The sequence below is a fragment of the Leptodactylus fuscus genome, chromosome 3, assembly GCF_031893055.1.
Source record: "Leptodactylus fuscus isolate aLepFus1 chromosome 3, aLepFus1.hap2, whole genome shotgun sequence".
NCBI lineage: Eukaryota > Metazoa > Chordata > Amphibia > Anura > Leptodactylidae > Leptodactylus > Leptodactylus fuscus.
Window position 1 is genome coordinate 224,883,575 of NC_134267.1, and position 144,179 is coordinate 225,027,753.

General features: G+C 44.5%; 3 protein-coding genes across 8 annotated transcripts; 2 read left to right on the plus strand and 1 right to left on the minus strand.

Annotated features, from left to right (window-relative positions):
* The first annotated feature begins 21,355 nt into the window (after window positions 1–21,355).
* Window positions 21,356–83,217, plus strand: RCAN2 (regulator of calcineurin 2). Of its 3 annotated transcripts, none has more exons than XM_075269249.1 (5): window positions 21,356–21,375; window positions 31,349–31,575; window positions 71,096–71,269; window positions 71,388–71,559; window positions 82,305–83,217. In XM_075269249.1, exons 2-5 carry the CDS (start codon window positions 31,351–31,353, stop codon window positions 82,463–82,465), a joined length of 732 nt encoding a protein of 243 aa, XP_075125350.1. In that variant the 5' UTR covers window positions 21,356–21,375; window positions 31,349–31,350; the 3' UTR covers window positions 82,466–83,217. The 3 variants fall into 3 exon arrangements, with proteins under 3 accessions (XP_075125350.1, XP_075125349.1, XP_075125351.1); XM_075269248.1 differs by lacking the exon at window positions 21,356–21,375 and adding an exon at window positions 21,387–21,421; XM_075269250.1 differs by lacking the exons at window positions 21,356–21,375; window positions 31,349–31,575 and adding an exon at window positions 52,192–52,434.
* Window positions 74,890–103,935, minus strand: ENPP4 (ectonucleotide pyrophosphatase/phosphodiesterase 4). 4 transcript variants are annotated; one of them, XM_075269244.1, is made up of 5 exons: window positions 103,878–103,921; window positions 97,481–98,333; window positions 96,453–96,626; window positions 95,558–95,923; window positions 74,890–75,021 (listed from the first exon to the last, which is right to left on the minus strand). In XM_075269244.1, exons 2-4 carry the CDS (start codon window positions 98,304–98,306, stop codon window positions 95,559–95,561), a joined length of 1,365 nt encoding a protein of 454 aa, XP_075125345.1. In that variant the 5' UTR covers window positions 98,307–98,333; window positions 103,878–103,921; the 3' UTR covers window positions 74,890–75,021; window position 95,558. The 4 variants fall into 4 exon arrangements, with proteins under 4 accessions (XP_075125345.1, XP_075125344.1, XP_075125342.1 ...); XM_075269243.1 differs by lacking the exon at window positions 74,890–75,021 and having other exon boundaries at window positions 91,977–95,923; window positions 103,917–103,935; XM_075269241.1 differs by lacking the exon at window positions 74,890–75,021 and having other exon boundaries at window positions 91,977–95,923.
* Window positions 103,936–109,192: 5,257 nt separating this feature from the next.
* On the plus strand, window positions 109,193–132,965 carry LOC142196846 (aminopeptidase NAALADL1-like). The gene is made up of 19 exons (XM_075266829.1): window positions 109,193–109,402; window positions 114,381–114,553; window positions 115,673–115,794; window positions 116,114–116,233; window positions 118,269–118,458; window positions 118,606–118,699; window positions 120,192–120,290; window positions 121,216–121,301; window positions 121,841–121,960; window positions 122,652–122,737; window positions 123,114–123,177; window positions 123,655–123,722; window positions 125,943–126,031; window positions 127,104–127,194; window positions 128,961–129,042; window positions 129,501–129,671; window positions 130,397–130,484; window positions 132,123–132,215; window positions 132,440–132,965. Exons 1-19 carry the CDS (start codon window positions 109,206–109,208, stop codon window positions 132,621–132,623), a joined length of 2,217 nt encoding a protein of 738 aa, XP_075122930.1. The 5' UTR covers window positions 109,193–109,205; the 3' UTR covers window positions 132,624–132,965.
* The last annotated feature ends 11,214 nt before the right edge of the window (window positions 132,966–144,179 follow it).

Consider the following 144,179-nt stretch of genomic DNA (forward strand, 5'->3'; position numbering starts at 1 on the left):
GATTGGCCCTCCCCTCTACCGGAATAAAAGACGAGATGTTGTTTTTATACCGGGGGTCAAGGATAGCAAAGATCCAGTACTGGTTGTCCTCCATGATTTTGACAATACGCTTGTCGGTTGTAAAGCACCCCAACATGAACTCAGCCATGTCTGCCACAGTGTTAGTTGGCATGACTCCTCTGGCCCCACCGGAAAGTTCAATCTCCATTTCCTCCTCATCCTCCATGTCTACCCATCCGCGCTGCAACAATGGGACGATTCGAAGTTGCCCGGAAGCCTCCTGTATCACCATCACATCATCGGACAACTCTTCTTCCTCCTCCTCCTCCTCCTCCTCCTCCATTAAACGCGATGAAGCGGACAGATGTGTGGACCTACTCTCCAGCTGTGACGGATCGGATGCTATCCCTGACTCTTCTGTGTGATCTGAGTTATCCCTGATGTCAATCAGGGATTCTCTCAGAACACACAAGAGCGGGATTGTAAGGCTCACCATCGCATCCTCAGAGCTCACCCTCCTTGTGGACTCCTCAAACACCCGTAGGATGTCACAAAGGTCTCTCATCCATGGCCACTCATGGATGAGAAACTGAGGCAGCTGACTTTGTGGCACCCTAGGGTTTTGTAGCTGGTATTCCATCAAAGGTCTCTGCTGCTCAACCACTCTATTCAACATCTGAAACGTTGGGACGTCGCACAAAAGCCGGTGTTGTGGCACATGCAGGCGTTGCTGGAGAGATTTTAAGCTAGCAGCGGCTACTGTCGACTTGCGAAAGTGGGCGCACATGCGCCGCACTTTCACCAGTAGCTCTGGAACATTGGGGTAGCTCTTTAGGAAACGTTGCACCACTAGGTTGAAGACGTGGGCCAGGCATGGAACATGTTGGAGTCCGGCAAGCTCCAGAGCTGCTACCAGGTTCCGGCCGTTATCACAAACGACCATGCCTGGGCCCAGGTGCAGCAGCTCAAACCATATTGCCGTCTCATCGAGGAGGGCATCCCTCACCTCGGAGGCAGTGTGCTGTCTGTCCCCCAAGCTGATCAGCTTCAGCACAGCCTGCTGACGTCTACCAACGCCAGTGCTGCAACGTTTCCAACTCGTAGCTGGGGTCAATCTAACAGCGGAGGAGGAGGCGGTGGCGGAGGAGGAGGCGGTGGCGGAGGAGGAGGCGGTAGAGGAGGAGGAGGAGGGGGGTGTTCTTCTCGTGTCCCTGCCAGGAATGTTAGGCGGGGAGACGAGGTACACCGGGCCAGTTTGGGAAGCAGTCCCAGCCTCAACTACATTCACCCAGTGTGCCGTCAGTGAAATGTAGCGTCCCTGTCCGCATGCACTTGTCCACGCGTCGGTGGTCAAGTGGACCTTTGTGCAAAGCGCGGAACTAAGGGCCCGCCTGATGTTGAGTGACACGTGCTGGTGCAAGGCGGGGACGGCACACCGGGAGAAGTAGTGACGGCTAGGGACGGCATAGCGAGGTGCCGCAGTTGCCATCAGGTCCAGGAAGGCGGGAGTTTCAACAAGCCGGAACGCCAACATCTCCTGTCCAAGCAGTTTAGCGATGTTGGCGTTCAAGGCTTGCGCGTGTGGGTGGTTAGCAGTGTATTTCTGCCGCCGCTCCAATGTCTGAGAGATGGTGGGTTGTTGTAAAGAAGCGCCTGATGGTGCCTTTGATGGTGCAGGAGAAGGAGATAAGACAGGAACAGGGGAGGATGAGGGAGAAGTCAACAAAGTGGCGGAGGCAGATGAAGTGGTGTCCTGGCTCGTCCTCTGGAGTGCATCGCCAGCACAGTCAGCAGTGGCAGTGGCAGAGGCAGAGGCAGTGGCAGAGGCAGTGGCAGTGGCGTGAACGGCAGGTGGCCTTTGTCCTGCCGTTGCTGCCTGCCACTGATTCCAGTGCTTGGATTCCAAATGACGGCGCATTGAAGTGGTGGACAGGTTGCTCTTCTCAGAGCCCCTAATCAATTTCGAGAGGCAAATTGTGCAGACAACACTATATCTGTCCTCGGCGCATTCCTTGAAAAAACTCCACACCTTCGAGAAACGTGCCCTCGAGGTGGGAGTTTTTCGGGGCTGGGTACGAACTGGAACATCTTGGGAGATTCCGGGTGTGGCCTGGCTTCGCCTAAGCTGCTGACCTCTGCCTCTGCCTCTAGCTACCCTTTTTGGTGCTGCACTTGCCTCAACATCCACACTACTTTCCCCGCTTGACATCCCCCCTGTCCAGGTCGGGTCAGTGTCCTCATCATCCACCACTTCCTCTTCCAACTCCTGTCTCATCTCCTCCTCCCGCACAATGCGCCGGTCAACTGGATGCCCTGACGGCAACTGCGTCACATCATCGTCGATGAGGGTGGGTTGCTGGTCATCCACCACCAAATCGAACGGAGATGGAGGAGACTCTAGTGTTTGAGCATCTGGACACAGATGCTCCTCTGTTAGGTTCGTGGAATCGTGACGTGGAGAGGCAGGTTGAGGGACAATGAAAGGAGCGGAGAACAGCTCTGGGGAGCAGGGACAGTTGGGGTTATTGTTCTGTGAAGCTTGGGAATTTTGGGAGGAAGGAGGACAAGACTGTTGGGTAATAGGAGGAGAGGAGGCAGAGTCTGACTGGCTGCTGGACAATGTGCTGTAAGCGTTCTCTGACAGCCATTGCAAGACCTGTTCCTGGTTCTCGGGCCTACTAAGGTTTGTACCCTGCAGTTTAGTTAATGTGGCAAGCAACCCTGGCACTGTGGAGTGGCGCAATGCTTGCTGCCCCACAGGAGTAGGCACGGGACGCCCTGTGGCTTCACTGCTACCTTGCTCCCCAGAACCATTCCCCCGACCACGCCCACGGCCTCGTCCACGTCCCTTTCCGGGAGCCTTGCGCATTTTGAATTCCCAGTTAGAAATTGGCATTATATACCAGTAGCAAAAATTGTGGGTGCACGTAACCCCAATATATTCTTTGAATTCCCAGTCAGACAATGGCACTATATACCAGTAGCAAGAAATGAGGGTATTTATAACCCCAATATATTCTTTGAATTACCAGTCAGAAACTGGCACTATATGGCAGTAGCAAGAAATGAGGGTATTTATAACCCCAATATATTCTTTGAATTCCCAGTCAGACAATGGCACTGTATACCAGTAGTAAAAATTGTGGGTGCACGTAACCCCAATATATTCTTTGAATTACCAGTCAGAAACTGGCACTATATGGCAGTAGCAAGAAATGAGGGTATTTGTAACCCCAATATATTCTTTGAATTCCCAGTCAGAAACTGGCACTGTATACCAGTAGTAAAAATTGTGGGTGCACGTAACCCCAATATATTCTTTGAATTCCCAGTCAGACAATGGCACTATATGGCAGTAGCAAAAATAGTGGGTGTATATAGCCCCAATTCTATTGCTAGGGGACTTGCAGGGTATTTCTGGGGTGAAGGTGGGGGGGCACACCGTTGGAACGGGTATCGGGGGTATATATCGGGTATACGGGAATACACTGACAGTGTATTCCATTCAGGATCCTGGGAAAGCTGGGTTGCGGCGATTGAGCCCGTCAGTGCCACGTTACACTGACAAGCTTCTCCCTGGAATTTAGCTCTTACAAGAGCTGTTGTGGTTGTCTTCTCCTTCCTATCCTAGCCTGTCCCTGCCTACCCAGAATCTAAGCCCTAGCTAGCTGGACGGAAACCTCCGTCCTCGGTGAATTGCAAGCTCAGAATGACGCGAACCTGGGCGGCGCTGTTCTTTTAAATTAGAGGTCACATGTTTTCGGCAGCCAATGGGTTTTGCCTACTTTTCTCAACGTCACCGGTGTCGTAGTTCCTGTCCCACCTACCCTGCGCTGTTATTGGAGCAAAAAAGGCGCCAGGGAAGGTGGGAGGGGAATCGAGTAATGGCGCACTTTACCACGCGGTGTTCGATTCGATTCGAACATGCCGAACAGCCTAATATCCGATCGAACATGAGTTCGATAGAACACTGTTCGCTCATCTCTAATGGTCTTATCTCTCCGCCCAGGACAAGTGATGTAGCTCCTGCTCTCAGGAGGGGAGGGGTATCTGAGTGCTCGGGATTCAGGAGCAGCTTGTATTTCTGAGCTGTTTATCTCCCAGTTATCAGGTCGGCTAATTGAATTTTGCTGATAAGTGCTGAGACAGGGAGTCTGTTACCTCTGTATGTAACACAGACCTAAAACTGAGTTTATTGCAAGCTGACAGTTGTTCCTGTAGCATGTAAATTTGGGATTCTCATCACCTATTAAATCCAGCTCTGCTACATCTGCTTCATATTGTGCATCTTCCAGTGATATTGTGCTAATTTATTCACAACCAATCCCTCATTACTGACTGCAAACATGTATTGCTATGAAGAGAGATAGCAGAGCTGGCTTTGTCTGTGTGACAGCAAGTGAAACTCCGCCCACCAATGTACTGAGAAAGCCAGGAAGTGAACAGAGCACACAGCATGCAGGCTGGTGAAAAGGCAAGTTGGGAATACCCCTTTAAACATTAAAAAATAAGTACAATGGCCACATAATACTGCAACATAGTGCATAACATAATTATAATAAAATGTTCAAAGTACAGTTATATAGTGCCTAAATAATAGTGCCATATAAATACCACCATAAAGTTCATTGCAATATAATGTACAAATAACAGTTATATGGTGCATAAATAATAGTGCCATACAGTGCACTAATAATACTACTATACACTGCTAAATATATGTGCACTATACAAGACCAGACTGAAGCTTTCTTGGACGGATCAAACTTTACAGAACTAATTTCCCATCGTAATTACATGAGCCTTATTGTTGTGCAACAACAGGCAGATGAAACTATGGAGATGGCCAAATGGTCAGATTTAATGTAATCTGTAATTTGGTTGGTGTATTACATGCCAGTCACTGTCTTGACCTCGCTGCCCTGACATAACTAAAGATTCCTGTCCAAGTCAACCAGAAAGCCAAAATAAAACGAAAATTTGTGGTTTTAAAGGGCAAATTTTATGCTGAATTCAACTTAGCGTCATCCTGAAGAAGAGCACCGGGGATCCTCCTCTCTTATCTTGTAAGACTTATGGGATACCAAATTTATATCCTATTAATATTATAAATGTGAAAGTTTGTGGGTTTGTGAGTTTGGATGTTCGGATGTTTGTTCCTCAATCACGGAAAAACCGCTCCACCGATTTGGCTGAAATTTTCCACAAACATAGTTAATACACCCGATTGCGCAATAGGCTACCTTTTGTCACAATAGCACACATACGTTTGTGCCAGGACCCCCACAAAACCCAAACTCACACCACCATCTCTGCAATCTCACACACTTTGGTCCATAGAAAGCCACAAAATTCATATTGCCCTCTTCAGCCTCGCCCCTAACCCCACACAATCACATATACATAGACTTTACCACTTTGCCCCTCACCTTAACGATACTCCAGGAGACTCTCTTTAACGCTCCGGAGCAGCCATGTTTGCCGACCCCCACCTCTCTGACAATCCGCGACACCGCCCACCCATGTCAATACCCCTAGGCGGTCTAATAAATGCAAAAAAAAAAGTTTACAAAAAGTAAAAAAAATATAAAAAAAATAAATAAAAAGGATTAAAAATTCAAATCACCCCCCTTTCCCTAGAACACATATAAAAGTAGTTAAATACTGTGAAACACATACATGTTAGGTATCCCCGCGTCCGAAATCGCCCGCTCTTTAAAGACATACAAATATTTTTCCTCTTCGGTAAACGCCGTAGTGGGAAAAATGGTCAAAAGTGCCAAACCGCCATTTTTTCACTGTTTTGATTCTGATAAAAATTGAATAAAAAGTGATCAAAGCAATAACATTTCCCGAAAATGGTAGAACTACAAAGTACACAAGGTCCCGCAAAAAAAGACGCCCTATACATCCCCGTACACGCACGTATAAAAAAGTTACGGCTGTCAGAATATGGCGCCTTTTCAAAAAATAATTTTTTAACACAGTTTGGGATTTTTTTAAGGGGTCAAAATGTAAATAAAACCATATAAATTTGGTATCCCCAGCATCGTAACGAAACACAGAATACAGGGGACATGTCATTTTGGTTGCACAGTGAACGCCGTAAAAACAAAGCCCGTAAGAAAGCCGCAGAACTGCATTTTTTCTTCAAATCCACCCCATTCAGAATTTTTTCCTGCTTCCCAGTACATGATATAGAATAAATAATGGTGGCATCATGAAGAAAAATATGTCCCTGGAAAAATTAAGACCTCAAATGGCTCTGGGAGCGGAGAAATAAAAAAGTTATGGGGTTTAGAAGGAGGGGAGTCAAAAACGAAAATCAAAAAATGCCATCGGCGGGAAAGGGTTAACTTCAAATACTTCTATTCCAAAGTCACTATGTAAAGTTTCTCACAACACCGTATATATAGCAGCTCTAATACAAAGTGACTGCAACACAAAAGTCTCACGTATTCTCTGAATTACAGCAAAAACAAGATACAAAGTTACATTTCATATCCCATCCCTTATACACAGTACGAAAACCTTACCCACGCCTGTATATACCCACTTCTACAATCACCGCAGACGAAGTCGTGGGTACCAGCTAGTAATTTATATGTTTCACTATTTTTAAGAACTAAGTAATAAAATGAGTAATAAAATACATTAAAAAAATTAGCTTTGTGTTGCCATATTCTGGGAACTCTAACTTTTATATTTTTCTCTGAACAGAGCTGCTAGGACTTGTTTTTGCAGGGAGAGTTTTAGTTTTTATCGGTACCATTTGGGGGTTATATACAAGTTATTGGTCATTTTTATTCCATTTTTTTTAGGGGTAGGCAAGATGACCAAAAAACAAGCAGTTTGGAATGTACATATATTTATTTATTTATTGCTATGGCATTCTAAGTGTAGAAAAAATAATGCTGCAATATATTTTTTTTTTTTAATAGGGAAAGGGGCTATCTTAAATTTTTAAAACTAATTTTAAAGCATGTGCATTTGATTTTTTTTTTCCATTTTTTAAATTTTTTTTAGAAAGTGGTTGGCCAGGATAGCCCCTTTATTTATTTTTTTCACGAAATGCCGGGGAAGGTGTAAACACATTTCACTCTCCCTTTAGAACAGTGCTGAACAATACATTGGTCTCATAGCCTGTTGTATTCACAAGAAGAGTGTTCCCTCCGTCTCCCTTTGCCCTCGAGACAGTGATTGACAGGCTGTTGTGTATTATACCTCTAAATTTCTATTTCCCCCTTGTCTGAGGACTGCCCCTTTTTGGGTTTTTAATCGTATCTCAGATCTTTCTTCATTTAGGATACAGTTTATGTTTCCGCTCTGTATTATTCTGACATTTTCTTTGTAATCTTATGCGTCCATGAGGCAAATTTTAAAATTCCAAAATGCAAAATTCAACATTTCCATGGATTGTATAATTGCGGTGACATATCCCGCTTCTTAGTCGCTGCTGCTAATAGGATGCAAATAAGAATAGAATTAAACAAGAATAGTTGATTTCGTAGCCCGGGGCTAATCCTGCCCCACTTGACATTTAAGGTTTGATTTAGAAAATGATTTTGGAACTTGTCTCGAAACAAGTTGCAAGCATTGTAGGTGCAAGCATAGTCCTTGTATGGCTACCAAATCTGTTGGCTGATGGCCGATTTTGGCTGTAAAAACACTGTGTACTGGGCTCCCTCTAGTGGTGGCTGCAAGTAGCGAGAATTTTATCATTTTAGTGGGTGCTAGTGTGATGGGCAGCAGATTTGGAGTTCTGCCTCAAACTCCATCCCCATTAAGATTCCTTGACCCCAACAGACAACCACCATTAACCCCATCACCACCCTAAACCATATAATAATAAACTACACTCACCGGCCACTTTATTAGGTACATCATGCTAGTAACGGGTTGGACCCCCTTTTACTTCAGAACTGCCTCAATTCTTCGTGGCATAGATTCAACAAGGTGCTGGAAGCATTCCTCAGAGATTTTGGTCCATATTGACATGATGGCATCACACAGTTGCCGCAGATTTGTCGGCTGCACATCCATGATGCGAATCTCCAGTTCCACCACATCCCAAAGATGCTCTATTGGATTGAGATCTGGTGACTGTGGAGGCCATTGGAGTACAGTGAACTCATTGTCATGTTCAAGAAACCAGTCTGAGATGATTCCAGCTTTATGACATGGCGCATTATCCTGCTGAAAGTAGCCATCAGATGTTGGGTACATTGTGGTCATAAAGGGATGGACATGGTCAGCAACAATACTCAGGTAGGCTTTGGCGTTGCAACGATGCTCAATTGGTACCCAGGGGCCCAAAGAGTGCCAAGAAAATATTCCCCACACCATGACACCACCACCACCAGCCTGAACCGTTGATACAAGGCAGGATGGATCCATGCTTTCATGTTGTTGACGCCAAATTCTGACCCTACCATCCGAATGTCGCAGCAGAAATCGAGACTCATCAGACCAGGCAACGTTTTTCCAATCTTCAATTGTCCAATTTTGATGAGCTTGTGCAAATTGTAGCCTCAGTTTCCTGTTCTTAGCTGAAAGGAGTGGCACCCGGTGTGGTCTTCTGCTGCTGTAGCCCATCTGCCTCAAAGTTCGACGTACTGTGCGTTCAGAGATGCTCTTCTGGCTACCTTGGTTGTAACGGGTGGCTATTTGAGTCACTGTTGCCTTTCTATCAGCTCGAACCAGTCTGGCCATTTTCCTCTGACCTCTGGCATCAACAACGCATTTCCGCCCACAGAACTGCCGCTCACTGGATGTTTTTTCTTTTTCGGACCATTCTCTGTAAACCCTAGAGATGGTTGTGCGTGAAAATCCCAGTAGATCAGCAGTTTCTGAAATACTCAGACCAGCCCTTCTGGCACCAACAACCATGCCACGTTCAAAGGCACTCAAATCACCTTTCTTCCCCATACTGATGCTCGGTTTGAACTGCAGGAGATTGTCTTGACCATGTCTACATGCCTAAATGCACTGAGTTGCCGCCATGTGATTGGCTGATTAGAAATTAAGTGTTAACGAGCAGTTGGACAGGTGTACCTAATAAAGTGGCCAGTGAGTGTATATTGTAGTCTTATAATATGTTAACTACTAAACTGGCCTAGACCACCATGAATGCCGTAGATATCAATATTAACCTGTTCTTTACCACAGACCACCCGAGCCAATTAAAGCCAGGAATTATTTGTATGTCCTCCCCTTTGGCCAAAAATATGATGATTGGTAGGGGGCAACCAGGCAGCTCCTGCACGTATCAGCTGTATGACGCCCATACTATACACAGCACGGAAGCCAGAAGCAGTAGGCTTGGTGCCCTGTGTAGTGGCTGGGTGCCAGTACTGCAGCTCAGCTCCTGTTGACTTCACATTGAGTTCCGGTGACATCACAAGTGGTTTGTAGTCGGTCAAATGCTGTGACATCACAACTACTTCTGTGGTATAAGCTACTGTGATATCACAAGTGGTTTTTAGGCAAGTAAGTTGCTGTAACATCACAAGTACTTCTGTTGGATAAGCTCCTATGACAGAACAAGTGGTTTCTATTATTATTATTATTATTATTGTTTATTTATATAGCATCATTAATTCCATGGTGCTTTACATTTGGGGGTTACATACAATACACAGAATATACAGGTAGATATAATACTAACAATGACGGACTGGCACAGTAGAATAGAGGGCCCTGTCCGCAAGGGCTTACAATCTATGAGGGAAGGGGGTAGAGACAGAAGGAGAGGGGGAGACTGTACAGATGGCGGTGCGGTGATAGTGTTATTGGAGGTTGTAGGCCTTCCTGAATAGATGAGTCTTCAGCGCCTTCTTGAAGCCTGTGATTGTGGGGTCAGTCTTATGTGTCTTGGTAAGGAGTTCCAGAGTATGGGGGATGCACGAAAGAAATCTTGGAGACGACTGTGTGAGGAGTGAATGAGAGCAGAGCGGAGTAGGAGGTCATTGGAGGATCTGAGGTTACGTGTGGGCAGGTAGCGGGAGATTAGGTCAGAGATATATGGAGGGGACAGGTTGTGGATCGCTTTGTATGTTAGCGTTAGTAGCTTGAACTCAATTCGCTGGGCTATAGGTAGCCAGTGGAGGGACTGGCAGAGGGGAGCAGCCGACGAAGATCGGGGGGGTGAGGTGAATTAAACGAGCAGCACAGTTTAAAGAGGACCTTTCATCAGATCGGACACATGCAGTTCTATATACTGCTGGAAAGCTGACAGTGCGCTGAATTCAGCGCACTATCGGCTTTCCCGATCTGTGCCCGGTGTAAAGCACTATCGGTCCTGGTAAAGTAGCGCTTTACAGTCAGAAGGGCGTTTCTGACACTTAGCCAGGGACGCCCTTCTGCCCAGCAGCGCCTATCGCGCTGTACTGTGGAGCGGGGAGGAACGCCCCCTCCCTCTGCTCACACAGCTCGTCCATAGACGAGTATTATCAGAAGAGGGAGGGGGAGTTCCTCCCCGCTCCACAGCACAGCGCGATAGGCGCTGCTGGGCAGAAGGACGTTCCTGGCTAACTGTCAGAAACGCCCTTCTGACACTAAAGCGCTACGGTACTGGGACCGATAGCGCTTTACACCGGGCACAGATCGGGAAAGCCGACAGTGCGCTGAATTCAGCACACTGTCAGCTTTCCAGCAGTATATAAAACTGCATGTGTCCGATCTGATGAAAGGTCCTCTTTAAGGTGGACTGGAGGGGTCCGAGGGTGTTTGCTGGGAGTCCATGGAGAAGGGTGTTGCAGTAGTCTAAGCGGGAGATTATGAGGGCCTGGACGAGCATCTTGGTAGTTTCAGGGGTGAGGAAGGAGCGAATTTGATGGATGTTCTTGAGCTGGAGGCGGCAGAAGGTGTTGAGGGTTTCTAATCAGGCAAGTTGCTGTGACATCACAAGTATTTCTATGGGATAAGCTCCTGTGACATCACAAGTTTACTTCAATCAGGCAACCTCCCATGACATCACAAGTATGTTTAGTCAAGTAACCTGCTATGACATCACGGTTGTGTTGCTGTGATAGCACAAGTATTTCCATGTGACAAATGTCTTTATCGAGAAGGGGCCACACTGCAGCCTTGCAGCCCTGGAGTCCTGATGTTCAAATCCCGCCAAGGGCATAAAACCATCTGCAAGGAGTTTTTTATGTTCTCCCCGTGTTTGCATGAATTTCCATCCCATATTCCAAAAAGACATAGTGATAGGGAAAAAATGTACATTGTGAGCTCTATGTGGGGCTCACAATCTACATTAAAAAAAAAATGTCTTTATCGAGTAAGCTGCTCTGACATCACCTATATGTTTTCTTCACAATAGTCAGTTGCAACAGACACCAGGTCACATGACGTCACAAGTGAAGTAAGGAAAACCACTGTGACATCACAAGTAGATTTCAGTCAGGTATCATAGTGTGACATCACAAATGCGTATCCCATAGGTGAGCAGCGATGACATCACTACTTGGTTAGTTGGGGTCCATTGGAAATCATTGGTTTAGGATCCCCTGACCGGACACAAAAGAACCTAAATGGCAATGCAGATGTGAACAGAGCCTTAATATTATTACATTTAGTACGGTGTATGGCATATTATAGCAGCAGCACCTGCAGTACTTGGTGCGGTGTCAGCGCTGCTAGAGGACAAGCACAGTTCTCCGTGCACAGTTATGCAATGTCGGTGTTTTTTCTGTGTATTATACAACTGGGACATCCCTGGTCTCGGTGCTGAGTAATCTCCTGAGCAATGGAGACCTGAGCGATGCTGAATCACCCGCAGTCCCTGAGACTCAGCTACCTCCGCCATCTCTAGGGAGACAATAGCAATAGTCATATTGTCATCTGTTTCTGCAAGGAACCTTGTGTTCTACTCTCATCCAATCACACCCACACCAGTAGGGGATGCTACTTAAAGGGGTACCAAAGCAATGTCCTGTGAACAGGCGACCAAATATTTGGAAGTATAAATAAAGTTTGGGCCTTATTTAACATAAAAATCTATTTGTATTTCCTGTAGCTAAACTGGTTGTTATGGATGACAAGGACATGGGTTGGAAACTTCACTTTAAAAATCGCTAGTGGTTTTTGTTGCGTTTTTTTCCTCCTCCCATTGATCTCAATGGGGTTTTCAGGATGAAGAGGCCATGTCGCTTTATTTTTTTGGACACTGGACACTGCAGCTGGTGCAGGAAGGATCAAATTGTCTACTTAGTATAGTCTACTTAGTATACCTAAAGGAACTTGCCGACTGTTCCAGGCCCACTCACATTGGTACCCCAGGCCAAGCCGAGTTGCCATGATTGTTGCTGGAAATTCAGGACGGATCCCGGTTGGTCCAATCCCCCTTGTTATTAATTGGCAAGCAGAGGCATAACCTGAAGTCCCAGAGCCCCAGTACAAAATTTGGACCTGAGCTCTACATGTGTCATTTATTATACTAGTGTCGCCTCGATGGGTTTCAGGGGATGGGTTTCATAGTGGGTAGCTTTCCTAAAGTATACAATTGGTCTTGACAATAGTGTGACACCAAGCCACCATATATAGGACAATATCCCCATATATACATATAAAATAACTCCCCTACATAGGATAATGTCCACTTAGTAGCTCCACACACCTGGGAGTGAATGCTGAGCATCAGTTAAATACTCATCGTTATGCTCCCAACTTCTTTTCTGCTCTGTGCTCTGCGTGCCATGCAACAAGTCACGACCCAGTGGTGTCAGGAGCAGAGAAGAAGGGAGCACAGCAGTGACCCAATCCTTACTGCTGCACTTCACAGGCCTCCCACAAAAAGTGCAGACCTCCCACAAAGAGTGCAGGCCTCCCACAAAGAGTACAGGCCTCCCACAAGAGTGCAGACCTCCCACAAAGAGTGCAGGCCTCCCACAAAGAGTGCAGGCGTCCCACAAAGAGTGCAGGCGTCCCACAAAGATTGAAGGCTCCCACAAAGAGTGCAGGCCTCCCACAAAGAGTGCAGGCCTCCCAAAAAGATTGAAGGCTCCCACAAAGAGTGCAGACCTCCCACAAAGAGTGCAGGTGTCCCAAAAAGAATGCAGGCCTCCCACAAAGAGTGCAGGTGTCCCAAAAAGAATGCAGACCTCCCACAAAGAGTGCAGGCATCCCAAAAAGAATGCAGGCCTCCCACAAAGAGTGCAGACCTCCCACAAAGAGTGCAGGCCTCCCACTATGAGTGCAGACCTCCCACAAACAGTGCAGACCTCACATGAACTTTTTGGCATATTTTCATATGGCAGAGAGGTCCCTTCAGGCCATTAGGGCCCAGCTGCAAGTGCGACCCCAATAGGCTCTTGACTCTCCTCTCCAAAAAGTATTGAAAGCAAGTAAAGTGGGCCCAAAGATCATGGTATAATATGTCTGGGGAAATAGATACTAAACCCTTATGTCTTGGGAAGCAAAATTGAGACCATAACTAGCCTGATCTTTTTGATAGCACCCCCTCTGTATTGAATATGTCTCTGCTCATCGTTGCATTGTAGACCACAGGAGATCCCAAAGCAATGCAAGAGTTAATTCAATGCGTCATGTCCTATCTGTCCGGGTCTGTCCCGTGCTCCTCGTGGCTTTCATAGCGTCCGCTCTCTGTAAATTAATCAAGTTCTATCTTTCTTCAAACAGAAGTCTGCCATTTCCAGCATTATTACCATGTCTTTGACCTTTCTGAAATATTTAGGACCTCATGCAGACTGATTGCTGGATGAAAATCTGTGCACGTGAACTGGATAATAAATGAGCCCATTATATAGAAAAACACAAGGGGGGGGGGATACCAGCGCCAGCCTGGCAGGATCGTAGTGCCTTATGGAGCTAAAGATGCCCAGAATTGGATGCAGAAGGTCACAGGCGGAGGAGTCTCAGACTGTAATATATTGTAGCAGTCCCCTACTGGAACCCATCCAGACATTGCAAGACTACAACTCCCAGCATTGTTGTTTAACAACTGGAGATTCACGGACAACTTTGCTATATTTTACAGATATCCATAAAATTCCTTAATGACCCGGCCTGTTTTGACCTTAAAGGTTTTTTTTTTTCCCTTTGGTTTAAATTGTTGCTTTCCAAGTGCCATAACTTTAGCAATGTAAGGGCTTGTTTTTTTGTGAGATGTGTTGTATTTTTAAATATAGGAGACATATAATTTATAAATCTTTTGGGGGGAAATTATAATAAATACAGCAATTCCGCCATTGAATTTTGCGTAGTAAATTTAGCACAGCTCAGTGAAGTATTCATAACATGTTAAGGCTATGTTCACATCTTCATTGCAGTCTGCGATTGGAGACTCTGTCGCGGTTTGCGTCCAAAATTGGACTATTTTGTCTGGCAGTTTCAGTTTTAAAGAACAGATGCGATTATAGTTAATGGGGTCCATTGAACTCTGTTTGTGACCACTTATTGTCTCTCTGATTCATTCTCGCCTTGACTACTGTAACTCCTTACTAATCGGTCTTCCCCTCACTAAACTCTCCCCTCTACAATCTATTCTGAATGCAGCGGCCAGGCTCATCTATCAGGCTAGACGCTACAGCGATGCCTCTGGTCTGTGCCGGTCACTACACTGGCTGCCTATTCATTATAGAATAAAATATAAAGTTATCACTCTCATCCACAAGGCTCTCCATAATGCCGCACCTCCATACATCTCCTCCCTCATCTCTGTCTACCGCCCAACCCGTGCTCTCCGCTCACTCAATGACCTAACACTTACATCCTCTATTATCAGAACCTCCCACGCCCGTATACAAGACTTCTCCCGAGCTGCACCACTTCTCTGGAATGCTCTACCCCGGACAATCAGATTAACTCCCAATTTCTACAGCTTCAAACGCAAACTAAAGACGCATCTTATCAGACAGGCCGATCACAATTCCTAATATAAACCCTCCCGTACCGTAATTAGAATTCTCAAAATTTAACCCTCCTCTGTCCCCGCTCCCACATTACCCCACATGATATGATGCCGTTTCAGACTAACTTTATATGTCCAGACACAATCTGCACATTACAGGACACCACTGGTGACGGCTCATACAGTTTTATGTTTGTGTAATGACAGTAACCTCTATTACAACATTGTCTGACCTCTGCATAAGCAATGCTGCCCCTGCTACCTCTTGTGTCACCCCCTCTACCTCATAGATTGTAAGCTCTTGTGAGCAGGGCCTTCAGTCCCATTGTGTGAAATGACTTTCTTTGTAAACCAAACATAAAAAAAACAGCAATTTTGCCATTTCTTTAAAAAATGGTATTTACCATTTTAGGCTAAGGACCACCACACCTATATGAGATTTTTGGAAACCCTAGTCCAGTTTTTCAGCTTTGGCTGTCGTGGCTCTTCTGGAAAGGATCTACAAGATTGTGGATTAGGTCTGTGTCGCATTTGTGAGGTCAGACATTGATATTGGGGTCAGAGCTCTGTGCAGCCTCTCCAGGCTTTCCACACCAAACCTTAGACCTTGTTTTGTGCAAAGGGGCACAATCATGCTGGTATAGGAAATGTTACCAAAAAATCGTAAGCAATAATATAAGTGTCACCGGGTCTGAAAAGGCCAATGGCATCCATCATCTGATCGGTGACGTCACCCTGAGCATTCCACTGTATTGTTTATCCAAATCTGTTCAGCTGTTCCAAAGATATAAGCCCTGTCTACTCTCAATCCCTGATATAGCATATAAAAACCAAGAGGAAGTGATTAAAGCCTGTTTCCCCTTTAATTATCAATAAGGGAATCCATAAAGGTTATATGGGTTCTGCAGAGCTCCAGACATTTTAGGAATACATTATACAATGAATCGGCACATTCTGTAGATCATAATAAATGGAGGACATTCAATGTAAAACTGACATTGATTTATTGCTTGTTAAACTATATATCTACTTATGTATATGGAGTAGGAGATGAATAATCTGAGGGTATTGATCCTTATTAATATTAATGTACAGTAATGCTCCTGATATAACGTTTCCTCGGCTGTCTACTATATATTTATGACGCTTCCATTCATACTTGCTTATAAGAAATGCTAAAAGCAAAATTGAATTTCCTCCACGTAATACCCGGCTGGTTTTCACAATCCTTTCCGGAAATCCTGCAGATGCTGCTTTTACTAAGTAATCCAATGACGTAATACTGACTGACTCCCTATAGGCCCAGTGCATACCGCCATACTGTTCAGGGCTCACCCTAGGTGATTGAGGATTGCTGAGTTGAGATTCCTCCTACAAGAAATAGCAATAAATTATCACAAAAGAGAACATTGTATGAGGTTGGAATTGTGAAGTCTATGAAGCTTTTACCACCTCCACCAACCCGATCTATTTTCATCCATTTTCGAGCTGCCCCTCCTCTGATTCTGGCACAGTTAAATTTTTTTCTTTAGCTCACACCATTCCCAAGCAGGGGCGTAACTACCGCCGTAGCAGCTGCCACAGGGCCCAGGACATTAGGGGGCCCGGCTACAGCCGCTACCGCTGTGTTTTTTTTTTTCCCCCTAATAGGCCGTTACCAGCTGGAGTTACTCCAGTCGGTAATGGGCCCTATTTGCTTACCGATCCTGGTAGGGCCGGGACCGGTAAGTGACACTGCGGGCCCCAAAAACACTATCATTATACTCGGGGGGGTCTTTTCAGACCCCCGAGTATAATGATCGGAGGCCCGAGAGAGGTAAGAAACATAAAAAACACTGTTACTTACCTCTCCACTATCCGGGCAGGCTTCAGGCCTAGTCGTCTGACGTCTCATGACCCCGGCCTGCGTCCCGGGTCATGTGACCTCTGACGTAATTGAAGATGGACTACAGCGGAGGCCGACAGCAGAGGACTGCAGCAGAGCCGGGAGATAGGTGAGTAACAGTGTTTTTTCAACCCCTGGGTCTCCGATTATTATACTCTGGGGTCTGAAAAGACCACAGAGTATAATAATTGTTTATGGGTATCCACAGTGGGGCATAATACTGTGTGCAGGGGCCACTAAGGGGGATAATACTGTGTGGAGGGGCCACTGAGATACATAATACTGTGTGGAGGGGCCACTATGGGGCATAATACTGTGTGCAGGGGACACTATGGGGGATAATACTGTGTGGAGGGGCCACTGAGGGACATAATACTGTGTGTAGGGGCCACTGAGGGACATAATAGTGTGTGCAGGGGTCACTAAGGGACATAATACTGTGTGCAGGGGCCACTATGGGGTACAATACTGTGTGCAGGGGCTACTATGGGACATAATACTGTGTGCAGGGGCCACCATAGGACATAATACTGTGTGCAGGGGCCACTTTGGGGCATAATAGAGCGCGCAGGAATGCGTAGGAGGGTGGCCGGTCAAGGTCTTCGACGTCGATGTCAGTCGGGGGGGGGGGGGGATGTCAAAAGTTCGCCACGGGGACCCGCCATTCCTAGTTATGCCACTGCACCCAAGCAAGTAGTTTTGTTAGTTTTGGTGCCTGATATGTTAACTAGACTCCCTAATATTAAGTGGGTGATGTCAGGCAGGAGCAGGGTAGGGGGCAGGACTCAGAGCTCCAATCAGAGGCAGTGTCAGAGCTCAGGATCTCCTGGTCTGCTCTTACCCGACTCCACCCACTTGATATTAGAGAGTCTAGTTAACATATCAGACACCAAAACTAACAAAACTACTTGCTCAGGAATGGTGGGGGCTAGAGAAAAAAATTCCAACTGTGCGGGAATCAGAGGAGGGGTGCTTGTTAAATCTTGGAAAGAGACGGAGATGATGATGATGGTGAAAGGTCCTGTTTAATGTTAACCCTTCGAAGAATAAATTGAGTTATGATCTTGTGATGGCTCGTAGATACAGATGAGAAGATCACACTTATAGGTCAGAGAAATTCCGACCACAGATATTAATGCCATATCTGCACAGAATCCACATGGGAATGAACCTGTAGTGCAAATGCGGTGCTGTGTCTGCACATTACTTACCGTATACTGTGGGTTTTCTATAGAAGAATCACAGATGGGAAATCCATAGCAATTGCAATAGCAGCAAAATGAACTCCATGGCAAATCCATGCCCTACTCCATAGATCACACCTGCTTTTGAAGGGGGCAATAAGACTAATGGGATGATGGTATATACCTATATTAGAGATAACAAAGGTCTGCTATAGGTGAAGCACTCTGCTGTATCTGCGACTGCACAGGAAATAGTGTAAACTGAATCGGCCCCTAAAGCTGCTGTGTCTGGATTGTGCTGAGCGCAGAGCAAACTAAGCAGAGATAGCAGATATAAGGCACCTTTGTCCTTTACTGCGGATGTACAGCCAATAACACAATGCACAGATTTATGGATATACTCTGCATGCAACACATTATATACACTTAGAAAAGTGTCCATCTCTGCTGCAGCCTGTATATAATTCCTATATCTACAGACTGTATATAACATTATGCAATATATGTGGCCTTTATATAACACTCTATCTGCAGCTTTACTATAACATTGGGTATATGCACCCTGTATGTAACACTATACAGTATATATAGCATGTATATAACAATGTATCTGCAGCCTGCACTGTATATAACAATGTATCTGCAGTCTATATCTAACACTATATGTACAGCTTGTATATAACAAGACATGTGCTGCCTTTATATAACATTGTATCTGCTGTCTATATGTAATACTATATCTTCAGAATGTATACTACTCTATATGTGCAGCTCTGTATTTAAAATTGTATTTGCAGCCTGTATACTGAACAGTGTCTGCAGCCTGTATACAGAACAGTATCTGCAGCCTGTATACAGACCTGTATCTGCAGCCTGTATACAGAACAGTGTCTGCAGCCTGTATACAGAACAGTATCTGCAGCCTGTATACAGACCTGTATCTGCAGCCTGTATACAGAACAGTATCTGCAGCCTGTATACAGAACAGTATCTGCAGCCTGTATATAGAACAGTATCTGCAGCCTGTATACAGAGCAGTATCTGCAGCCTGTATACACAACAGTATCTGCAGCCTGTATACAGAGCAGTATCTGCAGCCTGTATACAGAACAGTATGTGCAGCCTGTATACAGAACAGTATGTGCAGCCTGTATACAGAACAGTATCTGCAGCCTGTATACAGAGCAGTATCTGCAGCCTGTATACAGAGCAATATCTGAAGCCTGTATACAGAACAGTATCTGCAGCCTGTATACAGAGCAGTATCTGCAGCCTGTATACAGAGCAATATCTGAAGCCTGTATACAGAACAGTATCTGCAGCCTGTATACACAACAGTATCTGCAGCCTGTATACAGAACAATATCTGCAGCCTGTATACAGAGCAGTATCTGCAGCCTGTATACAGAACAGTATCTCCAGCCTGTATACAGAACAGTATCTGCAGCCTGTATACAGAGCAGTATCTGCAGCCTGTATACAGAACAGTATCTCCAGCCTGTATACAGAGCAGTATCTGCAGCCTGTATACAGAGCAGTATCTGCAGCCTGTATACAGAACAGTATCTCCAGCCTGTATACAGAGCAGTATCTGCAGCCTGTATACAGAACAGCATCTGCAGCCTGTATACAGAGCAACATCTGCAGCCTGTATACAGAGCAGTATCTGCAGCCTGTATACAGAGCAGTATCTGCAGCCTGTATACACAACAATATCTGCAGCCTGGATACACAACAATATCTGCAGCCTGTATACAGAGCAGTATCTGCAGCCTGTATACAGAGCAGTATCTGCAGCCTGTATACACAACAGTATCTGCAGCCTGTATACAGAGCAGTATCTGCAGCCTGTATACAGAGCAGTATCTGCAGCCTGTATACAGAGCAGTATCTGCAGCCTGTATACAGAGCAGTATCTGCAGCCTGTATACAGAGCAGTATCTGCAGCCTGTTACAACACTACAGATGTAGCAGAGTTAACCAGAACTTCTGCAACTGGTTAATATGCTGCAGTGAGATATCTTGCAGCAGAAAAGGACAAAAAAACAATGAAAACTCATCAGAAAAAACATTTTTCAATGACGTTTCATTGTTTTTTGTTATTTTCTATATGATATCTCACTGCAGCAGTTTAACCGATTGCTACATCTGTATGTCATTAACACTATACAGTATATGTAGCTGTGTATAAAACTGTCTATATCTGTTGATGGTATATAATATTATACAGTATTTGCTGCCTGTTCTCACACTAATTCTGCAGCCTGTATATAACACTGTATCTGCACCCTGTATATAGCTCTGTATAACTAGCCTGTATATGACACTGTATCTGCACTCTGTATATAGCTCTGTATCACTAGCCTGTATAAAACACTGTATCTGCACCCTGTATATAGCTCTGTATGACTAGCCTGTATATAACACTGTATCTGCACCCTGTATATAGCTCTGTATCACTAGCCTGTATATAACACTGTATCTGCACCCTGTATATAGCTCTGTATCACTAGCCTGTATATAACACTGTATGTGCACCCTGTATATAGCTCTGTATAACTAGCCTGTATATAACACTGTATGTGCACCCTGTATATAGCTCTGTATAACTAGCCTGTATATAACACTGTATCTGCACTCTGTATATAACACTGTATCTGCACACTGTATATAGTTCTGTATCACTAGCCTGTATATAACACTGTAGCTGCAGCCTGTATATACCCAGCCTGTATATAACACTGTATCTGCACGCTGTACTATATAGCTCTGTATCACTAGCCTGTATATAACACTGTATCTGCACCCTGTATATAGCTCTGTATCACTAGCCTGTATATAACACTGTATCTGCACCCTGTATATAGCTCTGTATCACTAGTCTGTATATGACACTGTATCTGCAGCCTGTATATAGCTCTATATAACTAGCCTGTATATAACACTGTACCTGCAGCCTGTATATAGCTCTGTATCACTAGCCTGTATATGACAATGTACCTGCAGCCTGTATATAGCTCTATATAACTAGCCTGTATATAACACTGTATCTGCACACTGTATATGACACTGTACCTGCAGCCTGTATATAACACTGTATCTGCATCCTGTATACATCACCATATCTTCATCCTTCATATAACACTACCTATGCAGTATATATCGATCTATCTGCAGCCTGTATATAACTCTGTGTACACCCCTCGCTATCTCCACCCTGCAGACACCGCTGTATACAGCTCTGTATACGTCACACACTATATACACCGCGGTGATGAGGTAAGTTCTCAGGTTCACATCACAGTGTGGGCGGGACAGGCTGCGGTCGGGCGGCTGCTGATTGGCTGTCCGGGCTGTCAGCTGTGCGCCTGTGTGGTGGAGCGGTGCGGGCGGGGACAGGACACACAGCTGATCTGCTGCGGCTTCTGCAGGTAGGTGAGAGACGGAGCTCCGGGGACTGCTGTGTTATTGTACAAGGTGAGCCGGGAGGAGGTGATGGGTGCCGGGTACCTGCAGGCACAGGGGGCAGCACACCGGGCATATACCTGCAGAATGGACAGGACGTGACAGGCAGAGGTCAGCTGTGTGCATCAGGAGATGGGGGCGCTGCTGGGGGGATGCTGCAGTGTATGGGGCACTACTGGGGGCATGGTAGGGGGGCGCTGCAGAAGTTGTATCTGCAAGAACCTGCAATGTGTGTGGGAGCAGTGCAGGTCCTGTATACTGTATGTGTGTGTGTATATATATATATATATATATATATATATATATATATATATATATATATATATATATATTTCTACATAATGTAAGTATGTCTGTGTATGGCATGGACTGATAGATATAACTGTGGGGTGGAAAGTTCTATGGATAGTCAGGGAACAGTATACTATATGTTCTATTCTATATGATATATAGGCAGTATACTTTATGATCTGTTACTGTATGATCTAATAGATTTCCTATATGGCCAGTATACTATCTGATCTATTGTATATGTTATACGGGCAGTATACTGTCTGATCTATTGTATATGCTATATGGGCAGTATACTACCTGATCTATTAATAATAGTGCATCTATTTCCTCTTCATCCAGTAGAAAAATGAAAAGGTTACAAATCAGTCACTCTATCTATCTATCTATCTATCTATCTATCTATCTATCTATCTGTCTATCATCTGTCTAGATCACATCTATCTATCTCATATTTATCTATCTTTCCATCTGTCTACGTCACATCTAACTTTCAAAGCATCTATCTATCTCCTATCTATCTATCTATCTATCTATCTATCTATCTATCTATCTATCATCTATCTATCTCCTATCTATCTATCTACTCCCCAATATAATTTATAGAAAGTAGTGCTGACGGTGATTGTAATTCTGGCTAACATAATTTGGGCTGCACCTACACTAGCGCCCCCCTCAGGCCCTCTTCTGCATCTGATACATGGTTTAGCAGACATCACTTCACAGCACACAGATATATTGTGTTTTGAGAATAATTTACAATCCACTTACATCTCTGCTTATTCTTGTCCTAGGAGTCCAGGGGGCGGTCCTATTAGTGACTGTCAGCTTTTCTTGTATTGGTGTGCTTACAAGGAGAGCTGTCAATCACTAATAGGACCGCCCACTGGACTCCTGAGCCCAGAACGAGCAGAGCTATAAATGAATGAAATATATATTATTCTGAATCTTTGCCCATAAACTATATATCTGTCTGCTCAGCTCCTCCTGCTCTATAACATATTGCCTGCAGATTGGACTGATGTACAGGATGGGACAGGATCCCTTTAATTCATACTAAAGGGTAAAGGCACCACACTGGTTATCCTCTCCCGCAGCGCTGCCGACCGTTAATACATTTATGGACAGATTATATGATGTGGAAGTTTTTTCCAGCATCTGTATATGGTAATACATTTGTCCATGAGGCTGAGAATTCAGGATATTGTGATGGTCCAGGTGACAGTAAATGCTGCGTGTCTGAGCTATAGACGCTTAGCTCTTATAATGGTTGACATTCATTTATTTGGTTTCCCAGTATGACCATTCAAAGGGTTTGTCTGGCTGTAATTTTTGGCTGAGGATCACATCACAACCCCATACCAGTTCTAGATCATATAGAAATATATACATAGAAGTTTTTGGCACCGTACTGTGCCCCCACAGAGAGACCCTACCGTGCAGCTGCACTAACCACATTAATTAAGATTTTTCTGGTATAGAGAAGTGAAGGGGTTAATCTACAACTCTCTGGTCATTTAGGGTAGTCTATATTGTACAGGAGGAGGTAAATACCTGGGGGTATTTGATAACACAGGGGGTTAATAATGAGTGGTCTAGGGTTTGATAGCACATGGGATTAGTGTCTAATCGCTGGGGGTCCTATTGCCAGTCCCCCATTGATCAGAAGAACCAAAAGTCTCCCTAAGGCCTCCTTGTGGATGGAACGTCTGTACACTTACATGACTCGCACTCCATTCACTTCTATGGGGCAGAGGGCACTGCCGGAGATTACAGTCCCAGTAGCCCCATAGAGGTGAATGGGTGCCGGTCATGCAAGTGTACTGACGTTCCATTCACATTGAGGCTTTAGGAGGATTATCGGTCCCCTGTCCTGATCACTGGGGGATCCAGCAATTGGACACTTTTTCCCTGTCCTGTTAATACGGGATACATTGTACAAGATGGGGTTAATACCTGGTGGTCTAGTGTACAAGAGAAGGTTAACCCCATGTTGTACAATAGACAACTAGGTATTAATACCTGGTGGTCTACAGTACAAGAGCGGGTTAATACCTGATGGTCTAGTGTAAAATAGAAGATTAATACCTAGTGGTCTATTGTACAGGATGGGGTTAATACCTGGTGGTCTAGTGTACAAGATGGGGTTAATACCTGGTGGTCTAGTGTACAAGATGGGGTTAATACCTGGTGGTCTAGTGTACAATAGAAGGTTAATACCTAGTGGTCTACTGTACAAGATGGGGTTAATACATGGTAGTCTAGTGTACAAGAGCGGGTTAATACCTGGTGGTCTAGTGTACAAGAGAGGGTTAATACCTGGTGGTCTAGTGTACAAGATGGGGTTAATACCTAGTGGTCTACAGTACAAGATGGGGTTAATACCTGGTGGTCTAGTGTACAAGAGAAGGTTAATACCTAGTGGCCTATTGTACAAGATGGGGCTAATACCTGGTGGTCTAGTGTACAAGATGGGGTTAATACCTGGTGGTCTAGTGTACAAGAGGGGGTTAATACCTGGTGGTCTAGTGTACAAGAGCAGGTTAATAACTGGTGGTCTAGTGTACAAGAGGGGGTTAATACCTGGTGGTCTACAGTACAAGATGGGGTTAATACCTGGTGGTCTATTGTACAAGAGAAGGTTAATACCTAGTGGCCTAGTGTACAAGATGGGGCTAATACCTGGTGGTCTAGTGTACAAGAGGGGGTTAATACCTGATGGTCTAGTGTACAAGATGGGGTTAATACCTGATGGTCTAGTGTACAAGATGGGGTTAGTACCTGATGGTCTAGTGTACAAGATGGGGTTAATACCTGGTGGTCTAGTGTACAAGATGGGGTTAATACCTGGTGGTCTAGTGTACAAGATGGGGTTAGTACCTGGTGGTCTAGTGTACAAGATGGGGTTAGTACCTGGTGGTCTAGTGTACAAGATGGGGTTAGTACCTGGTGGTCTAGTGTACAAGATGGGGTTAGTACCTGGTGGTCTAGTGTACAAGATGGGGTTAATACCTGGTGGTCTAGTGTACAAGATGGGGTTAATACCTGGTGGTCTAGTGTACAAGATGGGGTTAATACCTGGTGGTCTAGTGTACAAGATGGGGTTAATACCTGGTGGTCTAGTGTACAAGATGGGGTTAATACCTGGTGGTCTAGTGTACAAGATGGGGTTAATACCTGGTGGTCTAGTGTACAAGATGGGGTTAATACCTGGTGGTCTAGTGTACAAGATGGGGTTAATACCTGGTGGTCTAGTGTACAAGATGGGGTTAATACCTGGTGGTCTAGTTCCCTATTCTTCAAGGATTTGTCCTGCTGTGTGACACATTCATGGCCTTCCGCTGCCCTTCCTGACCTGGACAGATTTTTCCATAGTAAAGGATGTTTTTTATAGTCCAAAAACTACAGTATATGGCGATGTAGTGTAGAGGAGCAGCGTACCGTATACGTGTTACCAGGCTATATACTCGGGCTGTGTTTAGTGTCTGTCCTATATATGTTGGGGAGATTTATCCTATCTAGCACAAGGACAAGGGGAGCAGATGCCTATAGCAGCCAGCCAGGTAAGGCCTAACGGTCTGTGAAAAATGAGAGCTGGAATCTGATTGGTTGCTATCGGCAAGTGCTCCACTTTTCCGTGCACTAGTTTTGGTAAATCTCCCCCATTATTCATGTGCAACCTAATATATCTTCCTAAATAATGATCGTAAGGATTACGTATAGAGGGGCCCGCACTGAGGGGGACTGTATACGGATGGCTGACTATAGGATGACAGTAACCTACTCTGAGCCTGGACCTGATGGCAGTAACCTCTTTCCATATATCCTATTAGGATGTATGGCGTCACAGAGGGAGACCCCTGCATTTATATAAGGTAATGTGCCCCCTACTGGAAATCCTGAGAATATTAGCAGTCACTGACTAGTTCTGTGACCAAATATAAGCGCAGCTCTGGGTTATTCTTAATCTACTGCAGAACCTCTTTATACTTATTGACATATCAATGTAAAATGTCCTCAACCTTTTCATAATTGCTGCCGACAGCAGCTGAGGAGTGTATAAGGATGTTCTGCAGCAGCTGAGGTGTGCATTATGAGGTTCTGCAGCAGCTGAGGTGTGTATTATGAGGTTCTGCAGCAGCGGAGGTGTGTATTAGGATGTTCTGCAGCAGCGGAGGTGTGCACTATGAGGTTCTGCAGCAGCGGAGGTGTGTATTATGATGTTCTGCAGCAGCGGAGGTGTGTATTATGATGTTCTGCAGCAGCTGAGGTGTGCATTATGAGGTTCTGTAGCAGCGGAGGTGTGCACTATGAGGTTCTGCAGCAGCGGAGGTGTGCATTATGATGTTCTGCATCAGCTGAGGGGTGTATTATGATGTTCTGCAGCAGCTGAGGTGTGCATTATGAGGTTCTGCAGCAGCTGAGGTGTGCATTAGGATGTTCTGCAGCAGCTGAGGTGTGTATTAGGATGTTCTGCAGCAGCTGAGGTGTGTATTAGGATGTTCTGCAGCAGCTGAGGTGTGTATTAGGATGTTCTGCAGCAGCTGAGGTGTGCATTATGAGGTTCTGTAGCAGCGGAGGTGTGTATTAGGATGTTCTGCAGCAGCTGAGGTGTGTATTAGGATGTTCTGCAGCAGCTGAGGTGTGTATTAGGATGTTCTGCAGCAGCTGAGGTGTGCATTATGAGGTTCTGTAGCAGCGGAGGTGTGTATTAGGATGTTCTGCAGCAGCTGAGGTGTGTATTATGAGGTTCTGCAGCAGCTCAGATCTGAGTCTGTCACAGAAGAAGCACCTCCTACAGTAACAATCTGTGATAGACTACCTGTGCAGGAGAGATCAGCGGCGCCTATGTAGCAGTGCTGATCTCCGTATAATCTTCAGGCTCTCCACATGGTTACAGGAATTTTCCATTGACATCCATTATATTGTCAGTGTATTTTCTTCCATTTCCTATGCACCTTAGTAATACCATTTATACCAGGTGGGAAGGGTGAGTGCACCAGATTGTATACTCTGTTTCCCTGTGGAGAGATGAAGGCTATTTCTGGAGTCTGCATTCCCTGCTATAATGTGCATGGTATTTATAGTAAATAGGAGGTTGGACACACAATGCAGTATGTATAGGAAATCTGCTGTGTTCCCTGGAGGGACGCTGGGCTCGTGGCTGTAATCATGGCTAGCATTGCCCTGTGGGTTCTTACCTTACCCGATATTGCACAATTACAACTCCCGTAAGCAGTAAAAGGCAGACGCCATGCGTGGTATCTAGAAAATCCATATTACTCCCACTGCTGTGTATACAAGAGCCGCGCAGTGAAAGGGGAACTCTGCAGTCTCCATTTCTAATTATTCAGTATTTAAGAAGAACAGATTACCGCCATTGTTTGGTAATCCTAAATGGGGTTTTGTCATGGTGTTGCTTAGGAACAGCGACTGCAGTACATGGGTAACACCTCGAGACCTCCAAGTACCTGTGGAGACCAGCAGGGACGCCTCAGTACACATGCTAGAAGTCACTGCGGCCCTATTGATATTCATATGCATGGTTAAGTCATTGAGGATGATGTTCCCCAGACGAAATCCAAACATCATGAGGAATCATTATTTTTGGCAATTATACGACTTTATATATTCATATGTTTTATGTTCAGCAGTTTTCCCCTCCTCAAATTGTCAGTTCTCCCTGAGCTGGTGGGCAGAATAGATGTGATCCTGCTCCGTAACTCTCTCACGCCTGGTTCACATCTGCGTTTGGGTCTCCGTTTGAAGAGTCCACTTGGGGAACCCCGAACGGAAACCTATCCGCATAAAAAAGTGGTTACCTACGGAACCCATAGACTATAATGGGGCCCGCGGGATGGGAATTACAGTTGGATGCCGGATTAGGAACTAAGTGTGGTCCAAGGATTACAATTCATCACCAGTTCATAGGATTGTTAGTAAGTCTCTGATTTGTGGGGGTTTGATTTCTGGGACCCCACTACTCTGGAACAGGGCTACCGTGTCCCTTCTTAGAATCGAGCGTGTGTGCTGCCACTCCAGTCAATTCTATAGGACTACTGGAATCTCCAGTATTCTGCTTCTCATCGTTCATAGGATTGTGTTACGTGTTCAGTCACATATGGAAGTGACTTGCGTTGTGGTTGTTGGCTAGGTCAGGAGGTATAGAGGGCAAGTGGAGAAGTAGTTGGATAGATCATGAAGGTGAGTAGCTTGAGAAGAGGTTTCTGGGTAGGTCAGGAGGTGTAAAACATGGAGCCAAAAAGCTTGAAGAAAAGTTGCTGAGATGGTCAGCAGGGTAAGCGGCCAGGAGGAGAAGAACTTGGGAAGATCGTGAAAGGAAGAAGCTTGAGGAGAAGTTGATAGATAGGTCAGAAGGGTAAAGGGCCGGGAGGAGAAGTACTTGGATAGATCATCTAGGAAACAAGCTTGAGGAGAAGTTGTTGGGTAGGACAGAAGGGTATGTGGTCAAGAGGTGAAATAGTTGGATAGATCATAGAGGAAAGAAGCTCGAGGAGAAGTTGCTGGATAGGTCAGAAGGGTAAGTGGTTAGGAGGAGAAGTAGTTGGGTAGATCATCTAGGGAACAAGCTTGAGGAGAAGTTACTGAGATGGTCAGGAGGATAAGTTGCTACGAAGAGAAGTACAGTAGTTGGGTAGATCATCTAGGGTACAAGCTTGGGGAGAACTTTCTTGGGAGGATAGAAGGGTAATTGTCCAGGAGGAGAAGTAGTTGGGTAGATCATCTAGGGAACAAGCTTGGGGAGAACTTTCTTGATAGGATAGAAGGGTAATTGTCCAGGAGGAGGAGAAGTTGGGTAGATCATGGAGGGAATAAGCTTCAGGAGGAGTTCTTGGGTAGGACAGAAGGGTAAGTGGCTTGGAGGAGGAGGAGTTGGGTGGATCATGGAGGGAATAGGCTTGAAGACAAGTTACTAGGTAGGACAGGAAGGTGAGATGCCGGGTACTTGGTAGACAGTGGCATAACTAAAATCCTTTGGGATCCAGTGCAATTTTTTTTTTTTTTTAAATAGTGCCCCCCTTCCCTATGGCATAGCCTTGATAACCACGATTATGGGTGCATCAGCAAAATCAATGGGGCACAGCTGTAGGACCCATACGATTACAGTAACAAAGAAATGCATATAAACAACTGATCAACAGCGGTCCTGACAGTCAGACATCGATGATCTCAAATTGATGGCCTACTATCCTAATGATACGGCCCCCTACCCTGCTGGGCCCTGTTGTAAGTGTGCATTATGACTCTGTTGGTTGATCATGGAGGGAAGAAGCTTGAGGGGAAGTTGCTGGGAGGGAACGTAGTATGATAGATCATAGGGGTAAGATGCCTGGATGGCCTTGCATTCTAGTCAAAAATGTACCTAGAAGGCTGGGGCAACAAAGACAAGACTTTAAGGGCAGATTATTCACCACAATTTTGCAAAAAATTTGTATCAATTTTTCTGTAGATTTCCTCCAGATTTCTAGCATGCCTCCATAAATACCCACCCTAAACCATGAACTCCTGTCTTACAGAAGAACTCCGGGTGGAGCAAGGTCTGGGGGCAAATCTATATCATCCTGTATTATAGCGATGATTTGCAGCTAGCCTAGACAAGTGCTGTCCATACATCATGCCGGGGACACGCAGAGTAATTACCCAGCATTCCCTTGCTTCTCATGTTTGCAGCCCGGGATAATTGCTCTCACTATCTCTGTGGTCATTAGCTGTATTGTTATTGCCAGTACACAGAGGAGCGGGCAGACAGCGAGCTGGCGTTGTGCGCTGGGGAGGCTTTCAGGCGGCTCATTTGGGTGTCAGGTTTATCTGGGTAGTGACTGTTTCTTTGCTAACAAAACAAGGCTTAGACACCTAATACCTCCAGGAATTCATACAGCAGCGCTCTGGTATTTTAATAAGGTTAAAACTTTTTCGTTAAAACGAAGCCCTATTCATCACAGCGCGGTCGCTGCACGGTGTGAATATGGATTATTTCTCGGGATTAGGCTGGTACTGGCGGCTTGTTGGGGCGCCAATGTATTGCCAGGAATGCTGGTCAGCTTGCAAGGCAGGGTTAGATTTCATTTTGGGCATTTTTTTACCCGGAAAGATTTGAATAGGGAACAGATTTGCTACTTTTTAGATTGTGATCATGTCCCGCTCATACAGCTGCATTTCACGTTACAGTGTTGGAGTGCTCTTTCTTTAAAGGCCATGTGTCTTGCAGTGGGTACTGACATGTGTGACAAAATATACATGTTGTGAGTTGAAAATCTATTTTCATCAATCGTGTCCTGCTCTCATTGCTGTATGTGTTGTTACAGTGTATACATGCGCCCTTTTCTTGGTCCACGTGGATTTCATCCACTGCATTGAGCCTTATACAGACAGTAAGATATGTCTGGTGCCGCTTTTGACCCTGCTGGGTACCCAATATGATAGAAATCATTACACTGCAAGGAATGACTGTCAGGTGACAGCTGCTCCGTTTTCACTTGTCTGCAATGATCTATAGGCTCCATAGAGGGTGTTATCATGCACATGAACAATTGGAACCTATTAACCTATGTTTTCTGTAGGGACATGAGTGATGCTATTCATCATGACTGGTCCTTCACCCCCCCCTGACATCACCTGTAAGGAGAGTTGGGGAACTCCCATACACATAAGACAGGTGTCGGTACCTTCCAAAAATCATCGGATTCCTCTGAGGTGTGTGGAGGTCTTTAAGTCAAATCTTGCATCCTTCAATAATTGCCACTGCACTGATTCCATCACAGTTGGAATTTCTTCTCTAGCCCCCACCGTTCCTGAGCAAACAGTGCTGATATTTGCAGCACCCAATGTGCCAATTAGGCACTCTTCTGTCAGGTGGGCGGTCCCAGACTATCTTCTCCAGCCCAAAACTGCCCACCTGACAGTAGAAAATTTCAGCACCCTATATGCAACTTTTGCCCTGGAATGGTGGGGTGGTGAAAAAACTCCAACTGCCCCAGAATCAATCGAGTAATACCTATTGAAGGATGCAAAGAGTTAGAGGTGGTGGAAGGTCCTCTTTCAGGCCACATTTTGGTGTACTTGGATTTGCCAGATACGCCCTGCTAAGGATTATGGGAAACTAATATGCCAATAAGTCCACCATGATGGCAAGAGAAAAACTTGCTCTAGCGCTACCTTTCTTTAAGGTTGTTCTCTATAGATCAATGTATGGTCTTCAAGAAACCTAGTAGTATGATCTGGGATCAAAGCCAAACCAGACCTATCCACAGACAGCCACCGATGAGGAACCCAAATACAGCTGTTTATTTGATGGGTTTCTATTTCTTATGGAGGAGATATTCTGGCTTTGCTTTAATCCTAGATCATGTTATATAGGTTTCTTGAAAACCAGGCATTGATCTATAGGGAGCTACCTTCCAAAAGATGGTGCTAGAGCAAGTTTTCCTTTTCCTTCAAGGAGGACTTATTTGCATAGCTTTTCCTTCAGATCTTTAGATATCTGAAGACTCTTCTCATAAATGGGCAGGGAAGTGACTACTGGAAACCACCTCTTGCTTCAAGCCACTGCCCCACCTGTGGGTACGTTTGCTGGAGCTCAGGGCCTTTGGTTTGATATTGACTGTCCTTATTTCTTCTCTCTGCCAGGGATGAGGGAAGACCTGTACTTTACTGGGATGAGGGACCCCAGTTATTTTGCCTGTGTTGTCGGGGGTGGAGAGTTCCTCTTGCTCTATCCAATACACAGAAGCAAGGACTTATCTGGATATCTGACCGAAGAAGACTTTCAAGGCATCACCGACTTCAATGACCTTCCTAATTCTCTGTTTGCCTGCAATGTTCACCAATCCGTGTTCGAAGATGGAGCCAGCAAGGTAGGATATCGGTTCTGATCTCTTAAAGGACCATTAAAATATATGAACTACCTCCTGCCCTTGGGGATGGCACATGTTGAGTTGGTCGGTTTATATTGCTACATGTACAAAAAGGCTTTCATGTAGTCAATAGGGAATCACTATAGTGTGACCTGGATGTGGTAAGAGTAACTGAGCATGTGTGTCCACCAACACACAACTCAGTAGGTGGACATGCACTTTTCTCTGTGAACACCAGGTGGCCCCGTAAAAATATAATCTAATGATTCGTAAATGGCTAATGTTTCTTAAGAATCCATTGCCTAAAACACAGGTTAAACCTTATGTTTTTTTAGGATCTGTGCAGTCAATATGGTATTTAATGGGGGGGGGGACAACTCGTATAAAGTGATATAGTCCTTGGATTAGCAAAACATGGCAGTTACCCCTTGCAAGCTGTTAAGCCATATGCAATTACTAGAGACCATTGATATATGGAAACCATCGAATTTAGTAAGGCTGGTTTTAAATGAACTACTTAAATTTTCTAGCATCTAATATAGCACATGTCCTAACCTAGCCAAGGTTCTGCCCTCCTAAATCAAATATAAGACAGATGTCCAGATTTACTAAATGGTGTTAAGCTAGACAGCCCCTTGCGGGACATGATGTCAGGATTAGCACTGGCTAGAATATCGCCTCTATTGGCGTCACCTCAGACCGACTCATTCTCTGTGTTGTATAGTTTCAACAACCTCACATAGGTAAGACAACAAACATTGGTGAACATGCACAAGTAGGAACTTACCTTAAAGAGGTTTCCCATCGCCCTTTCTCACGAGTTTGCCTGCTGTCTCTTCTACTCACTTCCTGTGTTCTTCAACAAGCTGGGGAGAAGCTTTGACTGTTTGATGGACAGGGCGCTATGAAGAACCTCAATAAATATGGACATTGCCTTTAGCATGAGAGATTACTTACTATCTTTACTAGAAATGTAAAATCAGATCAAATGATATACACAGTAAATGTATATTACATTACACAGGGGTGAAAACTTGCATTTTTCATTAATCTTAACACTTATCCCTGTATACAGAGATAACAGGCACTGTCCTACTATCCGAGCACTTATTAGCAAATTGCAATTAGTTGACCTGATTGCCCGGGACCCAAGATCAAACACGATCCCTGAGAAACCGCCTCCCCTCCAGAGAGCAGTGTGTCATGTCACCTGTCCTGAAATCCTAGATAACAACATACCAGGCTGGGGACCTACAGTAGGCAACCAATGGGAGGAATGATGTCACATAGCAGGTAAATTCAGCGCATTTCTAGTATTTAAGAAAACTATTGAATTTATATAAACTAGCCGTTTATATAGAATACTTGAGATGGGACTACCCCTTTAAAGGATTTCTCCACTTTTGACAATCTCTATATGTGAAAAGGGTCTTTTAACAGTAACATTATATGTGGGGAAACCTGTCAGTAAGTGTTTAATTTTCCTACAGCGCCACCTCTGGGGAGGTTAAACATTACACAGTTCTGATTTATATTAATGGCTAGCTTGTGTATTGTGGACAGGACGGGTCCTCCAGAGTGAACGGACCTGTATAAACTATTGGAATCAATTCCATATGGCTTCAAGGGGATTACCCAAGCTTATCAATTCTTTAGGGTAGGTCATTTGAATATCAGGGGGGTCTGACACCTAGGACCCCCACAGACCAGGATAGGTCATCAGTTGGTACTCCCAGGAAACCCCTTTAATAAATCAAATCAATAAATTGGGCAGTTTCACCAAATTTTCCGATACTATTTGATCTGAAATAATTTGCGGTGATGCACTGATCGCTGGTTCAACACTATACACTGCAATACACATGTATTGCCCTCTATATAGGCTGACGCATAGGCTGACTTTCTCATTTCTGTGCAGGATCAAACAGGTACTGGGGGCTACTAGCAGCCTGGGGTCACTGGCCATACCCCGGGCTGCAGATGCATGGCAGCACCGCCCTAGCTTGCTGAGGGGAACATGAAGCATGGCAGAACCACTTGGATGCCGCAGTCATGTTTGACCGCTTCATCCAAGGGGTTAAAACCTGCGATCGGAGTTGTGCTCTGACCGGGGGTTATGGAGCAGGGTGTTAGCTGTCAGGTACAGCTAATACCTGCTCCCGATGCCGAAGGGCGGGCATGACGGGGTTAAAGGTCTGTGACATAACAGGGCTGCTGATTGGCTGCATGCATGGCATTATGAGTGATCCCACGTTCCCAGAGTTCCTTGCCCCATGTCCTAACGTGCAGCAGCCATTTTTAGAAGCATGAGGAAATCCAGATTTGATGCAAATCAAATATGTCCTGAAATTCGGATTGAATTCCAATTCGATTCGCTCATCTCTAATCACATGGACCTCAGTGCTGGAGCAGGTAGAAGAAGCATGGTTCTTCTCTATCCTCCGTCTTTACGTGAGCTGCCATCTTCATCGCAAAGGGTATTTCTGCAGCGGTTGAGGGACTACAACTCCCAGCATGCTTATGAGACGCAGGTTACAGACCACGACGTTGCCGCACTCCGCTATCATAGACCAAGAGACCAGAGCCAGGATGGTGAATGATGGATGCCTTCTAGGTAATGTGTGAATCATTCTCTCCAACATTAGACCATGCTGGGAGTTGTAGTTCCACAACAGCTGGAGTTCTGCCAGTTCCAGGACTTTACTGTTGCAGCAGAAAATCCAGTTCTCCACAATCCTGGGCGATCTGCAGTTTAGATAATGTACAAGTGGGTCATTCTGCAATTGATTAATGTACAACAGGATTATGTCTGCGGAGGAACGCGGCCGCCGCTCAGGGACGGGGGACTATTTGTGGCTTTTTTGTACATTTCTCTTGACATGTTAGGCTTGCCCTCGGTTATTTGCAGGAATCTGAATGTAAACAAGTCCTAGAATATGCCACATTGTGTTAGTGAGGAAGGGCAGAGGGAAGGAGGGAGTCTGAGCGCATCAACCCAGGCTGAAAGGTATATCATATACTGTAGTGTCTGGGCCAGGCTGGCATACTCCGAGGCTTTTGTCACTATATTGTGGTGGAGACTAAAGTGTAACTCCGCTAAGATACAACTCTATACTATAGAGTGCCCGTATACCTGACCTTCAGGACGACCGTGTGAGCATCCCAATCATTAAACCGAAAAAGGAACCATGGTGGACCCAAGAGCGGAGCTTCCTCTTCTAATAGGGTTACTAGATTTCTAAGTGACACGGTCCCGACTGGGAGCTCTGTAAAGGACCCCATTGCTGTCTGGACGCTTTGTGTACCCACTTTTGCAAAAATTCAAACTCCCATTCATTTCAATGTGAGGCAGACGCTGGAGCTGAGGTTGAGTCTAGAATGGAGTTGTTTAAATTAGGTGTACTGTGGATCCAGTAGGGGGCGCTGTCATGGCTAACACACCTTTGCATTTTATAGTGTTGCATTGTTGAAGTAGAGACTATCTATGCCTCTCCTATGTGCAACCCTAACCCACCTGGCTTGATGTGGGCACAGCAGCTGGCGCCTCATACTAACAGTCCCAGGAAGTGGCGCCACCTACTGGATCCACAGCATACCAGGCAGCACCTGATTTTATCTGCTCCACAAGAAATATTTGCCCTAAACCTAAAGGAGATGTGCAAGACTAGATATTGATAGGTACCGCCATTTAAGTGAATGGGAGCTGAGCTGCATTGCTACTACACAGTGTACGGAGCCACCTACCTGCAGTATGCCGCTGATCAGTGACGGACCCCTATCAATCTGTCCTGTGGACAGGCCATCAATATGTAATCTTTGACAACCCCTTTAAATAAAGGCGTATTCCTCAAGCAAAAATCCTATTGGACAATATCCCAGCGATATCCGATTCTGGGAAAGCTGTGTAGTACCAGGATAGCCTCTATTACAGGTCTGCCAGACTTGTCACATACTGCTGAATGGCAAACCAGCCTAGTTATTTAGCACCGCACTCCCCCTTAGGAAGAGTTGACATTCAGGATTCTAGGAAAGCTGGGTGACCACTTGTAATGGCCAGTACTATCCTTCGTCGTTTCCTAGAGTTCCACGGTGTATGTAACGCGGTTTCGTGGAGGTCGAGGCTTCCTCCGCACATCGCTTTGCTGCAGCAATCTGAGCCGTCACTATTTTTAGGCTGATGAGCACTTTTTCTTTGTTGTATTAATAGCGCTTGGCCCGGGGCTGGTGGAAAGTGACCTCAGTGCGGGTAAATGATGTCACCCAGGTCTGGAATGTCCGTCCCGGCTGCTCTGTCTACAAGTCACATCTCTCATCTTATCGGCCTCCTCTCGCCTTATAAGGTGGATTATCAGAGAATGGAAGTTGTGATGGCGAACGGCAAATGTCACATGACCTGTGACTGGTGAACGCCGCCTGTGAAACTACAACTCCCACCATGTATACTTGCTGTGGGGTCGAAGGTTGCTGACCCCTGACATGCCCCGAATCCTGCCTGGCAGGTAATGGGGCAGCAAAATTGTCCATTTTGCCCATAGCAATCAATCGTAGGGTAGGATCGGTTGCAATAGACAACAAGGAACATTTATCATTTTGTATGGCCTCTGTCTATGGGGCTGTAATACTAGACAAGGGTGGCGCTATTCTTAGGTATTAAACAGAACTAAAAATGCCATCGCTGTGCGGGGTACGTCACCAGTCCCTCACCAGCGACCACTGAGGCCACCGATTGTTCTCCGTGGTCAGTGAGCCTCTGCACTCATGGTCTAGTGAGTCCTGACACAGGTGGGCATGGGCAGCAGGATCGGTATTAAATTTTATTTTTTTTTCCAATTTACACCCACCCCAGGCGCCCCTGAATTCCCAATAATTCCTTCATAACCCCTTTAATAGATGTTAAAGGGATTTTCTGATATTAACCAATCCACTGCAATTCCAATTCCTGCATAACCCCTTTAATAGACGTTAAAGGGATTTTCCGATATTAATCAATCCACTGGATGGGTCATCAGTATGTGATCTGTCTTGTATGTATTACTTGCTTTATGCACTGCCTGTCCACTAGCCACTTTAGGCACCCTCAGACTGGCTTTGACTCCAAAAACCGCAGCAAAATCTGCAACAAAAAAATCTGCGTTTCTGCAACCCCATATTCATGCAGTAGCTATCAGCTGTACATCATGACTGCCCCATATACATGCACACTGAGCCGAGGGTCTATGTATTCTCATTAGGGAGAAGAGAGTAAGTTCCTATTACACATCCCTGGCAGTTCTGGCTTTACACCCATGGAAACTTAAGTATCACGCATATGAAAATTCAGCACGCCTGATCCTTCTTTGCCCCAACGTCAGAGCACCCCCATAAACCAAACCCCTACTAGACCCTGTACAGACCGGTAGCCACCTATTAGTATCGAACTCTTACCGTATAATGCGTGTCTATGGAAATTACTCTTTGACAATGCTGCCACCTGCTGGTTACAAGAAATTCTTGTTCCGCTGCTGCAGGTCTGAATATTCATAGAACACTATTAGTATCCGTCTTTACAGGGATTTTACCAGTCTATAGATGTCAGTGGGAGCAGAGTTACAGTAATAAACTTCTATACAGTATATGGAGTCATCTGCTTCTGGCTCTGTACACTGTATAGGAGGATGCAGCCCATGAAGCTGATCTGTGCAGGGGCTTGGTGTCAGGTTGCATTACTCAGGTATTAATGGATGGCCTAAAAAAAAAAACTCCTGGAAACCTCCTTTTAATGACTTATCCTACGGACCAGACATCTGTATGATCGTGCTGGAAGAAAGAAATAAAAGCACATTTTACACGTATACCAAAAGGACCAAGATTAGGCCCCCAAATTGGTCACAGGAGGGAACCACACTTCACCCAGGGAAATTCAAGCAATGTCTTTATTCAACAACAACATGCTACGTGTTTCGGTTTATCAAGTATACATGGAGAGAATGACGCATTCTACCATATCAGTTTTACTTTTGCTGATAGCCCCATTATGACTGCAGCACATTTTGCATTTCTCTCTGAGGCAGGAGGAGTGTACATACAGAGCAGTCTACCCCTCCCCCATCCGTTATTACTACTATTGATTTCTTTAGATAAAATTCTGCCAGGAGTAACTGTACAATAGCAAACACATAGCGGAGAAAAAGCAGCTCTGATTTTACCACTCCATTGTAGCATCTACTATGAAGAAGAGACTTGCCCCTCCCCCTCCTTCATAGTAAGACCTACCCCTTCCCTCACTTCCTGTGTACCATCTTGAGCTTGTTGATTTTTAAAGACTGAACTTCCCTAGTAACAGGAAGGGAGCAGCAAATTAGGAAGGAGGGAGACACCTAGTGGCAGGAACTTAGAAAGGGTTATCAGGCAGAAAACAGCAACATTTGTGATTAAAGCACATTATATCTTGGTCCAGAATCACAAGATTTACGGAATGAATCAAATTGTCTAAAAAGTTAGTGACTATTTAACCAAAGAGAGTGATCTACAGAAGTGGCAAATCTCAATTCGTCAATTGGCAAACCTCATGGCAATAGCTCGGTCCTCAGATTTGTCATGTAGACAGTGTAAACTTAGTCTGAAACTACACCAGGTTTATCACAGTGATACTGGATGATTTGGTGTATCTAGACTGTGTGTAGTCTACATTTATACCAACTTTTGTTTGGCTTACTTTGAGACAGAATTGTAGTTCATTTTTGACGCCTCATATCACATTTAAGTCACACCTACTTTTTGTTAAAATCTGCACTCACACGGCTAGCAAGTTGAAAACTTTTAGCCCAAACTTGACACAACACCTTTACTCCAGCGTCTAGTCAAAACCACAGTAATAAATCTGGCCAGTGTGCTTTGTGGTTTACTGTGTAACTACATTGACTCTGTTACAGCAAATAATATCGCCTTCTGTGAGAAATCTCTGCAACATCTGTACGCCATGCACCAGCCAGCCATATTGGTGCTTAATCTGCTACATCAATAAGGGCGGGTTCACACCTGCGCCCGCTTTGTGGTTTTCCGTCTGAACAGGAGACGTCTTCTGGTCTATGTGACAAAACTGTTGTTTTTTTTTTTTTTATTAACCGGACACAAAGTCCTGCATGTCCGACTTTGTGCCTGGTTAAAAAAAACTGGTTTTGCCGCGGAGAGTCAGAAGACGCTCACGGGCGGACACTTTGCAAACCCATTCAAATGAATGGGTTTGAAAACGGACTGCTGGTTTCCGTCTCCTGTCCAGTTTCTTGGGCAGAAGATGGAAACCTGCAAAACGGAGACCGGGCGCAGGTGTGAACCCGCCCTGTTTCGTATATTTTGCCTCTATTAACCACAAGGGGGCACCATAATTCAAAAAGTTTATACGGGTGACAACTTGAAGGAACAGTACAGCAGGCAGTGGATGTGAAAGGCACGGGGTCATGGCACAAATACAGATATTTTAGTATTTAGAGGATTCGCTCCTCGAGCGGTTCTTGTTGACATTAATCTACAAGACACCATTGAAGGTCCTGTGGCCTACTGCAACTTTTTATAGTTGTATACCAGCTAATATAGAGAGCACAGGGTGAATGTGGTCACGACTGGCAGACATGAAGGGGGCGGTGTTGGAGGATTTATCATGACTTCTGCGCAGAAAACTGGTGACCAAATGAGGGTTATAGTGGAGCTTCATCGTGTGGATGGGAAGGCCGCTCTGCTGGGATGGCGTGACACGAGCATCTAAGTGGACACAGCGAATTGCTAGACACCGAGGTTGGATCCTTTGCGCTAGGCCACGTTGCTGTGGCCTAGTACAAAGTGCTCAGCTAAGACTGACGCCAGCCCGCCACCCTGCGGACAGGCAAAGAACCTCCCCAAAGGCCTGGACCAGTGGTTGGGGACCCCTGCTATAAATGATACATTATAGTTGGGTGTTCCTGATCCAGGAGATTTAGGGCTAGTTCACACGGGGATAAGCGCCGCGCATTTTGGTCCTGATTCTGATGCGGGAATCCACATCAGAATTGGACCAAAATGCGCCTGTCGCCTGTTTCCAACAGTCACGGCTTCCCCATCCGGAGTAGGCCCAAATGAATGGGCCTAGTCCGGAGGGTGCTGTCGTGAGGCGGACGCTGGGGCTGCCTCAACCGCAGAATCCGTCTGAAGAAAGGACGGTTCATTTCTTTATTTCCGCGAGCCGGAACATACCGCTCACGGAAAAAAGGAATCTAGCGGTTTACATAGACCTCTATTGTGAGGGGGCAGATTTTGAGGTGGATTCAGCGCCAAAATCCGTCCCCTCTTGCCCCGTGTGAGCGAGCCTTTAGGTTATGCCTCCGCTGACAATGGTCTCAGTTTCCTGTCCTAAGGGTTTAGGGTGAGAATAAGACATGGCGGACTAAGAGAAAATGATACTCAGTGGCGTAACTATAGCAGCGGAGGTGGCTGCCACAGGGCCCGGGACATTAGGGGCCCGGTGACAGCCGCTACCGCTGCTATCATTATACTCGGGGGAAGGGGGGGGTTCTTTTCGGCCTGCGTCCCGGGTCATGTGACGTCCGACGTCATAGCAGGACGGCAGCAGAGAAGACAGCGTAGGAGCCGGGGAACAGGTGTTTTTTTTTTATGTTTTTATTCCCCCGGGTCTCCGATTATTATACTCTGGGGTCTGAAAAGACCCCAGAGTATAATAATTGTTTATGAGTGTCCACTATTGGGGTACAATACTGTGTGCAGGGGCCACTATTGGGGTACAATACTGTGTGCAGGGGCCACTATTGGGGTACAATACTGTGTGCAGGGGCCACTATTGGGGTGCAATACTGTGTGCAGGGGCCACTATTGGGGTGCAATACTGTGTGCAGGGGCCACTATTGGGGTACAATACTGTGTGCAGGGGACACTATTGGGGTACAATACTGTGGCCCCTGCACACTATTGGGGCACAATACTGTGTGCAGGGGACACTATTGGGGCACAATACTGTGTGCAGGGGACACTATTGGGGTACAATACTGTGTGCAGGGGCCACTATTGGGGCACAATACTGTGTGCAGGGGCCACTATTGGGGCACAATACTGTGTGCAGGGGACACTATTGGGGCACAATACTGTGTGCAGGGGACACTATTGGGGCACAATACTGTGTGCAGGGGACACTATTGGGGTACAATACTGTGTGCAGGGGGCACTATGGGACATAATACTGTGTGCAGGGGCCACTATGGGACATAATACTGTGTGCAGGGGCCACTATGGGGCATAATACTGTGTGCAGGGGACACTATTGGGGCACAATACTGTGTGCAGGGGACACTATTGGGGCACAATACTGTGTGCAGGGGACACTATTGGGGCACAATACTGTGTGCAGGGAACACTATTGGGGCACAATACTGTGTGCAGGGGACACTATTGGGGCACAATACTTTGTGCAGGGGACACTATTGGGGTACAATACTGTGTGTAGGGGCCACTATTGGGGCACAATACTGTGTGCAGGGGCCACTATGGGGCACAATACTGTGTGCAGGGGCCACTATGGGGGATAATAGAACGCTCAGGGGAGGGGCCATGTCAAAAATTCGCCACGGGGCCCCGCCGTTCCTAGTTACGCCACTGATGATACATGAATATTTTTGCCGCACGTTGGACCCTCCATTACACATCAACCAGCCTACAAGTTCACATGTATTAGAGTGGAGTTTGTCATTTGGCTTTGTCGATGGTACACGGTGCTTTATCACCTACTCGGCTCTGCTACATCTGTACTCCTATTGCAGCACGACCTGAAATTTGGCTGTGATTCATAAAATCCAGAGTAAACGCAGTTTTCCTTGCCAAGCGTGTATATAAAAATCTCCGGTGTCCTGGTTTTAGATGTTCATTTACTTGAACTATCCAGGGGCTGTGTGCGTGGCATGCTGATGCCGGGTGTGCGCTTACACCGGTGTCTCCTATGGATTAATGACGTCAGACACTACACTTGTGCTTTGAAAACCAATGACGGCGTCCCGGTCGTCTCCTTTTGAGCGTCGCTCCTTATGAGTTCTGACAGCGCCACCGCTTGCGTCTCCCTGAAGATACAGAAAATGTATAAATACCTTTTTGATTCATGTCCTTGTCCTTCACAAGTACCAACCTCACCGCAAGGTTATATGTGACCTCCAAAGGTGACAATTCACTGTACAGGGCGTTATCCTTCAAGCTCAGCTATCTGTGTCTTTTAAGCATGGTTAGTAGGTGTCAGCCATTTTGAATTCTCATTGGGTTAATTGCACCTCTGATAGTCCTCTCCAAAATCCTGCTGTTCCTCTCTCTGTGCCAAGATATAGTGGATCTACCGGCAACCTATACCTGAGCAATGTGAGACAAGATCAATTGTCCATCACACAGACTACAGCGGGATCCGCAACCGTTTTAGCCTTGTAGAATCCCTGGACGAAAAATTTACATCTTTGGGAACCCTTTAAGAACCCAAGACATCAGACTGTAAAATTAAAGGGGTATTCTGGTAGTTTGAAGATATTCCCTGGATATAGGATATACCGTATTTTTCGGACTATAAGATGCACTTTTTTTCCCCCAAAATTTTGGGGGAAAAGAAGGGTGCGTCTTATAGTCTGAAGGTGGCGCCTGGCATCCGCTGTACTAGAGAGGCGGAAGCCAGCAAGTGATAGACGCCATTACAGGTGCCGGGGCCTGAGACATCGCTGCGCTCCTCTGCCCTGCATGAAGCCAGCAGCGGCAGGGGCTCCTCCGTGCCCCCGCCGCTGGCTTCATGCATGGCAGAGGATCGTAGCGATGTCTCAGGCCCCGGCGTCTATCCCTCCCCGGCATCCGCCTCTCTAGTACAGCGGATGCCGGGTCAGTATCCGTGGCCCCTTCTCCCCCGGGGCCGGTCCCCACCGGCCCCGTACCTGTAAAGTTGCAGGCCGGCTCCTGCGCGGCGATATCGCAGGAGCCGACCTGTTCGGGTGACAGCCGGGAGCCTAATGAGGCTCCCCGGCCTGTCACTGCTATATTAGTACCGTATTTTACGGACTATAAGGCGCACTGGACTATAAGCCGCATTGCCCATGAGCGCCTTATAGTCCGTCTCGGTTCATATATAAGGCGCACCGGACTATAAGCCGCAGTCCGGTGCGCATTATATGTTATTGAAAGCGGCAGCAGGCAGACTTTGCCAGCGGCCGCTTAACCCCCCGCGTGCCAGCCGCTTCTATTGGAAGCGCTCGGCAGGCGAGGAGGGGCTCTATCAGCAAAATCATGCTGATAGAGCCCAACCGTAATGTTGTGAAACTTACCGAGCGGTGCAGGGTGGGCGGGCATTCAGGCCTCCTCTTCCTCCGATGTTCCGTCCTCCTCCTCCGCTGCTCGCTGATAATGGCCTGGGCACATGCGCAGTAGTAGAAGCATTATGATATTGCGCATGCGCCCAGGCCATTAGTTCGCGAGCGCCGGAGGAAGTGGTCAGGACATCGGAGGAAGAGGAGGCCTGAATGCCCGCCCTGCACCGCTCGGTAAGTTTCACGTTCTGTTTCAGCGTGACAGCAGGGCTGCCGGACACTTCCCATTCATTTCTATGGGAGCCGGCATGCGAGCGCTCCCCATAGAAATGAATGGACTGCTTTTTTCCATTCATTTCTATGGGGAGCGCTCGCATGCCGGCTCCCATAGAAATGAATGGGAAGTGTCCGGCAGCCCTGCTGTAACGCCGGCGTGTACGGCTGTGATACACGCCGGCGTTCCGTAGTGTGAATGCACCCTTACGGTGCCTTTTATGTATGTATGGAAGCGGCACGCAGACTTTGCCGCCGCTTCTATCCATATATAAGGCGCACCGGACTATAAGCCGCACTTACGATTTCTGAGGAAATCGTAGGTTTTTATGTGCGCCTTATAGTCCGGAAAATACGGTATTGCGGCTGGTCTCTATGACCAGCCGTAATACTAATAGACAGAATGTCCCATAGACGGCAATACAGTTGTATTGCCGTCTATGGGACTTGCGATCAAGTGACCGCAGGTTCAAGCCCCCGGGGGGGAATAAAATAGTAAAAAAAAAAAAGCTTTAAAAATATGAAATAAATAAAAGTTCTAAATCACCTCCTGTTTTTTTTTTTTTTCAATACAAGGTGATCTAAGCAATAGATATCCCCCAAAATGGTATAACTAAAAATTACAGCTGGCCCCGCAAAAAAACGCTCTATGCATCCCCGTACAGCTGCAGGGTCACCTGTCAATGTGGCCTTGCAGCTGTTGCAAAACTACAACTCCCATATATTAAATATTTTACCAGTTTTTGCTTCAAAATTTTTTTTCCCTATTTTCCTCCTCTAAAACCGTCTTATAGTCCAGTGCGTCTTATAGTCCGAAAAATACGGTATTTCTTATCAGTGGGGGTCCAAACACAGGGACCCCAATGATGGCGAGAACATGCTTAGCCGCACATGCCTGGCTGCTCTATTCAATTCTGTGGGACTGTTGGACATAGCCGAGTGTTGTGGAGAAAAAAATTAATGAACTACATTCAGATAGGGGGAAAAGAACCCCCATTCTTGTTATTACTGGGGGAACTGGTGGTCAGACCCCATCAATCACACAGTAAGTATCCTTTATAGAGTGTGGACTGTGTGGACCCATTGTGGAGCATTTTATTCTGTGTGGGGCCACTGTGGAGCATTATATTGTGTATGTGGGCCACCAGAGAATGTTATACTGTGTGTGGAGGGCACTGGGGAGCATTATACTGTGTGGTAGAGCACTGGAGAGCATTATACTGTGTGTGGAGGGCACTGGGGAGCATTATACTGTGTGGAGGACTACTGGGGAGCATTATACTGTTTGGAGGGCTACTGGAGAGCATTATACTGTGTGGTAGTGTACTAGGGAACATTATACTGTGCGGAGGGCTACTGAGGAGCATTATACTGTGTGGTAGTATACTAGGGAACATTATACTGTGTGGAGGGCTGCTGAGGAGCATTATACTGTGTGGAGGGCTACTGGAGAGCATTATACTGTGTGGAGAGCTACTGGAGAGCATTATACTGTGTGGTAGTATACTAGGGAACATTATACTGTGTGGAGGGCTACTGAGGAGCATTATACTGTGTGGAGGGCTACTGGAGAGCATTATACTGTGTGGAGGGCTACTGGAGAGCATTATACTGTGTGGTAGTGTACTAGGGAACATTATACTGTGCGGAGGGCTACTGGAGAGCATTATACTGTGTGGAGAGCTACTGGAGAGCATTATACTGTGTGGTAGCATACTAGGGAACATTATACTGTGTGGAGGGCTACTGGAGAGCATTATACTGTGTGGTAGTGTACTAGGGAACATTATACTGTGCGGAGGGCTACTGGAGAGCATTATACTGTGTGGAGAGCTACTGGAGAGCATTATACTGTGTGGTAGCATACTAGGGAACATTATACTGTGTGGAGGGCTACTGGAGAGCATTATACTGTGTGGAGGGCTACTGGAGAGCATTATACTGTGTGGAGGGCTACTGGAGAGCATTATACTGTGTGGAGAGCTACTGGAGAGCATTATACTGTGTGGTAGTATACTAGGGAACATTATACTGTGTGGAGGGCTACTGAGGAGCATTATATTGTGTTGTAGTATACTAGGGAACATTATACTGTGTGGAGGGCTACTGAGGAGCATTATACTGTGTTGTAGTATACTAGGGAACATTATACTGTGTGGAGGGCTACTGGGGAACATTATACTAAGTGGGGGTCACAGGAAAGTAAATGTAATATATGTTAATACATTTTGCCTATATGGGGCCCTGAAATTTTTCATATCAGCCCAGGGGATTAGAGTATGTAAGTTTTTTTTGTTTTTTTTTTCACCTGTGTTGGTGCTACAGGAGCACTGAACACTTTCTGTCAAGTTCTACGACATCATCAAGAGCTCCTACACCGGAAACCAGTGCAGTGTGAAGGTGAATGGGAAAAGGACAGCATACTTCCAACAGGCCCGAGGGGTCAGACAAGGCTGTAGCCTGAGCCCAACGCTCTTCAACATATACATCAATGAACTGGCTGCAGCCCTGGAGGCTTCACCAACATCAGGCCTCACCCTGAACAATCGAGAGGTGAAGTTTCTGCTATACGCCAACGACCTCCTACTCCTGGCCCCCACCGAGAAAGACCTCCAAGAAAGCCTGTCAGTGCTGGAAAAATTCAGCACCACATGGGCCCTACCCATCAACCAGAAGAAGACCAAAGTCATGGTATTTCAGAAGAAGGGCCACAATAAAGCCTCCACCCCACAATTCACACTGAACGGCTCCACACTGGAGAAAACCAACAGCTACACCTACCTGGGGCTGGAGCTCAGCCAATCAGGAAGGTTCAAAGCAGCAATAGAAACCCTGAAAGCAAAAGCCTGCAGAACCTTCTACGCCATCAGAAGACAACTGTACCACCTCAAACCACCGGTGAGGGTCTGGCTGAAGATATTTGACGCAGTCATCTCCCCGATCCTTCTCTATGGCAGTGAGGTTTGGGGCCCAGCCACCTACCTAGACCAGTCAAAGTGGGATTCCAGCCCAACAGAGACCTTCCACCTGGAGTTCTGCAAATAACTGCTCCATGTCCATCGCAACACCTCCAACATGGCCTGCAGGGAAGAGCTAGGCAGACTCCCCCTATGGCTCACCATACAGAAGAGGGCGCTAGCTTTCCAGGCACACATCCAGGGGAGCAAGCCTGACTCCTACCACCACCAAGCTTGGCTAAGCCACCTGAGCAAACCAGACACTCACCAACCAAACAACAGCCAACCACCAAACCAAAAACACCAACAGATGATAACCAAGGCCGAAATAAAGGCGACCACAGAGGCAAACAGAGAGCGGTACATTGAGGAATGGAGAAACAAAATAAATAACTCCAAGAAACTCACTGTGTACCAATCCCTACAAAGGGACTACGCCATGGCCACCTACCTGGAGAGAATACGCCACCCCAAACACAGACAGACCCTGAGCCGGTACAGACTGAGCGCCCACAACCTAGAGATAGAGATGGGGCGATACAAGCAGACGTACAAGCCACGGGAGAACAGACTGTGCCAGCACTGTGACCAGGGGGCCCTAGAAGACGAGGCCCACTTCCTGCTACACTGCACCAAATACTCAGCTGTGAGGGCCGTCTACTACCAACAGGGCCGCCGATAGGCCAGTACTACTGCTACTGGCGTCAGGGGCCCGGCCAAATTTAAAAATGGGGGGGCCCGGTTTTGGCCCACCACCGTGTGCCGGCCCCTGGCGCCGGCAGCAGTCATTGTATGTCCTGTTTCAACTCAGATCTGCGTCCAGAGGACGCAGATCTGAGTTGAACGCATATGCGGCTGAAGCGAGGAGCTGACCTGTGTCAGCTCCTCGCTTCGCCGCTGCCACCTCTCTCGCTGACACATATGCGGCTGAGCCGGAACCCGGTCAGGTCAGCTCCTCGCTTCAGCCGCATATGTGTCAGCGGCGAAGCGAGGAGCTGACACAGGTCAGCTCGCTTCAGCCGCTGAAGCGAGGAGCTGACCTGTGTCAGCTCCTCAATTCGCCGCTGCCGCCGGCTACCCGGCAGTGTAGACGCGATGTGATGACGTCACATCGCGTCTACAACTGTGCGCCGGTAAGAGAGAGAGGCACGCAGAGAGCAGCAGGGGAACGAAGGAGAAGGTAAGTGTAATGTGGAACATGAAACTGGGGGCAGATGAAGGAGAGGACGGCATGACACTGGGGGCAGAGATGGAGAGGACATGAATCTGGGGGCAGAGATGGAGAGGACATGAATCTGGGGGCAGAGATGGAGAGGACATGAATCTGGGGGCAGAGATGGAGAGGACATGAATCTGGGGGCAGAGATGGAGAGGACATGAATCTGGGGGCAGAGATGGAGGGGACATGAATCTGGGGGCAGAGATGGAGGGGACATGAATCTGGGGGCAGAGATGGAGGGGACATGAATCTGGGGGCAGAGATGGAGGGGACATGAATCTGGGGGCAGAGATGGAGGGGACATGAATCTGGGGGCAGAGATGGAGGGGACATGAATCTGGGGGCAGAGATGGAGGGGACATGAATCTGGGGGCAGAGATGGAGGGGACATGAATCTGGGGGCAGAGATGGAGGGGACATGAATCTGGGGGCAGAGATGGAGGGGACATGAATCTGGGGGCAGAGATGGAGGGGACATGAATCTGGGGGCAGAGATGGAGGGGACATGAATCTGGGGGCAGAGATGGAGGGGACATGAATCTGGGGGCAGATGAAGGGTGTATATGAAGCTGGGGGAGAGACGGAGGGGGGACATATAATTTACGGGTGACTGTAGGAGGATTATACTGTGTGCGGGCAAATGGAAAATTAATGAGTGGGCGGAGTCAACATAACAGTGGGTGGGGCTAAATTTTCCGCGGCGCGCAATTTGTCCCTCTTTTGGTTCTTCAAAAGTTGAGAGGTATGGGTACAGGGGGCAATGGAAAGATGTTAGAAGGTGGACGGGGGGGATTGCTGGGACATCGGGTGTGCGGCACTGCGGAGAGGGAACTGGGGCAATAATATATAAGTTTTTAGCTGGAGAATAATAATGATGTAGGCTATGCTACTAGCATAGCAGCCTGTTTGGTTGTGGGACTTTCACTATAAAGGAGTGTTCACATTGTGTTTTTGGCCTCCCTTGCCGGGATACGTTGGTAACCAGTCACAATCAGCTCCCCACTTATCCCTGCACAGAGAACTGCAGGCCCCCCTTTTTTTTTTAATGGCCAGTTCTTCGTGCAGGGATAAGTTGACAGCTGATTCTGACTGGTTACCAACGTATCGCGGCAAGGGAGGCCAAAAACGCAATGTGAATAAGCCCTGAGGATTTATTAGGAGGGCTCTTATAGATGGTGTTGATGGTGTTGGCTCTCTATAGGCGCTGTCATACGTAGCAGATTTTACCTGCAAATAGAATCTGATTAATGCTGCTAAATAAAGGGAAATGTAATACAGAATTGGTATGACGCAAAATAAGGTAGTTTTAAAATGGGAGGGGGGGGGGGGACCCAGACACTTAGGCTGTATGGGGCCCCAAAATTCCTGATGACGGCCCTGACTACCAAAGACTCTCTGCCCACATCCCAGACTTCATATCTGCAGACGAGAAGAGGAAACTCTACATCCTACTGGGAGAAGAAGAGGCCACTGTGGAGATCGCTGCCCAATACGTGTCCAGCTGTCACCAAATCAGTGGAAGATGAGACTCCACGGATTATTATATTTATCCCAATATACCCACCCCACCCCCACCTCCCCATATAGCGGTCACCAACGAAGAGGGAGATGAGACTCCACGGACTGTTATACCCCAAACCACCCACCCCACCCCCACCATACCCACCACTCACCCACCCGAGTCCAACTCCCCCCCCACACACACACACACACTTTACTAGCTTTGGCAATGCCAAATATCCATTCGGACGTGCCAATAAAGCTTTTTTTGATTTGATATCCCAGTTTATAACTACGCACTTCAAAGTGAACATGCCCTTTAAAGAACGTTTCCTGATGGCACAACCCTTTTAGTATGCCTGCCCATAAGCACAAGGATTTCTCCTTGCCCAAGTAGCCACATCTGTCTGATCAGCCCGTCCATGCAATGCTTTAAAGGGAATGTATCACATCTATAATGCAAATAAAACTAAATAGCTATATATGCCATTTATATAGGTGTTACCTTTCATTGTAATCCTGCCTGTGACGGCTGAGAAGAGATCTCCACAGAACAGGCCGTGCCAGCTTATTCTGCATGTGAAAACTGCAAGATTTTAGGATTTCGTGACATGAAAAATCACCAAAAATTATTTAAAAAAAAAAAAATATGTTTGACAAAAAGTAATTTTCTGATAGACATTCCCTTTTAAAGCATATCCACATGAAACCTTCACTTCTTCCCTATCACCTGATCCCCTTTCTGTGCAAAGTGGATGCCTATGTAGTGGACAGCGCCGTAAGTGGACAGCGCCGTACACTGTATAGTGGTCAAGCCAGGTTACTGCAGTTTAGTTTGAATGGGAGCTGAGCTGCAGTAACCCAGCTCTGCCACTACATACAGTATGGAGCTGTGTACTCTGTACACTGGGAGTTACTATGAACTGAATTGCTCAGTGACGGCGTGACTGTCAATCACATCAGCACATCTGGATGATGCCGGTTTCTCCCTTTTTCTTGCAAAACATCCATATGCATGTAGTCCAAGATTCTAAAGGGTGTGTATACTTTTGCAACATTTTTTTTTAATTGTTCCCATGCATCTAAAATAAAGCCTTTCCAAACATACGCCGTTACCTGCATACAGCTCCCATGTAGATCTATGCGTCTCTTTGGTTACAGTAACTCGCGTAGTCTAATCCTGCATTCGCTCATCAATGTAGAAGACGGGGCAGAGTGAAAAAGAGTAACACACCATGGCAGGACCAGACTACACCCCATTTATCACCCCGCTCAGTTTGCAGATATTCCGACTAGTGTCTTTCCACAGATTTGTCTTTCCCTTACTTTTTCCCACTGGTAGATCTCTTGGGGTTGCTGTGGTCACAGCTGCCACCAGGCCCACAGATCATCCTAAAACACTAGGGTGATCTGTGGGCCCGGTGGCCTTACATAGGTGGCAGTTAGTGCATCATAAATATATCCCCCCCCCTGTCCTCTGGTGCACTGGAGAGAGAGAAAATTTATGATACACAGCCTTACACTGTCAGAAAGGAGAGATTAACTCTCATGGCAAAAAAAAACGGAATTGGTCAACAATGTATAGGAAGGAGGGATTCTGTGGAAGGTATAAGTACTATCTGGGGCAAGCAACAGGGATAGGGATAATGGGAATCTTATAAAGAAGTCTTCAAGGAGATCTGGGCCCGTATAGAGAAGGAAAGAGAAATATAAATGCTGCAATCATGTATAGATGGGACATGCCTGATGGTTGTAAGGAGAAGTTACAAAGAGGGAACCAAACTGAGCTTTGCCCCAGGGCCCGTGAGCCTTTAGTTACACCCCTGTCTTCTCCTCCTAACCGGACATGTCACAAGATGAGCTGCTTTTCAAAACAACATCGTTTTCTGATATTCTGTCACGAGATGTTTATTCCATTTGTGTCTCTGTGGCCACCCAGTGGTTATATTATGTATTGCAGCCTGTCCAGGGTTTTTTTTTTTTAATTGTATTGAATTGCTGTCATGAAAAATTGGATTGAAGATAAGTAGGAAGTGTGTGTATACAGTATATAGTGTGTGTGTATACAGTATATGGTGTGTGTGTATACAGTATATGGTGTGTGTGTATACAGTATATGGTGTGTGTACCTGGCAATAGATATTACAGGAGTCTTGCTGCGCTCAGTGATAATTGTATCGGCTTCACGTTATTCTCTGGCTCTTGAGCGTATCTTTCTTCTTCCCTGGGAACGCTCCATATTGCATGCGGTGTGATAACAGCTGACGCGCTTTGTTGTGCGGCCGCATACAGCGCTCTTTGCTGTCTGCTGATGAATCTGCTGTAGGTTTCGGGAAGCAATTAACCTTTCCGCTGGCTGAGGAGGCGCACTGCCCTTTTCCGGGCTTAACAAATCCGACGAATGCATGTGAATGACTTGCAGCTGCCACTTGTTCACTACTGATAATAAGCGAGCGGTATATAGAGGGGTCCGGTTTTATATGGGGGGTATACGGCCACTCATTCGCTGCCTTCTGGGCAGACCGTCGTATCTAATTAACAAAAATGACAAATGAATTGCCATACCGATGTAGAATTTCATCCAAGACTCTGTTCACATCCAAAGCTGCGATCCAAGTTCACGCAGCTTTGGTGGTGAATGGAGCAGAGCAGTTATTTTTCATTGGTTTTAGTTGTCTTCTATATGAGATCACCGTGCGGCGGTTTAACCAATTCTAGAAGTTTGGATTAACTCTGCTACATCTGTATGAAATATAGGCCGCCGCGTTCCAAATTATTATACAAATCAGATTGAAGTGTCATTTAATTTTTTTTTTGTTTTTCCATTAAACTCCTGGATCAGTGAAACCGATCACCGGGGATAATTAGTTTGCCAGGGGCAGCCCAATTAAAAGAAATGTACTTAAGGCCGGGACGCCATGTGGGGTAAATGCTGAGCTTTGGTCGCGGCGGGAAAAAAATTGGGACGTTTTATAGTCCCTGTAAAGTGGTTTGGAGACTCCAGTACAGAGGTAAACCTGGCTTAAGTCACTATATACACCTGCAGTCCTATGGAAAACCACTGATCATGGATGTAAGAGTGCAGTCCCATGTAAAAAGGCTGCAGTCCCATGTAAAACCACACACACTGAATGTAATGGTGCAGAATGACAGACTCTGCTCTGCTGCATTTGTCCATGCAGTCTGCCCTGCTTTTGATGTGCCCCTTGTTCTGGTGCAGCTGCAGTCACAGTGCCCTGCTAGTGACCGGCCAGGACGGAGTGGAGCCTTGGTACATAATCACGTTGCGTTTGCTCGGCTGCGCTGCCTGCAGATAATGGATGTGGCTTATGTCAGTGCTGGCGGTGATGTCACTGCTGGGAGTTGTTACTATGCTGTGTGATCAGTGTAGACGCACACAAGGCAGAGAGTGGCACGGCTGTACCAGGCAGCGAGCGTCCCCTAAGCCCCTGCATGCTCCCCGCTCTGAGGATCTGCCACGCTACACTGTGCCCACCTCACACATCTCTGCAGCCCGTCTACCCCTCTATATACAGACATGCCTGTCCGTAGTATGGACTTCGATATCACCACGCTGGTGGCATGTGTGCCAGACATGGAGGTATTCACCAACCGTAGCGTACAGGTAAGTGCAAGACCATATACAGATGTAGCAGAGCTGAGGTTGTCCTAGAAGGGGCCATCTTCTTATACTATATAAAGGAAGTCCTTTGTGCAGTGACGGATAACACAGTAGTGTAGTATAATGACTTCTCTCACGTAACAAACTCAGCACTGCTACATCCAAGGAGTCGAGCTCTCTATAGGGGCGGAGGAGGATGGCTCATGTGTTTTACACAACTTTTCTTTTTAGCCTGTGAGTTTTAGGGAAGGTGAACTATAAGTCCCATATAGTCTGTCACCTGTGCTGAGACTTGTAGTCCTCCACTTGGACTGTATAGGTAATGTTAACTGTGATTTCAGCTAGAAGTTAGCAGTTCTGGTATTAGGATCTTCTCTTCATAGAGGTCTCACTCTATAGAGAATACAGATGTAGCTGAGCTGGGTTTGTCTTGGGCACAACCCCTTATGTTACTACTGTCACCTGAAGATTATCTATCTATCTATCTATCTATCTATCTATCTATCTATCTATCTATCTATCTATCTATCATAGTTTTGTCTATGTATCTATCTCATGTCTAGCTCATGATTATCTATCTATCTATCTATCTATCTATCTATCTATCTATCATCTATCTATCTATCTATCTATCTATCTATCTATCTGTCTATTTCATATCTATCTATCTATCTATCTATCTATCTATCTATCTATCTATCATCTATCTGTCTATTCCATATCTGTCTATCTATCTTCTATCTATCTATCTATCTATCTATCTATCTATCTATCTATCTATCTATCTATCTATCATCTTCTATCTATCTATCTATTTCATATCTATCTATCTTCTGTCTATCTATTTATCTATCTATCTATCTATCTATCTATCTATCTATCATCTTCTATCTATCTATTTCATATCTATCTATCATCTTCTATCTATCATCTTCTATCTATCTATTTCATATCTATCTATCTATCTATCTATCTCATATCTATCTATCTATCTATCTATCTATCTATCTATCATCAATCCATCCATCCGTGTTCCTTTGTTGGAGTACTATAGTGTGCTCAGGTATCTCAGCGTAGTCGTGTGTAGGTGGCCATGTCTACTATACTATGATTCATGTCCGCCCCCTGTTTGCTCTCTGCTGACACACTATACATAGTCACAGTGGCCAGGCTATAGGCACATTCATATTTTTGGATAATTTATACGTTAAACCTATATTTTATGAATGAGTCTGACATGGCGCCACTAACCTTGGTACAGACGTACTCTAATAGTGTCGTGCTCTGCCCCCTCAGTTATGAGTAAGATACATTCATGTAGGCGTAGAATAGTTATCGCTTATACATGGCACAGGGCAAAAATGTGACCAGGGTGAGTGGTTTGGGGTACAATAGTCCTTGGGGTCTCGTCGTTCTCATCCTTTGGTGGCAGGTGGACAATGGACACGTGGTGGGTAATTTGGGGTATAATAGCCCTTGGTGTCTTATCTTCCCCTCAGTTGGTGGCAGGTGGACACATACTGGGCAGCGATCTCCATAGTGGACACGTCTTCTCCTAGTACAATGTAGATTTTCCTCTGGGATGTGGGCTGAGAGCCTTTGGTAGTAGGTGGCCTCATCTTCCAGGGCCCCCTGGGCACAGTGCTGGCACAGTCTGTTCTCCTGTGGCTTGTACATCTGCCTGTGTTGCCCCCTCTCCACCTCCAGGCTGTGGGTACTCTGTACCGGCTTGGGGTCTGTCTGTGTTTGGGGTGAGGTATCTTCTCCCGGTAGGTGGCCATGGTGTAGTTCCTTTGCAGAGATTGGTATACGGTGAGTTTCTTGGAGTTATTTCATTTCTCCATTCTTCGATATACTTCTCTTTGCTTCTCCCTATATGGCCCCCTTTATTTGGGCCTTGATCGTAGCCCGTTGGTGACTTTGGTTTGGCGGTTGGCTGTTGTTTGGTAGGAGGCTGCCGGGTTTGTTAATATCTAGTGTCCCATGTGGTCTAAGGTGGTTAATAGTTAACATTCAATAGCATATATTTATAAAGTGATTATCATATGATTAAGGACAGTGATGATGTTGTCCCTGGTGGTCTAGGGTAGTAAAGTGTACTTATAACGCTGGGTTCACACCTGCGTTCTGGTCTCCGTTCTGTGGTTTCCGTCTTCTACATGCCAGAAGACGGAAAGCACAGACCGGGTCCGGCCGTGAGCGGCGGTGAGCGTTTTATGCTCTCCGCCGCGAAACCGTTTTTTTTAATCCGGACACAGAGTACTGCATGTCCAACTCTGTGTCCGGATTAAAAAACCCGGTTTCGCGGCGGAGAGCATAAAACGCTCACAGCTGGACATCTCTCTCACCCATTCAAATGAATGGGTGAGAGAGACTCCTGCAGGTTTCCGTCTCCTGCCTCTGTTTTAGGCAGGAAACGGAAACCTGAAGTACGGAGACCGGGCGCAGATGTGAACGAGCCCTCATCCAGTTTTCTTTAATATAAATGGTTCCACATGGGTCAGAGCTCTGTTTTTTTTTTTTATGCAGAGCTCCAAAGCTTCTTACTAGAAATTTTCTGGCTGTTACCATTACTGGGGATCCTATAGATCCCTATAGGCCCCTGTGACTGTGGGCTCTGTAGCTGTTGCTATCTCCTGGGATACTATGGTTGTTGCTGTTACTAGTAGCTTGTGACTGCTAATGGGTGTCCTAGAATCTGCCTCAAAATCAACTTCCAATTTTGGCTGACATCTGACCCCCTCACACTCGGGCAGTAGCGAGTAATCATCTTGTTCATGCTTCAGGTGTGAACTCGCATTGAAATAAATGGGAGGCAGAAAATATACATATTCCGCCAACTTGGAATTTGTGCCTGCCCAATAAAGGTAAAATACAGTGCCACACTTCTCCAAATTCCACTTCAAATTCAGAGTCAAAATCAGTGTCAGTTTTTGTCAAGTAGAAAAAATCTGCTTCAAACTTATCTATCACTCCAGCCCTGCATATACATAGGTTAGTGTCACCAGACGCCAGTATATCACCCCAGCCGTGCAGATAGATAGGTTAGTGTCACCAGACCCAGCATATCACCCCAGCCCTGCAGATAGATAGGTTACTGTCACCAGACCCAGCATATCACCCCAGCCCTGCAGATAGATAGGTTACTGTCACCAGAACCTGCATATCACCCCAGCCCTGCAGATAGATAGGTTACTGTCACCAGACCCCAGCATATCACTCCAGCCCTGCAGATAGATAGGTTAGTGTCACCAGACCCAGCATATCACCCCAGCCCTGCAGATAGATAGGTTAGTGTCACCAGACCCCAGTATATCACCCCAGCCCTGCAGATAGATAGGTTACTGTCACCAGACCCAGCATATCACCCCAGCCCTGCAGATAGATAGGTTAGTGTCACCAGACCCCAGTATATCACCCCAGCCCTGCAGATAGATAGGTTACTGTCACCAGAACCAGCATATCACCCCAGCCCTGCAGATAGATAGGTTACTGTCACCAGACCCCAGTATATCACCCCAGTCCTGCAGATAGATAGGTTAGTGTCACCAGAACCAGCATATCACCCCAGCCCTGCAGATAGATAGGTTACTGTCACCAGACCCCAGTATATCACCCCAGTCCTGCAGATAGATAGGTTAGTGTCACCAGACCCCAGTATATCACCCCAGCCCTGCAGATATATAGGTTACTGTCACCAGACCCAGCATATCACCCCAGCCCTGCAGATAGATAGGTTACTGTCACCAGACCCCAGCATATCACTCCAGCCCTGCAGATAGATAGGTTACTGTCACCAGACCCCAGTATATCACCCCAGCCGTGCAGATAGATAGGTTAGTGTCACCAGACCCAGCATATCACCCCAGCCCTGCAGATAGATAGGTTACTGTCACCAGACCCAGCATATCACCCCAGCCCTGCAGATAGATAGGTTACTGTCACCAGAACCTGCATATCACCCCAGCCCTGCAGATAGATAGGTTACTGTCACCAGACCCCAGCATATCACCCAGCCCTGCAGATAGATAGGTTAGTGTCACCAGAACCAGTATATCACCTCAGCCCTGCAGATACGTTACTGTCACCAGAGCCAGCATATCACAACAGTCCTGCAGATAGATAGGTTAGTGTCACCAGAACCAACATATTAGCCCAACCCACAGATGGATAGGTTAGTGTCACCGGAGCCAGCCTGTTATCCCAGTCCTGCAGATAGATAGGTTAACGTCACCTTAATCAAACAGTTTTCCACTAGTGAATGAGTGTCTCTGTTGCTGAGAGATCGCTGTTTTTGTCACTGTGCAAATGAGCTCTTTGGAGCAACGAGGGCATTGCCAAAAAGCTCATTTGCATATTGACAAAGACAGTGGTATTCTGGCAACTGAGGCTGTGATTCACAAAAGTAAAACAGCTTTTGATGCAGGTGACCCTAACCTATCTATCTGCAGTGCTGAGTTGATACAATAGATTTCTGATGTTGGCCCCTCACCTCTCTAGCCAGTTCCACCAGTAAGTAACTGGGCTTAGATAGAAGAGCACTACATTGTACCAGTAACTAGATATTATATAATTTTATTTTATTCTCCTCCACATCATGGATGGAAGTTTTCCCGGAGAGCACATTCCCTTTAATTGCTGTTGATGCCATGGCTCATAATGACGTGAGGAGGAGCGCGCTCAGTGAGACTGTCTTTCATGTGGATTACAGGCACTGGCGCTGCACTGACCTGCATTCCGGCTTATTGCCGTTCAGGACATTGTGTGTGCCCGCACTTCCTCCCGGCTGAATGTTCATCACACACCATTGTTTCACTATGTGATGGGTAATCGGAAATTGTGATTCATCAGACCGGTTCACCTCCTTACATCACCGCTTGCTCCAGTTCTGATGTGCGTGTGCCCATTCTGGGCGCTTTCGGCAGTGGATATTTGTCAGCCTGGATACACTGACTGTTCTGAAGTTACATGGCCCTGTGTGTACTTTATATTATAGCCATGAGAAACTTTTCTAGAAATTTGAGCAACTATAAGCAAGTTCTAGGTGAGCAGTTGCCAACCACTTCCCTACCACATGGAGGAAAGCTAGGACGTTTCGAGTAATTGTAGCTGTGGTCAAGGTGGCAAGGGCCACTACCAGAACCTCTGGAGCTCCTCAAAGACTGGTGCAGTGCTAAGGGAGCCTTCACGGTGCATTATAGCAGTAGTAATGTTCCCCCAGGCTATGTTCTGGCGTTAGGCCTCCCTGAGCCTGGTGGTGGTTGGAGTGCTCTTGATGGACGGTGCAGGAAGAGACAGGGTTGGAAATGAAAAAAACAGGGTTTATTGATGAAGAACAGGGAATAACAAAACAATTTCTTCAAGATGTTTTAGTAAGAATAATATAGTCGGGGGCAATATGGTTGTTCAGTGGTTAGCACTGCACCCTTGCAGCGCTGGAGTCCTGGTTTTGAATCCCGCCAGGAACATCATCTGCAAGGAGTTTGTATGTTCTCCCCGTGTTTGTGTGGTTTTCCTCCCATTCTACAAAGACATACTGATAGGAGAAAAAAAAAGTACATTGTGATCCCTATATGGTATATCTATAATATAGTCAAGAGCATTCACTGGATGGAGCTCCGTGTTAAGATGCTACTTCCCGATCAGTCTGTGTCTCCCTTGCTGGGGCAGTCTTCCTCAGTATAGTGAGTCTATACTGGGGTAGATTTTAAAAGGATTGCCCTGTCTGACCTTTGGCTAAAAACAGGGTCATAGCTATGAGGTCCATAGTTACTTTCATAGCCTTCTCCAAAATTGAGCAGGGATTTCTCCCATCTCCTGAATGCTGAACAATACAATGGCTGACTTGGAATTGTAGTTCAGTCTCCTTACTCTCCTACTCCCCATGAACATCGAAGACACTTGGACACCTATGGCCTTCTTGCCACTTCCCATCTTTGACCCCTATCGCTAGGTACTAACCACTGCACCCCCGTTTTGGAAATTCTCTGTCCTAGTTGTTTAGCCTTCAGAATTATGTCAAAGTCATTCAGATCTCTACGCTTGCCCATTTTTCCTGCTTCCTACACATCAACGTCAAGAACTGACTGTTCAATTGCAATCCCCTGACAGGCGCGGATGTCATAAGATCATGTGATTCATTGCACTTGTCACTTGTGTTAATGCTGTGTACATATTTATACGTTCGTTCTCACAAGCATGTACGTACACACATATGTGCGTCAGTGCCGGATTTAGACAGTGTCCCCCTGGGCAGAATTAAAAACTGGGGCCCCAAATGCTAACAATTTGCACCTATAATACCGTCACATTCTGTCAATTCAGTGCGGAGTGCGTTTTAATAGGAGATGACCTCACATGACCCCGCTATTAGCAGATATTATTAGGCTAACGAGGCACTTCACAATGGCTGAACTTCTAGAAAGTTTATATTGTTCTGACAATCGCGCATTTCCAAATTATATGCCACCTTCAAGTCTGCACGAATCCTCTCCGTGTACGTCGTCCTACACCGAAGGGGTTATCCTATGATCCTCCCTTATTATCTGTCCATAGAATAGGTCTCGAGCTGACCCATGCCGTGAAAGGATTTGGAATTTGGTGCTAGTTCTAAACACTGTTTAGTTATTGACATAGTAACCTAGTACATGAGGTTGGATGAAGTCCAACCTGTATCTTACAAGATCAATCCATTGGAAGGCAAAAAGCAAACAAAAAAAAAACCCATGAAGAGGATGTCCAGGAAAAAAAATCCTTCCCCACTTCAATCTGTATAAATCCCTGTACTTATTTAATGTCTTGTTACTAACATTCACCGTAAACCACACATAGGAATAGCTCTCTATTCAGACACTGGCTGAAGCAGCTCTCACTTCCCCTCTCGCAGCAGGGAAATCTAAGCACCACATAACAACTAAACTACAAAGGGCCTTGTGCTTCTTCCCCCATTATTGCCCTTGCCATGAACCTTGAAACTTTTCATCACCATCCTGGGTACTTTTTCTAAGGAGGGGAGTCATGCACTGGCGCCCTATTTTAGGACCCCACAGCATAGCTCCTATGATGGCACCCGTACAGGTTTCCTCTATGTATATCTTTGACCAGTGTCATATCTTCCTTTACCAGTTCAGCTCAAAGCCACACCTATAGCGGCATGTACAGTATTGGGCACAATGTTGCAGCATTTAGTCTTCCATTGCTTTGTCTCACCTGCCGCTGCTGCTGCGCCACCTCTTGCCATTGCTGCATTAGAAAAAAAAAAAATTCTCCCCTCTCCTTATGGAATAAGTAAGCAGACCCAGCTTCTACATGGGTGATATGTAAATGAGCTGTGGCGCATCGTCTCTACCGGCGTCTATAGTGAAGGAAAAATGAACTGAGCGGGATACGGTTCCTGAATACAAATTGCTAGATTAGGACACTTTACTGGGGTCACGTGCATCAAGGTTTTATATGGTTGCCATAGTGATGCAGGAATCACTAAATGCCCACGATAGATAGAAATATCCACATGATTATGGCTTCATTGATACAATTGACTGCAGATTAAAGCTTCAGCTACACATTATCTGCCAGGCATCTGCATATAGCCTCAGACACTCCGAGGGCTTCATGGCTAGCAAAGTAACAAGTAATCCAGGGGCCATGTAGAAAATGCTAGAATATAGGTGAAAGATAACATATAGTAACATTTCTGTGATTTAACGTATTCATTTTTGTATATATCAGCAGTATTATAGTAGTTATATTCTTGTACATAGGAGGCAGTATTATAGTAGTTATATTCTTGTACATAGGAGGCAGTATTATAGTAGTTATATTCTTGTACATAGGAGGTAGTATTATAGTAGTTATATTCTTGTACATAGGGGGCAGTATTATAGTAGCTATATTCTTGTACATAGAAGCAGTATTATAGTAGTTGTATTCTTGTATATAGGAGCAGTATTATAGTAGTTATATTCTTGTACATAGGGGGCAGTATTATAGTAGTTATATTCTTGTACATAGGAGGTAGTATTATAGTAGTTATATTCTTGTACATAGGAGCAGTATTATAGTAGTTATATTCTTGTACATAGGAGGTAGTATTATAGTAGTTATATTCTTGTACATAGGAGTAGTATTATAGTAGTTATATTCTTGTACATAGGAGCAGTATTATAGTAGTTATAGTCTTGTACATAGGAGTAGTATTATAGTAGTTATATTCTTGTACATAGGAGTAGTATTATAGTAGTTATATTCTTGTACATAGGAGTAGTATTATAGTAGATATATTCTTGTACATAGGAGGCAGTATTATAGTAGTTATATTCTTGTACATAGGAGGTAGTATTATAGTAGTTATATTCTTGTACATAGAAGCAGTATTATAGTAGTTGTATTCTTGTATATAGGAGCAGTATTATAGTAGTTATATTCTTGTACATAGGGGGCAGTATTATAGTAGTTATATTCTTGTACATAGGAGGTAGTATTATAGTAGTTATATTCTTGTACATAGGAGCAGTATTATAGTAGTTATATTCTTGTACATAGGAGGTAGTATTATAGTAGTTATATTCTTGTACATAGGAGTAGTATTATAGTAGTTATATTCTTGTACATAGCAGTAGTATTATAGTAGTTATATTCTTGTACATAGGAGCAGTATTATAGTAGTTATATTCTTGTACATAGGAGTAGTATTATACTAGTTATATTCTTGTACATAGGAGCAGTATTATAGTAGCTATATTCTTGTACATAGAAGCAGTATTATAGTAGTTGTATTCTTGTATATAGGAGCAGTATTATAGTAGTTATATTCTTGTACATAGGGGGCAGTATTATAGTAGTTATATTCTTGTACATAGGAGGTAGTATTATAGTAGTTATATTCTTGTACATAGGAGCAGTATTATAGTAGTTATATTCTTGTACATAGGAGGTAATTTTTATTAGTAAAAACAAAACAAAAATACATTACATTCCAGCAGAATTAATAACTAATAATAATAATAATAATAATAATAATATAACATAAATCAGACATGTCTGTCAGATAACAAAAATGAGAATCACTTTAACTTAAGAGTCCATTGCTGGCAGGATAAAGAGGGGGAAAAAAAAATAAATCCATAAATAAATGAACAGACTTATTTGCAGTGTTATCAGAGTATTCAGCAATCGATATATACATTTCTCCACAATTTTACATTATCAGACTTTTTTCTGACCTCCAGAGACTTTATCCACCTCAGTTCAGACATGATATATGTGACAGCGGTCATATGACGGAAGGGCTCTCTGTGTAGGGACACCTGGGTCCTTGTATGCCAGTGATAATATTTGATGACAGTAATAATAATATACAGGGTCTCCCGGTTAATGTCACCTATATTAGTTGGGATGCCATATACAATCTCGGGGTATTTGAGAGACTGTAATCGGGGAATTTTCAGCCTCCGGGAAATTCCCTGCCAGATCTTTCGCCCTCCCCCGCACTCTGATATAAAATGTGCCATGGTCTCCTCCTGCTGACAACCTAATGGACATGCCCGATCTGTCACACTGAGATGTTTTAAGTTGCCTCTTACAAACAGCTTCCCATGCAGAGATAGCCAGGCAATGTCAAAGAACTTTGCAGGGAGCCTTCGACCAGTGAGGAGCCTCAGACTATCCTGCAGGGTTATAGATGTGCAGTCCCTCAATGCTGGCTGGAGACAATAGAAGGTCTTACATACCCTGGTGTACAGATCTCTCCTGGTCTTACTCACCAGATAGGTCTTTTCAATACCCCATTTTTTCAGGCACCTTATGCCATAGTCCAGATACTGGGGGAGGTAGTCACGAGTCGATCGACCCCTCTTAAGGCTGCCGCCTCGCACCCAGGATTCTGCAAAAGGCAATATCCAGTCCCTGATACTATTTACCCACAGGGAGCTGTTATCTGAGTCCAGGCAACCAAAATTTACTTTTAGAAACATGGAGTCAAAAAACACCCTTGGATTTAACATATCCAGCCCACCCTCTCTCCTCTGTAGGTAGGTTATCCCTCTTTTTACTGGGTTCAACCTGTTCCCCCACAAAAGTTGGAAGAACAGGCTAAAGAGCCTAGTGGAGAAAGATTCTGGCAAAGGAAAGACAACAGAGACGTACAAGAAGACAGGGACCAGGTAAGTCTTCAACATTTTAACCCTTTCTCTATAGGTCAGCCTCCAGTTCTTCCATCGCTGAACCTTTGCATTTCCGGATTCCAACTTTTCTTCCCAATTTAGTCTGCAATTATCATCCCTCCCGAATTTCACCCCAAGGATCTTAATATAGGAGGAGGCCTGGGCAAACTGCGGCAGATCAAATGTAGGACCAGTATGACCCGTCCAGAGAGCTTGACTCTTCTCAAGGTTGACAAGAGACCCGGAGGCCCCTGAGTAACTTCTGATGGCTGCAGACAACATCTCCACCTCACGAGGCTCAGATATCACCACAGTCACATCATCCGCGTAGGCAACAACTCTCAGGGGCAAGCAGTGGGGGACCGGCGCCCCCTGAAAATCACACTCCTGCAGTGACCTAAGAAACGGGTCTATGGCAAACACATACAGTAATGGACTCAGTGGGCAACCTTGTCTCACCCCTGCCTCAACCCTGAAAGCATCACCCTGCCAACCATTAATCAGAGGAAAGCTCTCCGCCTCACGGTACAAAGTTCTCAGCCAATCCACAAATTGTCCCGGAATACCGTACTTTGTCAAAGTCGCCCATAGATACTCATGGTCTACTCTGTCAAAGGCCTTAGCCTGGTCAAGACTCACAACATATCTCCCACACCTCAGAGCTTTACATCTCTCAAACATCTCCCTTATCGAGATAACTGCTCCAGAGATGTTCCGCCCTTTAACTGTGCCAAACTGTGAGCCTGCCAACAGTGCCGGGGACAAACAAACTAATCTAGAGAACAGAATTTTTGCAAGAATCTTCCTATCGACATTCAAGAGGGCAATCGGCCTCCAGTTCTTGATGTCACTAGGCTCTTTACCTTTAGACAGCAGGATCAGGGAGGACACTCTCATGGATGGAGGCATCAGGTGGTTTTCTAGACTAGTTTTGTATACATCCACGAGAATTGGTGCCAAGAGGTCTCGGAATTTCTTATAGAACTCAGCTGTAATCCCATCTGGACCTGGTGCCTTCTTCAGATGTAACTTATCTATGGCCTCTTTCACCTCCTCCACTGTTAACTCTGCTGTCAAAGGAGAAAAGTCCAAATCATTAGTATCAGGACCTGGAGTTGCCTCCAAGAATTGAGCCACCTTCTCTCTATCCAAAACCTTCTTCTGAAACAAGTCAGCATAGTAAGTTCTCACCACCCCCAGGATACCCTCCCGAGACTCCTGTAAAACACCCTGGGAGTCAGTGAGACCTGTGACCGATTTATTTGCCACCCGCTCCCTGCAATTCTCAAAAGGATCCGGAGCCCCTAAGGACCCATAATCCCGTTCAAGAACCAGGGATGTATACCTGCGGTACTGATACTGACTGATCTCAGATTTCAGCCGGTCAATCTTCTGTTGGTTATCCCCGCCCGCCGAATAGAGTGACTCTAATTCTTTCCGCAGCCTGAGATACTGGCTATACTTACTCTTCCCCTTCTTAACTGACAGTCTCCTTAAGAGGGATCTGATCTCCTCCTTGACATCCTCCCACCAGTCTGCCATGTTATCATAAAACACCACTCTCTCAAGCTGGTTCTGAAATAGAGAGTGGACACAACTCCGGACACAGTCATCGTCCAAGAGGCTGGAATTGAGCTTCCATAGGCCTCTCCCAATATCAGGGCGTTTTGTGGAGCCCAAGCAAAAATACAAAGCCAGATGATCAGAATAAGGGACTGTCTTTTCACTTTTCTCACTAACATGCTCAGCGGGACTGACCAGAGCTAAGTCTATCCGACTGCATCTACCAGCGCAGGAGTAAGTGAATTTGGGTTTCCTACCACCCTCAGTAAACACATCAGACAGACCAGCCTGTGAAATAATTCTGCTTAAGACCTTGCAGTCCCTGGTGAGAGGCCGACCAGTAGGTCTGTCACTGGATGACATGGTGGCATTGAAGTCCCCTGCCATGACTACCGGAACAGATGTAAACAAGTACTGCTTGACTTCATCAAACAGACGTGCCCTTTCCATCACCGACTGCGGTGGACCATAGATATTAATGAGTCGGAGCCTTCTGCCTCGGATGGTAACTTCTAAAACCAGGCACCTCCCCATCAGAACCTCAGTTAGTCTGTGTATGGTGACATCAGGGGTGTTAAACAGTATAGAAACCCCGGCATAAGGTTCCACAGCCAGAGACCAGAAGGACGGGCCAGATTTCCATTCTCTCTCTGCTTCTCGTATTAGTCCTAAAGTATTTAAACGGGTTTCTTGTAAGAAATAGACATCGGCATCAAGATATCTCAGATGTTCATACACTGCGTGTCTTGTCCTCCTTGCTCGGATGCTATTCACATTACTAGAGATAACTTTAAGATAGAAACCTGCCATCAGAACAACCAGGAATATGAGAAACAGAGAGATGGGCCCCATTGTCATAGGTCAGAGTCAGAGGTGTCCTGGTGACCAGCTGTTTCCATGTCTGATTCGGACTGCCCCTCATCTCGGTGGGGTCTCCTCTTAGTGGGGGGATCGCCCTCTGGCTCCTCCTCATACTCCGCCATCATTCGTGAGAGTTCTCTGTCTAGTTCTGCTTCTCCGTCTGACTCTGATAGGACACTAAATCTATTCCCCGTTGCAGTGACCTCGCCTGCACTACTTACTCTCATCTTTGTAGGCTTTTCTACTGTGGTCCACTCACCCTCAGGCTTACGGCTGGCTTTATCCTTCTTCCTCCTTTTATTTTTGTTGGATGATCGGGCAGGAGAAGAGACGACCACTGAGGGTTGTACAACCTGCTCGACAACCTCCATGGTCGTCTCAATGGGACCTGACTCGGCCTGGTCTTGGGTGGTATCACCTGTATGTGGTTGAGGCTCCGCCTCCGTGACTACTGACCCTGACAATAGCGCCTCCTCCTCCTCCTGTATGTCATCAGCCGCTGCCAGCAAGTCCTCATCAGGGCTATCCTTACAGATGTTATGCCAGGCATCAGGACAATCTCTGTGGGGGTGACCGATCCTACCGCACAGGTTACACCTAATGCTTTGGCATGTGGCACTCACGTGGCCCATTTCATTACAGAGGCTACACTTTACCATGGAGCATACACTGGCCACATGGCCGGCCTTCCCACACTTGAAGCACCGGCGAGGCTGACCCGCATAGAAGCAGATCCCTTTTTCTCGGCCTATAAAGAACGAATTGGGCAGATGTTGGGTTATGTTGTTCTGCTGACGTAACTTCACCAGGACCCTCCACCCACCGGTCCAGACCCCGTCTTCATCCCTGTTCTTACTAAGATCGGACATGAGGTCACAATGCCTCCTGAGCCAGATGACTATGTCCTGAGGGGGAACGGCTTCATTCCAAAATACAATTGTGACAGAGGCTGTATCTGGCCTAGAGATGGGGATGAAACTGAACTTATCCCAACCTTCCGTATCTCTCAACCTGGTGAGATTGGCCCAGAACCGGTCCAGATCAGACATCAGCTTAAAACTAACATCGTATCCCTGGCGGTCAGGAAGGTTTATGACGGCCAGGATATCAGTCGGCACAAAGCCCATCTGGGTACATAGGAGCTCTCGGACCACAAACCTCCTATCCGGCAGATCCTCCTTGGCACCTCCGTGCCTAAACCTGACTACATTCCTCCTCCTGAAAGCCTGGCCTGTATAATTGGAGTTTGATGCAAAAGATGGAGCACCGCGGCTCCAGGCATTCCCTGAGGAGGTACGGCCGGATCCGCCATCTTGGCGTGTTTGTGGGCGCTGTGTGGGCTGCTGAGCACCTGTACCATGTGGTTCTGCTACTGTGCGAGTATCCAGAGGGGGAAAGTCCTGCACACTGGACTGTCCTGTGTCCGCCCCACCATCAACCTCTATGTCTGCAATATCACCAGACTCCAGAGACTGGACTGCAGAGGGGTCTGACGCCATAGATCGTGAAGGATCCCCCCCAGAAACACCTTCCCCTGCTGGGCCGTTATCACATACAGGAATATCCATAATATCAGGCACATTAGTCAGACAATCAGCGGCAGCAGAGTCCTGCACAGCAGAGTCCATATTAGTATTATAGTCAGCGGCAGCAGAGTCCTGCATAGCAGAGTCCATATTACCACTACAGTCAGCGGCAGCAGAGTCCTGCACAACAGAGTCCACAACCTGTAACCCCAAATATGTTACTCCCCCAGTACCTTCAGGTAAGAGTCCATAGTCCTGCTGCAATGACTTGTCTCCTGGGACTTGTGGTGTCTGCACAGCTGCTACTTCATTACCATTAGGCAGGGGTCCATGACCTGGTTGCAAAGTGCTGGTTGCTGGGACTTGTGGTGCCTTGCTGAGAACTGCTGCAGGTTTTTGCTGTTGCTGAACACTGGTCGCTTTCCCGTACAAATTCCCTTCCTTAAAAGGGAAACTTGCTGGCTGCAGAACTGGTTTTACATGGGACTGCTGGCTGCCACCTTGAGAGGGTTCAGACCCAGCTTTGGCACAAGGTGATGGTGACTTCTGGTATTCCTGGAACCGCTGCTGGTTTCTGTATGATTCTCCCACCGGTCCCATTTGCTCCAGTACAGTCTCGGTCTCCCGTACGTTCTCGGCGAGCTCTTTCGCCAGTGCGCTCAGCTTCCTGTCCAGTAACACCAGTTTCTCAGGGCATGCAGACTTTTTTAGATTATAGGCACATTCAATCTGTCTCTGCAGATATATTTTACTGGCCTTCAATGTCTCCAGTCGCTTGACCAGTGCTGGTATCTCATCTGCCAGGCGCAGTTCTGGTGCTCGCTCAGTAGCTGTGACAGTCTGTGCATTGTTGGAAAGCTTTGCAGGTTGGTTACCCCCAGTATGGCTTCTGGTTGGTGTAGCCTGTGATTTCTGACATGCTACGGCTGTTGTCACTGCCATGGGCCCACAATGTCCAGACTGGGGACTATGTCCCAGTTTATTTCCAGTGACTGTACTGCTGGTACCTTGAAGCTTCCCCGCTGGTCTCCCTTTGATCTCCTCCACTGCCTTCACTACATTTTTGTAGTTACCGCTTCCAGATCTTGTCCGCTCAGACCGTACCAATACAGACTGCTGCATGTTCTCCTGCATGGTCTGCTTCTCCAGGGATGTTCTCCTCTGTCTGCAGGAGGGTGGGGTGGACTGGACACCTGCAACCTGCAATGGAGTCTGCACAGGCTGCAAAGTTTGCTCCTTACATTCAACCATTTTGCTTGGTTGTTGCACCGTACTACTGCTTGCTTCCGTTACTTCTTCCTTTACAACTTTCTTCCCATCTTGGCTTGCTGCACTAGGACTGCTGACACACTGGACACGATTCCCATTACTGGGGACTTTAGGATTTCCATCCATTTTTTTAGTTGTCTGGGAATTGCTTCCCAGAGAAGGCCTTGGAGCCTGGGCCTTGGCAGGGGAACTTCCCCACCCAGGGTGGCCCCGCCCTGGGCTATCTCCAGACATCAGGAGCCTCAGGAGAGCTACAAAAACACGTCCTCACAGCTAGGAGGTAGTATTATAGTAGTTATATTCTTGTACATAGGAGTAGTATCATAGTAGATATATTCTTGTACATAGGAGGCAGTATTATAGTAGTTATATTCTTGTACATAGGAGGTAGTATTATAGTAGTTATATTCTTGTACATAGCAGTAGTATTATAGTAGTTATATTCTTGTACATAGGAGCAGTATTATAGTAGTTATATTCTTGTACATAGGAGCAGTATTATAGTAGTTATATTCTTGTACATAGCAGTAGTATTATAGTAGTTATATTCTTGTACATAGGAGCAGTATTATAGTAGTTATATTCTTGTACATAGGGGGCAGTATTATAGTAGTTATATTCTTGTACATAGGAGGTAGTATTATAGTAGTTATATTCTTGTACATAGGAGCAGTATTATAGTAGTTATATTCTTGTACATAGGAGGTAGTATTATAGTAGTTATATTCTTGTACATAGGAGTAGTATTATAGTAGTTATATTCTTGTACATAGCAGTAGTATTATAGTAGTTATATTCTTGTACATAGGAGCAGTATTATAGTAGTTATATTCTTGTACATAGGAGTAGTATTATACTAGTTATATTCTTGTACATAGGAGCAGTATTATAGTAGTTATATTCTTGTACATAGGAGTAGTATTATAGTAGTTATATTCTTGTACATAGGAGCAGTATTATAGTAGTTATATTCTTGTACATAGGAGTAGTATTATAGTAGTTATATTCTTGTACATAGGAGGTAATATTATAGTAGTTATATTCTTGTACATAGGGGGCAGTATTATAGTAGTTATATTCTTGTACATAGGAGTAGTATTATAGTAGTTATATTCTTGTACATAGGAGTAGTATTATAGTAGTTATATTCTTGTACATAGGAGCAGTATTATAGTAGTTATATTCTTGTATATAGGAGTAGTATTATAGTAGTTATATTCTTGTACATAGGAGGTAGTATTATAGTAGTTATATTCTTGTACATAGGAGTAGTATTATAGTAGTTATATCCTTGTACATAGGAGGTAGTATTATAGTAGTATATTCTTGTACATAGGAGCAGTATTATAGTAGTTATATTCTTGTACATAGGAGCAGTATTATAGTAGTTATATTCTTGTACATAGGAGCAGTATTATAGTAGTTATATTCTTGTACATAGGAGGCAGTATTATAGTAGTTATATTCTTGTACATAGGAGCAGTATTATAGTAGTTATATTCTTGTACATAGGAGCAGTATTATAGTAGTTATATTCTTGTACATAGGAGGCAGTATTATAGTAGTTATATTCTTGTACATAGGAGTAGTATTATAGTAGTTATATTCTTGTACATAGGAGTAGTATTATAGTAGTTATATTCTTGTACATAGGAGTAGTATTATAGTAGTTATATTCTTGTACATAGGAGTAGTATTATAGTAGTTATATTCTTGTACATAGGAGCAGTATTATAGTAGTTATATTCTTGTACATAGGAGTAGTATTATAGTAGTTATATTCTTGTACATAGGGGCAGTATTATAGTAGTTATATTCTTGTACATAGGAGGCAGTATTATAGTAGTTATATTCTTGTGTATAGGAGGCAGTATTATAGTAGTTATATTCTTGTGTATAGGAGGCAGGTATGTAATAGTGCTAATATAGAAAAAATATTCTACTTGGTTTGTCAGTACAACAGCTGAATGACTGGTTATATGTTTTCTGCCATGTTTACTTATAATTGATGTTTTTATGAGTTGTGACCTATACTGCACTTTAAGAGCTTCTATTCCTGGTCGATTAGACAAGGATCAGTGTACAAGCCAAGTCATTAGATACTATGGTAACTATGGGTATATTTGGATAGAAATAATATTTAATTGAATATCGTACAATGAGCCCAACTACACTTTTCTTCGTCACGTGTCCCCCAAAAATTTAATGTGCCCCCCCCCTGTACCAAGCATAGGACCTGCAGTGTACATGTGCAGAACTTAAGGTCAGACTTACCTAGAGTGAAGGCGATTGTTTGCTTCCTCAGGGATCTGTAAATATCAGATGCAGGTGCTGGGAGATGGTATTTAGTGGTACTACGCTGATAAGTGCCAACACAACAACTTGACATTTTCATTCTCAATGAGAACCTAAAATTTTACCTCTACCCTAAATGTTCCAAGCCTTCAGCTGAACATCTCGTAGACGTAGCACAGCTGAGACATAACGCTTTCACCTAGGTTATCTTCAGCATTTGTTTATTTCAAGGTGTCATTGTGCCATTTAGTCAAGTGCTGCTCCAGTATAGCTTGTCTTATCAAGACTAGAAATCCAGATAGGAATGTTTTTCAAAAACATTATGGCAGTATAAGATACAGAAAATCTTGGCCTAAGTGTTGCCCTTTATTCGCCATTCACTTGTAGTCATGACATGTTTTCCAATTCCAGATGATGATGTCCAGTAGTTTGGTGGCTTAAACTGTTCTTGTTGTTAAGAACAGTTAGTGGTACAGAAAGTCCCTGGTGTCCGGTGGTTTTGTGGCTAAGGCAGTCCCTGGTGTCCAGTGGTTTTGTGGCTAAGGCAGTCCCTGGTGTCCGGTGGTTTTGTGGCTAAGGCAGTCCCTGGTGTCCGGTGGTTTTGTGGCTAAGGCAGTCCCTGGTGTCCAGTGGTTTTGTGGCTAAGGCAGTCCCTGATGTCCAGTGGTTTTGTGGCTAAGGCAGTCCCTGGTGTCCGGTGGTTTTGTGGCTAAGGCAGTCCCTGGTGTCCAGTGGTTTTGTGGACAGATGTTAGCTATGCAACGTAGGGACAAGATAGAGGTTAGCTATCTAGCACTGGGACTGGATACAGTCCCTATATTGGATAACGTAGGGACTGAATAGAGGTTTGTTTTCCAATATAGGTACTGGATAGAGGTTAGCATCTAGCATGGTACACTAAGTTGCCCCCCAAATCCACCCTATGCTGGCTCAGATATTTAGGATCTTGTGTACTTTGAGTCAGATTTTTCTTATTCATTTTTCCTCTAGGAGAAATTCGAGGGTCTTTTCCGAGCATACGACGACTGTGTCACCTTACAACTCTTCAAGAGCTTCCGACGAGTCCGAATAAACTTCACTAACCCCAAGGCAGCGGCACGGGCAAGGATAGAGCTACACGAGACACAGTTCAGAGGGAAGAAATTAAAACTTTATTTTGCACAGGTCAGTAAGTTGTATTACAGCAAGTCTGTAAATTTGTATGGAAATTTTTCAACTTTCTTTTTAAAGTGTTCATCCCTACCTGCACGTCTCATATAGATGTCTGTAATGTCACACACAGGTCCAAACAACAGAGACAGATGGAGACAAACTCCACCTGGCACCCCCACAGCCTGCTAAACAATTCCTCATCTCTCCTCCCGTGTCGCCGCCAGTTGGTTGGAAGCCAATAGATGATGCTACACCGGTCATCAATTACGACCTCCTTTATGCAGTTGCTAAGCTAGGCCCAGGTAAGCCATTCAATTTTTACTTCTGTAATGGTAGCCTGCCGAGTTCAAGGTGTCTGCTTTGTCCGATGGGCGAAAGAGGTTTCTCTGTTGGAGCCAAAACATGAGCTCCCATCTATACAAGGGTGTATGCTTATTCTCATGACTAGTCATATGTCATGACAGGAGGACTTCCTACTCTTTATGTAAACCCTAAGACCAGAAATGGAGTCAGGGCTCCTAGATGCATTGGATTCTGAGAAACACACTCGCCGCTTATTCACCGAGCCACATACTGTTTGGATCCTGGGGACAATATACTGTGCAGGGTCATTAAGAAGAGCATTATAGTATATGGCAGGTATTATACTGTGTGGATGAACTCTCCTAAGCAATATGGACCAGCCCCCCGAGATATGGCTCCACCCACGGTAGGGCACCTACATGAACCTCTCTCCATCCACGGTAGGGCACCTACATGAACCTACCTACAGGGCTCAGTGGTTAGTTTGGGATGGATATATGTCAGAGGTCATCTACATATACCATGTTCTTTGATGTTACAGCAATTTCTCCTCGAAATCACTCTGGAAATTGGGGCATTGGTTTTTTACAAAACTCCCTCACAACCTAGTTGGTATGAAGGATTCAAATAGGCAATGCTCCCCTGAAGATGTTTCTCTTAAGATGCCTCGATGGCAAGTTTGAGGCATCTAGCCATGGCCCCTAAATGTGTTCCAACTTTGACTTCACCTGCCTTTTCATATATATCCCCCTCTTCTGTCTAATAATATGGTTAAGTCTAGCCACCAGTTCCTTCATTGTAGGTGGCCAAGCTTGTAGCCAGTATTGAGCTATACGTTTTTTTGGCTTATCGACGCCCCATCAGCCATATCATTCCCCTCTCCAAAATGTAACAGGCAGTACTTGGGATCTTGTGCTATACAATTCTCATATACCTGTCACACTAGAGCAAGGACCTAACGACAGAAGGTTCCCGAAGGAACACAGGACCACATCACGTGCAGGTGAGCTCTGTCCGTACGACATCTGGGACACCTAGAATCGTATCGCGGCCCAATTTTTTTTTAATAAATACAAAATTTGTAATGTTCTAGAAATCTGGGAAACGAAAAGGTCCAATACGGAGCGCTTGTGCTTGGAAATTGCTGGAGAAGCCAACTCAAGCCATGTTTCCAGATCCTGGGTGGACTTCTCCTTTTAATCTTTCTCTGTAGTCTTGGATCTAGCACTTGGCTGCATTAGAGGGGTCTCTGAGATTTTTGTTTTACATGACGCACTCCGTGAGTCAGCAGACTGTCACTGTACCAGGCACCCCATGGAGAAGCCAATTGCATATTGTAAGGTCTCATCTTCAGGTCTGCCAGAAGTTTGCGACTGAAGTCGGCTCGGCTCCAGGCACAATATCACTGTCTTTTTATAGCAGGTTTAACCCTCTAAGGTCCTTCATTCAGAAATGATCTGGCTTCCAATGACTTTACTGTGGGAAGGGGGTTCCTTAAGGCCTCCTAGATAAGATTATTCTGAGGGCCATCCTCCTTCTATAAAGGACATGTACATGTCCTGTATATTGTAATCCTTTTTGGAAACTGATATCATCACTAAGATCTAATAGGTTATTTGTCATCAGCCCATAGGAAATTGACCCTAGGGGCAAATCATAGCTCCAAAATCACCTCTAAATGGGCTTGTCTTCTGAAAACCCAAAGGAGCCCATTACTGTCCCTTAACCTGAGCCTACCATAGCTAAGCTGCTATTCTGGTTGGCCAGTGCCATTTCATAGGGTGTCCGGTCTACGGCGGTTTATGGCAGATTGGAATGTAAACCCTTAAATTTCTTCCATCCCATGCTTTTGTCTATTTTTGTCATCTCTATTAGTCTCGCTGACTTGCCAAAATTCACTAAAAAGCCATAAACTTCAATGTTCCTGGAGAAAATTCCAATAGTGACCCATGTCCCATTCCCATTATTTTAGATAATACCTTCCCTGGTTTTCGGAGTAACATTGATATTCTTACGAAAATGGCGTGTGTCAAGGGGAAATGTATAGAAGCCAGAAAGGGAAGCGTTAGTTGTTGAAGTTAAAAGCTGGAAAAAATGGGCAGTCATAAGGATACGAGCAACTGTGACAAGCGCCCAAATGTGATTGCTAAATGACGAAGTCAGAGTAGCTCCAAAATGGCAGGATTGGTGTCTTAAGTACTCAGTTATTTGTACAAACAAAGAAAGGACATATTTGAGAACTGGAAACAGGGTCATGGCCCCCCAAGGATTGGTGATGAGTGTGGGAAGTGAAGGTCCATGCAGACCGCAGACAATCTCTAAAAGTACCTACAATTGTGAGGTGAGCATCAGAAGTGGATCAGGGAGCAAAAGAAGCTGGTGGCCTGGTCTGAGAAGGAGGTGGCCTGGTCTGAGAAGAAGGTGGCTTGGTCTGAGAAGAAGGTGACCTGGTCTGAGATGGAAGTGGCCTGGTCTGAGAAGTAGGTGGCCTGGTCTGAGAAGGAGGTGACCTGGTCTGAGAAGGAGGTGGCCTGGTCTGAGAAGGAGGTGGCCTGGTCTGAGAAGGAGGTGGCCTGGTCTGAGAAGGAGGTGGCCTGGTCTGAGAAGGAGGTGGCCTGGTCTGAGAAGAAGGTGGCCTGGTCTGAGAAGAAGGTGGCCTGGTCTGAGAAGAAGGTGGCCTGGTCTGAGAAGGAGGTGGCCTGGTCTGAGAAGAAGGTGGCCTGGTCTGAGAAGGAGGTGGCCTGGTCTGAGAAGGAGGTGGCCTGGTCTGAGAAGGAGGTGGCCTGGTCTGAGAAGGAGGTGGCCTGGTCTGAGAAGGAGGTGGCCTGGTCTGAGAAGGAGGTGGCCTGGTCTGAGAAGGAGGTGGCCTGGTCTGAGAAGGAGGTGGCCTGGTCTGAGAAGAAGGTGGCCTGGTCTGAGAAGGAGGTGGCCTGGTCTGAGAAGGAGGTGGCCTGGTCTGAGAAGGAGGTGGCCTGGTCTGAGAAGGAGGTGGCCTGGTCTGAGAAGAGGTGGCCTGGTCTGGGAAACCATGTTTTCTTCTGCATCACACACAGTATATAGTTGGTTGTGTATGTGTCACATACCTGGCAGAAGCAATGTGACGCTTCAGGCAACGTAATATTCATAGACCTGGTCTTTCATGTTTAGGTATATACCCTCTGCCTAAATATTGTACAGACCAAGTACTCCCCTTCTTAGCGATGGTGCCGCCTGATGGCAGTGGCCTCTTTCAGCATGAACGAGTTCTCCAGATCTCAATCTGATCGATCATCTTTGGTAAAACAAGTCCAAGCCATTTAGGCTGCACCTTGCAATTTACAGGACATAAAGGATCTTCTACTAAGGGTATGTTCACGGCGTAATGGACATAGATGTGTCTGTGGCGACCGATTTCGTCTGTCCTATTTGCTTCCTTTTCCATCAGAAGAAGCTTCCACCATGTTTTTAATGTCGACGGACACCTGAAAAAAAGGAAAACATGAGAGCAATGGACATTAAACAATGGTAGTGTGGATTCGCCCTAACCTCTTCGCGCCAGATACTGCAGGTCTCCTTCTTGTATTGACCATATCATTATTGGTCAGCACGGTCTTGGCAGCACGAGGCCTACACAATATCAGGCAGATGGTTTTAATGTTCTGGCTAATGTATTTTTGATGTAACTCATCATCGTGTACAAATGAGAGCGGCGAGTCTGGGAAGAAGGAGTGCGCCGCGCCAACATTATCACTTATCACAGTCACAGAGCAGAAATCTTGTCAGGCGATGGGACCTCCGAGGTCTGAGTGACTTTTACCGCAATAAACTCAGCAGGCGGCTCTGTGTCACCGTAATCTCTCTCCATTACCTTCTAGAACATTTCCGTCTGCAGATATAGTAAATCTGAACTGTGTCGTATATAATACTCATTCAGTTATTACAGATTGGAGTATATAGATGTATCTTATCAGATGTCCTTTATGGATGTCATCCTATCAACATGACAATATCTAAGCACGTAATGATGTAGCAGGGCTGAGCATGTCCTGTGCAGCAGAGTGGAGGGTTTCTTTCCGCACAACCTGTCGCAATCCAGATTTCTATCCAATACATTACCATTGACGTATTGTATTGCTCAAAAGTAAATGACGTATTACATAAAGATCATAGAACAGACCCCGGAATTACATAAAGATCATAGAACAGACCCCGGAATTACATACAGATCGTAGAACAGACCCCAAAATTACATACAGATCATAGATCAGACCCCGGAATTACATACAGATCATAGATCAGACCCCGGAATTACATACAGATCATAGAACAGACCCCGGAATTACATACAGATCATAGAACAGACCCCGGAATTACATACAGATCATAGATCAGACCCCGGAATTACATACAGATCATAGAACAGACCCCGGAATTACATACAGATCATAGATCAGACCCCAGAATTACATACAGATCATAGATCAGACCCCAGAATTACATACAGATCATAGATCAGACCCCAGAATTACATACAGATCATAGATCAGACCCCAGAATTACATACAGATCATAGATCAGACCCCAGAATTACATACAGATCATAGATCAGACCCCGGAATTACATACAGATCATAGAACAGACCCCGGAATTACATACAGATCATAGAACAGACCCCGGAATTACATACAGATCATAGATCAGACCCCGGAATTACATACAGATCATAGAACAGACCCCGGAATTACATACAGATCATAGATCAGACCCCAGAATTACATACAGATCATAGATCAGACCCCAGAATTACATACAGATCATAGATCAGACCCCAGAATTACATACAGATCATAGATCAGACCCCAGAATTACATACAGATCATAGATCAGACCCCAGAATTACATACAGATCATAGATCAGACCCCGAATTACATACAGATCATAGAACAGACCCCGGAATTACATACAGATCATAGAACAGACCCCCGAATTACATACAGATCATAGAACAGACCCCAGAATTACATACAGATCATAGATCAGACCCCAGAATTACATACAGATCATAGATCAGACCCCAGAATTACATACAGATCATAGATCAGACCCCAGAATTACATACAGATCATAGATCAGACCCCAGAATTACATACAGATCATAGATCAGACCCCAGAATTACATACAGATCATAGATCAGACCCCAGAATTACATACAGATCATAGATCAGACCCCGAATTACATACAGATCATAGAACAGACCCCGGAATTACATACAGATCATAGATCAGACCCCCGAATTACATACAGATCATAGAACAGACCCCGGAATTACATACAGATCATAGATCAGACCCCCGAATTACATACAGATCATAGAACAGACCCCAGAATTACATACAGATCATAGATCAGACCCCAGAATTACATACAGATCATAGATCAGACCCCGAATTACATACAGATCATAGAACAGACCCCGGAATTACATACAGATCATAGATCAGACCCCCGAATTACATATAGATCATAGAACAGACCCCGGAATTACATACAGATCATAGATCAGACCCCCGAATTACATACAGATCATAGAACAGACCCCGGAATTACATACAGATCATAGATCAGCCCCGGAATTTCATACAGATCATAGATCAGCCCCGGAATTTCATACAGATCATAGTTCAGACCCCGCAATTACATACAGATCATAGAACAGACCCCGGAATTACATACAGATCTTAGATCAGACCCCAGAATTACATACAGATCATTCACCAGACCGGACCCTGAAATTACATAGAGGTCAAAGACCACAGACCAAGCCCTGAACTTAAATACAGAACACAGGCCAGCCCCCAAACTCATATACAAAGCATAGACTAAATCCCCAAATTGTATAACAGAGCCCAGATCAGATCCCCTAAACAAATGGAGGATAAATTCTCTCGACTCTTTTAATCGCTAATCTCTTGGAAATATACAACAGATTCCAAAACCATGAAAAAATACAGGACCCCCTCTCCCGTTCCTTCTTTTTCAAATATCTTAGACGTATCATAGATACCCCACATCCATTTATATACCCCAGAACCCAAACTACCCTTTTAAAAACTGCAGACCAATACGTCAGGTACTCGCCTCTCCCCATCCCTATGCTTTCCTTCACCTGAGGGCCCCGCTACAGACCATTGCTTGCAGAGGAGGGGGTGCAGGAACGGGGAGGTGAGTATGTGAGGCAACCAAGAGATCACTCATTTCTTAAAGGAATCTTACAGTTATTCTGAAGAAGTTGACAAGCGTATTATACACAGGACACAGGTTCTAGAGGCCAGTGGTATACACAGAATATGTATGTGACTTAGTGGTATATAGCTACAACTTATCAATGTATTATACAGGACCCTCAATAGGTCTTGTGGAGACTGGGGAACCCTTTATAGCCCCAATCTAGGAAAAGCCACTGTTCTCTTATTTACTGATGTAGCAGAGCTGAGTTTGTCTGCAACACATTGCAATGCCATGATGTGTTCTCTATGGTTTTTCATAGGACTGCAACTTCTATTTCAGTGAAGCCAGCACGCAAACCTTACATAGAGCAGACCGCCTTAGCTCTGCTACATCTGTACAGGAGAGCAAGGAGCAGGAGGCAGTAGATAAAAACTGTTCAGATACTAAACAAGTGTTTGGGGAGAAAATGTGACATTTCGGTAGATTTTATCAGCCAGCTAGCGGGACTTGCTGTGCTCAGGGACGATCCTCTTTGTCTCTACATAGCCATTAAGTTGCTCGCTGCATCCATCAGAGAGCCATTGGCTGGTGGGGCTTTGCCGGCGGAGTTGACGTCAGCTTGTGGCTGAAAAATGAGCTGGAGCTTGGAGGGCAGCGGAGCACAGAGGAATCAAATAATTTCCTCTAACAGCAGAGCCCGGAGCTGACTGCTCCATAATCTGCTTCAATCACTACAGTATGTTCTCCATTCAGCCTCCCCCCCACCACCTTCCATTGCCTTTGTCTTCTTTTATTTCTTGAGAGACTGCAAAGTGTATAAGGCCCCGTGCGACAGACTGAGATAACTGGGTGAAAAGTGCATCATTCCAGATGATCTGTAGTGACACCCGCCGCTGCCATGACGCAGTCCCGCTGCTCCCCTGAGGATGCATGGCATGCAGCGTAATCCGCCCTGTCAGTCAGAGCAGGGGAATTATTTTTGGAAACCTCAATTAATCCCTAGTATTGGTGTGACTCATATCAAGGTCCTTTCAGGATCAGCAGAAAGTGGTGAACATTCCTAATGTCATGAGCTGTGACTTTCACTCCCGGGGCTGCACAGTGATATCAGGGCGCAGTCCTTGATCTCATGGGTTCAGGATGTTGCAGGCAGGAAAAACTGAATGATGATGGGTGTCCGTCCCGTGCGGAGTACTGCAAGGGCAACTTTTTTGGTCCAGCGATGTCGAGGACAAAATAACACACTCGGAATCCGTTGTTAGTTGTCAATAGGTGAACATTTTTGGATACAGCGATGCAGATGTGAGCACGTGCTTAATAGGTTTGTAATCCTTCTGCTGTTCATTCACTGATTCCCTGTCAAGCTTGTGCTAATGCAATGTACAGCCGGTGTGGGTCAGTCTGTGTCACCTAACTGGTGTGATTTTGGGCTACTCCTGAAGCCGATGTCTAAGTGGTCCCCTGTTTTTCACCTTATAATTCCAATACAGGGATCTGGACTTCACTGCATGTTGGTCACCAGGTTCCTACCTCTTGGAATAGTCCTGGTGTTATCGACCGCTGACCCCGGGAAGTCTAGAGACAATGGTGCGTGGCACTAAGGGATCAGGCAAGACTGTGATTGAGGTACAGGCCCAGGTTGGGGCCAGCAGAGTTTTTGTGTAACAGTAACCCAGGTAGATAGAGGTCAGGGCAGGTGGTGCAAAATCAGTACAGTATTCCAAGCAGAGGTCAAGACAGGCTGCACAGAATCTTTACAATAGTACAAGCTGATCAAGGCAGGCACCACGGGATCAGAGTCAAAGAACAGGCTGAGATCAAACATGGGTAAACATAAAGGCATAGGAACAGGTGTACCTTTTTCAAGAACTCGCAAACTAGGAACCTATATTGCTCAGGCACCTGTGCCTTGTAGAACCAGGGTTGGCTTCAGATTGGCTGGGGACAATTTAGTCTCTGATCCTTTAAGATCCAAGCAACGTACATTCCCTATGCATGCATACACCACTAGAAGTAGAAGAGCATGAGCACGACGGGCAAGTGTGGCATGCCGTAGAATTCAATGTGATAGGTCCATCTGCTTCCAAAAACTTGCAGCTAATCCCTATTGTGGAGTGTGCGTAGATAGGAATCTTTGTGTGTATGCCAGTTCTTCTTAGACTTTGAGGCCCCCCTTAGTTCCCAGGATTCAGAAGGACAATTCTGCTAACTAATTGCTTCTTCTGGACAGATATTCTCTTGTAGATACTTGTAACTATGGCACTTACTGAGGAGTCTTTAGCTGGTACTGGAGCACTGTGGCTGCCAATATGGGGCGTTGTGGTCAGCACCGTAGTTGGCAAGTTGTAGGAGTTAATATGAACGACTCCTTCTTTTGGCATAGGATGTGACCACAAGTAAGACCAAGCATCAAAAAAATCGTGAAGCTTTAAAAAATCTGAAACCCTGGTCTCGCATGATGTCAGTATGGAGCCCTAGAGTTGTTGTTCTTGGGTATAGACTTTTTTTCCAGGTGCAGAAGACTTTGCAAATAGCATAATAAGCTACTTCCTGCCATTGGTCCCGCCCCCGCTTAGTCTGTACTCTCCCACGAGGTTCCTCTCTAGGCATCAGGAACAGCAGTCTCTTCCAATTACGGGGCACGTGTTAAGTAACCCAGGACAGGTGCCTGTATACAAACCCCACTACACTAACTCTTCCCTTCTACTTTAGGGGATAGTCAAGGTGCCACCCAGCACCCACGTCACTACATGATGGCAGGAGAGTACGGCATGTTGGAGCAGACCAGGCCCCACACTTTTTTGGATTATTCCGACCATTGCTTTGGGCTTTATTGTAATATTTTGTATCTTGGTGTTCTTTACTTTTTGTACCAGCACCCTGCAATTTCTCAGAAAACAGTTTTAGAGAGTGAAAGGCTGAATGCATTGTTCCCGATTTTTCTTTTGTGTGACTTGTCCTCACCACACAGTGTTCCTGACAACGCGTTAATCTTCTGCATCTCGTCACAATGGAGACGCTCTGCTTTCAGTCCTACGTGCTTGAGTGACTTAGTGGGTGATTCAGGGCCGGCTTGTGGGACACAATCCTCTAATTATTTCCATGCCGTAATGCCGACCCGCACGTCTCCTATACTGGGTATATAATGCTGGCATCCTGCCAGCCGCAGCATTAAAGGTTGTTCCTCTAATTATTTGACGTCCTGTGTTAATGAGACATTTACTAGATATTGTCGTATTCTCACGCAGAGGTGTATCGGGTCACAATACCATCAGTTCCTTAAAGGGGCTGCTTTCGACTAGAAACCGCGCCACATCTATCTATGGGCAGTGCCTGGTCTTGGAGTTAGTCTCCATTGAAAGGATAGAGCTGAATTGCAGTACCAGGTGCATCCCATAGACATGGGTGGCGCTGTTTGTGGGAGAAAGTAGACATGTTTTCTAGCTACAGTTTCTATGATATTGCAAGTTATTGATTTAACAAATGGTTGTGAATGATCTATTTTTGAGAACGCTGGGTGACCACTGATATATAGGTCATTATAAATCCAATAAGAGTTGCCAGCTTTTCTAGATCCTCGAATGCCAAACCTTCCCAAATATGGCAGTAGTCATGGGATTATTGCATAGCTACGGTTAATTTATCCGTCCCTATACTTACTTGAAATCTCAAAGGCTTAGATAGGAGGAGCTGTTTGTTGGGGTCCTCAAACCGTACCTCTTTTATTGGGGTGCCACACAAAAAAGTGCAAATAGATGTCCCCAACCGTCAAAGCCAGATTGTCTTAAAGGGCCAGGATGCATCTTGTCCCATTTTCCTCCTTGGCTATCTGACCCTGGTATATAACACGGAGTCGTCCATCTACTTGAGAAGAACAGGGGGGTCGGGGGTTGCAAGGGAAGTGGGAACCTATATGACCACACAACTCCTTCCCTTAGGCCCCATTCAGGTCCCATAATGTGCTGTAAAATTTTCCTGGCGAAGACATGCCCCCTCTGCTTTCTTCTGGGGAGGGCGCTAAATATGATGTCCATGCCCCCTGGGACAAGTGGCTGCTAACACATTTGGAGGTTGGCTTGTTCTTCTGTGAATCTGGCAGGTCATCCTTTTTTTTTTTGGGAGCCTCTGGAGCTTCGGGAGTGTTAATAGCAAGTATGCCTATAACTCATTGGAAGAGGGGTATAATGTGTGTAGATAATGGTTCTCATTGGGGAGATCCTCCTAATGTACCAAATTTTCAGTCATTGCTCCTCAGTAATCAAAAAATACAAATTATCGCTCCTCGTGGGTTGGGCATTAGGTAGCTACCTATAGGTGGAGCTAGAGAGACATTTTTCTTCCTTCTGGAGGAAAGCTAATTTGCATAGGCCACACCCAATCTACTGTAAGTAGCAAGAATAGGCAGTGCACTGTACTGTGAGGCCATATATATTATATTCATGGATTTGATAAAAATATATACCGTAAAATGCCTTTAATTCTGCAGGATCAACCTTACAAGTGATTTTTTTATTTTTTTTTTTCTCCCTGCAGGTCAGAAGTACGAGCTCCATGCCGGGACAGAGTCCACCCCCAGCGTTGTAGTCCATGTATGCGACAGTGATCTGGAAGACGAAGAGGACACAAAAACTTCACCCAAACCTCGAATCATCCCGACACGACGCCCCGGCCTGCCCCCAACCCAAACCAACTGACCTGCCGTCCTCGCACAGTGTTACCACCGACCTTTCTAACACTGATTTCTATCCCGCTCTCTCCTCCTCCTATAGACAGTAGGATTTTTTCCTTTTTATAGGGATGTTACTGCTACACGGTCATATTAGCATGTGTCCATATGAAAGCTGTAGTAAAGCCTTCGTAAACTTGCCGCGTGCCAGCGACGACTTGAAACGCGTCACGTCAACTTCCAAGTCCTTCTGACACCGAGCGAGTTCTTAAAGGGCTGGAGACAGGGTTTCTCTATTGATATTGATAACATATCAAAGGCAAAAAAAAAAGTGTTTCCTGTTTTGTTTAATGTTTGCACATCACGTTGCGGATATAGTGTGAGTCGTCGACGCATTTCGTGAAAAGTTGCGTGTTTCATGTCAATTGGAAATCTATCTGTGAACGGTCCAATAGCAAGAAGCTAATGACCACAGGGTGATGCAGTGGTTAATAGCCCGTGTTTCATTGAATGCTGGGTCATGTTACAAAATGGCTGCCGATCTTGTGCGGGTCCCGGGACTGATAAGGAGCACTCCAGACAAAACTGGGTTATGCTTAGTACAGGGCTAGAAGGAGCGGAGCACGACATGGATGGAAAGAACACAAAAGATAGAATCCCTGTGTCATGCTCCGCCCCCCTCTCAGAACATTCTGGAGGCTCTCGGAAAGAGGGGGAGATGCCCTGGACTCCTGGAGGAGTGGACAGAGGTCCCAGGCTTGGTAGAATACACCCACAATCGCTGGGCACTCTAGATTTACATCTATTATGGGTATCCCGATCACGTCCCAAAAAGGGGCATGGCCAGCACACTGCACTAAAAAGGGTGCAGGACCATGACAATAGGGGCATAGCCTCGCCTGAAAATTTTTGTGCATTCTACTTTCCAACTGTTGACAGGCTGAACATGGGCGAGGCTGGTGACAGTCGGCGCTCCCATTGAAGTGGCAATGGGACTACAATTGGACTACTAGTCCCACCCACATTCAGCTAGACGTTACGGTTGAATGTGGAGCGGGATAAAGGTCCTGCTGAGTTTACTTTGTAGGACAGCCCCTTTAAGGATCCATATAGCATTACTGAATCAAATGGCTTTGATCCTGGTAGTTTTAAGTTACTGAAGACCGGCTGTCCTGTATTATCTATGTTGGTCTCTCAATACGGACCTTAAAGGAACTTTCCATTTTCCAAGACTTTCAGTCGTGAGAACTATTAGGTGATCCCAGCCTCTGTGTGTAAACCAGAATTCAGTGACAGTAAGCGGAGATCTTGGAAATTTCAAGGAATTAATAGAGTATATTGATGATGGAACTTTATTTACATAAAAATGGAAGATCCCTTTAAGATTTGCAGGGAGAGACCATCAGGTCCATAATACAGAACTGCTTATGTGTCTTGGCTGACAGCACCTTTAAGTAAGGCAATCTCTCTTCTATTGACGGCCATGTTATGAAAGCAATAAGCTGTTTTACTTAAAGGAACACTCCAGGAACAATGGCTAAATTGTCTAATGCCTGGTGCAGGGCCTGAGGTGGGCGGGGCATGACAGCCATTCAGAGACTATCAGAGAGAATGGCTGTGACATGGCACCCCCTACAGGCTCTGATCTAGGCATGACACAGCCTACTAGGTTTACCTGTGTGAAACCAGAAAATATATATAAATACATCAGAAGTTGGGGCAGTAGCTGAGGTTTCGTTAGTAGGTTTGAGGGATCGGCGAAGGAGTAAATTTCACGATCACGATCTTTTCAGGCGGGATCGAGATCGGGGCTTATTTCCCACAATACTTGGCTACTGGCCAATCATTGTGGGGAAAAGCTTAGCACCCATAGGAATGAATGGAAGCGGCCGGCCACTTAATCCCCAGCGTGCCGGCTGCGTCCATTCATTCCTATGGATTTACCGCAGCCTGCCACTCTTCTGCTTCTTCCCTGCTTTACCTTATACGCAGCTGAATATACGGTAAAACAGGGACGAAGCAGAAGAGTGGCAGGCTGCGGTAAATCACTTTGTGCTGCGCTGCTGTGAGGACGAAGAGCCAAGTTCGCGAGTAGATAGATACTACTGTACATTAACTTGTCTATCTACTAGACAAGTCAATGTACAGTAGTATCTATCTACTCGCGAACTTCGCTCAACTTACCTGCACAGAAGTGCTGCTGCCCTCTGCTGGTCCAGTCCTCTCTCCTTCACATGGCTTCAGAGCGCCTTGCGCCCCCCGCCTCCCTAGACTAGTATTATAGATATGCTGGGAGAAGGCTGGGCTTGTGGCTTAGGAGTGTGGGGGGGGGTACTGGGAAGTGAGTACACCCACACTCTCCTAAGCCACAACAAGCCCCGCCTACTCCCATCATCTCTAACACTAGCCTAGGGAGGTGGTGGCGCTCTGAAGGCCTGTGAAGGAGAGACCAGGACCGGACCAAGAAGGACTGGGAGTGGCAGCAGATCTGTGCAGGTAAGCGGACAACAGGGGGATTTTTTTTTTTAATCACCACACAGCGTGGAGTCCAAAAATTGAAACAATTTTTGGACTACATGCTGTGTAGTGAATAGGATCGTTTTTAAAATCCGATCTTCGATTATTAAAAAAAATCCCATCGACTTGCATTGGGATCGGGTTCGAATGGAAAATGATCGGAAATCGGATTTTAAAAACGATCCTGAAAATTCAAGATCGGCTCAACCCCATTCGTTAGTAAAATGTCATTTACTGACAGCTACATTTTTCTATCCCTTTGCAGCAGCCGCTTTGCAAAATAGGCAACAGAAAGTGTAGCCATATTGGATTTCACCTAATGGTAAAATTGTCAGTTTGTAAGTATATTTAGTCAATAAAGATTTATCTTCAAACACTGAGAAGATAATGAAATATGTTTGCACTTCCTGTCTTCTATTCTGCAAATGGCCGCCGCATCAAGGCTGAAAAAATGGCAATATCTCTGTTAGTAAAGCAAACTGAATGGCCAAATTGTTGCTCCTCCTCGAACTTCTGATTTTCTCAGATATTAAATCATTTATTTTTGGGGGGTGAAAATTCCCTTTAAATTCTGAAAGTTAAAATCCGATCTCTTCAGATCTAGTCATATTATGGTCATGGTTTCCTTACTAAATACAATAAAATATCCACAGATAGACCTATCATAGGCCACCATAGCAAAACTCACACAAGGCCTCCCCCCTCCCCCCCTCGAGGTTGTGTATTTATAAATTGTCCACCATTCCATTTTTAGGTCCAGAATTCTGTCCTGAATAATATCTGTAGAGGGGAGACTCTGTTTTTCTGACTTAAGGGGGTATTCCGGTTAGAACAATAATGTACGGGGGGTCTGTTGCACCCCCCCAAATGAATGAAGTGGCAGTATGTATGCATTGTTCTCGTCATCAGTGACCAGACCCCCACCGACTGCAAACTACCCCCTATCCCTGTTCTGACCAGAATACCCCTTTAATAAACAACATAATTCTGGCTTCCTGCAACCACCACTAGAGGGCACTAACTGTATATGGATTTAAACAACTTAAAGGGGTATTAAGAAGGGTAAAATTATTATTCTATATTAAAATATTAGAGTGCACGGCTTATTATAGTATACAGCTCTTAGTACTGTAACAAGTTGTGCACCTGCGTGTCCATCCCAAATAATGACTGCAAGCAGAGATCTAGATACAGAAAATATACTGGGAGATTGGGAATAGTACGGATGAATATGCAGGTAAATGTAATATATCTTATGAAGGAAATTAGGATTCCTTTTCCACTTATCAGATTGAGCTTTTTTATTTACATAGCAGTCTATGGAGTGGATGGAGGAGGCTGCTGGAAAAGACAGAACTGCAGTGTGAGTCACAGAGCTCTTCTAACAGTGCTATGTTTCAAGAGAAGAGTCTACCACTGCACAGAATGAGGCAATAAACCAATAATGGGCTCCTCTTCCCCATAGACTTCTATGTGTGGGTTGGACAGGAAGATAGACTTTATATAAACAGTCTGAGTGAAGCTAAGGAGGAGGAGAGGAGCCTAATAAGGCGTGAAGGAAACAGATCTCCTTAATAAGATATATTACAAAGTTTCTTATATTTATCTGTACTAGTCATTTATGACATGTTCTTTAAGTATAGATACTTAAAGGGATCCTATCGTTTAATCAAATTTTTTTCTAGGTACTACGTAGGAAGTACCTTTCTCCTACTTTTAGATGTCTTCTCCGGGCCGCCGTTATATAATCCAGTTTTCGGTGGTATGCAAATGAGTTCTCTCGCAGCACTGGGGGTGGTAGGAGATGAATAGCCTTTCTTAAGGCTATTCTTACGTGATAGGCAGAAAAAAATTGATTTTAAATGATAGGATCCCTTTAAGAGATGCTAAAACTGGATATAAATTTGTATATATTGGGTGCCCTCTAGTGCCGACTACAGGTATCTACAAAACAATGTGATGGCAAACAGGGGAAGCAGTTCAGAGTCGGGCCCCATAGCAGTCACCTGAGCGTATGTACGGTATTGCACATGGCGGGTGGCTGATTGAACGGCCATATTTGCATTCAGTATGTATCTGTATATGGGATTCGGCACTGTGGCTCATGGTTTGTACTGTCTGGCTAGGCTGTGTAATACTTAGTCCGGATCACCACCATCCTGCCTACATCTAACATTTGCATGTTGCAGATTTTCAGCACGGCAACGTCTTCTTTTTGTGTAATAATTAGAAAAAAACTAAACAATGTGTTGGGTCCTTTGTTCCGACAGTACAGGTCTTTGTTAATAACGCACTGACGCATTTCACCGTAGCCTAAAATGAACTGCGATTGTTACTAGATCCAGTTACAATGTGTTCAAGCAAATGCATTTTTGTACATTTGTATAATCGCCTGAGTATGGTGTTTTGTATAAATTAGTTACAATTTGAGTAGAAAAAAAAAATAAACTGTGATTATTTATGCCGCCCGCATCCTGTTATTTCTGGTGTCGTGAACATCATCCTGCTGGAGACACATGGACTTCCTCTAGGCAAAGCAGTAGAAGGCGTGCGCTTTATGGCAGCTGCAAAAAATGGGAGTTAAAGCGCAAGTAAATATTTTAGGTTCCATAAATTGATAGTGTAGGTGAATACTGTGCTGAAGGAATGTGTCTGTGTCTTTACTTTGTGTCGCCATACACAAGCAGGGTCAGTTTACAATGAAGTCTATAGAGAGGGGAGGGGAAGGAGCAGTGTTGGACTGGCGTGCCCAGAGCCCAAGCTATATGCAAGTATCACCTGCGTCCCAGGTATTGGCCTGCTACCTACCCTAGCCTTAGACTAAAGAGGAAGAGAACTTTGGGGCAACATGGTGGCTCAACGGTTAGCATTGCAGCGCTGCAGTCCTGGGTTCGAATCCCACCGGGAACAACATCTGCAAGGAGTTTGTATGTTCTCCCATTCTACAAAGACATACTGATAGGGAAAAAATGTACATTGCGATCCCTATATGAGGCTCACAATCTACATTTTTAAAAAAAGGAAGAGAACTAAAGTGACAGATACAAGGTTTAAAGAGCACTTTTCACCACCTCCACCAACTCCAATTCTTAGCATCTGTTCATAGTCGCCGTTCCACTGATTCCAGCACAGTTGGAATTTTCTCTCTAGCCCCCACCATTCCTGAGCAGCAGGCACAGGTAGTTTTGGTGCCTAAGATGTAATGTCAGTAGGCGGTGTTAGGCAGGGGGCGTGACTCAGGGCTCCAATCAGTGGCAGCCAGTGTCAGAGCTCAGAATCACACTCCTTGTCTGTTCCTGCCTGACGCTTCCCTCCCTCCTGATAGTATCGGGCACCAAAACTAACAGCATTGGTTGCTCAGGAAGGGTGGGGACTAGAGAGAAAATTCCAACTGTGCTGGAATCGGTGGAGCAGCGACTATTAAGAGCTGGACTTGTTGGAGGTTTATGAAAGGTCCTCTTTAAATGAGTCTTGTCTATCAGGATAATCAGGCTGGATAGTAATTCCTGATAACCCAGCCTTGCAAGATTTTACATATAATCACGAGGATTTCTTTTTCCCCAGACATCCCCCAGAATTTTTTTTCAATAATTTGCAGAGTTCCAAAACTCCCTCCATACAGTAATACTGACATGCATGAAAATGGTTAAAAAAACAAACAAAAAAACCAAAAAACTATTGTGGAAGAAGTAAAGTAAACTGCATAAAAGTTGCACAATGAAGACGGTGCGGACACGTTGTATGACATGACTGGGGGGGATTTCTTTATGGATTATAGAATAAAGATCCTGGAAGAGTTCTCTGAGGCTCAGCAGTGCCTTAGCGCCATCTTGTGGCTATAAAACATGATCAGCGGTTCAACAAAACCTTCTCTATAGTGGGAGGGAAGTGGATTAAGGACAGTGAAATGGCCATTCAGATTTTGGGACCCAGACCCCACTGGACTCCTATCACAGCCATATACAGACAAGCTGTATCCATGTGTATGGTCTGGTCCTGAGAAGTCCATGTAAGTTACAGAGACAACTGATCCAATGGCCATCTCCCTAAAGCCGGCCATACACCTTAGACCTCGAGATATAGGACTCGATCAGCCGAATTTATGTAATACTCAATTTTTGCCCCTAAACTGACCCCTGATTAATATAGTGGTTGATGATGTCATCTGAACGATCCCAAAATCAATTGATAGGCCGTGTTATCTGATGTGCAAAGCTAGCCTAAGGTCTCATTCACACGACCAAGTGTGCAGGTTGAGGGAGTTCCAATCACTCTGATGCCATCTAAGTACCCTCTATCCTCCATTGATTTCAGTGGGGGAGAGGGGGTTGCCCTCTGTTTCATTGTCACGGTGATGGATAGGACATGCCCAATATTCCACGGAATGGAATGGAACATCGGACCCCCCCCCCCCCCCCCCCCCGCCTGTACACTTAGTCATGTATACAGGGCCTAGGGCCTCTCACTTCAGTATACGGAGGAGGGGGGGGGGATTGATGGAAACCAATATTTAGTCTAAGCCTTGGCAGCTGCTGATTGAAGGAACTGGACAATGCTTTGCCATAGGTGGGCGATCAGAAAACCTTAGGTTAGGTAAACTTAGGAAATTTAGGAATTCAGGCAGTTGCATAACTAGGAATGGCGGGGCCCCGAGGTGAACTTTTCACATGCCCCCCCACCGATGCCGAAGACCTCGACCGAGTATTAGGACATCCAATATTACCCTAGTGTGGATACGGCCATAAAATTCCATTTGTATTTCATGCACATCTACAGTACAGCGGTGAACGTCACGTCGCGGCTTCTCTGTTTAACTACAATTTGCTGATAACTGGGAGATAATAGCGGGCAGATGGAGGAGACATCTGTGTGTTCTGCTCTTTTCAATATCAACGCTTTCATTTCAATGACTCTACATCTGAATGAGCGGCGCGTGTCCAGCATGACAACTCCCGGGGTGCGCATATAACAGGAGACCACACCTGTATGTGACCGAAACACAAAGACACCCCCATGAACATCAAAACTAACTGCAGGGGGCGCTCACAGGTCATATAGGGAGGCCGCATCAACACTTTCAGTATTTGGACCCTATATACAACTTGAGGCTGGGGCCCCACGTTGCAAAAACAGTTGTTTTTTTTTTTTTTGTTGCAGTTTTTGTTGACATCATCACAACATCCCCTCTCTTCCTGCACGTCTCGCAGCGGTCCGCTCTGCCAAAGGTGGTTATTCTGGATTTTGAGAGGTGGGCACATTAAAGGGGTTGTCCCATCTCAAGGATCCTATCTATACTCCTAGCTTATGTGAATACATTGCTTCATCAAAACTGGTTGGCTGTTATCTTAATTTATTCACTTAATTGTTTACACTGCATTTCCATAGCCATGGGCCTGGCGATGATCTTGACTAGATCCCTGCTCTCAGGGAGGGAGGGGAGGCTGAGTGCTCGGAGCAGCTTGTATTTCCGAGCTGTTTATCTCTGCACCACACAAGTGACGTAGCTCCCTGCTCTCAGATAGGGGAGGGAGGAGGTGACTGCTCCGTGCTTGTATTTCTGAGCTGTTTATCTCCTGCTCTCCGATTTATCAGCTGTGCTAATTGAATTTTGTTGATTATGGCTAAGACAGGAAGTCTGTTACCTCTGTGTGTAACACAGACCTAAAACTGATTTTATTGCAAACTGACTCAAATCCAGCTCCACTACATCAGCTTCATATTGTGCATCTTCCAGTGATATAGTGCTAATTTATGTACAACCAATCCCTCATTACTGACTGCAAACATGTACTGCTATGAAGAGAGATAGCAGAGCTTTGTCTGGGGGACAGCAAGTGAAACCCTGCCCACCAATGTACTGAGAAAACCAGGAAGTGAACAGAGCACACAGTATGCAGGTTGCTGAACAAGCCAGTTGGTAATACCCCTTTAATGTGACTGGACTGTGTATAATACTGCTTCTATGTACAAGAATATAACTACTATAATACTACTCCTATGTACAAGAATATAACTACTATAATACTACTCCTATGTACAAGAATATAACTACTATAATACTGCTCCTATGTACAAGAATATAACTACTATAATACTGCTCCTATATACAAGAATATAACTACTATAATACTGCCTCCTATGTACAAGAATATAACTACTATAATACTACCTCCTATGTACAAGAATATTACTACTATAATACTGCTCCTATGTACAAGAATATAACTACTATAATACTGCTCCTATGTACAAGAATATAACTACTATAATACTGCCTCCTATGTACAAGAATATAGCTACTATAATACTACTCCTATGTACAAGAATATAACTACTATAATACTGCCCCTATGTACAAGAATATAACTACTATAATACTGCTCCTATGTACAAGAATATAACTACTATAATACTGCCTCCTATGTACAAGAATATAGCTACTATAATACTACTCCTATGTACAAGAATATAACTACTATAATACTGCCCCTATGTACAAGAATATAACTACTATAATACTACTCCTATGTACAAGAATATAACTACTATAATACTACTCCTATGTACAAGAATATAACTACTATAATACTGCCCCTATGTACAAGAATATAACTACTATAATACTACTGCTATGTACAAGAATATAACTACTATAATACTACTCCTATGTACAAGAATATAACTACTATAATACTGCCCCCTATGTACAAGAATATAACTACTATAATACTGCTCCTATGTACAAGAATATAACTACTATAATACTGCCCCCTATGTACAAGAATATAACTACTAATACTGCTCCTATGTACAAGAATATAACTACTATAATACTGCTCCTATGTACAAGAATATAACTACTATAATACTGCCCCCTATGGACAACAGTAGATATATATATATATATATATATATATATAGTTATAAACACTTGGACTGTTACTTGGTGTCGGTCTTACACGTCTCCCCTTATAATATAAGATGATGAATGGCACAAAGCGGCTTCAATTAAGTTATTTTTTATTACAAAAATATATCAGAAAAATCTGGAGTGGTTACATCTATTTCCTACAAGTAAAGCTCTTCAAGAAAACGAGTAGACAATCTGTGCTTCTCCAACTTCAGTAAAGGCAAGTATTATAGAATAAGTAGACCCCCCACCATATTAAATACCCCCCAGATCCAGAACTTTGCTTCTACTGAACATTATTATAGGCCCATTACAAGTCATCTGCAGACTCACACAATCACATAGACAGTACAAGTTGTAGGGAGGTTCCAATATTTTTCATTATCAGACGCAAATAATATTTGCACCTTCATGCAACTTTGACTAAAGGCACCAAAGATGTAATTTTACTCTTTAACAGTCATTGGTATTGGTTGGTTATTTCTATGTTGAGCGGTGGAGTCAGCAGGCCAAACTACCAACTACGATTTATTTTTCCATGGCCTGACTACGACTACGACTCCTTCATAAATGGCTGACAGTGACGGGTATACACAAATAAATATTTCCCTTTATCATCGGTGTGTCGTATAGGGAGCCCTATAGAGCCAGACAATCCTGTCCTGACGTTGTGCCGCTCACACGGTGGTTTGTTACTATGTCTCAGTGTAGGCCGTAGTCAGTGACCGATACACAGCGGCGGTAATAATCTCTCAACTGTCCAGGACTTTGGATAGGACGTAACAACCCATCAGCTGTGTGATTGTAGAAATGCAATTCGGGTTATCCGAGACCGAAAATACTCGTATTCTTGGGATAGGTCAGCAACCTGAGATTGTCTTTTTCCCTTGAAATAGCGCCACCCTAGTCCACAGGCTGTTTCTGGTACTGCAACCCATTCTTTTTCACTGGATTAAAAATGAGATGCAGTACCGCGCACAGGCCATGGACATAAAGGGGCGCTGTTTTCAAGAAACTTCAACAAAAATGACTAAAGGAAAAAACTGAATCATGGCTTAATGTTAGGTCAGTATTGGATCCCCCTTCACCATAGTACCATATATATACATGTCTGCACGTGGATCTTTATGTACAGTATTATATGGCTCCCCCATACTTTATATAGAAGCATGGCTCACTAGATATACAAGTATAAAACATCCAGGTCTCTAAACTATATAATCTATAGAAACTGTCTATACAAAACATATAGGACACTACTGATATACATACAGATTAGTGCAAGTGTGGGATATCCTACAGTATATACGTCCTTCTATACCATCAAGTGTATACGGACCATGGACTTGTAGGTGGTAGACATGACTGGGGACATAAAGTATATAGGTGTGCCTTGTGACACTGCCACCAAAATAGTAACCGAACGTGACCCAGTATTGAGGTTTTCTCAATGAAAGGGGGTTTTCTGGGTTGTATCACCAATATTAGACAGAAGGGGTCTGATACCTGGGACCCCTGCAGCTTTTTAAGTTCTGCTTCCACAGGCCAAGTGATATCACATCTATTGGTCAGCTGTCCTACTTGCAACTCAGTCCCATTCAAGGGAATGGGGCTGAGCTGCAATACCATGCACAGCCACTATACTACATACGGCACTGTGCTCGGTAGGAAGTGAAGAGGCTGCAGCGTTCCTAAAAACACTGCCTTATGATCGGAGGGAGTGTCAGGGGACATACCCTCACCGATCTGAGATTTCAGTCCCAGAAAACCCCTTTAACCATCACATAATCTACACAAAGTGCTCTGTGCTACAGACCTGTGACTCTCCAGCAGTCCTCAAGTACCAACAAGTCCTAAAAGCTAGACACAATCATGGACTTGCAGAGGAAGAGAGTCTGCATTTTTCCAGGAATAGCGCCACTCTTGTCCACAGGCTATGTCTGGTATTGCAGTTCAACCTCATTCAGTGCTATTTCTGGGGAAAATGACATTTCTTTACCAATAATCCATCTATTAGGATATTTATTCACTGTTTGAGTAGTTTTTCAGAAATACAAGGACAGGGCTAGAACAACATGGCTGCTCTCTTGCAGCTGTGCATGGTATTGCAAGTTCAACTCCATTCCCATCAATGCATCTGAAATGCAATACCAAACACAACCCATAGACCGATGTGGCGCTGTTTCCAGGAAAAAGTAAAAGTCGTGTTTTTCTTATTCAGTGCAATCCCTTTAATTTTTTTCCCCTTGGAAAATGCCTTTAAGAGCCACAGGTCACAGACTGCTGTAATAAATATTAACACGCCTAAAACTGGATAGATATTATCTGCAATATATCTCAAGGGGGAGGAGAACTGGATATAACATCACTGTGCGTTATACAAGCAGAGCATGCTGGGAGTTGTAGTATCATCTGATGTTCAAAATTTTCGTGGAAGTAAAGTTGACCGTCATCTCCCCACAGTATACAATAGATGGGCGCCAGGATATATGGCCTCAACTAGGGTATACGGTTGATGACTATAGCTAGTATGTGGTCTCAACTACAGTATACAGCACTTTGCCACAGCTAGCGTATAGCGTACTTGGCCTTAACTAGGGTATACGGCAGACGGCCATAGCAAGGGTATAGAGTACGTAGCCTCAACTAGGGTATACAGTATATTGTCTTGACCAGGATATAAGGTACATGGCCCCGACTAGGGTATACGGTAGATGGCCACGTCTAGGGTATACAGTAGGCCACAGCTAGGCCTCAACTAAGGTAGTTGGCTTTGGCTACAGTATGAAGTAGATGGGTTATACAATATACAGCGTTTGCGAGTGTATATGGTAGCTGGCCATGACTAGAGTATATACAGAGATGGCCTCAGCTATGGTATACAGAAGATGACCACAGCTAGGGTATACAGCAGGTATACAGATAGCCTGGCAGTGGAAAACTATTGGCTAGCTCCTTCATTTCACCAGTAAGGCACTTTATATAAAGTGTATTGCAGTCTACAGAGGGTATATACCTGTAAAGATCACACATAGGACCTCACAGGATCTATATCAGGGCACCTGTACAATGTCCTAACAATGCTGAGCTAGGGGGCGCTATGGTTTCCATTATATGGAAGGAGATTTACTAATGAAAATGTGCCATATGCCCTTATTTACCAAGTGTTGTGTATACACTGCTCTCACCTTACCCAACAGGGGGCAGGAGAGATCGGGGGGAGTGGGCACAGCCTAGTGGGGAAGGGCATGTGCACCAAAATTGTGCAAACATTGGCCATTATCTGGTCTAAATTTTCCCCTGATTCGTGAATCAGCCTCATTGTGATCTGTTGCTGGGAATCCCAGGTATCACCAAGTAATCCCGAATGTCTAATTAAAGGGGTGCTCCGGATCTCAACATTTATGGCACATACACCTCTTAATTCATTGGCCAATGGGTTTACAGGACCTCCATTTTCCCAACAAGTGAGGCACCTATAGGCAAACCCCTTTAAGCAGAAGATCCTCCCCACCCGACGGGGGGTCTGCGTTTGGTAATTTTCCCTTTAATCCTTTGATTTGGTTTCTAATTACCCCCCCACCCACCCAATTAGATAGAAAATTTCACTGCATCCAGCACACACAGGCCTTGCATGGAAGAACGTGTAAAGGGTTAAATCAGTGCTACCGCGTTTGCTAGCGCCTAACGAACCTCAGCCAATTAAAGGATCGTCATCATCCTGGAACTGCAGCCGCGTGAACTGGCGCGGGGAGGGCAACTTCTTCTTCAGTAACATTATTATGACGCAGGATAGGGTGGCGAGCACCAGGATCCCACCCACGACGATGCCGATGGCTTCTGGGACTTGGACGCACCACTGGTCGGCCAACAAGCACTTGGTGTTGGACAGGGTGCCATTGTTGGGCTGTGCCTTTAGGCCGAGGATATGGCACATCATGGGGTAGATGTCCACGCTGTTTATGGTGCTCATCTTGAAGTTCTTGTGGAAGGCTGGTCCGTGCGCCGCTAGTAGAGGATGCATACTGGGTAGGTTGTTGTCGTAGCCGTGGTCTCCCTCTGAAAGATAAAAAAAAATAGTCATCGGGACATCCAAACAGATTTTATAGGAAAGGGCAAAGCTTTGGGGTTCTTTGCAGGGCTGTGGAGTCAGCAGGCCAAATGACTAACTCAGACTCCTCCGTTCTTCCACATGCTGACTACGACTACAGCTACGACAAGACTGGAGCAACCAAAGCAAACGATGGGGAGAACCAGACCACAGGATTCAATGTCCCTGAGACAAAAAGAGTCCAAGGAACACCTTCAGAAGCCAAAGTCCCAAATTCCCGACTCCACCCAAAACTGACCACAACTCGGCATCGCTGATACCATTTGACATGTACAAGACCACACCACTTGGTCCACTTGATCACCATTGACTCTGCCCTCCATCTTGTTCTAGGTCTGACGTTAGGGCTCGGTGACAATAATAGGGTCTACAGCTGGTTTGGAGTTCCCCGGCCTGAAGAAGTCCACCAACCACTGATACAATGACAGTCTCAGTTATGGTCAATGTACAGACTACTACCATTAGGGGGCGACCTACTTGATACCGATGCTGATGCATTCTGCACTATGGTCCAGCCCTCGTCCGCCACTATGATTATGGGCTGGATGCGGCTGTTGTGCTTGTAGTGGTAGCGATCGGGGATGTCGTCTTTCAGGTAGACCTTCGCGTTCTTGATACATTTTTTTAGCAGATCGTAAACTACTTTGGTATCTAGGAAAGGGAGAAAAACGTATTAGTGGGTTTCACCCTCCAAATAGAACGGAATCGTACTAATCCCTAAATATTAGAGATGAGCGAGTACTGTTTGGATCAGCCGATCCGAACAGCACGCACGCATAGAAATGAATGGATGCACCTGGTACTTCTGCTTTGATGTCGGCTGGCCGCTTAACCCCCCGCGCGCCGGCTACGTCCATTCATTTCTATGTGAGCGTGCTGTTCGGATTGGCTGATCCGAACAGTACTCGCTCATCTCTACTAAATATATCTAATAGAGATGTAGCAGCAATGTGACTGCTTGCCGAATGTCCGCTGACATCTGGGCAGCCGGAAATTAAATGTACAGGAACATCGTTGTAGAGCTGCCAACTGCGGGAGCAAGGAGTGGACAGATCATTGTATACACAGCGATCAATGAGCAGTGAGTATATAGAATCAATGAGCAGTGTGTATATAGCCATGCAGTTTCCTCCCAACCCCGGGGTCATGTGATCTGAAGGGTGCCAGAAATTGGATTTTTGTAAAGGTATTAAAACAACACAGACTACAGTCATGGCCGTAAGTGTTGGCAACCCTGAAATTTTTCCATATATTTCGGACTAGAAGATGCAAATTTGGGAGGAAAATGGGGAGTGCATCTTATAATCCAAATACATGATAGCTTCCTGCAGCGGCAGGAGTGGAGCGGTGCTACGGGTCCTGGCGGCGCAAACTCATGCCGGCACCCGTCCTATTACTGCAGATGCCGGGTCTGTAAAGATGATGTATCAGGTAACAAATAAAACTTTGGCGCTCAAGTATAAATTTATTCCCTAAATAAAAGTATACTGTCTGACCACACACACCTGTAAGAGGCAATATGGCCGTCACCGGAGTGGAGTCCACCCATTTGTACTTTTCTCGACCAATACAGTCATCCAGCACGATGACTCTCTTCTCCGAGCACGAAGCCATCCCATGGTCACTGGTGATTATTACATTGACTGTGTCCCAAAGTTTTGACTCTTTAAGCTTGGCCACCAAGTATCCTATATCTTTGTCCACATCGTCCAACACTTCAGTCATGTTTTCAGGCCCACGTGCGTGCCCGCTGTGGTCTGGTTCTTCGAAGTACAACGTTGCAAAGTTGATGGGGTTCTCGGCCCTTGTGAACCATGAGATGATGCTATTCACTCGTTCTTCAAAGGATACTGATGAATTGTATGGTAAGTAGTCTATGGAGGCATTCTCGAATTTCACGTCACTTCCTGGCCACATGGCGGAGCCACTCCTCCGACCTGCAAGAGTGTTTGTTACCCAGATAGGGGTGGCTTCGTTCCACCATATTGGGTTGGTCTTGGAGCTAAAGTTGGATGGACTGAAGGTTAGGCCTGTGGCATTGTCAAACATGTTGTTGGCTACCATCCCGTGGCTCTCGGCGTATAGACCAGTGACTAAGGAATAATGATTAGGGAAGGTCTTTGTGATGAAAACGTTCTTGACCTCTCTCACCAAGACGCCATCATCAATGAACTCCTGGAGTTTAGGAAGCGAGTAATTTACAAAATAGTCTGCTCGGAATCCATCGAAAGACACAAGGATTAACCGGGGAACAGAAGTGTTACCGGATGAGTCTCCAGAGCACACAATGGCCCCATACACCAGAGTGAGCAGGAACGTCAACGCGTGCATCCTGAACGCCCTCGTAGAAAGATGTATCTGGAAAATAAAACCCGACGTTCAAGGATTTTAGAAAGAACAATACATTAAAGAAAGGACCAGCCTAAATCTCACTCATTACACACACATTCTAGGTGTCGCAACCTTACCTCACATCCAATGACACTCAATCTAGATGCCCCCAAACACCCTTTACGCGCTCATTCTATGTGCTCAAATCCCAACCGTTAAAATACCCATTCCAATGTGTAAGTCACATCCATAATCCATTACACGCTCCTTCTAGATACCCAACTCAAGTACATCTCACTTCTTCTAGATTCACAACCCACATCTATTACACAATCCTTCCAGATGTCCAAGTCACACACTACGCGCTCATTCTAGAAGCCCAGTTCATTGGTTCCAAATCAAAATACACAGAATCTAACCAATCACGTTATACAATGGAGGATCTCCAACCATAGTGGAGCTCCAGATACCACAAGTGGTCAGAGCATCCTGGTAGTTGGAGTTTCTCCACAGCTGGTTGACGACCACCAACAATGCTAAGTAGACCACAAATAATCTGCTAGCGTCAGATTGCCAACTGGTCACGCCGAGTCCAGAGAGCTGTGAAGACTGGCAAATCCTGTTAATCCAGTGCTAAACAATAATACACAACACATTGTTACAGAAGACCAACTATAACCGGAACAAGAAATTCCAGTTTGCCACGTGAGTAAACTGGGTTAAGGCAGCAACACTCTGCTTTATATTACAGGATGAGTCAACACCATGATCGTATTAACTCATTAGCGTACCACCGACTTCAAGTATAGTCCTTAGCACCAAGGCCTTGCACTAAGTATACTTGCAAAGAGTGAAGCAACTCCAAGTAGTTCCATTGGTTTACCCACTTAGTAGATTTTCACCACCAGGCCAACCACCTGGTAATGGAAATCTTCTCAACTAATGAGTCTAACGAATTAGGGAAGGAACGGACAAGGTATTGTCTCAAGGTACACGTTAGCTAGGATAGGCCATCATGGTCCAACTGGGAGAGCCCTTGTAGAACAAAATGGCAGAAGGACTCAAAGCACCATGCACTTTCTTCTCTTGGTAGTCTTTGGAGGTTGAATGGTTGGCCTGTTGTAGTCAATGGCTAACCAGGTGGTCACCCGTGAAAACCAGAAGGAAGCATCAAAGAAGACAAAGTGTCACGGTGTTTTCCTAGCACCATTGCCACTTCATTAGAGCAATTGTCAGGCTTCACATTGGTGATAACCCCTGCCAGTTGAACATTGGTGGTACAGTCCTATGAAAAAGTTTGGGCACCCCTATTAATCTTAATCATTTTTAGTTCTAAATATTTTGGTGTTTATAACAGCCATTTCAGTTTGATATATCTAATAACTGATGGACACAGTAATATTTCAGGATTGAAATGAGGTTTATTGTACTAACAGAAAATGTGCAATATGCATTAAACCAAAATTTGACCGGTGCAAAAGTATGGGCACCTCAACAGAAAAGTGACATTAATATTTAGTAGATCCTCCTTTTGCAAAGATAACAGCCTCTAGTCGCCTCCTGTAGCTTTTAATCAGTTCCTGGATAAAGGTATTTTGGACAAACAATTCAAGTTCAGTTAAGTTAGATGGTCGCCGAGCATGGACAGCCCGCTTCAAATCATCCCACAGATGTTCAATGATATTCAGGTCTGGGGACTGGGATGGCCATTCCAGAACATTGTAATTGTTCCTCTGCATGAATGCCTGAGGATTTGGAGCGGTGTTTTGGATCATTGTCTTGCTGAAATATCCATCCCCGGCGTAACTTCAACTTCGTCACTGATTCTTGAACATTATTCTCAAGAATCTGCTGATACTGAGTGGAATCCATGCGACCCTCAACTTTACCAAGATTCCCGATGCCGGCATTGGCCACACAGCCCCAAAGCATGATGGAACCTCCACCAAATTTTACAGTGGGTAGCATGTGTTTTTCTTGGAATGCTGTTTCTTTTTGGACGCCATGCATAACGCCTTTTTTTTTTATAACCAAACAACTCAATTTTTGTTTCCAAAATGAAGCTGCCTTGTCCAAATGTGCTTTTTCATACCTCAGGCAACTCTATTTGTGGCGTACGTGCAGAAACGGCTTCTTTCTCATCACTCTCCCATACAGCTTCTCCTTGTGCAAAGTGCGCTGTATAGTTGACCGATGCACAGTGACACCATCTGCAGCAAGATGATGCTGCAGCTCTTTGGAGGTGGTCTGTGGATTGTCCTTGACTGTTCTCACCATTCTTCTTCTCTGCCTTTCTGATATTTTTCTTGGCCTGCCACTTCTGGGCTTAACAAGAACTGTCCCTGTGGTCTTCCATTTCCTTACTATGTTCCTCACAGTGGAAACTGACAGGTTAAATCTCTGAGACAACGTTTTGTATCCTTCCCCTGAACAACTATGTTGAACAATCTTTGTTTTCAGATCATTTGAGAGCGGGCTGTCCATGCTCGGCGACCATCAAACTTAACTGAACTTGAATTGTTTTGTAGAAAGAAATGGTCCAAAATACCTTCATCCAGGATCCAGGAACTGATTAAAAGCTACAGGAAGCGACTAGAGGCTGTTATCTTTGCAAAAGGAGGATCTACTAAATATTAATGTCACTTTTCTGTTGAGGTGCCCATATTTTTGCACCGGTCAAATTTTGGTTTAATGCATATTGCGCATTTTCTGTTAGTACAATAAACCTCATTTCAATCCTGAAATATTACTGTGTCCATCAGTTATTAGATATAGCAAACTGAAATGGCTGTTTCAAACACCAAAATATTTAGAACTAAAAATGATTAAGATTAATAGGGGTGCCCAAACTTTTTCATAGGACTGTATATACTAGAGATAGGTAGCAATGGGTGCAAAATCCCAATATCAGTTTCCAACTATTTGAAAATGACCTACAGACTTACCCTCCTTTGCTACAAAGTCTAGAACTCTATCACGAGTTGTGCCAAAGCTGTGATGCGTGTGCCCGTCACCAATGACCCCATATTTGGCACCTTGTCTAGGGTATATGCTAAAAGCCACACTCTACACGTCTACATTTGTAGGCTGCATCTCTAGCTCCACCACTTCCTGATTCACGTTTGCTTAAATCTTCCGACCAGGTTTCGATAAGAGGAACGGACTTTTGCACAATAAGCCCTGTCATGGAGACCGTTTACATAGCGTCACCACGAGTATTACATTTACATGGCGGCAGTGATAATGGAATATTCTACAATAACGATTCACAGCCAACTAGGAAGATATCTCCTCGCTGATCTACAAACAGAGTCTGGCCATATCCGGTCACCTTGTATTAGGTTAGGCTCACCCTTAAAAATATATGAAAAAACTTGTAAAAATTTGCTTCTGTTTTTGGTCTACAGCTCCTATGCAGACAAGTGAGTTCCTATGTCTTTATATTGAAGAACATGATGATGTGTCGTCATACAGACGGGTGGCAGTGGCTCCCATACCAGTCTGGACGCCATGTACATGCTGCACGAGTCACATATCCATATGACATGGCCCAATGGATTCTAGTAGAGAAGTCACAATACAGAACTTCCAGTGCCTAATAGAAAATCATAATGGTCTTCTAAAGACCATGGAGATTCAGAGCAGTGATCTCAGGTGGTCGGGGCCAGTGCAGGGACCTTGGGTGGTCATGTATAAAAATGGTGACATCAGGTGGTTGGGGCCAGTGTGGTAAATACAGGTGGTTGTGGGCAGGAGTGTTGACCTTGTTTGGTCTTGAGTGACAGTACAGACCTCCAGTGGTCGGGATCAGAGCTGGTGGTCGGTGTGAGAGTAGTGACACTGAGTAACTGGGGCCAGAGGAGGGATATTGGGTGGATGGGGCCATAGTGGTGATCTCAGATGCTCAAGCAGCAGAAGTGGTCAGGACAAATGCAGTGAATTCAGGTGGTTGAGGGTAAGAGTGGTGACCCTGGGTGACAGTAGAGACCTTCAGTGGTTGTGATCAGAGTGGGAACGTCCAGTGGTCATGGTTGGAGTGGTAACCTCTGGTGGTCGGAGTGAGAGCATTGACATTGAGTGGCTGGTGCTAGAGGAGGGACCTTGGGTGGTGGGGGCCATAGTGGTGCTTCAGATGCTCAAGCGGCAGAAGTGACCTCAGGTGGACAGGGCAAGAGCAGTGAATTCAGGTGGTTGAGGGTAAGAGTGGTGACCTTGGGTGAAAGTAGGAACCTCCAGTGGTCATGGTTGGAGTGGTAACCTCTGGTGGTCGGAGTGAGAGCAGTGACATTGAGTGGCTGGTGCCAGAGGAGGGACCTTGGGTGGATGGGGCCAAAGTGGTACCTCAGATGCTCAACCAGGTGGTCAGGACAGTGCAATGAATTTGGGTGGTTGAGGACAAGAATGGTGACCTTGGGTGCGAGTAGGGACTTCCAATGGTCACACAAAACAGTAACCTCTGCTGTGAGTGGCTAAAGCAGTAACAATGAGTAGCTGGGGCCAGAGTGGTGACCCCCTATGACTGGGCCCACGATGGTGGCCTAAACAGATTGCATCCACACATACAATTTATTTAGATTCCATCTATCGGCTGTGTTACGTCCCAATGCCTAGAACATGGATGCAGTCACCGACCACACCAGAGCTTCCTTACAAAATTCTGCACACGAGAGGAGACAGTCACCTTGTAGATAAACTCTACCGGGACCACTTGTCTCGGCCTCCACAGTGCACTGTCTGCTTACCAAAAAAAAATCTGATTTTAACTTTGGACGTGACTGGAGAAGAAATCATCATGTAACCGAGTATATTGTTGTTGCACGGAATATACCCCGCAACATAGAATGAGCCCCATCACCCCGGGCAAGTCACATGACTGTTCTATATGGTTGTTATTGTCCAAGGTTCAGTAAGGGGAGGTGACAATGACAGGACGGAAGTAAAGTGACTACATCATATACAAGTCCGGCTGTGCACCAGGATAGGCATACATGATGGGATGGGACGAATATGTGCGAGATTATGGGATGGACACAAGCTCATATTACTTATGGATATAGGGGTGCATATAATGCCCCTCTTGGTCTCTTACCCCAACCAAATGAATGGAGGGCTTCTCCAGTACTGGATGTAGTTCAGTGGGGGGCACCCTACATCCTGCAGGGGTGGGGCATTTTATAACAATAGGGGGTGCAGAGATTGGGGTCGCACACGGACCCTGGGGACAACGATGCAGAATAGTTGGTGGCCCAAAAAGTGACGGCCACTGCAATGCAGAAACTAGAAGAATGCAAGAAATCCAAGGGCAGAAAGTTTAGGTGGAGTGACCTGTGACCTTTACCAGATCTTCTACAGCACTGACTCCAAGGCCAAGTCACATGTCAGGTATAAGAGACAAGAGTCTGCCTGTGACACAACACAGTGTGCACCATAACCTGCAACTTCATCAGCAAACACAGCTCCGCTACACCCAGAAGAGGGCGCCACCCCCGGCCCTCGCCTCAGTACAACCCCCGCAATGACAGCGCTAATCCCCGCAGTGGTCTCCGCTCCCATACACACTGATATACTCACAGAACGCGGACACACCGACACACAACTCCGCAGACTTACTGCCGACTACCTCACTGGGCGGGGCCTACAGTCAGGAAGGCGGGGCCACAGCTCAGTCACCGGCAGCTGATTGGTCTAGACGGGATGACGTCTCTGACGCCCGGGCTAGTGCGACTGACAGCGGGTAGTGTTGTGGACACGTGATGCGGCGGGTGACGTCACTGTGCCCTCTGGATGATTGAGTGATAGGAGGGGTCACCTGTGTCTGCCAATGTCTCCCTAGTGACCGGCACTGACATGGAGCCACTGCCTAGTACCTGTATCTTACTGTATACGGCTTCATATCAGGATATCACTAAGCTTATACTATCCTATATATACAAGACTATAGTACTGCCCCCTATGTACAAGAATATACTATAATACTGCCCCCTATGTACAAGACTGTAGTATAATACTGCCCCCTATGTACAAGAATATACTATAATACTGCCTCCTATGTACAAGAATATATTATAATGCTGCCTCCTATGTACAAGAATATATTATAATGCTGCCTCCTATGTACAAGAATATATTATAATGCTGCCCCCTATGTACAAGACTATAGTGTAATACTGCCCCCTATGTACAAGACTATACTATAATACTGCCCCCTATGTACAAGAATATATTATAATACTGCCCCCTATGTACAAGAATATATTATAATACTGCCCCCTATGTACAAGAATATATTATAGTACTGCCCCCTATGTACAAGAATATATTATAATACTGCCCCCTATGTACAAGAATATATTATAGTACTGCCCCCTATGTACAAGAATATATTATAGTACTGCCCCCTATGTACAAGAATATATTATAGTACTGCCCCCTATGTACAAGAATATATTATAGTACTGCCCCCTATGTACAAGAATATATTATAATACTGCCCCCTATGTATAAGAATATATTATAGTACTGCCCCCTATGCAGGGCCGTTTTAACACATTGGTGGGTCCGGTGCAAAGGTTTCATAAGCTTCCAAGCACTGGGATTTTATATGGAGACACACAATGGGTGACAATGTGTTATCTGACTGACGTAACTTTCTGTCTGTCAGAAATGTTTTACATACCCCTCAAACTTTCAAAGGACAGAGAGAAGGGGAAAAATGTATGCCACAACAAATTTAGCTCTGCCTACTTCTGCATTGACTCCACCCATTCTCACCCATTTTTCTTTGTGCCCACACACTGTATAATGCTCATACAGTCACCCTAACATTATACGTCCTCACATTATAATGTTCCCCGGTTTAATGTCCCCCCCTCCATCTGTCCCCAATTTAATGTCCCCCTTCAACTGCCACCAGTTTAATGTCCACCTTCAACTGCCACCAATTTAATGCCCCCTTCCATTTGCCTCCAGTTTAATGTCCCCCTTCATCTGCCACCAATTTAATGTGGAAGTTACATAGCAGGAAGCTAAACCAAGTAAACAAATGCAGGAGATATCAGGAGCTCCCAGAGACACAGAAATCACTCAAAACACTGCTATATGGGTGCATTTATTAACTCATTAATAGCACTAACAGATATTTAAAAAAACAAACAAACTTTTTTTGCCCGGAAAACCCCTTAAAGCCAACTTAAGGTGTGGTTCATACTGAACTTGTTTAACGTGAAATGAATTGCTGGTCTTGAGAGGTTCACCTATCTCTACTCAAGACATAGATAGAAAGATCACCAACATGTAGGTCAGTTTGTTTTTCACAGCCACTGTTACAAACACATTTATTTTCAATAAACGCACAGAGACCTGAGGTTTTGTGGCATAACCATGTGGTAAGTAATAAGTGACCGTTGCGTTCAGCGACAGTCACTTGAAAACCGTGCCATCCTCCATGTTGGCTGCCCCCTAGGCACATCTTGGCCATAGTGCGTCGGTGCATGTGAACCTATCCCTTGTCTATCACAACATATCCTGATATCACATTTTTTGTCATGGAGCTGTCTTCTAGTAGTCACACTGTAATAACACATACCGCCATCTGCTTCATCTATAATAATACACCTGATAGTGACTGATAATATACTGTAAGCTGCAGTGACTGGTCGGACCGGTTCCTTTGCCTAGTTCGGTAAGATGTTTGCGCTGCATTCCTCGTGGTATGGAATTTCTTGTTAGCTCCGTTTATTGCTGAGGAACAAACCACGTCCATATTGTGAAGACTTCTGTCCATAGGCAGAGCTAAGTCACTTATAGGGGACCCAAATCAATATTTTGAAGGACCCTGGGGTAGAAATTTAGGGAAGACCTCCCATTTCACCTAACTATACCACATTTATCAGCCACATAAATAAGATGTGGCGAGTACTTATTAGTAGTGTGGAAGCGGAGTACCCCATTATAATTGCATCTAGGGTCAAATGTGTGTGTGGGGGTGAGTACGGTATACGGCCACCCCACAGAATTGGTATACAGTGAGTGAATATATCTTGGGTGTGAGACCTGTTTCCTGACACTGAGTATCATTGGAAACCAGGGAAGTTGTGTAAAAATCCTTCACTTATACTTACCTTTCTGGGCCTCCTAGAGCAGACCTGGAGAAAAAGACCAGATGTTGCACCAGAGTCGGGGAGAGGTGAGTATATGGATTTTTTTTTTTAAAGTTCTATGCAGATTCCCAATTATTATACTCTGGGGACTGAAAAAACCCCAAATATACTAATAGAAATTTTGGTTTGGACCAAACAAGTTTGGTCTGAAACAAATCTTTTTGGTAAACTTTGCAAATATTTGTGAAACAAATTTCACAAGGTTCAGCCCATCACTGTTTGTACGTGGCCCTCTCCACTGAGGTATATGGAGACCACGGAGCAAAGTATCCTCCTCTTCTTGGCTGGATTGGTCTATAGATAATAGGGGAAAACTGAGGTGCACACCCCTTGGCCCCAAACAGCGATGGTCTTACTGTTGGTTATCAACCTACTAAGTAGCCCGAGAGAAGTGGAGCCCAGGGAGATTAGTTTGGCTTCTGGTGTGCTCTTGGTTGCTCTTGGTGCACAGTCTACTCAAGGGCATGGTGCGTCTAGAAGATTGGGGCAACAGACCAAGAAAGGGCCTGGAGGAATCCGTAGTATAATCTCAGGCTAGGGAATTGCCAAATGGCATCAGGTACATGGACTCATCCAACCTTGTGTGAGGGAGATGGAGGCTGTTGGTGCAGAGGCTGGGTGGCTGAAGACCACACGGTGTAAGACAGTCATGTTATTTTTGTTTTGTTTGCAAATTGTTTCATCTGAACTTTACAGTAAAGGAAATCGAAAAACTTGAAGTAGGTTGTCATTATAATGTTCAATCACTAAAAACTACATATCTAAAAAATCATATCCAAAAAGTTTGCAAAGCACAATGGACATAGTAGCTGTAATCTACTACAACCCCCACAGTGTGGCACCTTGCAGTGTGAATATCTCTTCTTATCTTATCTTGCTGCTGCACCTCCTCCTTCCTTATCTTTTTTCCTCAATGACTCCTTTTATGTTCTCCTTACAGCTTGTTTTTTAGCACAACATCTGCAGTGAAGAAAATCGTCATGAACCAAAAAAAAAGCCTGTAAGGCTGGGTTCACATCAGTGATGTTCCATGGTTTTCCCTCATTCTTCTCTGTGTATGATCTGAGGGGGAGAACCCCCCCTCCCAAAAAAAAAGGACACTAAGGGATTTTTTTTCAAACAAATACCCATTGATAGATCCATCAAGAAAGATGGATTATGGTAACTGTTTGTCTCCATTTTTTGACAAAACTGTTATTTTTATTAGATGGATTCGCATAACATGTAAATTTGCTTAAAACATAGTGTAGAACACTCTTAGGGCTCCTAGGAACCTATCTATAAAACATAGTGTAGAACACTCTTAGGGCTCCTAGGAACCTATCTATAAAACATAGTGTAGAACACTCTTAGGGCTCCTAGGAACCTATCTATAAAACATAGTGTATAATACTGTCAGGGCTCCTAGGAACCTATCTATAAGACATAGTGTAGAATACTCTTAGGGATCCTAAGAACCTATATATAAAACATAGTGTATAATACTGTCAGGGCTCCTAGGAACCTATCTATAAAACATAGTGTAGAACACTCTTAGGGCTCCCAGGAACCTATCTATAAAACATAGTGTAGAATACTGTCAGGGCTCCCAGGAACCTATCTATAAAACATAGTGTAGAATACTGTCAGGGCTCCCAGGAACCTATCTATAAAACATAGTGTAGAATACTGTCAGGGCTCCTAGGAACCTATCTATAAAACATAGTGTAGAATACTGTCAGGGCTCCTAGGAACCTATCTATAAAACATAGTGTAGAATACTGTCAGGGCTCCTAGGAAGCTATCTATAAAACATAGTGTAGAATACTGTCAGGGCTCCTAGGAAGCTATCTATAAAACATAGTGTAGAATACTGTCAGGGCTCCTAGGAACCTATCTATAAAACATAGTGTAGAATACTGTCAGGGCTCCTAGGAACCTATCTATACAATATAGTGTAGAACACTCTTAGGGCTCCTAGGAACCTATCTATAAAACAGTGTATAATACTCTTAGGGCTCCTAGGAACCTATCTATAAAATATAGTGTAGAACACTCTTAGGGCTTCTAGGAACCTATCTATAATACATAGTGTAGAATACTATCAGGGCTCCTAGGAACCTATATATAAAACATAGTGTAGAATACTGTTGTGGCTCCTAGGAATCTATCTATAAAACAGTGTAGAACACTGTTAGGGCTCCTAGGAACCTCTCTATAAAACATAGTGTAATGTCTCTGCCTGTTCAGGTCTCTTCTTGGCTGGGTTGAGATGCCTTTAAGAGTAGGCACTATTCCTTGCCTTCATACGGTGTGTATTAAAGTGGAAAGGATAGTGACAAGGGGTGGTTTATGATCTCTCTAACTTATATAAGGTCTAATTCACTTAATTGGGGATAATCTGCAATACCAGATTCAACCACAAACCCATGGGTGGTGCTTTTTTTGGAGAAAACATCCATTTATTTCTGGACAGTAATCTTAAGGGCATCTGAGATCTGTCATAGTTCATGAAGAATCTCTTGTGACAGGTTTGTTTAGGTAACTATTTTATGGCCTTAATAAAATGATTGCACTTTTAGCTTAATTTTCCATCCATAGTTCGGCTGCCAATGTGCAAAGGGCACAGAAATGTAGGAATTCATCTTGATAATCTTTAACTACGTTGATCTGCTGATGATATTCGACCATAGGGCAATCATAAACGGAGACTATATAGAGGGAAGCTCATTTTCAGAGACTTCTCTACGTCTGAGGAACCATGAACTGCTTGAAGGTGGTGGGGATTATTTTCGGAGGGGCCCTGATATTAGCCATCGGTCTCTTGATCGGCCATTTTGGTATTACCAAGACAGTTGAGCCAAAGTGGGTGGAGGATCTTGCTCAAGATCTCGATGAAAAATTTATAAAGCAATTCATGAAAGAGGTGGACCAGGAGAAGATCAGGGAGAACCTGAGGTGAGGCCCAACATTACAAGTTCTAAAACCCCCCGGAACAGTTGTTATGGCTCCTTCCATTTTATTCAATATATATTCTATTTAATCTTCTTTTATTCTTTTTTCTACATAGGACAGTTTTACTGCAGTTATACTCTTGTATATACATCAGATATTATAGAAGTTATATGAGAATGCTGTCTCCTCGTGCTAATAAGATTCATGCACATAAGGGCAGGTTTATTGTAGCTTTATACTTGTACACCAATGATAAGCTTAATATTATAGTAGATTATAGTAGTTATATTCTTGTACATAGGAGGTAGTATTATAGTAGTTATATTCTTGTACATAGGAGCAGTATTATAGTAGTTATATTCTTGTACATAGGAGCAGTATTATAGTAGTTATATTCTTGTACATAGAAGCAGTATTATAGTAGTTATATTCTTGTACATAGGAGTAGTATTATAGTAGTTATATTCTTGTACATAGAAGCAGTATTATAGTAGTTATATTCTTGTACATAGAAGCAGTATTATAGTAGTTATATTCTTGTACATAGGAGCAGTATTATAGTAGTTATATTCTTGTACATAGGAGCAGTATTATAGTAGTTATATTCTTGTACATAGGAGCAGTATTATAGTAGTTATATTCTTGTACATAGGGGGGAGTATTATAGTAGTTATATTCTTGTACATAGGGGGCAGTATTATAGTAGTTATATTCTTGTACATAGGAGTAGTATTATAGTAGTTATATTCTTGTACATAGGAGTAGTATTATAGTAGTTATAATCTTGTACATAGGAGCAGTATTATAGTAGTTATATTCTTGTACATAGGAGCAGTATTATAGTAGTTATATTCTTGTACATAGGGGGGAGTATTATAGTAGTTATATTCTTGTACATAGGAGTAGTATTATAGTAGTTATATTCTTGTACATAGGAGCAGTATTATAGTAGTTATATTCTTGTACATAGGAGCAGTATTATAGTAGTTATATTCTTGTACATAGGGGGGAGTATTATAGTAGTTATATTCTTGTACATAGGGGGCAGTATTATAGTAGTTATATTCTTGTACATAGGAGTAGTATTATAGTAGTTATATTCTTGTACATAGGAGCAGTATTATAGAAGTTATAATCTTGTACATAGGAGCAGTATTATAGTAGTTATATTCTTGTACATAGGAGCAGTATTATAGTAGTTATATTCTTGTACATAGGAGTAGTATTATAGTAGTTATATTCTTGTACATAGGAGCAGTATTATAGTAGTTATATTCTTGTACATAGGAGGTAGTATTATAGTAGTTACGGTATATTCTTGTACATAGGAGTAGTATTATAGTAGTTATATTCTTGTACATAGGAGGTAGTATTATAGTAGTTATATTCTTGTACATAGGAGTGGTATTATAGTAGTTATATTCTTGTACATAGGAGTAGTATTATAGTAGTTATATTCTTGTACATAGGAGTAGTATTATAGTAGTTACATTCTTGTACGTAGAAGGCAGTATAATAGTAGTTATATTCTTGTACAGAGGATCAGAATTATAGTAGTTATATTCTTGTACATAGAAGCAGTATTATAGTAGTTATATTCTTGTACATAGAGGCAGTATTATAGTAGTTATATTCTTGTACATAGGAGCAGTATTATAGTAGTTATAATCTTGTACATAGGAGCAGTATTATAGTAGTTATATTCTTGTACATAGGAGCAGTATTATAGTAGTTATATTCTTGTACATAGGAGTAGTATTATAGTAGTTATATTCTTGTACATAGGAGCAGTATTATAGTAGTTATATTCTTGTACATAGGAGGTAGTATTATAGTAGTTATATTCTTGTACATAGGAGTAGTATTATAGTAGTTATATTCTTGTACATAGGAGGTAGTATTATAGTAGTTATATTCTTGTACATAGGAGTGGTATTATAGTAGTTATATTCTTGTACATAGGAGTAGTATTATAGTAGTTATATTCTTGTACATAGGAGTAGTATTATAGTAGTTACATTCTTGTATGTAGAAGGCAGTATAATAGTAGTTATATTCTTGTACAGAGGATCAGAATTATAGTAGTTATATTCTTGTACGTAGAAGGCAGTATTATAGTAGTTATATTCTTGTACATAGGAGCAGTATTATAGTAGTTATATTCTTGTACATAGAGGCAGTATTATAGTAGTTATATTCTTGTACATAGGAGCAGTATTATAGTAGTTATATTCTTGTACATAGGAGGTAGTATTATAGTAGTTATATTCTTGTACATAGGAGTAGTATTATAGTAGTTATATTCTTGTACATAGGAGCAGTATTATAGTAGTTATATTCTTGTACATAGAGGCAGTATTATAGTAGTTATATTCTTGTACATAGGAGCAGTATTATAGTAGTTATATTCTTGTACATAGGAGGTAGTATTATAGTAGTTATATTCTTGTACATAGGAGTAGTATTATAGTAGTTATATTCTTGTACATAGGAGCAGTATTATAGTAGTTATATTCTTGTACATAGAGGCAGTATTATAGTAGTTATATTCTTGTACATAGGAGTAGTATTATAGTAGTTACAGTCCTATGAAAAAGTTTGGGCACCCCTATTAATCTTAATCATTTTTTGTTCTAAATATTTTGGTGTTTGCAACAGCCATTTCAGTTTGATATATCTAATAACTGATGGACACAGTAATATTTCAGGATTGAAATGAGGTTTATTGTACTAACAGAAAATGTGCAATATGCATTAAACCAAAATTTGACCGGTGCAAAAGTATGGGCACCCTTATCATTTTATTGATTTGAATTCCCCTAACTACTTTTTACTGACTTACTGAAGCACAAAATTGGTTTTGTAACCTCAGTGAGCTTTGAACTTCATAGCCAGATGTATCCAATCATAAGAAAAGGTATTTAAGGTGGCCAATTGCAAGTTGATCTCCTATTTGAATCTCCTCTGAAGAGTGGCATCATGGGCTACTCAAAACAACTCTCAAATGATCTGAAAACAAAGATTGTTCAACATAGTTGTTCAGGGGAAGGATACAAAACGTTGTCTCAGAGATTTAACCTGTCAGTTTCCACTGTGAGGAACATAGTAAGGAAATGGAAGACCACAGGGACAGTTCTTGTTAAGCCCAGAAGTGGCAGGCCAAGAAAAATATCAGAAAGGCAGAGAAGAAGAATGGTGAGAACAGTCAAGGACAATCCACAGACCACCTCCAAAGAGCTGCAGCATCATCTTGCTGCAGATGGTGTCACTGTGCATCGGTCAACTTTACAGCTCACTTTGCACAAATAGAAGCTGTATGGGAGAGTGATGAGAAAGAAGCCGTTTCTGCACGTACGCCATAAATAGAGTTGCCTGAGGTATGAAAAAGCACATTTGGACAAGGCAGCTTCATTTTGGAAACAAAAATTGAGTTGTTTGGTTATAAAAAAAGGCGTTATGCATGGCGTCCAAAAAGAAACAGCATTCCAAGAAAAACACATGCTACCCACTGTAAAATTTGGTGGAGGTTCCATCATGCTTTGGGGCTGTGTGGACAATGCCGGCATCAGGAATCTTGTTAAAGTTGAGAGTCGCATGGATTCCACTCAGTATCAGCAGATTCTTGAGAATAATGTTCAAGAATCAGTGACGAAGTTGAAGTTACGCCGGGGATGGATATTTCAGCAAGACAATGATCCAAAACACCGCTCCAAATCCTCAGGCATTCATGCAGAGGAACAATTACAATGTTCTGGAATGGCCATCCCAGTCCCCAGACCTGAATATCATTGAACATCTGTGGGATGATTTGAAGCGGGCTGTCCATGCTCGGCGACCATCTAACTTAACTGAACTTGAATTGTTTGTCCAAAATACCTTTATCCAGGATCCAGGAACTGATTAAAAGCTACAGGAAGCGACTAGAGGCTGTTATCTTTGCAAAAGGAGGATCTACTAAATATTAATGTCACTTTTCTGTTGAGGTGCCCATACTTTTGCACCGGTCAAATTTTGGTTTAATGCATATTGCGCATTTTCTGTTAGTACAATAAAGCTCATTTCAATCCTGAAATATTACTGTGTCCATCAGTTATTAGATATATCAAACTGAAATGGCTGCTGCAAACACCAAAATATTTAGAACTAAAAATGATTAAGATTAATAGGGGTGCCCAAACTTTTTCATAGGACTGTATATTCTTGTACATAGAGGCAGTATTATAGTAGTTATATTCTTGTACATAGTAGCAGTATTATAGTAGTTATATTCTTGTACATAGGAGCAGTATTATAGTAGTTATATTCTTGTACATAGGAGTAGTATTATAGTAGTTATATTCTTGTACATAGGAGCAGTATTATAGTAGTTATATTCTTGTACATAGGAGCAGTATTATAGTAGTTATATTCTTGTACATAGCAGTAGTATTATAGTAGTTATATTCTTGTACATAGGAGCAGTATTATAGTAGTTATATTCTTGTACATAGGAGCAGTATTATAGTAGTTATATTCTTGTACATAGGGGGCAGTATTATAGTAGTTATATTCTTGTACATAGGAGCAGTACTGTATTATAGTAGTTATTTTCTTGTACATAGGAGTAGAATTATAGTCGTTATATTCTTGTACATAGGAGTAGTATTATAGTAGTTATATTCTTGTACATAGGGGGCAGTATTATAGTAGTTATATTCTTGTACATAGGAGCAGTATTATAGTAGTTATATTCTTGTACATAGGAGCAGTATTATAGTAGTTATATTCTTGTACATAGGAGGTAGTATTATAGTAGTTATATTCTTGTATATAGGAGCAGTATTATAGTAGTTATATTCTTGTATGTAGGAGTAGTATTATAGTATAGCACTGTATAGGAGGAAGTAATATAGAAGTTCCTCAGTTTGGTTCTGTCTTGTGGATAAGCCTATTTCTCGGTGTGTAGATGATACATCACAATTATCTCTTCTCTTTTCTGCAGATACCTTTCCAATAAGCCCCATGTAGCTACAAGTGATGCAGATGAAGAACTGGTCCGTTTTATGTTGTCTCGCTGGAATGACCCAAAAAGTGGCCTAGATGAAGCCAAGGAAGAAAGATATAAAGTGTTCCTGTCATTTCCAGATAAGAATAATCCAAACAGTGTTAAAGTTTGTAAGTGTCTAACTAAGTGGGAACCCATCTATCGTTGTGGTAAACATGAGTGTGTGGCAATGGCTCCCTCTGTAAACCAGTCTACGTAAGGACATGGTAGCTGGGTCTCTGCTGCTCCCTCTGGTGCATAACAAGATGGCTGCAAAAACTGCCCACACCCACATGCAGATCTGGTTTATCTCAGTAGTTTCCTTGTGGTATTAATTTGGTACAGGACAAGTTACCGGTACATCAGTTGTTCGGAGACAGCAGTGGGTAAAGTCAGTTGCTTGTCCATAGAAAAATGTTCACAGTTACTCTCAGTCCAGTGTTTCGCGACGCTTCAGAGTCCCCTGCACAGCCAATGGACAAAATCGTGTTCCGCATATTTGGACAGATCTTTGACCTGTTATAAGTGAGGACACAGTCTCCCACCTAAGGTCATACCTCTGGAAGGTGATGGCTTCCTCCAGTTTACAAGTGGAGCCATCTACTAGTGTCATGCAAGTGATCATGTTATCCTCTAACCATGGGATAGGGGATAACTTGCAGTTCAGTGGGACCATTGAGACCCCCACCAATCGGGAGAACTGGTGAAATTTGTCCCCAATTCTCGATGGAGTGGTGGTTGAGTTTGTGGGAAGTCAGAAACTCTGCAGGAAAAATGGCGGCGTTATACAGTAACAGCAAAGAGGATGGGATTCATGCTAATTCCATGCACATTTTACGTTAAAATCCACAGCGCAAACACGCTTCATTTTCCAAAGACGGCATGTTTTTGGAAATCGCAGCAGGTCAATTATATCTACGGAAATGCCGGCGACTTTCCCGTAGATATAATAGTAATAGAAAGTCCGTGGAAGAAAACTCTGTGAACTTTCTGTTCAAAGTGCTGCGGGAAGAACCAAGATGCGTTCCCGCTGCGGTTTTTCCTGCTGCGCTTTATCGTTGCGTATCGTCCCGTGGGGCAGTTCTGAATAACTTGTTAAGCTTGATGTCCCATGCACTGCAAAAAAACCCAAATTGGTGAATTGGACCTCTCATGGTAGGCCAGAGTCTCCTAATAATTCTGTTGCATTTGCCACCAACGTGCAAAATATTAAGACCGTCACTTTTTTATCTTTTTTTTTTTTTTACTAGTAAATCCAAATGGTATGAGCTACTTCACATCACGAGAAACCGAGTCCCCACTCACCAACGACCAGACAGACCCAAGCATTGTACGGCCATTTCTTGCATTTGCACCCAATGGTACTGTTAAGGTATGCTTGGTATACGATTTCACCTACTGGGCTTCTTGTTATCTTACATATATTATAATAGGGGGTGAGAGAGTAGAATGTAACACTTGACTGAAGGATCAGACTACACAGTGTTTATTTGTAGTCTGTAACCATGCCGATGCATAGCTCTGCATCATGGCTGTATACAGAAAACGGTAGACTTGTTTTTATGTTTAGTGGACGGCGTCATATGTTGTTTTCCACACTATTAATAAATCTTGGTTTCCATTACTGGATTTCTTATTCCAAGGGTCATTCTTCATCTTCTTCATCCCTTCTCTTTGGCTTTATTCTTCAGGGAAAACTTGTATATGCTAATGAAGGCAAAATAAGTGATTTTGAGTACTTGGCTAATATTATAAATCTGAACGGCACCATCGCGATTGTACGTTATGGAGGAACCGGCAGAGTGAATAAGGTGAGATATGTCTGATAATATGGCGGATTGTCTCTCTGTGCAGTGTAAGAGGGGAGACGAGAGTATAATGTAAGTTATCGTGTATATAATATAGCAGACAATGATATCCTCCCTCACACCATTACTGCCACTGCCTATTATAACGTAACTATGGGAAGAATATGCAAATCTGCCTTCCATGATGTAATTAGGAAGACAGTTGCTGCCTCAGTATTGCAAACCAATAGAGGGCGCTCACTGGAATGTGCAAGCCCGTCTTAAGACAGGATTCCAGTGAAATAACTCAATAATGGCTGCTCCCTTTAGCCTCATGCCCGACCTTCCAAGAGGCCTTTGTTTAGCAATGACGCTGGGAATATTACCAGGTATAGTCTCTCAATCGAGGACAGCTGTTTCGATCTGGTTGGATCTCTTCAGCCCGATGTAGAGAGGACTATAACCTGGTAGAGGTGAGAGGCTTAGAAAGGGTTCGGGGGATCAGAACACCGTTTCCGATTGTCCCATCCCATTGCCCAATAGCTGGTATGAGCCTGTACATGGCTCCTTTTTCCCATAGAATGTGCGACAAGCAGTGGCCTAACTAGGAATGGCAGGGCCCCATGGCGAACTTTTGACATGCCCCCCCCCCCCCCCCCGACCGACACCGGCGCCGAAGACCTCGACCGACCCCCTCCTACGCATTTCTATTATGCCTCATAGTGGCCCCTCCACACAGTATTATGCCCCATAGTGGCTCCTGCACACAGTATAATCCACCATAGTGGCCCCTGCACACAGTATTATCCCCATAGGGGCCCCTGCACACAGTATTATGCCCCATAGTGACCCCTGCACACAGTATTATACCCCATAGTGGCCCCTGCACACAGTATTATCCCCCATAGTGGCCCCTGCACACAGTATTATCCCCCATAGGGGCCCCTGCACACAGTATTATGCCCCATAGTGACCCCTGCACACAGTATTATACCCCATAGTGGCCCCTGCACACAGTATTATCCACCATAGTGGCCCCTGCACACAGTATTATCCCCCATAGGGGCCCCTGCACACAGTATTATGCCCCATAGTGGCCCCTGCACACAGTATTATGCCCCATAGTGGCCCCTTAACGCAGTATTATGCCCCATAGTGGCCCCTTAACACAGTATTATGCCCCATAGTGGCCCCTTAACACAGTACTATCCCCCATAGTGGCTCCTGCACACAGTATTATCCCCCATAGGGGCCCCTGCACACAGTATTATGCCTCATAGTGGCCGCTGCACACAGTATTATCCCCCATAGTGGCCCCGGCACACAGTATTATCCCCCATAGGGGCCCCTGCACACAGTATTATGTCCCATAGTGGCCCCTGCACACAGTATTATCCCCCATAGTGGCCCCTGCACACAGTATTATCCCCCATAGGGGCCCCTGCACACAGTATTATGCCCCATAGTGACCCCTGCACACAGTATTATACCCCATAGTGGCCCCTGCACACAGTATTATCCACCATAGTGGCTCCTGCACACAGTATTATCCCCCATAGGGGCCCCTGCACACAGTATTATGCCTCATAGTGGCCGCTGCACACAGTATTATCCCCCATAGTGGCCCCAGCACACAGTATTATCCCCCATAGGGGCCCCTGCACACAGTATTATGTCCCATAGTGGCCCATGCACACAGTATTATCTTTTCAGACCCCAGAGTATAATAATCGGAGACCCAGGGGGGAGAAAAACATAAAAAAACACTGTTACTTACCTGTCTCCGGCTCCTACGCGGTCTCCTACGTCAGAGATGTCAGAAAGGACGTCAGGCAGGATCGTGGAGAGGTAAGTAACAAGTTTTTTATTTTTCTTACCTCTCCCGCTCCGCCGATCATTATACTCGGGGGTCTGCAAAGACCCCCGAGTATAATGATAGCAGCGGTAGCGGCTGTCACCGGGCCCCCAATGTCCTGGGCCCTGTGGCAGCCGCCTCCGCTGCTATGGCGGTAGTTACGTCACTGGCGACAAGGTTAATGTTCTTTTTATGGATTTTCAGGCAATAAATGCGGCCAAATTTGGTGTTATCGGTGTAGTCATATACACTGATCCCAGGGATATCAATGATGGAAAGTCCAACCCTTCTGAAACCTACCCATACTCCTGGTATATGCCCCCATCTGGGGTAGAGCGGGGCTCATTCAAGGAGAACTTTGGAGACCAGCTCACTCCCTACTTCCCAGCAAAAGGTAATGGTGCAAAGACACTGGTGACATTGGTACAGGAGCCATTGGCTTAATCATCGTCTTCTCAAAGCACGCATCTTTAATGATCTGTATTGTGTAGATGTTTCTGTCTCACAGTGACTCACTTCTTCTTATTCTTCTTCTTATCAGAATTTACTTACAGAATTCCAGAGTCCGAGATAAAAGGTATTTCCGATATACCAGCACAACCAATTGGCTTTGAAGATGCGCGGACTTTGATCTGGTAATATGATGCTTGATGGAAAGAAGAGCGTACAGAGCAGTTGTATACAATAATAAAACCTATATAACAGGATGAGCCACAATTATGCAAAAATTAGACAAAATTCTTTCATAAATTTTACTAAAAAAAAGCAAATTGCTTGCATTTGCTTTTGCATTGCTTAAAGGAGCCTATGTTTTGGGGTTTTTAGGCATTTTTTCTCTTCTGGCAAGGGTATGTGGCTTATGCTATGTTCACACCTGTGCCGCTGTGTCCGTTGTTCTGGTCCATTAAAATAGCAGACACCTATGGTGCCCAATGGACCCCATTTACTATAATGGGATCCAATCAGGTGTCCGTTCTTTTAAACTGAAACCACTGGACAAAAAAAGTCAGACTAAGGGCTAGTTCACACGGGGCTAAAGGGGAGGATTTTGACAGTGGAATCCACGTCATAATCCGCCCCTTTACAATGGTGGTCTATGGAGACCACTAGCGTTCTTTTTTCCGCTATCGGCAACTGCCCTTTCTTCAGGCGGCTTCAGCTTCCGCCTGGTGGCTGCAACCTCTGGTGTCGGCCCATTCATTTGAGCCAACTCCAGGGTGGGGGAAGCCGCGACCGCAACATCGTGGCAGGCGGGTTTTGACCATATTTTGTCGTGGCTCCCCGAGTCAAAATATGGTCAAAATCCGCCCCCCCCTTACAACACTTTTTTGTCGCTGATTTTCAATGGACACTGCAACGTAGTCTCCAAATCAGGACTCCAATGCAGATGTGAACGTAGCCTTAGCAGGAAGCGGCACGACCTAAGGTGCAACATGATTTTCTGGCATAAACTAAGCCAACTAATAGGTGGTATAATGCTATAGACTAAGCCTAAGTTTAGTAAAGTCTTACTATTAGACAAGATTTGTAAATCTACCCCATTATTTAACAAACTGGATCATCTCATCTGAATTTGCTTAAGGTCTCCAATTTCTCAGGAAACCAATTCAATATAATATCATGACATGCTAGCAAAAGCTGCAATTCACATCATAACCACTGGGTGACCATCCAAAGACTGATCTAGCCTATCACTACATGGTACATTATCACAACACAGTATTGTCTTGAAAGGCTGGTCATCTCGTGATACACACACCTGCACAAGTCCAGCCGAAAGGAAAGATAAGGAAGGATACATCTGTATGTTGAGTGAGAAGGTTTTATATTTTTGGAGAAGAAGATAGTACGGCTGTCCCTCTGTCATATAACAAAAAAATTAGAACCGGTTATCCTTTAAGGGTGTGGGAAAGTGATATGCTGCCACCAGAAGGATATGGCGTATACTGGCTTCTTAAGTACAAGACCCATCCAGTTTGGTAGGTCTTTGGACTTCAGTGTCCAGAGGTTCCAGATTTGTCCTTTAATGTAGATGTGAATACACCCATATTCTCAGCATATTTTTAGTACTGTGGTGATCCTATACTGAGGTTATTTGAGTGTTTTTTTTTGTTATACTTTCCACAGTGAACTGGATGGACCAGAAGCACCAAATAGCTGGCAAGGAGCTCTCGGATGTCCCTATAAAATAGGACCTGGCTTCCGGCCAGGTGGTTTCAGTAACAGGTATTGGTACTTGTCTCCTGCATTATGCAATATCAATTTTTTGGCGGTTGAGAGAGTGCAACACTTCTCATTCACTTCAATGGCAGCGCTCGTAACAGCGGCGTTTACGAGCGCTCCCATTGAAGTGAATGGGAAGTGTTCGGCAGTCTGCCGTAACGCCGACGTGTACGGCTGTGATACATGCCCGGCGTTACTCCGTGTGAATGCCCCCTTACACACAATCCCATAAAGTGAGCAGGGTTATGGCCCATCTCCTGACTGCATAATGACACTAGGCTGACATACCGTCAAGCTGGGGTCAACTGACCAGGGTGCTACAGCATATTCTTCCTCCTTCTCCCTGACTACAGTACAAAAAACAGGTACAGAAGCAGAGATCTAAAGGCAAGCCGGGGTCATAAACAGGAGCAGACACAGTACAAAAATCAGGAGGCAAAGGCAGAGTCAGAGGTCAAGGCCAAGGGTTAGAAACACAGGCAATCAGAACCGGAGAAAGCTTATTACCAGGAACCAGAGGAAACACTGGATAGTCAGCGGCAGTCCGGAGCCAGAGCCAACCTCAAATAGGCTCTAGCTCATTACTAGGCCAAAAAAAACAGAAGTTCCCCGTCCGGCTCAGGAGGAGAGCGGCAACTTCCAAAAATCGCTGCGGAGGTTCCTCCCGAGACCTGGAATTAGGGGACTCAGGAGCGCAAAGAGGAGAGGGCCAGCAACCTCCGCACAGCGTGGCAGAGGCTCCGGCCCACTCCTAACAGCTGAGCCGCCGAGCCGAATACATGCACAGCCACCTCTTCATTCTGGATAGTTCGAATCCAGCGCACCAGGCGGCTCAGAGGACCCTGTTCTCCACATAGGTGCAGTTATATAAAGACCTGTTACGTAATACCACCATAATTCCGTTATCACCTTTGAACTTCTGTTTTAGTGATGTGCAAGTTAATGTTTACAACAGTCGAACGCTACGATCTTCAGCGAATGTGATGGGACTGATCAGAGGAGCCGTAGAGCCGGGTGAGATTATCCTAATGTGGAAATGAGTCGATGGGCGAGTACTCTATGTAACAACCAATAAAGATAAGAGAGTCTATGAATCTCTATACTACAAGGGGCCTTGCACCGAAACATGAAGCACTGACTGCAATAGTGTTATGTTGTGTCTTTGATATATTGGGTATTAAAGGGATTTTCCAGTTGAAAAATATTGATGACCTATTCATAGGATAGGTCATCGATATCAGATTAGTTTGGGTCTGACACCCAGGATCGCCAACGATAAGCTATTCTCAGAAGTTGGTGCACAGAGAATGGAGCAGGCAGCAGACAGCTCAGTTCTCTGTGTAGTGGTCAGATCAGAGTATTTACATGAATGGTAGCAAAGCTGCACTAACCTGATCTGGCCACTACACAGAGTACGGTGCTGTCTGCTCCGTTCTCTGTACACCAGTTGCTGATCATTGGGGGTCCAAGGTGTCGTACCAACACTAATCTGATATTTATGACCTAACCCTTTAACAACAATTCTGCTATAATGGCAACTTCTCTATATCCAGACAGGTATGTCCTATATGGTAACCACAGAGATAGCTGGGTACATGGAGCCATCGACCCAAGCAGTGGAACTGCGGTGATGCTGGAGATAACCAGAATTTTGGGCACCAAGCTAAAAAGTGGTATGATTCCTCAAATTCTAGCTCAGCTGGGGGAATGTATAATGCACAGCCTTTTATGCTGTTTTTTGGGGCATAAAAAAGTTGCACGTTTTTTCTGGTTTATGCTCAGCTTATCAGTCTTGGTAAATTCGCCCCTTAGGATAGGACATCAATTTAAGATCAGCATGGTCCAACACCTGGGACCCCTGCGGATTAGCAGCAGTACGCCCTGATTGCCACATCACTTCACAAGCCATGTGACCGCACGTTCATCAATTACGTGGCATGTTCGCAACTCAATCCCTTTCAAGCGAATGAATTGGGGTGCAATACCAATCACAGGTGCTATACAATGTTTGGTGCTGTGCTTGGTATGTAGTGGAGAGACCACAGCACTCACCTACATACCGTAGCCTCTTCAATCGGCAGATAGGCACGGTTCCGGTTGTCAATCCCCCACCGTTCTCCAATTCATTACTTATCCTAAAAAGATTCAGATCATGTCAGCAAATCCCCTGACAGGCTGAAAGTCCCATCACAACCATGGACAGACATCTCGTGACAAAGTATCACAAAACCATCTTCTGTAAAGCTGGTCATCCCGTGACACACATATCCTGAAATGTCCAACCAAGAGGAAAAATCTACACTAATGTCTCCTGAATTCTAAAGAGTAACAATGGTGCTTTGTTAATATTATGACATATTTTAGGGAAATGGCGCCCTCGGAGAACCATCATTTTTGGCAGCTGGGGAGCAGAAGAATTTGGACTGGTCGGCTCAACTGAGTTTGCGGAGGTAATTTACTGATGTGAAATGAATTTCCAGTAACAATGGGCAGAGGAAATAATGGGTCAGGTGGTAATATACCTTCCCGGGGTGTGGTAAAGGTCTTCTCCAGCCTAGGACCATGTGCACATATTGCACAATATGGTGAGCGAGGTGCACGTTTGGTGCCACATGTGCCAATTTCTGAAGCATACAATAGGGTGACATGAGCAGCTCAAATTCAGGAGGCAGTCCTCAACCCCTAAGATCTCAATTACATGACCAAGTCTGGGGGGTCCAATGCTCAACGTCTGTGGAATATGGAACCCCACATTGAAACCAATGGAGGACGGAAGGCACTCAGATAATTTCTTGTATATAATGACTTTATTTATTTACATTGAAGGATTACTACAGCAAACTAAGGGAGAGGACGGTGGCGTATATCAATGTGGACATCTCTGTGTTTGGTGAGTTAATCCTGATATTGAGGTCAATCTGCACACCTGGCTTCTTCTCTAGTGCACTCCCAGTCAGTACAGACAATACTGATAGTTGTTTCCCTTTGGGTTTGTTCAGGGTGAGGATCCTGTAGCCATACTATTGAATGAGGCAACAAATGGAGCATTGACTTGTAAAGAGTCTAGAGTGATGTTCCCCAACCTTTTCAGACATGGGGCACCCTTGAAAAAAATTAAATTAGGGTACCCATACCAAAAAAGTTATTTTTGCTAAAAGACTAAAAAGAGCACCAGAGGAAGCTTTTTTCCCCCCATTGATTTCAATGGGTTCCGCGCAAAAAACGGAACCCATCAAAGTCAATGGGAGTCTTTTTTTTCAGTGCTGATTCTGATGCGGATTCTGCACCAGAATCAGTGCCAAATTCCTCCTTAGTGTCCAAAATCGTCACCTGTTGTAAATCCTAACAACTCATTTTCGTGTTTCAGCTAATGCGACACTAAGGGCACAGGGGACTCCTCCAGCACAAGGCGTCATCTTTGATGCATCTAAACAGGTAACTCCATTATCTGATGAGAGAAAGACCAACCTATCAACTATCTGCAATATAGACCCAAATCGGCTGTTTACCAAGAAGCAATGCATTATGGGAGCTAAGATGGCAGACATATTTAGTATCTCACACATATGACCCCCTACTGCAAAATCCTCCCTTGACCCTTGATATGCTATTAACTCCACATCTGTCTCTAATCTCCTCTTCATCTCCAAATTATCTTGCTAAGTTTATAGTCACATGGCCACGTTAATTTCCATGTCTGCAAATGGAGACTATTCACATGACCAATATTTGCACCACAGTCATGTGACTATAGGCTGACTCTCCCATATAATCCTGTTTCCACACTCTCTTGAAACGTCCCTTACAAAAGTCTCCAATGATCTCCTCACTGATAAATCTAATGGCGCCTAGGTTTTACTGATTTCTCTGGATCTTTCTGAAGCCTTTGACACCTTAAAGTGATTCTACCATTAAAACCCTTTTTTTGTGGATAAGACGTCGGAATAGCCTTTAGAAAGGCTATTTGTCTCTTACCTTTAGATCTGACCTCCGCCGCGCCGTTCCTTAGAAATACCGGTTTTTACCGGTATGCAAATTAGTTCTCTCGCAGCGATGGGGGCGGGCCCCAGCGCTGGAAATGCGATGGGGGCGTCTCCACTGCTGCTCGAGAACAGGCTCCAGCAACGCCTCTATCTTTGGCTGGATCCTCCCCTTCTTTCGTCGTCTTTCTTCGGCGTCACCTCCGACGCCTGCGCAGTTGGCTCTGCTAGTGAGAATAGTCATCGGAGGTGACGCCGAAGAAAGACGACGAAAGAAGGGGAGGATCCAGCTGAAGATGGAGGCGTCGCTGGAGCCTGTTCTCGAGCAGCAGTGGAGACGCCCCCATCGCATTTCCAGCACTGAGACCCGCCCCCATCGCTGCGAGAGAACTAATTTGCATAACAGTAAAAACTGGTATTTCTAAGGAATGGCGCGGCGGAGATCACATCTAAAGGTAAGAGACGAATAGCCTTTCTAAAGGCTATTCCGACGTCTTATCCACAAAAAAAAGGGTTTTAATGGTAGAATCCCTTTAAATCACAAAACTTCTTCTCCGTATTCTCCACTCTATTGACCTCAAGGACATTGCTCCACCACCTCTCTGCCTACTCCTTCATTGCGTCATTTGCCGCCTCTATTTCTTCTTCTCTTTCAAAAACTGCGTTTCTTGTGTAATCCTGATACTTCCAATTTAGTCTGTGGTCTTACCCTATGGCCTCCTGCACACAACTGAATGAGTTACTGAGAGGGAACTCGATGCTCCGTTCCGAGAATTATGGAGCACCTATCCAGCTCCGTGAAAGTGGAATGGAACCCCCATAGAAATCAATGTATCACGGAATCTCTAGGATGACACTGAGATGAATGTATCAGCCCATGGTATGGTGTGTCGCTTATGTCACCTTCACCTGAAAAACAACCTTAGAGTTACTGTAACTCCCTACTATTCAGACTCTCACTCACTAAACTCTGCCCTCGACAAGTCGCTACACTGGTTGCCCATCCAATCTCCAGAACTCTTCGCAGTGTTTCATTCCCCTACATCTTCTCCCTCAATTCTTTTTACCACTATACCTGAGCTCTCTGTTCTGCCAGTGATCTACGATGAACATTGTCCATAATACAAACCTCCCACTTCCATCAGCAAGACTTTTCTAACGCTGCACCTGTACTCTGGAATGCGCTACCCCGGACAATCAGGTTAATTCACTGAAACCAGCTAGTGACAGGCTCATGCCGCTATATGTGTACTATCTTGTGTGTATAAAAGATGGCTGTGATGTTGTGCAAGCACTTATACCTTTCATGTCACCCCTAATTCCTCATAGATTGTAAGTTCTTGTGAGTACGACCTTAACGCCTAGTGTTTAATACATTATTCTGTTATACCTGATGTTGTCTGTACATGAACCCTATGTATATACATATAAGTTATTAGTAATAAGGTTACATACATACTGAGTCAGCAGCAGATCCATACAGTGTGCTGGAGTATAAAAACGCGTCAAAACCTGCATAGTGTAGAAAACGCGTCAAACACTATACCTGAAGTAGAATTTTTCAGCCTGCAAACAACTGAGTGTGTCATACCCTAAAGAAGTTATCTTTTCGATTCTAGTATTTTAGGTACGGCATAATATTGTCTTTTACATTTTATATTCTTCTTTGCGCCAGGTGAATCATCCAAGTAATGGCCTCACAGTGTATGAGAACTGGATACGTCACTCCAGACGCAACAGCTCACTACATGGCGTCATTCCCCAGTGAGTTCTCCATGCTCATGTATTTCTATTTTCATTTCAGGTAACTCTAAGGGTATAAATGTGAAAAGGAGAGTAAAGGTCCGCAGCTCTTGCTCGTAATAAAAAAGTATATTTTATTCCATTATTTTAAAATTTAGCCAAGCCAGAGATGTGATATTTAACGTTTTTATTTTTACTTTTTGTACTTTCTTTCTTTCTTACTTTTTTGTCATGGTGTTCTTTGCCAAATTTTAAAATAATGGAATAAAATATACTTTTTTATTACGAGCAAGAGCTGCGGACCTTTACTCTCCTTTTCACATTTGGATCCTTTTTTCTTCTCCGAGTCCAGAAGAAATAGGTCGTGCACCTTGCATCGGTCGGTGAGTTCCTATATTGGTTCCTTCTTTTTTTTGATAAACTCTAAGGGTATGTTCACACGGTAGAAAATGCAGCGCATTGGTACTCCGTAATCCGGCCCCAAATATGCCGCAAATTTATCTGTGCGAGCTTATCCTAAGGGTGAAGGCACCCTAATGTCTGACCCCTTATTTGAAGTGATGGAAATGTGAAAGTTGTGAGTTGTGCTATCACCCTAGACCAGGGGTCCTCAAACTACAGCCCTCAGCCAACATGTGGCCCACCGAGGACATTTTTCTGGCCCATCAGTGGGCACAAGCGCCGTTGCCTGGATCGCTCACTAACGGGGATTGCTGCTTTCAGTTGTAGGTGCAAGTGAACATACAGCTGAAATCAGTTAGTGTAGGCCGCGGTCCGCGTAACCCCGGCCTACACTGACTGCAGAGTGTGACCTCTTCCCCGACATAGGCGCGATGACGTAACTCATCAGTGCCTGAAGTCTGATGACTGGTCATTAGCCAAGGGAAATGGCTCAGTCATGAAGTGGTTAATTGTTGAACCAGTAAATTTTGCCATTGACTAGAACATCCTATTGATTTCTATGGGCTGATAGGAACACTTCAGTCCTGCATATAATTTTGTAATGACATTCACAAATGTAAATGTATATTTCATGTTCTAATGTTCTCATTTCGTGGTGATGTTTCGTACATTTACGTTACTTTCCTTACAGAGTTGGAACACTGGGAATCGGGAGCGACTATGCCCCGTTTTTACATTACTTAGGAATAACGTGCATGGACCTTTCATACACCTATGACAGGGTAAAAATACATAATAATCCAGAGATAATAGCAATATATTGTGTTCTGGGATTACTGTTGTCCTCTACCTTGTAATGTACTTTGTATGCAAGGCCAAGAGAGGTGGGGGAGGGGAAATGACAACTCATGTTAGTACTTTTCTGGCTTTGAATAATACAGGAATTGTCACTTCACAATCCATATAACTGCCCTGGCAATTCAAGTGCAATATCCATTTTGTACTAATGTAATGCTGAGCCTATAAAGTAAAAATTAGATTTTCATTTTAATATTTATTTTTAATACTGCTTCATACTGCTACAGAAATATACCTACTCTAATACCGCTCCTATGTACAAGAATATAACTACTATAATACTTCCTCCTATGTACAAGAATATAACTACTATAATACTGCTCCTATGTACAAGAATATAACTACTATAATACTACCTCCTATGTACAAGAATATAACTACTATAATACTGCTCCTATGTACAAGAATATAACTACTATAATACTACTCCTATGTACAAGAATATAACTACTATAATACTACCTCCTATGTACAAGAATATAACTACTATAATACTGCTCCTATGTACAAGAATATAACTACTATAATACTGCTCCTATGTACAAGAATATAACTACTATAATACTACTCCTATATACAAGAATATAACTACTATAATACTGCCCCCTATGTACAAGAATCTAGCTACTATAATACTGCTCCTATGTACAAGAATCTAACTACTATAATACTGCTATGTACAAGAATATAACTACTATAATACTGCTCCTATGTACAAGAATATAACTACTATAATACTACTCCTATGTACAAGAATATAACTACTATAATACTACTCCTATGTACAAGAATATAACTACTATAATACTGCTCCTATGTACAAGAATATAACTACTATAATACTACCTCATACGTACAAGAATATAACTACTAAAATACTGCCCCTATGTACAAGAATATAACTACTATAATACTACTCCTATGTACAAGAATATAACTACTATAATACTACCTCCTATGTACAAGAATATAACTACTATAATACTACTCCTATGTACAAGAATATAACTACTATAATACTGCCCCTATGTACAAGAATATAACTACTATAATACTGCTCCTATGTACAAGAATATAACTACTATAATACTGCTCCTATGTACAAGAATATAACTACTATAATACTACCTCCTATGTACAAGAATATAACTACTATAATACTGCTCCTATGTACAAGAATATAACTACTATAATACTACTCCTATGTACAAGAATATAACTACTATAATACTACTCCTATGTACAAGAATATAACTACTATAATACTACCTCCTATGTACAAGAATATAACTACTATAATACTACTCTTATGTACAAGAATATAACTACTATAATACTGCTGCTATGTACAAGAATATAACTACTATAATACTGCTCCTATGTACAAGAATATAACTACTATAATACTGCTCCTATGTACAAGAATATAACTACTATAATACTACTCCTAAGTACAAGAATATAACTACTATAATACTACTCCTATGTACAAGAATATAACTACTATAATACTGCTCCTATGTACAAGAATATAACTACTATAATACTACTCCTATGTACAAGAATATAACTACTATAATACTGCTCCTATGTACAAGAATATACTGTAAGCCATAAAATATAGTGCTTTAAATTAAATTACTGTAGTTATTTGGCATATGTATAACTCTGTCTTCTTTGAACCTTACAGAATGTGACCTCGGCTCGTATATATCCCGCCTACCACACGGCATTTGATACTTTTGATTATGCAGATAAACATATAGATCCAGGTAAAACTAAAAAGAGTAACACAACCATTCTGTAATACTCAGACAAGTTGTCTTTCCATCTAAATGGAAGTTATTACTGTCTTGGACAAGCACACAGTTTAGTGGTTACAGTCTTTGACAGGCACAAAGTAGTTGTTACAGTCTCCCATAGGCACACAGCAGTGTGTTACTGTTAATAGTTACTGTCTATGGTGGGCACACAGCTTAGCAGTAACTGTCTCCAGCAGGCACAACGCTTACTGGTTACAGTCTTCAGCAGGCACACAACTTAGTGGTTACAGTCTCCAGCAGGTACACAGCTTAGTGGCTACAGTCTCCAGCAGGTACACAACTTAGTGGTCATGGTCTTCAGCAGGCACACCATTTGGTGGTTACAGTCCTACTTTAAGATAGTAAGACATAATTTACATCCAAACCAATGTGCAATGTTCCCATATATGTGTGGTTCTTCCATGTAGGTTTTAAAGCCCATCAGACGGTGGCACGTACCGCTGGAAATGTCCTGCTGCGGTTATCAGACAGTCTCATCCTGCCACTAGGGGTGAGAGACTATGGAGAAACACTGGATGGGTATTATAAGGAAGCGGAAAGATTCCAGAACAATCTCAGCAAGTATAACATGTCTCTAGGTAAAGTAAAGAAAACCGATGAAACAAATAGACAAGAACTGCAGCAATTGTGAGCTATGAGATACATGAGTACTGTATACAAGAGCTATATCTATATTACATTAGCGCCGTATTTGCTTTACTCATGAATGTGAGGTTTGTGGTCCATCTTGGCCAATCCTCCAGACCGCCGTTCCCAGTCCTTGTGGAAAATTAGGGTATGGTCCATGGTCATGTGATATGTAGTCCATGGTCATGTGATATGTAGTCCATGGTCATGTGATATGTAGTCCATGGTCATGTGATATGTAGTCCATGGTCATGTGATATACAGTCCATAGTGACTTTAACGAGCTGTGCACTTGTGTATTCATCACATGACCATGGACTGTGCATCACATGACCATGGGCTGTATATCACATGACTATGGACTGATTTTATCCACTGGCATTAAGCAGAGATCTAGAAAATCGTGAGGAATTGATACCGAAAGTATTTTGGAAAATTGTGCAACGTTTTATTATACGAGCAGTAACTTTAGTCTGAAAGCGGAGAGCCCCTTTAATTCCCTTCATGAGTTAATAAGACATTTATGATATTGAAGGCTTAGTAGTTACGTATCAGTCTTCTTGAGTCTTTCTAGTCTGCCTGTATATAGACCACATGATTCATAGCTCCTTTATACGTATCACATGACTGAATTCAAAATGGCCGCCCGTGTCATGTAAATGAATGTGTTTTATAGAGCCGCTAAGATGGGCCATTAATCGATACAAGGCGGCCGCTGAGTCTCTGGAGGAAGCCATTAAGAATCTATCGGATTTAGAAAAGTCGTAAGTGTCACATGACTGTAATAATCTACCCCTTATACCTGTTCTTCTATTGATGAAGGATGTCCTTAGGAGAGGTCATGCAGTCATCCCCATTTTTGTGGTTATATGTATGTGCCGTTCCATCTACACCAACAATCTCCCCAGTTTGTACCCATCTATTAACTGTAATGACCAGTAGGGGCACTGTTGTTGGAATGTAATGATGATCTATGGAAGTGATTACAATAATAGAGCCAAAGGAGAGGTTTATTGAGGACAATTGAGCGGAGGCTGCAGGACCCTGTGGGGCACCTCTAGTCTGGATACAAGATGAGATACGGCTGGATATGGAGGTATACAGGTTCATACTGTGACACATTGTCCCACAGGTATTGCAGCTGAGCCTGTAGATCCTGCACACTTGTAAGTTGCCATAGCTGGGGTCACAGCTTGTCCTGTAAATGCTCGAGTGGCAATAAATCTTGTGGCTGTGTAGTCCAAGGAAGTGTTGTAAACTGGCGGAGACATTCCAGGGAAATCCTTGTGTGTGTGTGGGTGAGCATTATCCTGCTGAAAAATGCCCTGCCATGAGAGGCAACACGTGTGGCCGCAGATATCCTGTACATATCACTGAGCTGTACTACTACTACTAGTAGTATGCAATAGCTCCTTATATAATCACACCAGCAGGGGGCAGTGTGTTGCTCCACATAGTAAAGGCAGGATTGAAGCCATCACCAGGAGGCCTCCATACCTGAACCAGACTGTCGTCAGGTCCCAAATACAACCTGGATTCATCGCTAAAAACAATACAGTTCTAGCAGTCCAGATATCTCCTTCACAACACCACTGCAAATAAAGGCAAAGGTGGCTGCCTAACAATGGCCGGACACATAATGGCACCGTTACACCAACTTTACTTCTGTTAAGTTGATGGAACCGGTCCAGGCAAAAACAGGGGAGAGTAAATAAGGCGCCTCTGTGTCTAATTGGTGGACAAGGAAACTGTGGAACTGCTTGTGCTTGTTGTAAAATCCAACTGTCCTCTTAAAGAGGACCTTTCACCACTTTTGGGCACATGCAGTGTTATATACTGCTGGAAAGCTGACAGTGCGCTGAATTCAGCGCACTGTCGGCTTTCCCGATCTGTGCCCGGTGTAAAGAGCTTACGGTGCCGGTACCGTAGTGCTCTATGGTCAGAAGGGCGTTTCTGACCATTAGCCAGAGACGTCCTTCTGCCTCGCGGCGCCAATCGCGCTGTGCTGTGGAGCCGGGAGGAACCCTTTAACTGGTGGTCTATATGGGCCGTATGGGGTCTGTTCACCCACCATGTATGTGTGCCCTCACATAACCACTGCTCCCAACACCTAACAGCTAGGTCAGAAAAGCCTCAATGGTGGGCAATTCCTTAAAACAGCTCTCCAGTACCTCAATTATTTGTCACCAAGAGGTACACTACCCAAAAGTAGGCGGCGAGAGCCATGTTGTTGGATGGCAGGGGAAGCCCTTTTACGCCCTCTCATGACTACACCCATTGAGGGTCATGAGATCTTGATAGGCCTCCCCACCTTAGATGAAGGGCTTGTTGTGCCATAGTGCTGTATATAGCGGTGTACATGATGTATGTTACTATACTGCTTTGTCTGTCTGTACTTGCAGGCCCCTGAACATACGGATGATAAATGACCAGCTTATGCTCTTGGATAGAGCGTTCACCAATAATTTCGCTTTTCCAGACCGCCTGTACTTCAGGTAGACCCAACCATTGCTATATGTGCACATTATATACATATAGGTTCAGTGACGCCTGGATATTATGTAGCACAGAGACAACAACTTGGCGCTGATACTTTCCTAAAATACCGTAACTGTGCAAATTTATACAATTCTTACCCGTATGAACAGATCCCTAAATGTTTCACCATCATCCCAAGTCCTTGTTTTTCATGCTAGTAATGGCCTTTCTTTCTGTCCAGCCATGTTCTCTGGGCCACGCGTACTTCCTCCGTGTCTACCTTCCCCGGTCTTGCAGATGCCTATCAGACGGCCATTGAAAGCGACCTCAGACATCACTGGGATCTGGTCCATAAACAGCTGACCGTCGCCATCCAGGCCGTGGACAACGCGGCGTCCACACTAGAGGCGGTCGCCAAAATATAAGAGGGGTGAAGCTGCCAGGAACCACCACTAGAGGGAGCTCATGAGCTTACAGCCTGCTGTGTATACAGTTTATGATGTGTGTACAGAATTCATTTTGGGTCCCAAAACCTATTTTCGTGGACAAAATGAAATTTTGTTGTACAAAATTGCTCTTGTGTCATGGAATTCATTTTATCACATAGAAATCAAAATAAATTTTGTGCGCACAAAATTAGATTTTCCTAAAAATGCCAAGGACTAGGGTACGGGATGTCCACAATGTGAACAGGAATCATCCAGTTTGTGACGTGGTATTAATGAATGGAGGACGTGACCTCAAAATGTTTCCCTCACCTTCTCAATAAAGTCGAGTGTCATGTCTGCCCCTTATCGGTGTCTTACTACCTTGTTGTATTTGTGATTTCATGACAATACACAAAATCCATAATATCCTTATTACACGAAACGGTTTCTGTGCCATGTATAGATAATAAGGGGGGGGCTATGTCTCTCTCTTAGGTGACTCCCTATAACTTTTAATTGCTTGCTTGTATTAATAATCGCGATACATCCCAAGCCCATCTTGTATAGAAATACTAGCATCTGTCTGCGACTTCATCCGCGTGTTGTTGGCGATGATCCGCTTCGATGTAGCCAATTGCTGTTGTTGATGATTCGCCTGCTCCCGCGTCTCAGCTCTTCTAGATGTCTGCCCAGCTGTATGTACATCTCTGCATATGGAGAGCATAATTAGCTGTACTACAGTGCTGCCTAAGCTCTGCTACATCTGGCAATTTGGCTTACAGGGGTTTTCTTATGGCAGTGTGTGAGCAGCTTCTGTGTTAGAAATGGCTGAACGGATGTTGCTGAAATTTGCCACATCCCCCCCTCCCCCCATTAGAGGCTGAACACCACTTTCCCCCGTCGTACTCACACAATCTGTACACCCGATATACTGCTCTTGCCCACACACAGCCTGCATGTTTGCTACTGTCCTGACCTGCCATTAGACTCCATTTTCTGCAGCTTCCACACTGTCTGGTTCAATATTATATAGCACCGCCGACAAAATAGCGTGTAGCTCTGCCCACACAATAGCGTGATCCTATCCGAAAACGGCTCAAGGACCTGTGATGACATCATCAAGGGTCCTTTAGTGTAGTCTGAACATAAATTTGTTCATAGCGGTTGTGAAGTCTGGTCATTTACCGGGATAAAAATTAGTCTGTTTTAATCGAGGTTACAATCTAGGTATGTGCCAAATTTCAGGCAAATCCGTTCAGCCGTTTTTGCATGATTAACTTTCACATTTATAATATTAGTAGGATTAGTAGGATAGGATAGGATGTGTATTTGGTGTATTCTACATTACTGATTTTTAGCCACTAGATGGCGCACTGATATATCTTACTGTGAACAGTCTCCTGCAGGATTTCTTATCCTCATCATTAAGTGGATTGTCTCTTATGTATTCCTATCCATACCCTCATGTCATATTGGAGTATATGGATCTCATAGAGGGAAGTCTCCGCTCAGGATACATCTGCCTCATCTGTAACGCTTACTATAAATGGAGACTTACCTATTAGCACCTCATCAGGGGAGATGTAATGGTGGTTATATCATCTGTGTATTGCGTCACCCGCCATGTTCCTTCCAAGCCTTTGCACTTAATCTAGCTAGACTTTAGAAATACTACGGTAGGTCCCATGACAAGGTCATATCTCACATATAGTCAAAGATTGTCCAACCATTCATGACAACTGTAGTCCCACGTTCCCTATCAGGATGGGGTCAGAGCCCTCCATGTGTCCTGCTGCTACATTCATTGTCTATGGGACTGACAGAGAAGGTAGAGTAGTACATGACAAGGAGCGGCAGTGCACATATTGGGCCATCACGCCATTTTGATGGGGAACATGGGACTCTTGTCATGATCGGGGGAATCAAACATTTATCTATCCTGTGAGTAAGTGATAAGTTGTTATGGTGGGACAAACCCCTTAAAGTGTCAGAGGTGACCAAAGGAGTTAATGGCGGCATTTCAGTGGTCGAGGACAGGGAATGAGTTAATGTCACTGGTGGTCAAGTGATACCAATGTCTATGGTGGTCTGTACCATCAGGTTATATCCCCTACATATTATATGAACCAGTTATATCCCCTATATATTATATCATCAGGTTATACCTTCTATATATTGTAGCATCAGGTTATATCTCCTATATATCATTACATCAGGGTATATACCCAAAATATTATATCATCAGGTTATATCTCCTACATGTTATAGCATTAGATCATACCCTCTATATATATGAACAAGTTATATTTCTCTATCTTATAAAAATGAGTTTCTGTCTGTCTGTCTGTTCGTTCTCTATGTGCGACCAAACGACTGGACCGATCTTCACCAAATTTAGCACACAGATACTTCAGGTGTCCGGGAAGGTTTAAGATGAGAACCCAACTCACTCGGACGTACTGTTCTGGAGATAAAGCTTTCCCAAGACCCTGACCCTCCATTAGCCAAAACAAACCTTCAAGTCTTTCACTCATATTCCAATTGCAATACACACAGTCACTGCACATGTACAATCCAACACTGATAACCAAGCTGAGATACATGCATCAGAGGATTAGATACACAGGTCAGCACACAATATCACATGGCAGAGGATTAGATACACGCGTCTGCACACATTTCTACACACCAGAGGATTAGATATGCACGTCTGCACAAAGTACCACATGCTGGAGGATTAGATACACAGGTCAGCACACAGTATCACATGCCAGAGGATTAGATAGATGCATCTGCCCACAGTTCCACATGCCAAAGGATTAGATACGCGTGTCTGCACACAGTTCTACACACCAGAGGATTAGATACACACGTCTGCACAAAGAACCACACGCCAGAGGATTAGATACACAAGACAGCAAATAGTATCACATACCAGAGGATTAGATATGCACATCTTCACACAGTACCACACGCCGGTCGGAGGATTAGATACGCGCATCTGCACACAATACCACATGCCAGAGGATTAGATACACACGTCTGCACACAGTACCACACGTTGACCAGAGGATTACATATGTATGTCTGCACACAGCGCCACACACTGTAGAATTAGATACACACGTCTTTACACAATACCACATGCCAGAGGATTAGATACGCACCACTGCACACAATACCACATGCAGGAGGATTAGATATGCACATATGCACACAGTTCCACACGCCACAGGATTAGATATGCGCTACTGCACACAATACCACATGCCGGAGGATTGGCTATGCGCCAATGCACACAGTTACACAGGATTAGATACACACATCTACACAAAACTTCACATGCCGGAGGATTAGATACGCGAAACAGCACACAGTTCCACACACCGGAGGGTTAGATATACGCCTCAACACATTGTACCACATGCCAGAGGATTAGATACGTGCATCTTCACGCAGTTTTACACGCCGGAAGATTAAATACGTCTATACACAGTGATCCATGCCGCAGGATTAGATACGCACGTCTTTACACAACACCACATGCTGCAGGATTTGATACACATGTCTGCACACAGTTCCACATGCCGCAGGATTAGATACGCCCTTCTGCGCACAGTTCCACATGCTGGAGGATTAGATATGCACGTCTTTACACAATACCACACAATGGAGGATTAGATACGCGCCACTGTAAACAATACCACACGGTGTAGGATTAGATACACACTACTGCACACAATACAACACGGGGAGGGTTAACTACACGTGTCTGCACACAGTACCACATGCCAGATGATTAGATATGCATATCAGCACACAGCACCACACGCTGGAGGTATAGATACGTACGTCTATACACAGTTACACATGCTGCAGGATTAGATATGCACGTCTGTGCACACTTCCACACGCCGGAGGATTAGATACGTAGGTCTTTACACAATACCACACGATGGAAGATTAGATACGCGCCACTGCACACAATATCACACGCCAAAGGATTAGATACACGCTATTGCACACAATACCACACAGGGAAGGTTAGATACACGCGTCTGCACACAGTACCACACTCCAAAGGATTAGAAACGCGTGTTTGCACACAGTACTACTCACTGGAGGATTAGATACGGGCGTCTGCACACAATAACACACGCTGGAGGATTAGCTACACAAGTCAGCACACAGTATCACATGCCAGAGGATTAGATACGTGCGTATGCACACAATACCTCATGCTGGAGGATTAGATACACAAGTCAGCACACAATACCACACGACGGAGGATTAAATACGCATGTCTGCACACAGTACCACAAGCCGGAGTATTAGATAGCGCATATGCACAAAGTACCACGCGTCAAAGGATTAGATACACACGTCTTCACACAATTCCACACGCCAGAGGATTAGATACGCACCACTGCACACAATACCACACACCAGAAGATTAGATACACGGTTCTGCACAGAGTACCACATATTACAGTTTTACTCCAGGTTTCCATAGCAACTCAGCCATTTTTCTTCACTACTTTATGTCAGCCTTAAAGGGGCAGGACACTGTGGATGACACTGTTACACAAGGTCACATACACACAGCTTTACTCCAGGTCTCCATAACAACTGATCGCAGGTTTTTCACTGATATTCGAAATGAGATACACATGATCACATGACACTTATGGACACACACAAACTAAATACAAAATACACCAGTGCAAAATTGCACAATTCTTAAGGGGCCACTACACAAAAAAAAAATTAAATATACCCGTGCGAAGCCAGGTCCTCCTGCTAGTGTATAATAAAAGTTGCCTCACTGAACTCTATTTTTACAGCAACCACCTTCTAAACATCTCAGTGTCGGCAGGTATAGAATATAATATATGTAATGACACCTCATATAATTTATTATGGATAGATATCGGTGGATCAGTCATCTAAGCTGAGGACTTTGGAACGTGTTATGGAAACTGAATGTAAAATATGTGAAGAATCTATGGATAACGTACAGTCCTGTGTCCTGTATTACCTGCAGAGGAGCCTTGATGTGTCTAGGTTCTGATTTACTATCTGAGATGTGTATACAAAGTGCCCAAAAAATGCAGCGCAACTTGGCATAGCTGAGGTGCACACTCCACCAGTGCAACATATCTGAAGACTGGTACTGAAAATAGTCAACACCAGTCTCCATAGATCACCCCCGATGAGACTGGCAGCTGAATGCGAATATGACTATTAGCACCAGGAGTAGCTGCCAACTGAACACTGCACCCGCAGGAGAAATGTGGTATTACATGGTGCCCACTTGTATGAATTTGGACACCATTCTTGGGAACCATTGCTTTACATCCAATGCCTAGCAGTGCAGAATACAACCCTGGAGAATGAATATCTAATATAACGGTAATTAGCAACGTTAACATCTGAACAGCCTCCAATTTAGAGGCCATAAACCCACATTACAGGCGGGTAGCATTACTATTTTGCTATTGTATTTATGGCTTGGCAATAAGACGGTGCCCAAGGTCAGGGCAGAGTATACGGGGCTGTTAATATCCACCTCTGCGCCATGACAATAATAATAATTAAGCTCAAGAAATGTCAAGTCAAAGTTCAGACAGGGCCGGGAACCAGATAAGACCTGATAATGATCAGCCAGGGCTTGTAGACGGTAATAGACACTCCATCCTCGGTCGGTGACTCCAGCAACTTCTGTCATCTGGAAATCTCTGAAGACTTAGTATGTGGATGATAGGGGCAGATGTAGCAGAGCTGAGTCTGCGATAAAATCACACACAAGTTATTATCAGTTCCCAGTAACATAGCAGGTAGGACCAAACAGTACTGGGCCACATCTCTTCAAGGGCCCCGTGGCATCCCATTACAGTGGTTAGCCTGTTGGGAAACCTATGAAGTCTTATAATGGTAGAGATCCATTCTATGCTGGAACGTTACAAGTCAATGCAAGGAGTCCTGGAGGACTCACTTAGACCATGTATTATACGGTTGCTCATTTATTTCATTAGGTGGGCTTTGTGTGCTGTTCCCTTGCGATCTCACTCTGATGAACTGACTTCCACTCTGAAAATTCTGCTGTATCCCTTATAAATAAGACTGGAGTTCTCCGGATTACTGGAGGGGAAGGGGAAGGAGCGAGCAGATGGAGGATAGACAGCAATTAAATAAGGACTAGTGCTGTCTGAACGGTGTAGAGCAGGGGTTTCCATGTGTGTACATGCTCTGATTTGGATACTTATTATCTGCTGCCTGGACCATGTTTTTAATGGAATATTAATAGAAAGGAGCAGATTTATTATGGCTTGTATCCAGTGTTGCAAATTTTTTGTATAATTTGAATTTTGCTCAAAAATTAGCAATTTTTTTTTCTATTTTTTATCGCCTATGCTACTTTCATGTATGGGACCATGGAACTTCATGGATGGGCATGACTTAAAGGGGTTGTCCCATGAAAAGCATCCTATCTATACTGCTAGTTTGTGTGGATTTAAGACTTTTCCTAAATACATTGCTTTATCAAAACTGCTTTGTTTGGCCGCTATCTTAATTTATTCACTTCATTGTTGATACTGCGTTTCTATGGCCACTGGGCTTATCTGCTCATTTCCCAAGTGACCTAGCTGCCTGCTCTCAGGGGGGGAGGGAGGGACTGACAAGCAACGGAGCTCCTCAGATAAGGGAGGGGGAAGGTGAGAGCTCTGGGATTACTGTGCTGTCTATCTTCAGCTTTTCCACTTATCAGACTGTTTAATTGAATTTGGCTGATAAGGGCTGAGATAAGAAGTTCGTTACCTCTGTATGTAATGCAAGCTGACTCAAATCCAGCTCTGCTACATCAGTTTCCACATCAGCTTTATACTGTGGTAATGCATTTACAACCAATCCCTCATTACAGACTGCAAACATAGCAGATAGCAGTGCAAGTGAAACCCCGCCCACCAATGTGCCGAGAAATCCAGGAAGTGAAGAGAGCACAGACAGGGGTGAACCTAACTTTTATGCTGCCTGAGGCAGACAACAGAAAGCCACCCCCCTGGGGGTGGAGCGAAGGGGGATGAGGGGGTGGGGGCGGCTTTCTGTTGTCTGCCTCAGGTGGCATAAAAGCTAGGTTCACCCCTGTCTGTGCTCTCTTCACTTCCTGGATTTCTCGGCACTTGGTGGGCGGGGTTTCACTTGCACTGCTATCTGCTTTGTTTTCAGGGGGGATATGAAGACTGACAATGAATACGCCAGGGGGGCCATGTTAAAAGTTCGCCGTGGAGTTCCACCATTCCTATTTATGCCACAGCTCTGACTCCACCCAAAACAGGCCCTCACCTCCACGATCATACCCTATGTACCATCTATATTATAAAAATGAATTTCTGTCTGTCTGTCTGTCCGTCTGTCTGTCTGTTCTCTAATGCGAACCAAACGACTGGACCGATCTTCACCAAATTTGGTACAGAGATACTTCAGATATCCGGGAAGGTTTAAGATGAGACTCCAACTCGCTCGGACGTACCATTGCTGAGATACAGCATTCCAAACACAGTGCCCCCCCCCTTAGCCAATACAAATTGAAGTCTTTTAATCATATTCCAACTGCAATACACACGATCACTCCACATGCACAATACAACACTGATATCCAAACTGAGATACACGCATCAGAGGATTAGATACACAGATCAGCACACAGTATCACACGCCAGAGGATTAGATACACGGGTCTGCACACAGTCCCACAAACCAGAGGATAAAATACGCGCTTCTGCACACAGTTCCACATGCTGAAGGATTAGATACACGCGTCTGCACAAAGTACCACACGCCAGGGGATTGGATACAATCATCTGCACACAGTACCACATGCCAATGGATTGAATACACGCATCTGCACACAGTTCCACACACCAGAGCATAAGATATGCACATCTGCACATAGTACCACATGCCATAGGATTAGATACGTGCATCTACACACAGTTCCACATGCCGTAGGATTAGATATGTGCCTCTTCACACAATACCACACAGGGGAGGATTAGATACGTGTGTCTGCACACAGTACCACACTTTGGAGGATTAGATACATGCCTCTGCACACAGTACCACAAGCCAGAGAATTAGATATACATCTCAGCACACAGTACCACACGGGGGAGGATTAGATACGCGCATCTGCACACAGTACCACATGCCAGAGGATTACATACGCTCATCTGCACACAGTATCACATGCCAGAGGATTAGATATGCGCGTCTGCACACAGTACCACATGCCGTAGGATTAGATACACACGTCTACACACAGTTCCACACACTGTAGGATTAGATACGTGCCTCTTCACACAATACCACACAGGGGAGGATTAGATACATGTGTCTGCATACAGTCCCACACTTTGGAGGATTAGATACATGCCTCTGCACACAGTACCACAAGCCAGAGAATTAGATACGCGTCTCAGCACACAGTACCACACAGGGAGGATTATATACGCGCTTCTGCACACAGTTCCACATGCTGAAGGATTAGATACACGCGTCTGCACAAAGTACCACATGCCAGGGGATTGGATACAATCATCTGCACACAGTACCACATGCCAATGGATTGAATACACGCATCTGCACACAGTTCCACACACCAGAGCATAAGATATGCACATCTGCACATAGTACCACATGCCATAGGATTAGATACGTGCATCTACACACAGTTCCACATGCCGTAGGATTAGATATGCGCCTCTTCACACAATACCACACAGGGGAGGATTAGATACGTGTGTCTGCACACAGTACCACACTTTGGAGGATTAGATACATGCCTCTGCACACAGTACCACAAGCCAGAGAATTAGATATACATCTCAGCACACAGTACCACACGGGGGAGGATTAGATACGCGCATCTGCACACAGTACCACATGCCAGAGGATTACATACGCGCATCTGCACACAGTATCACATGCCAGAGGATTAGATATGCGCGTCTGCACACAGTACCACATGCCGTAGGATTAGATACACACGTCTACACTCAGTTCCACACACTGTAGGATTAGATACGTGCCTCTTCACACAATACCACACAGGGGAGGATTAGATACATGTGTCTGCATACAGTCCCACACTTTGGAGGATTAGATACATGCCTCTGCACACAGTACCACAAGCCAGAGAATTAGATACGCGTCTCAGCACACAGTACCACACAGGGAGGATTATATACGCGCTTCTGCACACCTTTCCACATGCTGAAGGATTAGATACACGCGTCTGCACAAAGTACCACATGCCAGGGGATTGGATACAATCATCTGCACACAGTACCACATGCCAATGGATTGAATACACGCATCTGCACACAGTTCCACACACCAGAGCATAAGATATGCACATCTGCACATAGTACCACATGCCATAGGATTAGATACGTGCATCTACACACAGTTCCACATGCCATAGAATTAGTTATGCACCTCTTCACACAATACCACACAGGGGAGGATTAGATACGTGTGTCTGCACACAGTACCACACTTTGGAGGATTAGATACATGCCTCTGCACACAGTACCACAAGCCAGAGAATTAGATATACATCTCAGCACACAGTACCACACGGGGGAGGATTAGATACGCGCATCTGCACACAGTACCACATGCCAGAGGATTACATACGCGCATCTGCACACAGTATCACATGCCAGAGGATTAGATATGCGCGTCTGCACACAGTACCACATGCCGTAGGATTAGATACACACGTCTACACACAGTTCCACACACTGTAGGATTAGATACGTGCCTCTTCACACAATACCACACAGGGGAGGATTAGATACATGTGTCTGCATACAGTCCCACACTTTGGAGGATTAGATACATGCCTCTGCACACAGTACCACAAGCCAGAGAATTAGATACGCGTCTCAGCACACAGTACCACACAGGGAGGATTATATACGCGCGTCTGCACACAGTATCACACGCCGGAGGATTAGATACACGCGTCTGCACACAGTACCACATGCCGTAGGATTAGATACGCGCGTCTACACACAGTTCCACACGCCGTAGGATTAGATATGCACCTCTTTACACAATACCACACAGGGGAGAATTAGATACGTGTGTCTGCATACAGTACCACACTTTGGAGGATTAGATACATGCCTCTGCACACAGTACCACAAGCCAGAGAATTAGATACGCGTCTCAGCACACAGTACCACACAGGGGAGAATTAGATACGTGCATCTGCACACAGTACCACACGCCAGAGGATTAGATACGCGTGTCTACACACAGTTCCATACGCCGTAGGATTAGATACGCACCTCTTCACACAATACCACACAGGGGAGGATTAGATACGTGTGTCTGCACACAGTACCACACTTTGGAGGATTAGATACATGCCTCTGCACACAGTACCACAACCCAGAGAATTAGATACGCGTCTCAGCACACAGTACCACACAGAGGAGAATTAGATACACGCATCTGCACACAGTACCACACGCCAGAGGCCTAGATACGCGCGTCTGCACACAGTACCACATGGCGTAGGATTAGATAGGCGCATCTGCACACAGTAATACATGCCGTACAATTAGATACGCGCATCTACACACAGTTCCACACGCCGCAGGATTAGATACGTGCCTCTTCGCACAATACCACACGGGAGGATTAGATACGTGTGTCTGCACACAGTACTACAAGCCAGAGAATTAGATACGTGTCTAAGCACACAGTACCACATGCCACAGGATTAGATACGTGCCTCTTCACACAATACCACACAGAGGAGGATTAGATACATGCCTCTGCACACAGTACCACAAGCCACAGTATTAGATACGCGTCTCAGCACACAGTACCACACGCCAGAGGATTAGATACGCGCATCTGCACACAGTACCACATGCCATAGGATTGGATACGCGCGTCTACACACAGTTCCACACGCCGTAGGATTAGATACGCACCTCATCACACAATACCACACAGGGGAGGATTAGATACGGGCATCTGCACACAGTTCCACACACCAGAGGATTAGATAAGCACGTCTGCACACAGTACCACATGCCGTAGGATTAGATACGTGCATCTGCTTACAGTTCCACATGCCAGACGATTAGATACGCACATCTTCACACAGTTGTACACGCCATAGGATTAGATACACGCATCTGCATACAGTACCACATGCTGTAGGATTAGATACGCACATCTACACACAGTTCCACACACCATAGGATTAGATATGCCCCTCTTAACTCAATACCACACAGGGGAGGATTAGATACGTGCATCTGAACACAGTACCACACTTTGGAGGATTAGATACATGCCTCTGCACACAGTACCACATGCCAGATAATTAGATATGTGTCTCAGCACACAGTACCACACGGGGGAGGATTAGATACGCGCATCTGCACACAGTACCTCGCGCCAGAGGATTAGATACACCTGTTTGCACACAGTACCACACGTCAGAGGATTAAATACGCGCGTCTGCAC

Bases quoted from the DNA above. Each gene is read 5' to 3' on its own strand.
- RCAN2 (XM_075269249.1), top strand. From the start codon at position 31,351: ATGAGGGAAGACCTGTACTTTACTGGGATGAGGGACCCCAGTTATTTT. The intron at 71,270-71,387 runs GTCAGTAAGTTG...TGTCACACACAG, and splicing joins TAAAACTTTATTTTGCACAG to GTCCAAACAACAGAGACAGA. The intron at 71,560-82,304 runs GTAAGCCATTCA...TTCTCCCTGCAG, and splicing joins AGTTGCTAAGCTAGGCCCAG to GTCAGAAGTACGAGCTCCAT.
- LOC142196846 (XM_075266829.1), top strand. From the start codon at position 109,206: ATGAACTGCTTGAAGGTGGTGGGGATTATTTTCGGAGGGGCCCTGATA. The intron at 122,738-123,113 runs GTAATTTACTGA...TTTACATTGAAG, and splicing joins GCTCAACTGAGTTTGCGGAG to GATTACTACAGCAAACTAAG. The intron at 127,195-128,960 runs GTAAAAATACAT...TGAACCTTACAG, and splicing joins TTTCATACACCTATGACAGG to AATGTGACCTCGGCTCGTAT.
- ENPP4 (XM_075269244.1), bottom strand. From the start codon at position 98,306: ATGCACGCGTTGACGTTCCTGCTCACTCTGGTGTATGGGGCCATTGTG. The intron at 96,627-97,480 runs GTGTGTGTGGTC...TCCCTTTCCTAG, and splicing joins GGCCATATTGCCTCTTACAG to ATACCAAAGTAGTTTACGAT. The intron at 95,924-96,452 runs GTAGGTCGCCCC...TTTATCTTTCAG, and splicing joins TGCATCAGCATCGGTATCAA to AGGGAGACCACGGCTACGAC.